This window comes from Gobio gobio, assembly GCF_949357685.1.
Source record: "Gobio gobio genome assembly, chromosome: 25".
Taxonomy (NCBI): Eukaryota; Metazoa; Chordata; class Actinopteri; order Cypriniformes; family Gobionidae; genus Gobio; species Gobio gobio.
The window spans coordinates 17762839-17907017 of record NC_137121.1 but is presented as its reverse complement, the minus strand read 5'-3'; the positions used below and the strand labels follow the sequence as shown (position 1 = coordinate 17907017).

General features: G+C 38.4%; 8 protein-coding genes across 11 annotated transcripts in view; 4 read left to right on the top strand and 4 right to left on the bottom strand.

Moving 5' to 3' along the window:
- Positions 1–2134, top strand: part of fbxl9 (F-box and leucine rich repeat protein) — a 9212-nt gene extending 7078 nt beyond the window's left edge. For both annotated transcript variants that reach the window (XM_079809138.1, XM_079809137.1), the window contains exons 7-8: positions 1380–1597; positions 1674–2134. In XM_079809138.1, the coding sequence (XP_079665264.1) occupies positions 1380–1597; positions 1674–1842 (387 nt within the window). In that variant the 3' untranslated portion in view covers positions 1843–2134. The remainder of the gene's footprint in view (positions 1–1379; positions 1598–1673) is intronic.
- A 4616-nt stretch (positions 2135–6750) lies between these two features.
- On the bottom strand, positions 6751–29883 carry elmo3 (engulfment and cell motility 3). 2 transcript variants are annotated; one of them, XM_079810104.1, is made up of 21 exons: positions 29676–29883; positions 23759–23852; positions 21753–21793; positions 21590–21662; positions 19703–19753; positions 19354–19523; positions 19150–19249; positions 18800–18951; positions 17854–17932; positions 17250–17300; positions 16268–16390; positions 16060–16182; positions 15865–15969; positions 15643–15751; positions 14629–14765; positions 11665–11828; positions 9710–9822; positions 9506–9610; positions 9325–9404; positions 8507–8587; positions 6751–8362 (listed from the first exon to the last, which is right to left on the bottom strand). In XM_079810104.1, the coding sequence occupies exons 2-21, from the start codon at positions 23834–23836 to the stop codon at positions 8150–8152; spliced, it is 2148 nt and encodes a 715-aa protein (XP_079666230.1). In that variant the 5' UTR covers positions 23837–23852; positions 29676–29883; the 3' UTR covers positions 6751–8149. The 2 variants fall into 2 exon arrangements, with proteins under 2 accessions (XP_079666230.1, XP_079666229.1); XM_079810103.1 differs by having other exon boundaries at positions 23759–23860; positions 29676–29881.
- A 1304-nt stretch (positions 29884–31187) lies between these two features.
- On the bottom strand, positions 31188–39666 carry e2f4 (E2F transcription factor 4). The gene is made up of 10 exons (XM_079809406.1): positions 39197–39666; positions 38058–38167; positions 36944–37105; positions 36242–36285; positions 36037–36101; positions 35489–35789; positions 33598–33747; positions 33345–33389; positions 33161–33205; positions 31188–32894 (listed from the first exon to the last, which is right to left on the bottom strand). Exons 1-10 carry the CDS (start codon positions 39350–39352, stop codon positions 32779–32781), a joined length of 1194 nt encoding a protein of 397 aa, XP_079665532.1. The 5' UTR covers positions 39353–39666; the 3' UTR covers positions 31188–32778.
- A 1158-nt stretch (positions 39667–40824) lies between these two features.
- On the top strand, positions 40825–50290 carry cyp2x9 (cytochrome P450, family 2, subfamily X, polypeptide 9). The gene is made up of 9 exons (XM_079809404.1): positions 40825–41491; positions 41630–41792; positions 41961–42113; positions 42225–42385; positions 42590–42763; positions 48011–48149; positions 48515–48702; positions 48774–48915; positions 49003–50290. The coding sequence occupies exons 1-9, from the start codon at positions 41330–41332 to the stop codon at positions 49194–49196; spliced, it is 1476 nt and encodes a 491-aa protein (XP_079665530.1). The 5' UTR covers positions 40825–41329; the 3' UTR covers positions 49197–50290.
- A 2965-nt stretch (positions 50291–53255) lies between these two features.
- Positions 53256–58801, top strand: LOC307121700 (cytochrome P450 2F2-like). The gene is made up of 9 exons (XM_079809405.1): positions 53256–53500; positions 53586–53748; positions 54288–54440; positions 54560–54720; positions 55138–55311; positions 55560–55698; positions 57448–57635; positions 57721–57862; positions 57934–58801. The coding sequence occupies exons 1-9, from the start codon at positions 53339–53341 to the stop codon at positions 58125–58127; spliced, it is 1476 nt and encodes a 491-aa protein (XP_079665531.1). The 5' UTR covers positions 53256–53338; the 3' UTR covers positions 58128–58801.
- Positions 58802–59665: 864 nt separating this feature from the next.
- setd6 (SET domain containing 6, protein lysine methyltransferase) lies at positions 59666–67561 on the top strand. The gene is made up of 9 exons (XM_079809342.1): positions 59666–59809; positions 59963–60049; positions 61390–61534; positions 61633–61774; positions 61856–62050; positions 62821–62947; positions 63034–63214; positions 63305–63447; positions 66274–67561. The coding sequence occupies exons 1-9, from the start codon at positions 59783–59785 to the stop codon at positions 66598–66600; spliced, it is 1374 nt and encodes a 457-aa protein (XP_079665468.1). The 5' UTR covers positions 59666–59782; the 3' UTR covers positions 66601–67561.
- cnot1 (CCR4-NOT transcription complex, subunit 1) lies at positions 67558–97832 on the bottom strand. Of its 2 annotated transcripts, none has more exons than XM_079809334.1 (49): positions 97712–97832; positions 91983–92284; positions 90915–91022; positions 90706–90804; positions 90528–90596; positions 90391–90445; positions 90078–90281; positions 89783–89951; positions 89432–89558; positions 89206–89319; positions 87375–87545; positions 87135–87262; positions 86795–87035; positions 86587–86706; positions 86341–86463; positions 85685–85836; positions 85442–85592; positions 85153–85354; positions 84912–85034; positions 84397–84521; positions 84027–84313; positions 83835–83913; positions 83473–83703; positions 83243–83383; positions 82968–83147; positions 82751–82867; positions 81639–81749; positions 81455–81532; positions 81191–81368; positions 80963–81111; positions 80560–80856; positions 80329–80469; positions 78796–78900; positions 78586–78705; positions 78307–78501; positions 77884–78026; positions 77688–77796; positions 76774–76943; positions 76451–76682; positions 76106–76351; positions 75850–76013; positions 75394–75511; positions 75010–75111; positions 74748–74921; positions 74463–74657; positions 74137–74317; positions 73925–74057; positions 71029–71163; positions 67558–70932 (listed from the first exon to the last, which is right to left on the bottom strand). In XM_079809334.1, the coding sequence occupies exons 2-49, from the start codon at positions 92082–92084 to the stop codon at positions 70854–70856; spliced, it is 7173 nt and encodes a 2390-aa protein (XP_079665460.1). In that variant the 5' UTR covers positions 92085–92284; positions 97712–97832; the 3' UTR covers positions 67558–70853. The 2 variants fall into 2 exon arrangements, with proteins under 2 accessions (XP_079665460.1, XP_079665461.1); XM_079809335.1 differs by having other exon boundaries at positions 74508–74657.
- Positions 97833–99298: 1466 nt separating this feature from the next.
- Positions 99299–133162, bottom strand: kdm7ab (lysine (K)-specific demethylase 7Ab). Its single transcript, XM_079809403.1, has 20 exons — positions 133029–133162; positions 118185–118270; positions 117800–117917; positions 116951–117111; positions 113874–114015; positions 113573–113759; positions 113067–113229; positions 110461–110548; positions 109444–109550; positions 109239–109330; positions 108771–108857; positions 107489–107752; positions 107280–107404; positions 106837–107021; positions 106108–106196; positions 105858–106027; positions 105600–105748; positions 105440–105498; positions 104201–104468; positions 99299–101947 (listed from the first exon to the last, which is right to left on the bottom strand). Exons 1-20 carry the CDS (start codon positions 133124–133126, stop codon positions 101859–101861), a joined length of 2727 nt encoding a protein of 908 aa, XP_079665529.1. The 5' UTR covers positions 133127–133162; the 3' UTR covers positions 99299–101858.
- Between the last annotated feature and the right edge of the window lie 11017 nt (positions 133163–144179).

Here is a 144179-nt window from a genome sequence, read left to right as displayed (position 1 = left end):
AATGTTTTAAATATAAGTTTTTGAATTTAGAAATAGACTATGTACAAGTTAAACTTAAACTTAGTTAAAATATTTATATTTTAAATAAATAGTCCATGCAAAGTATAAATATGAAAATAAAACAGCCAGTAGGTGGCGTCAAGTCTATGTGGGAGTCATTGATTCAGTCGTTCAAACGCAGATTCATTCGATCGAATCGCTTGAAGATTCACGAAATAAACAGTATTGTGGGAAAAACGTTGTTACTTAATATCAACTTGTCTATTGGACTTTTGTACAAGATCAGTATCACATTTGCAATCATGCCAATACTCGGAGCAATAGCAGTCCGTGACTTTAGGCGCTGAAGGCGTCTCGCGGAAGAACATTGCCGCCGGAGCTACTTCTCTCTGTTTATGTCTATGGCGAGTCACACAGGGACTGTGCTCCTCCGCAGCGCTGCGACCCAAACTGGAATTGAATAGTCAGAATAATAACACTTATTATATGTGTACCGTACCGTAGTGATTCAGGGTAAGATAAAAAGACGGTTTGGAAAATGGATTCATGATGTACTCTCATATATACATCTAGTAATTTTTAAACACAATAAATGTTATGGACTGCAGCTGATAAAGATTAAATCAAGAACTCATACAGGAGCGTTTTTAAATAATTTTTTATTAATTCATTTTTGGTGGCATTTTTGCCCCAAGCCCCTGTTAATTTTCGACCTTGTTTATGATAATCCAAATGTGGTATTTCTAGTTAAGTTTGGCTGCAAAGAAACATCAGCGCGAGGCGTCTGGTAAGTGCATGGCCGCGTCACACCCGTTTCACCCATAGACCGTGGTTTCAATCTGTGAAGTGTAGTCCGTCGCACACGTTTTTTGCACATGCTCTGCTGACAGAAGGCATGAAAAGCAGTTGATTGCAGCACGAAACGTAACAGTTGCTCAGTCAGTCAGTTTTTGTAGTTTTTATTCCGATTGTATTATACATCTATTCATGAGAAGCGATCGGGTCACTCGCACCGGTGCAGTCGCACGCAGTAATTTTCAGGCGCAAATGCGCCCAAAATGGTCGCTATGTAGAGCCCTGTTAAGACTTTCTGAACATTTAGAAGCAATAGGCCTTTTTAGAATAAGATAAAAATTATGAATTAGGGAGAATGATGAATGCTGACTAATTCACTGTCATTTTATGAATATAAAGCAATTGTGTGATTAATTAAAAAGTAACTGTAGTGTTATTGTAAGCATTTTAAAATGTTAAATAATCTAATCACAACTATTGATTTTTTTGTAAAATGATTACGTAATCCAGATTACATATAATCAGTTTGCCAGCACTGGTCAATCAGTGCTAAATAATAACCAAAATGTTCCTGGCCACCTCAGGTACTCCGTTTCCCAGACCTGCAGCGTCTCTCGCTTTCTATGCTGCCTGAGATCAGCGACGACAGCTTGGTGTCCGTAGCCCTTCACTGCCGCAACCTCACGAGCCTGGCACTCAACTTCTGTCCTCAGATCAGTGACCAAGGCATGGCGCGGGCCCTTCCGCTCCTCCACAGACTGCAGCATCTGTTCCTGGCCTGCTGCGACGCAGTTACTAACGAGTGAGTGACATCATGCAGTGCTGTTTTCATACTAAACAATTGAGCTCTGCTTAACACGGTCACTGTGTTCCTGCAGAACTCTTTCCATAATCGCACTGCACTGTGACAGACTCAGGACCCTCGATGTGTCCATGTGCAAGGACATAACTGTGCACCAGGTGGACCTCCTCCAGTCCCGGCTGCCCTTCCTTGAGAAAGTCCAGTGTCGCTTTGCCAATAGCACCGATTTCACTTTGGTAATATGAATCTGTAATACAGTGAAAGTGAATCATATGAAAATACTGTATATTTAAAGCACTTTTAACTCAGGTTCAAAAGAGTAATCAATTCCTAAATGCTTTATTTTTTTGCATAGGACTATACTTGTGTTATTAAAGTGGTGAATCACTGCTTTGAATGTAAAAGTTTCAGCTCTTGTGTTCACACATTTCAAATTATTCCAGTGTAAACATGATCTGCTATTGATTAGTAGATATAAAACGATACTTTCTAGGCTATATTCCAGACAGTATGTCAATAAATTATTATAAGAATTACATTTTGTTTTGTCTTTCTCATAATTTTTTCTGCCCCACTGTGATTTATGCTGTTTATACGGTGCATCCGGAAAGTATTCACAGCGCTTCACTTTTTCCACATTTCGTTATTCCAAAATGGATTAAATTCATTATTTTTCCTCAAAATTCTACAAACAATACCCCATAATTACAACATGAAAGAAGTTTGTTTGAAATCTTTTCACATATATATATTAAAAAAAATTTAAATTCACATGTACAAAAGTATTCACAGCCTTTGCCATGACACTGTCCTGTTTCCACTGATCACCCTTGAGATGTTTCTACATTCTTGATTGGAGTCCACTTGTGGTAAATTCAGTTGATTGGACATGATTTGGAACGGCACACACCTGTCTATATAAGGTCCCACAGTTAACAGTGGATGTCAGAGCACAAACCAAGCCATGAAGTCCAAGGAATTGTCTGAAGATCTCCGAGACAGGATTGTATCGGGGCACAGATCTGGGGAATGGTACAGAAAAATGTCTGTAGCATTGAAGGTCCCAATGAGCTAAGTGGCCTCCATCATCTGTAAATGGAAGAAGTTTGGAACCACCAGGACTCTTCCTAGAGAAAGGCCTTAGTCTGGGAGATGACCAAGAACCCAATGGTCACTCTGACAGAGCTTCAGCGTTTCTCTGTGGAGAGAGGACAACCTTCCACAAGAACAACCATCTCTGCAGCACTCCACCAATCAAGCCTGTATAGTGTGTGGCCAGACGGAAGCCACTCCTAAGTAAAAGTCACATGATGACAGCCTGCCTGGAGTTTGCCAAAAGGCACCTGAAGGTCTCTCAGACCATGAGAAACAAAATTCTCTGGTCTGATGAAACAAAGATTGAACTCTTTGGCCTGAATGGCAAGCGTCATGTCTGGAGAAAACCAGGCACCGCTCATCACCTGGCCAACACCATCCCTACAGTGAAGTATGGTGGTGGCAGCATCATGCTGTGGGGGGATGTTTTTCAGCGGCAGGAACTGGAAGACTAGTCAGGATTGAGTGAAAGATGAATGCAGCAATGTACAGAGACATCCTTGATGAAAACCTGCTCCAGAGCGCTCTGGACCTCAGACCGGGGGGAAGGTTCATCTTCTAATAGGACAACGACCCTAAGCACACAGCCAAGATAACAAAGGAGTGGCTACGGGACAACAGTCAGCGCCCAGACTTGAACCCGATTGAACATCTCTGGAGAGATCTGAAAATGGCTGTGGGCCAGCGCTCCCCATCCAACCTGATGGAGCTTGAGAGGTTCTGCAAAGAAGACTGGGAGAAACTGCCCAAAAATATGTGTGCCAAGCTTGTAGCATCATACTCAAAAAGACTTGAGGCTGTAATTGATGCCAACGGTATCGAGCAAAGGCTGTGAAAACTTGCATGTGATAATTTTTTTTTTTTCAACATTTCAAACAAACTTCTTTCACGTTGTCATTATGGAGTTATTGTTTGTCGAATTTTGAGGAAAATAATTAATTGAATCCATTTCGGAATAAAGCTGTAACATAACAAAATGTGGAAAAAGTGAAGCGCTGTGAATACTTTCCGGATGCTCCGTTTACACTTTACAACTTCTGTATTTTGTGAGCACTAGATAAGGGTGAACTCTATGACAGTAATAAGCTCAAAGGTCATTAGTTTTATAATATAGTTTGTTGCTATGTAACCTAAAAACGTTCTAAACTTGGATTATATATATCAGTTACCCAGAATAAATAATAACCAAAATGTTCTTGGCCGCCAGGATAGACAAACTATATATATTCCAGCTGACTTCTGACCCCCCCCCCCCCCCATATAAAGGAAACCAACCATTCAATTTTCTAATGGTTTTGTGTGTGAAATTTATCGGAAACATCTTCAAAAGGGAGATCCGACCCAGCCAAGAAATAGGAAGGACATTCCACCTTTCTAAATCCATCCGAATACATTCAAAAAGTGGAAGAAAGTTTGCCTTGTACATTTTTTCAAAGGAGGGGGTAACGTTAATGCCCAAATATATCAAACCCAATCTAAATTGAAAGGAGGGTATGGGGTATTTGTTTTAAGCCACCTATAGGCATTGCCACTGACATATAATAATTAATTCTATATCCTGAAAAGGTAACAAATTTGTTAATTGTATCTGTAAGAGCAGGGGTAGAGGTATTCACCATAAAAACCAAAATATCGTCAGCATACAGAGCAATCTTATGTTGGTTATTTGCTACCATTAACCCACAAATATGAATATTTGTTCTTATAGCTTCGGCCAACGGTTCAATCAACAAGGCAAATAAAAGAGGTGAAAGGGGGCATCCTTGCCTCGTCCCTCTCCCAACTCTGAATGTAGAGGAGCGACAACCATTGGTGAGCACGGCAGAAAGAGGTTCATTATACAATAGCTTGGCCCACTTAATAAATTGTTCACCAAGACTGAATTTATGTATGAAATAAGTAGGGCCATTCAATGCGATCAAATGCCTTCTCTGCATCTAAAGATATCACGAGACCATCTATTGACTGTTGTTTAGAAAACCGTATCACATTCAACAAGCGGCATATGAATATGAAAGATATGAAAGATGCAATACTACTCTATAGGTAACGTTACTCAAGATTGACATGAGATTGGATCACTGGACACTACCGTTTAACTACACACAACCGCCCTTCAAGCCGCCATCTTGAAAACCCCCTTGTACCCAATTTTACTCAAAAACATACTGTGTATGCTGTCAATGCTACTGACCTCCCAAAATAAGACTTAAGTATGCAAAACATTAACGTTGCTGTCAAATTATTATTTAAAAATTATTTAAGAGTGGGACAAGCAGGATAACATTTCAGAAAATAAAAACAAGGTAAGAGTGAGAGTCGAAGCGTACTTCAGTTTGTACAATTGAATTCCAGCGGGAAAAATAAATTTTGTAATTTCCTGAAAAAGATTGTAGTCTTTTTTGGAAGTGGAGCTAGTGCATACTAACAGGGTGGAAGATGACTTAAGGGACACGGTAATTTAAGAAAATTGTATAAAAAAATATATATATATTTATATATATAGTTTCACACGATTTATATGATTAGAGGCAGTTTAGCCTATTCTATAACATAATTAAAAAATATTTGGCGGTTTTTACCATTTTATGGCTTATAGTTCTTGTGGAAGTTGATTACTTTGCACTGAGGACATGATAAAATTGAATGCATATACAAAGATGTGTAAAATACAAAATAGTATTTTTAATGTCTATTAGCTATATCTGTTTAAAGGGTTAGTTCAGCCAAAAATGAAAATTCTGTCATTAATTACTTACCCTCATGTCGTTCGACACCCGTAAGACCTCCGTTCATCTTCGTTCATCTTTGAAGATATTTTAGTTGAAATCTGATGGCTCTGAAAGGCCTCCATTGGCACAATGCACGGTACACTCTCAAGACCCTTAAAAGGTACTTAAGACGTCGTTACAAAGTCCATCTCACTACAGTGGTTCTACAATAACTTTATGAATCGGCGAGAATAGTTTTTGTGCGCAAAAAAACCCTAAATAACGACTTATATAGTGATGACGATTTCAAAACACGGCCTCATGAAGCTTCGAAGCGTTATGAATCAGTGAGTCGATTCAGCAGTTTGGATCGCCAAATTTCAGCAGTTTGGCGGTTTGACACGCTATCCGAATCATGATTCGACTCACTGATTCATAACGCTTCGAAGCTTCATGATGCCGTGTTTTGAAATCGTCATCACTATATAAGTTGTTATTTAGGGTTTTTTTGCGCACAAAAACTATTCTCGCCGATTCATAAAGTTATTTTAGAACCACTGTAGTGAGATGAACTTTGTAACGACGTCTTTAGTACCTTTTAAGGGTCTTGAGAGTGAACCGTGCATTGTGCCAATGGAGGCCTTTCAGAGCCATCAGATTTCAACTAAAATATCTTCATTTGTGTTCTGAAGATGAACGGAGGTCTTACGGGTGTCGAACGACATGAGGGTAAGTAATTAATGACAGAATTTTCATTTTTGGGTGGACTAACCCTTTAAGTGATAAAGACCTAAATATATAATTTATAGAAAATATAAATAAATCAGAGACAGAAAAGTCACTTATGTGTTAAATTAAGTGTTACATATCCAGATATTTCAATATATAAAACAAATTACTCATGTTAAATTATTCACTGAATATGCTATTGTTATTTAATTAAGAGTTAATCAAGTGTAAGAAATTACGTTCAATTGCACTGTAACGCGTTTTCGTACGTATTATAGTAAGCTATGCGTATTTTAAATGAACATTATTCGTATGGCTACTTAGAATAATCATTAACCGACAGTTTGGGGAGACCCGATTTCGAGGGAGGGCCCGATTTGTCATGACACCGGCATTTACGAACAAACGCTGATTCTTCTTGTGAATCAAAAAAATGAGCGACTCTTGTTGAGACGTTTCTTTTAATGAATTGTTCAAAACGACGAGTTACAGGTTTAAATGACCATAGCGAATTCATCATCACTACTGAAAGACTGTCCATATATCGCTAAAAATACACATTTGCAACAGATTTCTAATAAGCAATGAAAACACACAATAAAAGACATTAAGGCTATTATGATAATATATATTCTTTTATTCCATACAAAGAATAAACAAATCTTGAATTAATACGGCCACATCATTGATCAAGATGTTACACAACACCCGAAGTTGAAGCTATATACAACACAGCAAATACAGTACATGGATTGTTTTTTTTTTTGCTAGATCAATGACATTAGATTTGTGACTACCACAAAAGAACACAAAATCAGTGGATTACACAAGTGTTGTTTTTCCACACATTAAAGTTGTCAGCTCCATTAATGCATTATACAAAGGGACCACAGAATGTTTGAATTATATATTTTTGATCTTGAAACGTATGTAATTTAAATCAACATACGATGAAGTGCTTGTTATGTAAGGAAAAACTACATTTAGATCTTTAGCCAAAACAGTCGTGGATTAAATGGAAATATGATTACCTCCCACACGAGCTACTGATGCAAAATCCTACAGGGATAACTGTATTTTGAACTGATGGGGAAAAGGGCTATATCAAAACGAAGTAGTTAAACCAAAAATACAATGCGAGGTTACGTACCTCAAGTGTAAGTTGAAAACATGATTATGTGACAAGGCTGAAAGTATCAAATCACGGCAATATACTCGTGCTGTGTTTTCAAACCATGCTTGGTCAAACTACTCCTCTAACACACAAACCAGCTTAATCCCACTTCAGTACCAAATCCTGTCACCGATTGAATCCAGCACACTGACCTTATATGTGCACCTAATAATGCAGCCTGTATGAAAACATAAATATACAGCGCATTGCAATAATGCCGATCATGCATCAGTATAAGTGAGTTGCACATTGTGCGTATCTGCATATGTACCTACATATTACGCCGTTCAATCTACAAAGGAACATAAACAGAAAATGTTCCAGGTACATCAATGATGAACTCCTAATCGGCGATTGTTTTAAAAGTTAAGCTCTATAATATCGTACCAGCTGAGTACCATTTCGAATATCAAGGCCATTGTGAAGGGAATCAATGAGGACGTCAACAGTATTATTAAAGCACATATCTTTATAGCATACATATTTTAATCTTTTTTCCCTCTCTAATAAGCTGCTCGATGTCATTTAATGCCTTTTAGTATAATTTTGGTAGAAGCTAAACATGTAAAAGGAAAAAAGGAGACAAAAAGTGTGCGTTAAGAATTTCGAACCGGTACGAGTTGACAAAAAAAAAAGGCACGTTAGATACATCATATTCATCGCAGGCACTTCTATTATAGCCTCAATATGATTGTTCAAAGTGCTCTTTCATATCAAGCCCTGAAATTTTAATCTGAGAACCTGCATTTCTGCTGCCACCGTGTGGCCATATTCAGCCTCAAGTTGTTTCCCGTTTTTGGCAGTGCAGTAACCGCTGTTGACCACACGCTTATGGGTCTCGTGTTATTGTTCAGCTTGGCTGAAGTCGTAGCAGAAGTTGAAGTTGCTGGGCGGTTTGGGGATTGGCGGGGCCGTGTCTGGGATCGGGACATTTTCCAGGTCCAGGAGGCGGAGCTTGATTTCCATAGAGAGGAGAATCTCTAGTTCACTGCGCATACTCTCGCTGCTCATCTCTTTCCCCAGAAGCACGTTAAGCCCGTCCGTCCACAGACAGAACTGTAAGACAAAAAAACAGGACATATAATACTCGAATTTACCCCCAACTGAAGTCTATTCAACTAATACCAGTAGAAGTGATTTAATATTACAATAACGGAAAGCTTTAAGCAGTTCAGTAGTGGAAAAACGAATTAAACTCACATCTGTTCTGGAAGAGGCGATGAAATTCAAGCTATACTCCTCAACGTCATACGTGATGCTGAAAGCCAAGTCCAACACCTCCTGCGAAACCAACCACAACCCAGGACTTACAGTAAAGTTTTGTTATCTATGGAAGCTGGTTTCCGCCACAAAATAAAACATTTTAAAAGATAAAAGGTATAGGATAAGATCAATAAAGATATAAACTCGCAATTCTGAAGAATTGTGAGATATAAACTATTTTTCTTGTAATTGCGAGTATATATCACGCAATTCTGACTTCTTTTCTCTGAATTGTGAGATATAAACTCGCAATTGTGAGTTATGAAGTCAGAATATCAAGATATAAACTCGCAATTTTGAGAAAAAAAAGCCAGACTCGCAAGTGCGACTTTATGTCACGCAATTCTGACTACATAATTCACAATTCTGACTATACAACTCACAATTGCAAGTTTACATCTTACAATTCTGAGAAAAAAGTTGTAAGATGTTAACTCGCATTTGCAAGAAAAAAAGTCAATTGTGAGATAAAATGTCACAATTACCTTTTTTTTTTTTAAATTCTGTGACGGAAACAAGCTTCCATTTTTATCTAATTTTTAGATTTTTATCAGTCGATATAAGACATTTCATTTTTAAATTGACATGATCTTTGCGTCTCACTTAAAACAAATCTCTAATTTAATAGAACTGTTAATGTAATCTTTAGCAAACTTCAAAGTGAATATCCATTTTTGTATAAATGTTGTGATGCCTGAATTCATATTTATTTGATTATTGACTTTCAGAATGAATACAAACTATTAGCATCGAACCTTGGTTTGTTTTCCCTTGTTCTCCTTCATATGAGGACAGTCTTTGCCAGTCACCACACTTTTGATATCTGCAACAGGAACTGAGGGGATATTCAAATGAAACAAATTTTTATTGACAAAGAGGTCAGAGGTCATTTACTCAAAAAGAGTCTTGTGCTCATTCTAGAGGAAGTGCACTTACTCTTTTCCTGAAGAGCCTCGATGGAGGGCATTTCCGCCTCCTCGTCCACATCTCCATAGTGCAGGACTTTGTGATTAGGAGAGAGCCGACAATACCACAGCTTGTCTGAAAGAAAGAAAAAAAACAACAACACTTACTCCAGACAGAAGGACGGTCCTAATAATAATTTTCTGGTGTCTTCCTCAGAGGGTCTTGGAGTCTCACCTTGCCTCCGTCGGCTGCTGATCTTCCGGAAGAGCGTTCCGTGACACAGACGGTTTAGTCTCTGCTGTCTGATGAGCTCCAGAAGCTCTGGCTTCAAACGTTCCTTCAGCTCACTGGATGCAAAGACAGCGAGAAAACACAAGTGATGTAGCGATATCGGAGCGATTGTGCAATCACGTTGATGACTTACAGCTAGTGATGCCCACGCTAGTGAAGCTTCATGAATCATTTTGTGAATCATTTGTTTTGAACCAGTTGTTCAGAGAGCGAATCTATGGAAGCTTGATTCCACCACAGAATAACACAATTAAATTAAATAAAAAGTTAAAGGATTAGTTCACTTCTAAATGAAAATTTCCTGATATTTTACTCACCACCATCTCATCCAAGATGTTCACGTCTTTCTTCAGTCGAAAAGAAATTACGTTTTTTGAGGAAAACATTCCAGGATTTTCCCTCCACATCGTAGACTTCCATGTCAACCAAAATGTTGAAGGTCATTTGAAGGTCAAATGATGGTTGCTCATCTTGCGCTTCTCTGCGACGTGCCAAGGACTGCGTAATCCCGTCGGAAGGGTCAAGCTAGACGTAGGCGGAAGTACCGCCCCAAGCGAACATGCGAGGACTAATACAAACGCCCTTTACCAAAAAACACTCCATCTTCAACTTCAAAATCGTCCGACATCGTTGTTTTACCTTTTTTTTTTTTGCTAAAGGACGTTTGTATTAGTCTTCGCATGTGCACTTTGGCGGTACTTCCTCCTACGTCTAGCGTGACCTTTCCGACGTGATTACGCAATCCTTGGCACGTCACAGAGCAGCGCAAGATGAGCAATTTAGGTTAAAAAGAATATACATTTTAAAATGACCGATCATTTCTCTAGATAAGACCCTATTCCTCATCTGGGATCGTGCAGAGCCTCTGAAGCCCTTCGAAGCTGCATTGATTTGGACCTTCAACATTTTGGTTGCCATGGAAGTCTATGATGTGGAGAAAAACTGGAATGTTTTCCTCAAAAAATGTAATTTCTTTTCAACTAAAGAAAGAAAGACATGAACATCTTGGATGAGATGGGCGGTGAGTAAATTATCAGGAAATTTTCATTTTGAAGTGAACTAATCGTTTAATTGTAAATCTTTGTCTCACAATTCTGCCTTTTTCCCCTCACAATTGTGTTTATACTCATAATTCAGACTTCTTTCCTCACAATTGCATGGTATAAACACGTAATTGTGAGTTTTCATCTTACAATCCTGAATTTTTTCCTCAGAATTGCGAACTGCAATTGTGAATTTACCTCAATCTCGCAATTCTGCTTTTTTGCTACGGAACACAAAATAAAAAAAGGTTATTGCTACCTTTTATCTCACAATTCTCACTCGGAATGTAAAGTTTCTCCCGCAATTCTGAAGAAAAACATTCTGAATTTTGATAACTGAGAAAAAGGGTCTAACTTTTTTTTGTTCACTTCGTGGTGGAAACAAGCTTCCATACGTATCAAACTGTCAAAGTTTCAGCAAAAGAGGCTTTGTGGTGTTTTAACTGTTTTGAAACAGTTGAACCAGTGTCTATATGGCTTTTACCTGATCTTGGATCAGTAAACATTTTGAAGTGACACATTTTTGTATAATGAAAAGCAAGTTAATAGTAGTCTCTTATTGGATGCTCTTCATTAAACAAACAAAACAAGCCCTACAAATTAATGGGATAACAAATATTATACAAACACTTTATATTTAAATGGTGTTTGAGCTTTTAAATTGTTTTGTTGAAAGTGCAATCTGTTCATTTCATTCTCAATTGGTTTGTAAAGGGTGTTTTTGTGTGTGTTTGGGCTGAATTTGCACTGTTTCGACCAGCAGGCGTCACCAGATGTCACTTCAAAGCAGTGAATCATTTTGCGACGCAATTGGCTCTTTTGAATCAAAGCTTCGTTTCTCCCATTTCTACTTACAGCACAGGTGGAGCGAGTGTCTCCTCCTGGTGGAGTCTCTCTGTCTGTCGGAGTTTGAGAATCTCACTGTAGTTCAATACGTTCACCTTATTCTTGAAGAGCTCCAGAGACGTGGGTTTACTGGACAGAGTCCTGGTGATCTGCTCCCGGACAACCTGCATCACCTTTAGAGAAAAAAAATCTGATATTATATTTTGCAATGTGTGTGATTGTCTGAAAAAGTCCCACAGTGTGTCCCATCTCCTCCAGTAAACCTTGATGACTCCTCACACACCGGACGCTTGACCTCACTCACCCCCGCCCCGCACAACACTTCTCTGGGGTTCAGGTCAAGAGAAATGAAGGGGAACGGAAAAGGGGAGATGGGGGAAACTCAAATAAAACAGCAGGGGAGGAGAAAAGAACAATGAAAATATGGGTCTCTCTTGAAGCGAGCGTCCAGCTGTGACAGACAGAACTGCAATGACACGCTCGGTCAACCGAAGAGAGGGAACGTTAGCCGACAACAACACTGCTCACTTTAGACTTTGAGGTAAATGTTCATATCTTTTACATGTTATGGTTCTGAGAGATACAAAACAATATGATATATATTTTTTAATGTTTAAAAGATTCAAGTATTGATGTTTTGGAAAAATGCAGTAACATACAAATACTTAAAATGTATTTATTGCCAGTCTAATTCTGCAGAATTTGGTCAAATATGTGTGCAGAAAATGTAAAAAATAAGATCATTAAAGAAAAGAAACTGATCATCTCTGGTCCTGCAAATGACTGAATTTAAAATATCAGATTGTGGGATTTTCTGCCCCCATCTGGTAAAAACAAATGTATCAAATGTTCTCAATTTTGAACAGTGGTGTATGTGATATATATTGAGTAATCATATCATTTTCAGATTAGTGACTCGCCAAATAACACTGTCCACCTGGTTAAATAACATGATTAATTGATTGTTTTTGGTTGGTTATAAGTAATATTGTATAATGTGTGTTTATTTCATTTCAGCAATTTTGTGCATGTGTTAAATTTGTGTGAAAAAGGGTTTTAAATACTTTTAAATTTAAAGTTATCCCTTCACTATTAACCATTTAATTTCCATCTAATATGCATAATATGTTTACAATGTAAAGAATAATGGATTGTCATCAACAATGCAATAGAAAGTTCAATATTATAAACGACATTACAACTTGTACATATATGCACAAGATACTGATAGCACCTCGCATCATTTACGTCTTTCTCAATATCTTGGTTACTGAAATAAAAGAAGAACATTTTTATTCTGTAACTAGTCCTACAACACAGAGACAAAACACCCATCCTACCTCAGCCTTAGTGAAAGCAGCAGCTGTGGTCCCTTCACAACCACAGCGACACTGTGTGTATGTATTAGTGTTTGGGTGTGTGTATGTGTTAGAGAGAGTGTGTATGGTCCCTCCCTCTAGATGCCCCCCAATAAACTCTCACATCCCTCTAAAACACCATCGAAAACACACACTTCACATCACACAGGCCTCAGCCAACAAGTTCATAGCACTATGCCAGCAACAATTAACTGTTGTTAAAGAGAAACAGCACAGTCAGGGTGTGTAGAGAAGGAAAAAAAGCAGTGAAGTGAGTAAGTTATATGAGAAAACACACACAAAATAAGAGCTCAACTTTGGCTACTTTTCTCATGTTTGACACCAAGAAAACAGTTGAATTGTTAAATAAGAGCCACTTGTTTCTAACATTAATTTAAAAAAAAAAAAACTACTTACAGGACAAAGACAAAAGTGGCAGGTTATGCACTAAAAATGCAATTTAGACATTAAAACACTAAGCTATTTTTGGGATGTGGTTTACTGTTGATCTGTATTTCTGCTAGGGAGCGGGATTCCTTTTGTTCTTCTAATACCCCTTTATAAAGTGTGCCCATGAGGTCGGTGTGGCGGGGGGCGACGGTCAGTGAAAACAAAAAGACAGGCCGGTCAGCTGGACACTCTCTCTATCCCAAAGGTCATGAGGGTCACAAGGTTTACGGCCTGAAAGCGTTTATTAAATGGAGGTCTGTTTTGCTGCACCGCTGAATAGTTTGGGCTGGAAGGAAGGACACTTTCTTTACCATCAGAAAAGGAGACGTAACAATTTAGGGAATGTTGATATACACAAAGGCACTTAAAGAAGGAGTCTGTCTCTTCGGTTTAAGAGCAGCATGCTTGTCATTCCAACAGCTTGACGTTTCTCAGACCATCCACATGAACTGATCAATATCCATTTGTTCAATAAACTATAAATCACTGCTGCAGCTGGTCACTTCTCAGATAGGTCTATTGTGACTCTTAGAAAGCTTTCAAGAATACATTTGGATCTTAAAATGATATGGCAATAATACCTTAAAAATGCACTAGTTTTCTCACAACTTGTTTGGATCTTTAAAGGTCACATGAAATAGTGTTCACAGACCATTTTACTTATAAAAAATATATAATATTTTTAAAAAACAATAATAAAATGCAGGTATTAAGTAATAAATTTGGTCCAATTAAATTTTATGTTGACTTTAATATATCACAGACAGCAGAATCTTTTTTGCTATTTTGAAATATTTTCTGGAAAATACAGGTTATTAAAAGGTTATTCAGATTTAACACAATCCCCACGTTTGCATATCTACACATATTCAGTTTTTTTAAAAACTTGACCCATCATGATAAATGACTGTAAGCTACAGTATTACATGAATCATAAAAGAGGCTATTTACATATCAAATTCAGCAAAAAAAAGCCAGTTTGGTGAGAAGGTGGAAAATGTTCCTATAAAACAAATGTGCAACATTTTCGTGCATCCTTTTTTCTCTCTCTCTCTCAAAATACACTAGTTTCAGTAACTGCAGACCAACACTTTTACACTTTGAAACGAAAGAGGATGTGGAAAAAGTCCTTATAAGCACAGAGATGGTAAATGTGATGATCTACCTTGTCAAAGTCCTCCTGCGTGGCTCTCATCTCCTTCCACGTCTTGTTGAGGAGCTGAATGCAAATGCAGAAAAGCTCCTCCAGCAGTCGGTCCTGAGCGAAGAAGACGGGGTGATAGTCTGAGCCGGTCTCAGAGGCTGCGAAAGAGACATGAGAAAGAGTATATGACAACTTATGACAACAAGTCATATTAAACACATATATACACACATACACACAGAGTTATTGACATCCCTGGTAAATATGATCAAAGATGGCTGTAAAAATAAATCTGCATCGTTTATCTTTTATTAAAAAAATTCACAAAAATTGAACTTTCATTGTTGTAAAAGAATTGAAAGTGGGGGGGTAAATCACATTATGAAATGCTTTTCTCCAAAACACATTGGCCATAATTATTGGCACCCTTTTATTAAATACTTTTTGCAATCTCCTTTTTCTCTCTTTTTTATTTTTTACTGTAATAATATTTCATCAAATAAATGCAGCCTTGGTGAGTATAAGTCTATAATATTTAATTTAAATACAAACACTTTTGTTATATAAAAATTATAGATATTAAAATAGGTCTTCTATTATTTTTATATTTTAAATATAATATATTTATATATAAACATTAAGTGAGATGAGTATGAGAACATAAGAGAAAATAAGAGTTAAAAATAGAAATAAAATATATATATATACACAAAATATAGATTAATTTATTATTTATATTTTATATATAAATATAAATGATGATAAAAAATACAAATAAAAAAAACACATCTGAAAATACCCTCTCGGAACAAGCCTATGTAGACATTTTTAAATTGAGGCAAATAAAATGGCTGTAAGAGATACAGTCTGCAAATGTTGGTTGGAAAATATGCCTTACAATAAATTTCCAGTATACGAGTGTTCCAGTGGCTCTCAAAACCATTTTTTTTTTCTATCAGGACATAGCCTGAGCTATAAAATCCTCATCTGATCATTGCCACCGAGATATCTCCAGTGTTGTGTCAGTTCACTCACGGGGTTCTCCGATGCGCAAGATCTCACACAAGATGAGCGTGAGCTGGATGCTGCTGCGGGCAAATGGACACTCGTGTTTGTCCTCTCTGCTGCTGTTCTCCAGCACAAACTGAGACAGTGAGACAGAGACTTATGGGTCAATGCATACTGATATAGTGATGTATACTGTCCCCAAAAAGTGTCTGCATTATATAACAAAAATATCCATATGTGCTCACTCACCCTGCTGTAAGCGTCAGGGTAACGGGAGGCAAAATACGCCATGGTGTCCAACGCCAGGAGACCCGGAGGACACCGGCTCAAGTCCTGACCAGGATTACTGTTATTCTGACACACAAAAAACATACAAAAAATGTGCCCTCGAGTTTTGTTGTTGTGCGGTATTGACACTTCACAATTCGTTTTTTTGACACTCACAGAGAAGCCGAGTTTCTTAAACTCTTTAGCGCAGAGCGAACGTCTACGTTCATTACTCAGACCGCTCTCGCTTTCTGTCTCAAACGCAGCCTGCCGTAGCCCGTGGAGCATGTCCCTCTGATCCTGAAGGATATGGGAGAAATTTGCGTGTGAGAAAAGTGCACAGAGTGACTCAGAAAACAAATGAAGATGCAGAATAAAAGTAAACCTGGCTGTAGGAGTCCAGAGGCGTCCTCATTCGGGGCTCCAGGTGGTTTAGACGGACCGTCTGCAGCACATAGAGGTAGTGGGCCATCTCATCTCCTACTAAAGTAGAGCTGTGGATGATGTTCTGCAAACAGCAACAGTTGTTACATCGTATTTGCTATTATACTTTTTCAGATGTTACCTTTCATGTAGTGTGTAATATAGCTGTTTGAGAACGTAAAAGGTCTGCAAAGTTTCAAAGATCAAAGTGCCATAGAGTAATTGTAATCCTTGAAATTGTCTCTTAAAAGAAAGAACCGATTCTGAACTGCTTGAAAAGAGTCATCAGTAATTCCAGTCTTACTTTCTGCAAGGACCTACATAGGTTTGTAACAAATTTGCATAATGCATGCCTATGATTTCCATTGGCTGTCAGCGAACAAAGAGTTTAGTTTGTGAAGTTGACATGTCGAGAAGATGCTACTTTATGTGCTGCACTTTGCATGCACTCCCAAAGGATAAGGACACAAGCTTGAATTGATGCAGTAAAACCAACGGCATCATTACTGTTTGTATCACTGAGTATCAAGTGCTGAGCTGAAATTCAGATATGGTAATGGACGTTTAGTTTCTGACTAAACGTAGACCATTCAAAACAGACTGGGCCATCTGACCAATCAGAGGAAAGTAGGTTCTCAGAAAGGAGGGGTTTAGAAAGACCGAATCTTTTATTGAACCGTTTCAGACACTGAGAAAAAAATTTGATGCTGCAATGCATATTATGAGGAAATGTAAGTGTTTTTGACCTTGGGTACATGTAAAAAATATTGTAAGGAGCAAAATTAGGAACCTTTAAAATAGCATAACAGAGGCATTTAACAGTTATATGTTTTTTTTTTTTAAAAGTCATGTACAGATTGTGATGCAATGGAAAATGTTTGTGACAGGACTTTTCAAAATAGTAAGTATCCTATAAACGGACGAGAGCTTCAAAACTTTCTCACCTTGTGAATATACTGTCGTAGGTTCCTCTTCTCAAGAAATTCAAAGAGCTCCTGAAATCATTTAAAATTTAAAATCAGAAACACTTTTTTAGAGTGCAATAGCCATTTTGAACAAGTACTATATCAGGTTTATTACAAAAATCAGTTCCAGTTTTTGCATTTTCTGAATCTAAAAATCTAAGTCCAAAAATCAACCGCCTGCCCATGAAGAGCGAATTGAGAAAATGTTCCAGCTATAAATGTTTTATCATCAGCCACTACTATATACACTACTCTTCAATTTACCCTAGATTCTCTAAAACAAGTCTCTCATGCTCACCAAGGCTGATTTATTTATTCAAATATAGAGTAAAAAACAATAGAATTGTGAAATATTACCATTTCAAATAGTAAAAAATAGCAAATAATTTATTCCTGTGATTCCAAAGTTGAATCAGACCTTCTTATAATAGAGCTTCCGCTAGCAAAATAGTTCTCAGACACCAACAATCCGCCTTTAACTACAACAAGGCTGTAATTTTGCTTACACTATTATAATCCCAAAAGACACTGACAGAAAAACCAAGATATCAGAGACACAGAACACAACCGGTCAACCTCTCACCTGTCTGTCTGACTCTCTACCAGCCTGTAACATTGCCATCAGCAGAGCCATGGCTTTAGTCTGCAGCTGCTGGTTTGTTCTACAGTACATTTGGACATAAGAAAAAAGGAGGGAAAATTAGAATCATTCATGTAAGAATGCTGATTTAAAAGGTACACCATGTTACTTTTTGTTCAAAATAGGCTTGCTGCGGTAGTTGGTGTTACTGGTGTTAATGTTTAAAAAAAATAAATAACACCACTACAGGGACAAAAGTTACATGGTGCATCTTTAAATATCCAACACATGTTAATATTGAACACGATGAACTACACCAAAATATATTTTCTGAATGAGGAAGAAACATTCACTTGCATGACAAAGGAAGTAACAGATTTATTATTATTAATAAAAAGAAATAAAAAACCTGTTTATTTTTCTATTTTAAAAAATTACAAAGAAATAAACAATACAAAATAATAATGTTATTGTTATTAATAAAGTTTGGTATTAATGAACAATATAATACAAAACTTTTGTGAAATTCATAACTATACAAAAGCTATTATTATTATTCCTAATTTTGTTTTTGTCATAATTATTATTCAATTTACTGTTAATATAATTGCAATAATCGGTTATCGAAAGCATTGAGAAGTTATTAAACATCTATTGAAATCTTGTTAACTAAAAAAAGTAATATTGTTGTTGTTGTTATTATTATTAAAGTTGAATCTGTTACTGAAAGCACTGAGAAGAATTGTTAAACATTTACTAATTGAAACTGTTAGTCACTGTTTTCAGGTTTAATTTAAATGTACCTCAATATAGAATCATCGTTGTCATCTACTTTCATTTATGTGGTGCATTTCAGTCTTCAGTCTTCACAGTCACACCCATAAAGTAAACTTTGCAATAATGCAAAAAGTTAAAACAGCCAAATAATACAGCACCCTTCTGTACTTACACCTGGAGATGTGAGAGGAGTCTCTCGAGGGTGACTACTAGTTTGACCTCATTGAACAGACTACTGCTGCTGAGCACCATGCTCTCCAGGATAGCCAGTGACACCTGCTGGATAGACGTGTCCATCGCCTTTGCATTCACAAAACTGGCGATCTGAAAAACAAACATGACTGAATAGGCAACAACAGAGAAGGTAACCAATTAAGACAAAAATGAACAGCAACACAACATCAGAAAAGTAACTATGGGAGCCGAAAAACACTTAATCCAATCAGAATCCAACATTTAGAAAGCTGTGTAATAACAGTGTCCATACTGCATTATGGATGTGAAGGGTGTATTGCTTAGTACCTTTTTGATAAAGACACTGGACAGATTCTCCCAGGACACAATGCCATGATCCATGAGCTCCATGAAGGCAGTGAGAGTGTGTGTAATTATCAGATTGTCCCTGGAGAAAGAAAAATCACACTTTCACCTGTTTGATATTTCTATTGGGCAGCGATAAAACACTCAAAGTTGGAGAAATGGGGCAAAGACAGGCAGGAAACTGACTCATGAGCGTCCTCCACTATCTTGACGAGCAGGGAGTGTCCATCACGACTGATAAACTCTTGGGCAAACGTGATGTCGGTGGAGACGGTGGCCAGCTGCTTCAGAGAGTCACAGAGCACGCCCGAGTCTGAACTTTGAATGCCTTTATACAGATCTTCAGCGCAACGGCCCTGACAAACACAGTGTTATAAATCCTTGAGCAAGCAAACATGGCTATTACATGGCACTGTGGCTGTGTACATTTTGATTATATCAAAAACTGTATCAAAATTGCGTGAACAGATGTGTTTTAGATACACTAAGATTAAGTTAAATACTGTCGCTGTCAAAATCTCACAAACACACTCACTGGTGCTTTGGTTAAACGCAGGATGCTGCCATTTTTGATGTCCAGGCGGTTCTAGAACAAAAGTCATAAAGCAGCCAACAGTCAGTGTACAGGAAGTGATATTATTAGACTTCATATATAGTATGTGTGTAGTAGAGAGACAAATGAAAAAGACAGCAAGAAACTAAAAAAACAATGATGATAGAAAGAGATAGAGAGGAAGATAGATGATAGAAAGACAGACAGAAAGGAAAGAAAGGAAAGAAAGAAAGAAAGAAAGAAAGAAAGAAAGAAAGAAAGAAAGAAAGAAAGAAAGAAAGAAAGAAAGAAAGAAAGAAAGAAAGAAAGAAAGAAAGAAAGAAAGAAAGAAAGAAAGAAAGAAAGAAAGAAAGAAAGAAAGAAAGAAAGAAAGAAAGAAAGAGAGAGAGAAAGAGAGAGAGAGAGAAAGACAGAGACAGAAAGAGAAAGAAAAAAAAGAAATTGATGATGAAAAGATTGATAAATAGCAAGAAACTAAAAAAAACAATGACCATAGAAAGAGATACAGATGGAGATAGATGATAGAAAGATAGACAGAAAGAGAAAGAAAGAAAGAACGAGAGAGAGAGAAAGAAAGAGAAAGAAAGAAAGAAAGAACGAGAGAGAGAGAAAGAAAGAACGAGAGAGAGAGAAAGAGAGAAAAAAAAAGAAAGAAATAACGAAAGAAAGAAAGAACGAGAGCGAGAGAGAGAGAGAGAGAGAGAGAGAGAGAGAGAGAGAAAGAAAGAACGAGAGAGAGAAAGAGAGAGAGAAAAAAAGAAAGAACGAAAGAAAGAACGAGAGAGAGAAAGAAAGAAAGAACGAGAAAAAGAAAGAAAGAACGAGAGAGAGAGAGAGAGAGAGAGAGAGAGAGAGAGAGAGAGAGAGAGAGAGAGAGAGAGAGAGAAAGAAAGAATGAGAGAGAGAAAGAAAGAAAGAATGAGAGAGAAAGAAAGAAGGAAAGAACGAGAGAGAGAAAGAGAGAGAAAGAAGGAAAGAACGAGAGAGAGAAAGAAAGAAAAAGACAGAGAGAGAGAGAGAAAGAAAGAAAGAAAAAGACAGACAGACAGACCGAAAGAAAGAAAGAGAAAAAGAAAGAGAAGAAAGAATGAATGAAAAAAAGAAAGAGAAAAAGAAAAAGAACTAGAAAGAAAGAAAGAAAGAATGAGAGAGAAAGAAAGAAGGAAAGAACGAGAGAGAGAAAGAGAGAGAAAGAAGGAAAGAACGAGAGAGAGAAAGAAAGAAAGACAGAGAGAGAGAGAGAGAGAGAAAGAAAGAAAAAGACAGACAGACCGAAAGAAAGAAAGAGAAAAAGAAAGAGAAGAAAGAATGAATGAAAAAAAGAAAGAGAAAAAGAACGAGAAAGAAAGAAAGAAAGAGAAAAAGAAAGAAAGAAAGAAAGAAATAAAGAAAGAAAGAAGAAAGAGTGTTTGAATATGCCAGGAGAAACGTCATGTTGTGTTTTGCTTATAGTATTGTATCATTAGTCCAGTATTCTCTGCAGCACAACACAACACAAGGCTTGCTGGTTTATGTGCACAACTGTAATTCAAGCCTTTGCCTCAACTTGTCTGGGAATTCAGTCTCCACACTCTCACTTTACACACACACACACACACACACACACACACACACACACACACACACACACGATGACACAAATGAATCACAGAATATTAAAACCCACCATCATCAGCTCTAGAGTCACATCCATACAGACAGACAGAAACAGAAACAGAGCAAACACAACATGAAGTGCATCTGACCACACCCAAGATCAACAACAAATACAGATAAGAGAATCACACCAGAACAACTGACATTATCGGATTCAAGTCCACACACACACACAGATGTAGTTATACACTGGAGATGATGGAAATGACCTACAGATTCAGTGATGTATGTCTGGATCCCATCTGCATACTGGAGAGCATAGTTGTCCGGACCCGGAAGATTCCACCTTCAAAAATAATAGGACACCCTTTACAAAAACAGCTATTTTCCATCATGGACATTTCAGCTATGGAAAAACACACACTAAATGACTTACTTGTCGCAAACCTCTTTTATGACGGCAATGAGGGGCTTTTTCTGAAACGAGATTGAAAAATATGATGTTTATTTACTGTACACTACATAGCAAGACAAAATGCGGGCAAGGGTCAATTAGGTGATGCTCTTTTTGTCTGGATCTAAAACACTGCCTTGACTGAAATAAAAGTACTAAAACAACATCAAAGATTCTCCAAAGTCAACAACTGCAACATCTCATCATATGTGGCAGCTCCTGTGGCTCACCGATTAGAAATTTCGGTGTTGGTGGTAGACCAATCGGTGGCCTGTAATTTGTGGTGAGCGGGCTGGCAGCGAGTGGAAGTGCTGGGAATGGCGAGGAAGAGCAGAAGGGAAGGTCATTGGGGGTTTGAGGCTCTTTCTAATCCTTAAGTACCCATCAGAGTCACACAACGGTTCATTCATATTTCAACCTAGTTATTTAGAAAACCCAAACGGAGAGAGCTTCTCTGACAATGGCTGGACTCTCAAGACAATAACACATTCTGTTAGGACGTCCCAAACAATGGGATCAAAGCCTCTGAAGATACTATGCGCAGCATTTGTCCACCCAATGTTTTGACCGGGTAGGCGGCAATAATAGCTGATTCAAAACAATTGAGGATGAACTAATTGGTTATGATTTGTAAGAAACAGGAAGCCCTTGATCATAAAGACCAAATCAATTCCAGTTACAAATGCGTTGCTAATTGAGTTTTTGCTTCACTTACAAATGTCAAATACAAATTATCCAGAGCGGACTCTGATATTGCCTATATACACACACACACACACAATTAAATCATTTATAAAATATAGTTTATAGGCTATATATAGGCTTCCATGCTCTTTTCAAGGGGACCTATTATGCAAAATTTGAACATAAATGTGACCCTGGACCACAAAACTAGTCATAAGGGTTCATTTTTTTTAATTGAGATTTATACATCATCTGAAAGCTGAATAAATAAGTTGTTAGGATAGGACAATATTTGGCCGAGATGCAACTATTTGAAAATCTGGAATCTGAGTGTGCAAAAAAAATCGAAATGAAGTCCTTAGCAATGCATATTACTAATAATAACAACACATTTTTGATATATTTACAGTAGGAAATATACAAAATATCTTGATGGTACATTATCTTTACTAAAGATTCTAATGATTTTTGGCATAAAAGGAAAATCTATAATTTTGACCCATATAATGTATTATTGGCTATTACCACAAATATACCAAATATATGCGACTTATGACTGGTTTTGTGGTCCAGGGTCACAAATGTGTGCCAACAGTGTGTGTACCCAACCACACTATAATGATAAAAATCCCCCCGCTCCTTTTTAAATCCCCATAAATCATAAGCAGTGTCTCAGAAAGAATACGCCGTTTGCAGTTTCTATGCAATGTGACATCACACTGCACAGGCCCTGCCCATGACTCCTGACGGACTCTGCCTTATTAGCATAGACCCCGCCCTGAGTGAGCTGTCCACCATGTTTATCTCCTCGCCAGAGCATTTAACAGCAACATTCAAGTAAGAAATGTGCCTATTCATTACCACCCCCAATGTCATACCAAATTTAGCATTTTAAATCAACAGTAAATTTTTTGCTAACTTTTTACCACGTCTTTGAGTATCGCAATAATATCGTATCGTGATATGTATCGAATCGTGACATGAGGGTATTTTTACACCCCTGCAATCTAGTGACCATCTCTGCATTCAAATTCCAGAAAGTTGCCATTACAAAACTTACAAAACAAAACTTCCACATGTAAGCACAAAATCAGTTTCTCAAAATCGAAACATACAGTGCTTATACATATAACTTCCTCATTTGCATAAAACCCTTGGTCTTTTTGTAATTTATCTGTGAACTTTAAAATGACACTGAATGAACAGTGCTGTTATTCCTCAAATGCTGACTAGCGACGAGTTTCAGACTTTTGCATGCACATGGGTCAATATCCCTTTTGTGACGGGAAGTGCGGGACACTCACCTGGTCTAGCTGAATGAGCTGCGGGTATGCACCCGGCATCTGAATGGCAATCTTTACTATATCCTTTTGCTGCGGCATTTTGAGAGATGAGCGTCTACAACCCTGAAAAAGAGATACAGGAGAAAAATACAGGAAATAACCACTAAAAACATTTCAAACGCATTCTGTGCAGTGCTGGGTGGTTTAATCGTACAATATCATTCGTTTCAAAGTCTGTAAAACTTGAAATTGTACCAACCTAACACAAGTATACTGACACATTTCAAAACATACCAAAATGCCACTGAGGTGAACAGACAGGCACTATTGGACGCTAAATGTGTCATCGATTCTATTTTCAGGTTGACTGGGTGTTCTGTGTTCTTCCTCTTTGAAAGGAGAACTTGTGTGTCTCTCACTTTGTGCTTTATGTTGCTTTAACTCAGCATACTGGGATTAATGGTGTACTACGTGCTCTCGTTTTTCAGTCAGTCCTATATCAGCAGACTATAAGACTATAGCCCGGTTTCACAGACAGGGCTTAGATTAAGCCAGGTTTAGTTAAATTAGCGCATTTAAATAGCTTTTATAAACGTACCTCAGAAAACAAACATTACTGGTGTGTAATGGCACTGACATATTTTAAGATATAAGTTGCTTTCAGTTAAAACAGCTCTAACATGCATTTTAGTCTGGGACTAGGCTTAAGCCTTTTCTGTGAAACCGGGGATATAAATCTAGTCCACTTTGCAGATAATCCTGGTCCAGAACGGTCCAAGAGTCATCTTAGATTTTGTGATCAGAATTTCTGTCTATCCTAGGGATGCGCGGTATACCGGTACTGGGAAAATACCGGTATATATTTTCTTTCAAACGGTACAATATCATGATTTTGCTCATTTCGGTATATGCTGCTGAAGTTACGCTACCCAAACTGACGTGAAACCGCCAAATGTGGCAACATAGAACAAAATGAATACAGCAGTTGAATCTCACTCAACACGCCCAAAACAATTTAATAAAGAAAGGAGTAGAAGTGAAATTTGGAATTACTTTGCTAATAAAACTGCTGAAGAACCATCAAACCTTGCCAAGCATCGGTCACTTGCTCAGTCTTGTACAAGACATTAAGAGATCGACAGGTGAGTGCATAATTCAAACGATCTCATTTAGACATTTATTTTCTTTTAACACTGATCAACGCACATACATAAGATCGTATCGTTTAAATATAATGAAATCTCCAACGTTCGATTTCATAATATTTGCACGCATACTATTGCACTATTTATTTTCGCGAAAGACATAAATGCAGTTGGTTATGTGACTACTCACTAAAGATGGACATTTTTGACATACTTTTGTGTGTATTTGACTAAGGAAAAACAACTTAATTTGGAATGCGCGAGCTCTTTAGGCTTGTGTGTTTGTTGTTGGTATGAGCACAAAGAAAACTCTCTCTTAAAGAGCTCCCATATCATGTATTACAAAATGCTATAAAATCGCTTGCATGTTCAAATTGGCAAGGTTTAAAAAGACGTGGGTAAGTGATTTCCGTCAGCGAAAGTGTTGAATCGGAGCACGCAGATTGCTTTTATAGTGCAGATGCAATCTTTTGAAGCCAGAAACAATTTGCAAATTTTGAGAGCTAGAGAAGGGAGACGCGCACTCGCGCAGTATTGCTAAAAATACTTCTCACAAGAAAGTTTCCAAATGCCTGATTTGATGTGATAAACTTTGTTGATTAATTTAATAATAAACATTTGGGGTAATTTCCCAGTTCATAAACCCCAAACTTGCGAGAGTGAATAAAATGATGTGGCAAAATTCAGACCCTGTATAGTTTCGATTTAAAGGGATAGTTCACCCAAAAATGAAAATCAGCCCATGATTTACTCGCCCTCAAGTCATCCGAGGTGTATAAGACAGTTATATTAAAAATGTTCTGGCTAATCCAAGCATTATAATAGCAGTAATAGTTGCCCTGTTTTTGAAGTCCATAAAAAATGCATCTGTCCGTCAAATAACATGCTCCACGCGGCTCCGGGGTGTTAATAAAGGCCTTCTGAAGCGAATCGATGCGTTTGTGTGAGAAAAATATCCATATTTAAAAATGCATTTCATTTTTTTCTATGGCTCTGCATCAGCCATCCCCGCGCCATCACTTCCGGCGAATAAGGTCAAAATACATGCAAAATACCGGCGCGATCATAGATATATACATAGATTCCTCATTAGTGCCTGCGCGGATCGGTCGAATGAGGCATCGACGTATATACAGTGAGGAAAATAAGTATTTGAACACCATGCTATTTTACAAGTTCTCCCACTTAGAAATCATGGAGGGGTCTGAAATTGTCATCGTAGGTGCATGTCCACTGTGAGAGACATAATCTAAAAAAAAAAATCCAGAAATCACAATGTATGATTTTTTTAACTATTTATTTGTATGACACATCTGCAAATAAGTATTTGAACCCCTGTCTGTCAGCTAGAATTCTGACCCTCAAAGACCTGTTAGTCTGCCTTTAAAATGTCGACCTCCACTCCATTTATTATCCTAAATTAGATGCACCTGTTTGAGGTCGTTAGCTGCATAAAGACACCTGTCCACCCCATACAATCAGTAAGAATCCAACTACTAACATGGCCAAGACCAAAGAGCTGTCCAAAGACACTAGAGACAAAATTGTACACCTCCACAAGGCTGGAAAGGGCTACGGGGAAATTGCCAAGCAGCTTGGTGAAAAAACGTCCACTGTTGGAGCAATCATTAGAAAATGGAAGAAGCTAAACATGACTGTCAATCTCCCTCGGACTGGGGCTCCATGCAAGACCTCACCTCGTGGGGTCTCAATGATCCTAAGAAAGGTGAGAAATCAGCCCAGAACTACACGGGAGGAGCTGTTCAATGACCTGAAAAGAGCTGGGACCACCGTTTCCAAGGTTACTGTTGGTAATACACTAAGACGTCATGGTTTGAAATCATGCATGGCACGGAAGGTTCCCCTGCTTAAACCAGCACATGTCCAGGCCCGTCTTAAGTTTGCCAATGACCATTTGGATGATCCAGAGGAGTCATGGGAGAAAGTCATGTGGTCAGATGAGACCAAAATAGAACTTTTTGGTCATAATTCCACTAAACGTGTTTGGAGGAAGAAGAATGATGAGTACCATCCCAAGAACACCATCCCTACTGTGAAGCATGGGGGTAGTAGCATCATGCTTTGGGGGTGTTTTTCTGCATATGGGACAGGGCGACTGCACTGTTTTAAGGAGAGGATGACCGGGGCCATGTATTGCAAGATTTTAGGGAACAACCTCCTTCCCTCAGTTAGAGCATTGAAGATGGGTCGAGGCTGGGTCTTCCAACATGACAATGACCCGAAGCACACAGGCAGGATAACCAAGGAGTGGCTCTGTAAGAAGCATATCGAGGTTCTGGCGTGGCCTAGCCAGTCTCCAGATCTAAACCCAATAGAGAATCTTTGGAGGGAGCTCAAACTCTGTTTCTCAGTGACAGGCCAGAAACCTGACTGATCTAGAGAAGATCTGTGTAGAGGAGTGGGCCAAAATCCCTCCTGCAGTGTGTGCAAACCTGGTGAAAAACTACAGGAAACGTTTGACCTCTGTAATTGCAAACAAAGGCTACTGTACCAAATATTAACATTGATTTTCTCAGGTGTTCAAATACTTATTTGCAGCTGTATCATACAACTAAATAGTTAAAAAATCATACATTGTGATTTCTGGATTTTTTTTTTAGATTATGTCTCTCACAGTGGACATGCACCTACGATGACAATTTCAGACCCCTCCATGATTTCTAAGTGGGAGAACTTGCAAAATAGCAGGATGTTCAAATACTTATTTTAAGTATTTGAAACTTAATACTAAAATACTGTAAAACTGTGATAACATTCTGTTTATTAATTGTAAGTCTGCCACTTTAAATACTCAAGCTCTTTAAAGCAGAATGGCATCTCATTGCATCATCTGGAAAAAAAATATTCTGTGTTGTTGTCCTTATTCTAATTCAATGAGAATAGTGAAGTCCACAACAATGAGTATTACATTTTTATTGTCATAGCTTTAGTTCTTGGTGTGAACGGCCCTATTCAAGATCTCTCTCTGAATCTCTCTCAAGGATTTGATGTCAATTATAACCTTGCAAATTCTGCTTCCTCAAAGGTTTATAGTAGCAGCCCAGTGCAACAAAACAGTTGATGGGCTCCATTGACTTCCATAGTATGGTCAATGGGGCAACTGTTTGGCTACCCTTATTCTTCAAAATACCTTATTTTGTGTTCAGCAGAAGAAAGAAACTCATACAGGTTTGGAACAACTTGAGGGTGAGTAAATGTTTTCATTTTTGGGTGAACTATCCCTTTAAGACAAAAAAATGAAAATGTTGTGATCATTTACACACCCTCATGTCATTCCAAACATATACGACTTTCTTCTTAGAACACAAAAGCATATTTTCAAGAATGTTTACTGTTACTACTGTCCATATAATGAAAGGCAATGGGGTCCAAAACAATGATTTTCATTGTTCAACACCAAGATATTTTTCTAAATAACTTGTTTTTTCAAAGAAAAAAGAAAGCCACAAGGTTTGGTACAACATGGTAAATGATCACAACATTTTCATTTTGTGGTATAAGTATTCATATCCTTTAGGTTTGACTGACGAATACCATCGGGTCGAAACGTAAATTTTACTAAATCGATTTTTGGGAGCAGCAGTGTTCAGATGCTCGCTTGTTTCTAGTGAGCTATCCCTTTAAAGCCAGCCAATCAGTATGAAGCTTGTGATTTCAGCCAGCTCTTGCTATTTTTTGCATATAACATTCATCAGATAGTCAGCGAACAGAGGGTGGGCGGCTGGTGAAAGCGACATCTGAGGCTGAGATGTACATGGCTGCTTTATTAAGGAGCCTCTGCCGAATTGTAAAACAGAATCAAGTACTTCCATATGTGTCCTCAGAAGTCTTCCCACTGGAAGCCAGGTTGAGTGAAAGACACTAAAACAGACCCAAAACAACATAACCGCTGTAACCTTCTTCGCTGTAACATATCTCCAGGAATTGAAAGACCACTTGTTAAATCAGTTTGATACTAATCTAAACCACATGGTCGAGAACCTCCACACATTAATGAGCTCTTTCAAGTGGATTAAACTACTTTTAAGACAAGGCCTTCCGTCTAGGCTTTGGATAAGAACTGCTGAGTCGGAGTTAGTGTTTCCCAGACTCCATTCCCAGCATGCCTCAGCACGCTCAGAGAGAAGTTGTGACAGCACAGCCCTCCCGACAGTATTTTTTGGGGTTGAGAAACGGCTGCAACACGAAAGAAATTATCAAAATGGGCTACTTTAGGATCTGCTGACAGCATTCCCAACTGATCTTTGCCCTGTGAACCATGTGCATGTCTGATACAGTCTGATCTCCAGTGGGAGTGTATGGAAGAAAAAAATCAGGCTGCCTGGAATTTCATCCGTGCCACCCTCTGACAGACCACCAACCTCCGAATCAAACATCACACACTTTTTCTGCCAGGTTTTATTCCGTTTTCTCAATCACACCCTCCTTCATTAAATCCAAAAGTTCTAGAAAGATTATTAGTCGCATGTTTGAAGATTTTGTGCGCGTGGCTGTGCATATTATCCAGTAATAACTGACGTCTGGAATAAAAGATGTAACGTTATAGGGAGATATTTACATGCAATTCAAACTTCTTTGCATATAAACCAGTTGTATATTACGCTGTTTTACAGTCTTGAAGTATCTCTGAAGCGTCGTTGTTCTATTCAGAACAATAATTCTGGTTTTAATACAAAACGAACGTGTGGAATGTAAACATTTACACTTTTAAATCTGTTCTGGCTTGTTTAACGTTAGAGAGAAGTAACAAAAGTTATTTTGTTTCGTCTTACCTGTTGGAAGCGGGAGAAGACAAAAAAATTCACACTCTGCGAGGTCGCGGAGTAGCGAAGCGGATACACATTTGCGCTTTGTTCGCGCGAAACACAGCGATAATGCTTTGGTTCTTTTCGATAGCTTGAGTGAGTGTTACATTTCGCTGAAAGTTTTCGGAGAGTTCTAATTGATCACATACACAGTTCCGGGTTGAATGGTGTCCCTCCCGCCCCCTGGAGGAGGGAGCGGAGACTCGGCGCTCCAAAAACTTTATGGGATTTTCTTTGAGGGACTGGGAGAGGAGACCAGAAACTTTACAGTCTCTCCAGCTATAATTAACCAGTTGCATTACTAAGTCATTGATAACTGTGATTTACTAAAAAAGTAAAGTAATTTTCTGTATTTTAATAACAGTTTCTGATGTAATTTCAAAAAAGACTAAAGAACTATTTATATGAAACAATAGTGGATTTAACATCAAAACATGACATCTACTGTTCAAATGTATATTTTAATGCTACCTTCTCAATTTGGTCAGTTCAAGAATAATTTATGGAATTTTATATTATTTATTTGAAAGAATTAAAAGAGCAGTTTCATGTAGGCTAATTCATTTATTTTTAGAGTAACTTAACCAACACTGTTTAACACAGCCGTTTGTCTGAATCTGCAATTTTACATATTGTATTATTATTATTATTCATTAACAAAACAGCATAGGTATGCAGAATTCAATGTTAGTTGCAAGTTTTCCCTGTGCCATAATTACAACTTAATATATGCTTTTTCTGTTTATTTCTATTTATGTATTTTAATTTTTGTTTGTTTTTCTTGTTTATATTGCATGCAACATTTTTTTTGCATTAGTGTAATTTATTGGTTTAATATATATCCTACATATTGAACAACAACATAAGTTAAATGGTTTGTTAAAAACAATTTTAAAAAAAAATTTTATTACTAAAATTATAAGACAGTTGATTGCTCTTCTGGGTCTTTTTAACAATTGCAGTTTTTTCCTATTTAACACAACTAAAACAGACAATACAAAGTAAAATATAAGTATTTTAAATACATTTTAAACAAAACGCTGACATTTTGTGATATGATGTAAACCTAACGAAGTAATAATAATAGTAGTAATGTTTTGTATATTGCTTTATCTTTTGTGCTAAACTGAAAACCCTTTTCTCCCTCAACTTTTTGTTTTAGACTTCCTTATAAAATAGCTAAACAATTTCAAGATTTCACGTATTAATTTTAGCAACTAAAAACCTACGGTTGGTGCCTTTATCAAAGCAGAATGGTAAAACCATTGGATCAGTCCTTGAGGGATTCAAGCATTCAAACTGTTGCCAACCCAAGTTTTTAACCACTACACTACAATAGGCCTATTCAAGTGAAACTTGAACAGAAATGCCTGGATCTGCAGGATATGACTCAATCACCTAGAAGCAGTATGACTGACTCCTAAGGAATTAAGTGAAGAAAAAAGGGGGAAGCAAATACCTTAAAATCATAGACAAATTCATCACAAATACAAAAACATCTTTTATTTCATGGGGAGGACGATTCCAGTAAAGAACCACGATTCTGGTATTTTGCATGACACAGTGACGACTTGAAAACTGCTCAAATTCCCTGTATATTGTAAAACTGAACCGACCAACCCATTCAATGCATAGGGCTGGAAGTTACCGGTGTGAAAAAACTGCTTTAAAGTGCAATGTGGAAATCGTTTCCTCTGTCGAGCCTTGCACACTATTTATCTACAGAAAAACAGATCAGTTGGAAATCTATCCAGTACAAAAATAAATGGTAAATGCTTACTGTGTACAAGCATAAAAATATTATTTAGCAGGTAGGAACAATAAGAAAACAATGTTTTTTTTGTGGGGCAAACCATTGGTACCAACAGTCAGGACTCAGGAGCCCACATAATGACATTCTTTTGCTCATTACACAGCATGTCGATACCCTTATTTGTTATATTGTGACTTTCTCTTTACTTCCCCAATAAACCCACATCCTTCTTTAGACAGTTTTTCTCATATACAGACATCACTTGCTTTCAAAAGTATCTATACATGTATATAAACGGATTACGGACAAATGTACTGTATGGACTGAAAACACAGGGAGGGACTGTTTTAAAATACAAAAATAGCAATTGGCATCTAATTTAACATTTGTATAGGGCTTTATGCGTGACTTTTCCACAGCAGTTATTTCATTAAATATTTCAAAAGGTTAAATTCATATTGTGAGTCAGACACAAACGTATTAACAATACACAACTGAAACAGACAAAGTAGGAATGGTTCATCCAACACTTTAAGTACGTTCCTTCACTTTTTCTGAGGATATACGCTATGATAAATATATTTTGCTTTGTTAGCACCAAACTGTAAAGATCCCACACAATATAGGCCTCCCCACTACGATCGCTGCCTCTTTTTATTAGTGTAACTTAATTACTTTCGCATTGTGTTTTCCGAGAGCTGGCATTAGCGGTAGAGATGAGAACAAACGTGCTTGTTTCTTATTGGCTGAATCACTTTATGCATTCTTCAAAAGCATAATTACGGAAGGCAAGCAATACACTTTTTCCATGAATAATCTGTATACTAGTTGCGTCCAGTAAATGCGCGGTGATAAAAACGAGAGGGAGAAAACGTGCTACTTAAGAACAGGAAGACCATTTAAAACGACCCATCCAGCTGGTATTTTCATTGAACCATTAACCATTGCTGGTGAATTTAGTCTATTTTGTGATGAACATGAATTTCCCCTTGTATCTATACAAAAGTAGTATAAAAACAATGGCCTTAAAAGGAGTTTGGGACTAATTGATTAACAAAAATGGTTTGCATGGACGTCCGATATCTTCATCCGATCGGAGCAGTTGAATTTAGCAGGGAAAGTTCATTTTCAGTCAGCCATTTTGGAGTTGGAGTAAATATACACATATAAAAAAAGCTTTATATACACACACAGAATCAGCTTATCATACATGTGGATCTGACACAGAGCCACGCTTTCTTTTCTCTCCTTTGAAAAAGGCAAAAAAAAAGAAAGTTCTTTAAGTACACTACTCTTGTTGTACGGTGTGTTTGGAGGTCAAAGGTTGGCAATGGGGACATCAAAAAGGTCACAAAGGCCCTCCGTTTCATCCAGGTTATAGATGTAGTCATGGTCACCCGGAGGAGGGGATAGACGAAGGAGCGGAGAGAAAACTATGAAAGAGAAAGAGAGAAGAGTGATACCGTGGCCATTTTTGTGTAACCATTTGAAACCGTGTCTAACAGTTGCTCATTTTATTTTTCATCACACCCATCGTGATATTCAATTGATGGTCAAATTTAAATTAGCTTTATTGATTACATAAACATGATATAATACATAGTTCATGTGACATTGGATTTTTTATCTACACAAACATCCACATTTCATGTTTAGTAATAGACTATGTGCAGGCGGGCTGACTCATGATCGGCTTTACCTTCTGATGACATCAGCTCCTCAAGCAAATCTGTACTCATAATTTCTGTAAGGAGGAAATATGACAAATATGAATAACCTTCTTCCTTGTGTTACTTCACTGGTTCAGTCAAGCACATTAGCAGTAGACTGTGATAAAATCAACAATGAGCAGCAAAGCTCAAGCATGTTAAACAGGTCCTCACCTTTAGGATCAAACATTTCTGAAAGTTCTTTGGGGAAGTCCAGTACTGAGAAAAAGAGAGGGACAACTGAGTCACAATTGTTTAAAGCAGCCAGATTCAATCTCACATCTCCCAAACAAGCACCAGTGTCAGCGGAAAATGCACTGCCAAATTTCATCTAGTTTACTTTTTATCATATAAATTAACACACTCTATATTATGACAACTGGTAAAAGAAGAAAATTATCTAATTTTCAAACGCATGGGCACTTACGATCTGACGGGTCTGTTTTGATTGGCTCAAAAACTGTTGATGAATCAGGAAGTGAAGAGCTGTCCAATGAAGCAGATGATTGCAGCTGCTGGGTGGCCGCTGAAGATGCCGGATTGGCTGTTGTATCAGAGGTGGATGTGGTTGAAATATCTACAAACCCAGAGGGGAAACAAGATATTATATTTAATGATGAATAACAAAAATCAGCATCTGCTGATACATGTTCATTTTTAATTTTAATGTTATCAACCCGATAAGTAAATTGACTAGCAAGCACAATCAATTTTGCTTTTGTGCAATAGTAAGTTGTAATATTATTATGATGTTTATTTTGTGTATATACATCCGATTTATCGTACAGGAAGCATTGGTTAAGTTAATAAAACGCGGTAGTAAAGCAATAAACCATCTTTAACATCAGTGCTCAAAGCTCAAACATGGCCACTTTGTATCCTTAAAAGTTTGTGTTGAATCAAAATATTTCCTTCTAAAGCTACTTTTTGTAATGAGTATTTAATGATTTTCTCATCTAACACAATAATGACAAAATTATCTTTTGAGGGGTAATTTCTCAGCCACTATATTGCCAATAGTTGAGATGCCTGCATGAACTACATGGACTTTAATGACATCCCATTCTTAATCCGTAGGGTTTAATATGGAGTTGGCCCACCCTTTACAGCTATAACAGCTTCAACTCTTCTGGGAAGGCTTTCCGCAAGGCTTAGAAGTGTGTTTATGGGAATTTGACCATTATTCTAGAAGCACGTTGTGAGGTCAGGCACTGATGTTGGACAAGAAGGCCTGACTCGCAGTCTCTGCTCTAATTCATCCCAAAGGTGTTCTATCGGGTTGAGCTCAGGACTCTGTGCAGTCCAGTCAAGTTCCTCCACACCAAACTCGATCATCCATGTCTTTATGGACCTTTCTTTGTGCACTGGTGCGCAGTCATGTTGGAACAGGAAGAGGCCATCCCCAGACTTGTTCCCACAAATTTAGGAGCATGAAATTGTCCAAAATGTCTTGGTATGCTGAAGCATTAAGTGTTCCTTTCACTGGAATTAAGGGGCAAAACCCAACACCTGAAAAATAAACCCACACCATAATCCCGTCTCCACCTAACTTTACACTAAGCACAATGCAGTCGGTCAAGTACCGTTCGCCTGGCAACCGCCAAACCCAGACTCGTCCATTTGATTGCCAGACAAACTGTGATTTGTTACTCAAGATAACATCTCCTCTGCTATAGAGTCCAGTGGCGGCGTGCTTTACACCCCTGCATCTGACGCTTTGCATTGCACTTGGTGATGTAAGGCTTGGCTGCAGCTGCTCGGCCATGGAAATCCATTCCATGAAGCTCTCTACACACTGTTCTTGAGGTGATCTGAAGGCCACACGAAGTTTGGAGGTCTGTAGCTATTGACTCTGCAGAAAGTTGGCGACTTTTTTACCACTTTGTGGCCGAGTTGCTGTTGTTCCCAATTGCTTCCACTTTGTTATAAACCCACTAACAGTTGACCATGGAATATTTAGCAGTGAGGAAATGTCATTAATGGACTTATTCTACAGGTGGCAACCTATTACGGTACCACGCTTGAATTCACTGAGCTCCTGAGAGAGACCCATTCTTTCACAAATGTTTGTAGAAGCGTCTGCATGCCTGGGTGCTTGATTTTATACATCTACGGCCATGGAAGTGATTGGAACATCTGAATTCAATGATTTGGAGGGGTGTCCCGATACTTCTAGCAATATAGTGTATATTAATATTATATACAAGCCTTCACTACCAACTGAGTAAAGATGAAAATCATAGTACATTATAATAAAGGAAAAAACAAGCGTTTTCAGACATTTCATTCATGACAAATTTTCATTAATTTCACCGAACCTGAGGCTGCTCTAGCAGCAGAGACAGTGGTTGTGTTGGGCGGGACGGTGGTGGAAGAGGTGGTAGGACTCTGGCAGGTGGAGGCGGGCGATGGCGTACTGTTGGCTGCTGGTTTGGTGGGTGCAACAGCAGCAGAGGTAGTTGAAGCAGGGGTGGACAGGCTCTGAAGCATGTCATCTGGCGGGGGTACGGGCAGCACCACAGGAGAAGAACTAGAGGGGTCCTTATTCACCAGGAGGACCTCGATGGGACCTGCAGAGCTCTTCAGGTGAATCTGGTACTTCTTTTGTCCATTGACATGCTGCAAAAAAAAAAGTGTATTTAGCTTCTGGATTGTGTTGGTGTTTTTCTAAAGGAGCATAAATTATATGAAAGAGACATAACACTAATAAAATGTATTTTTAGCTGCTTTATGTAGATTTGTGGGTACCATGGTGACGTGTGTGTGTGTGTGTGTGTGTGTGTGTGTATATATATATATATATAATTAACAAAATCAATCACTCAATCAGATAGTGGTTTTTAAGGGAAATGCAAGCAGCACTTACAGATTCAGGCACAGGGACCTCCAGCTGTGTTCCTGAGGGAGCTCTGATTGCTAAAAGAGTGTCACCTAGAGGCAGAGAAACATATAGAGTTAACCTTCATTAAGAAAACATAAATATGGGTAAACAGCTGCAGCTTTATGACTGGTAATATTTGTTGTTGCAGTGACACTGCTGCTTTGTTAGGTGTCTGATGGGAAAAACCAACCTTTGAAGCAATTGCAGAGGTCTTGATGCGTTACATATGCCAGAGTGTGTCAAGTTAAGGACAAAACGGCAAACAAAGGCTGAATTCGGAACTGCATACTACTTCCTAGCTTACAACTTCTGCCATAGAAAGATATGGTAAAAGTAGTATACTAGTATGTGGTTCTCAGCGTCAGACGTCACGCCCGCGGATCGTTGGCTCTACATCTGATGCATATAGCACACAAAATTCTGTTTAAAAAGTTGCCATCTGACTGATTTCTACAGGATTTCCAGATGCGCATTGCGTTTTTTAATGGTCCACCTGGAAACAAACCCGCCGTGACACCAAACCCCCCCATTAAAAAGAAAGTCACCATGTTTACAACTGTGACGATGCAAGCTTATCAGGATCAACTAAACACTGAATTTTCAAAAGTATTTGAAGTTTGCGACATATACTCTTTAAAACACGTCCTAAGAGTTTTACATTCCAGTCTGGTCTATTGTAGAGACATGGACATTACATTTTCACACCCCTAAACATGACGCTGAACAAAACGAACCAAGATTGGTTGCTTTACATGTCAATCAGAGAGCCTCTAGGCTGTGCTAGTCCAATGAAAGTTGCCATGGAGCCCAGAGTCCATATAAAAACTCAATTTAAATAATGTAAGAGCATGTAGAGTGAAAACAGTGGACTTAAGTGTAGTTAGAAGGATATGGGCTGTTTAGTGAGTCGTCTGTCACGTTCTTGATGCTCTGCTGAACCCAAACTCTCTGCTGGTCCAGTTCATGTTCCCTCCTGTCAAGATCTTCCAATTCCAACTTGAGATCTATCAGCTTGTCTGCAATTTCACGCGTGTTGCAACCAGGACCAACACCCCTACAAATGAACGAAAATAGAAACAGACATTTAGATCAAGTGAATTCGATGACATTTGAACAGACAGCTCTCGAAAACATAAATAGCCACAGCTTAATCATTTAAACAGTTGTCTCGGAAGAGCAATTAGCTGCATTAGGTCGGGTTACTTATTAAAACAAACCTTTTATAATTTGCTCAGAGGCACTTACTATGAATTGTTTCAAATTCATAGTATATCGTTTAAAGTTTGGGGTTGGTAAGACTTTTTAAATGTTTTTGAAAGAAGTCACCATGACTGCATTTATTTGAAAAAGAATGCAGTAATATTGTGAAATATTATTAACTTTTTATTAATTATAATTAATTTAATTCATTTCTTTGTTGGCAAAGCTAAATTTTCAGCATCAGTACTCCAGTCTTGTGTCACATGATCCTTCAAAAATCATTCTATTATGATGATTTGCTGCTCAAGAAACATTTATCATCATCAATGTTGAAAACAGTGGGGCTGCTTAATATTTGTGTACTTTTATAATACTTGAACACAAAGTTTAACAGAATTGATTTGTATATTATATAGAATATACTATGTAATACATATTTTATTTATTTAGTAACAATGTCTTTACTGTCGTTTTGATCAATTTAATACATCCTTGTTGAATAAAACTATTTTAAAAACTCTTACTGACCCCAGACTTTTGCATGATAGCATATATACAATAATATACGTATCATTTTAATTAAAAAAAAGCTGCTGTACCTATGCAATATCAAAAAAGAAATGTACTTATATACAAGTACATGCCTTATATTCTTATATGAACTAACAAGGAAAAGATGCCTGACGTTCTAAAATATTTAATGTGATGATGCAAAACAATTATAATGCAGTGACCATCAAAATAGGAATAAGAAGTATATCTTTACATTAAAAAGACACCAGAAAGCATCCGCATAATTGCCTTACTTCCACTGGATGCTGTTTTTGGATTTCTTTTCAATGAGTCCAATGCCTTCCAAAACATTGGTGATGTCGTAGATGCGCCGTTTCTGCCTAACAGCCAAAGTATCTGCAGCCTAAAATCACATTCACACAAAGCAAACCAGATTATGGATTCTTCTCATTACTCAAAACAAGTGTTTTGCACATTGCAAATGTTTCGCATACGAAGCCTTTAAGAACAGTGCACTGAAAAATAAACTCATTTACTCAGTTGTGACTATTTCTTCTGTGGGAAATGTATTAAGTAGAATGGGAGAGACTGACAGCATTGGTCACCGTTCTCTTGCATCGCATCTTTACTCCATGCAATGAAAGTGAATGGTGACTGAGGATGTCATGCAGCCTACCATCTCCTTTAGTGTTCCCACTTAAGAAAGGCTCGTCATTATGGGTTTGGAACAAAAATGAGGGTGAGTAAATGTTCATGTTTCTTTGAACTGTCCCTTTAAGACGTATTGACTAACAAAACAGCCCAGAAAAGTTGACAACTTGATGCACTCAAGTTCCATTAGGTCCTGCTCATTTTTAAACGACTTCAATACTTTGAATACACAACCCAACGTCATTCAAATAACCAAATTAGTATTTTAATACGTTTTAGACCCGTAATATCGTGTTTAAACCCCAATAGATGCAAAGAAACGCAACCCCCGGTCGCACAGGCCTAAACTATCCCAAACTCGAGAGCACGTGCTTGTTTTGAAGGCTTTTGTTTCAGTTTTCAGTCCGGATGGGATCCGCTTATTAATCGCAAGAAACCTCCGGGATACAATAAAAAACACCACAGGAGCGGCAGTGGTGACATTACATTTGCAACCTGTTAGCGGGCTCGCCTGGTTTAGTGGAGGAACTACTTTATTTAAGCCGAGCTGTCGGGTAGTTGAGAGAGGGGTTGTCCATGCACGCGACCCCCTCCTCCCTTACCAAAGAAACTTTATCAACTTTTCTGTGCTGTTATACGACCTGGAGAGCATCTGTTTGCATGCGAACATTAAAAACGATGCATTTGCAGCAGGCGCTGTCCGTCTTGGGCATCGCGCGTGCGATACTGAAAACATATCGCTCGTGACGGTGATGGTGGTAGTGATGATGATGGTGCTTACAGCTTTCAAATCCAGCACTCCGTCCTTCGCTTCCTGCAGCAGAGTCACAAATTTAGTGGTGAGCAGCCCGAGACTTTTCTCGTGGCGACTGGGGGTCTGCGGCTGCAGCGATTCTCCCATCGCCCCCAGTTCGTTTCTTCCGGTCTCTAAATCCATCAAGTGGCTTTTAAAGTATTGATAAATCCCCACAGGTCGGTTTGTGTTTGTATATTGATCGCTTTCTCCTGTTATATCGGTGACAGCACCGCTTCTGCCGCCCAAACGCTCGCTTCCCGTCAACGACCGGTGATTCCTAGAGCATGGACGGGGAAGTTCACCTCGAAATGAGAGAGTTAAGCCCCCGTTCAGGGTCTGGTCCGGTTCAGGACACAGGTTACCCGAACCCAGATGGCCTAACAAGAACAGGCGCTCTCACAAGCACCGGAGCTGAGCTGCTTGAATGACTGAAGCCGTTGATGGCGCGGTGCATCATGGGATGACCTGATAAAAAATGGAAGGCTCTGTCGAAAGGCCTGTAGGGGGCGATAAGAACAGCACATTGATCTGAAGCGGCCATGTGGGGGCCACAGATACCGGGGTTTGTCTTTGTCATGTGCTGAACTGAAAAATGCTCGTTTTTATGTGACTGAATTAATAACAATTTTAAAGCTGTAAATCATCAGTGCTTGCTTTATTTTCACTTGTTGCATCATAAGTTGAATAGTTTTAACATTAGGTGTTGGCTAACTTTTTAAGGCTTTCTGACTTACAACAGACGATAGATAGATAGATAGATAGATAGATAGATAGATAGATAGATAGATAGATAGATAGATAGATAGATAGATAGATAGATAGATAGATAGATTGTGTTCATGATGACTATATCATGGACAGTAGAATTTTCCTTTTTATTTAAGAGGTTATTCAGATTTAACACAATGCTGCATATCTACACCTATTCAGTTTTAAAGGGGTGGGGGGTCTAATGCTATTTCATGCATTCTGACTTATTTACACTGTTAAAGAGTTCGATTCTCATGTTAAACATGGCCAATGTTTTTTTTTTCTTCTTTTTTAAAATTTGTTGGACGTATGAGTATTTCTGTGCCAAATACACTCCTTCAGGATTCAAACAAGTTTCGGAACGTCGTTTTGCGAGTATGGCCCTGTATGACGTCATAAAGGGCAGAATTCCTTGTATGGGCACTTCTCCCGGATGAGTGCCTGCACATCAACCAGAGCAAGAGCACGGCCATCAACTAGCTTTGCCCAGGTTACATAAGCCGTTGGCAGCGCTGTCATTTTGTTTTTAGACCACGAAATCAATAATGTCCCTAAAGAAGTGTGTTTCTTGTTTTGAGGGAAAAATAACCATGTTCAGCTTCCCAAATAACCCCGTGTTAAGGAAACTGTGGATGCAGTTTGTCTTTCCGGAGCAGCAGCAAGTGTGAGTGAAACTGCATCAAATGCCTGTGTTTTGTTGGCAATATGGTAAGTGCATATAATGTACACAACACAAACGTATAGTGAATCGAAAGTTATCCAGGGATATGCCATTATGTATTGCGTGTGTGTGTGTGCTCATGAATCTTTAGCTCCGCCCACTGCACACCTCCACAAGTTTGGCTGTTTTCGGAAAGAATTGGTATAGTCAGTGTATTTGTCTTTTATAAATATGATAAAACAAAATACTCTTCAGAGATATGAAGGATGCAATACTACTCAATAGGTACTCAAGATTAACATTAGATTGGCTGAAGCTGTGTGTTTTATGTACCCTTTTTAAAGACTCATCATGATAAATGACAGTGTTAGCTACAATATTAAATTAGTCATAAAAGAGGCTATTTACATATCAAAGTCTTAAAGGTACAGTAGCAAAAAAAAAAAAAAGCCAGTTTAGCGAGAAGGTGGAAAATGCTCCTATAAAACAAATGCGCAACATTTTTTGGTGCAAACCGCCTGGAACATTAACTCTTTCATTGTTATATTGTGCTGGAAATGAATCAATCTGTCTTGGATTGGTTATTATAAGTATATTAATTGTGAGCCTACAGACAACGTTCAGTATTTGAAGTGGGAGGGGTTGGTGCGTAGTATCTTGAGTTTAAAAGTGAAACGTGAGCAGTTCACAGCTGGACATCAGTCAGCATGCTGGGCTTTCTGATACTGGTGTGGATATGCCTCTTCCTCGTGTTCCTCTTCATCCAGATCCCGAGGCCAAAGAACTTTCCTCCAGGACCTCGTCCTCTGCCATTATTTGGGAATTTGCTAGAGCTGAACATCAATAATCCTTTGAAAGATTTCGAGAGGGTACAGTACTACATTATTTGAACACTTCCTTAGTTTTAAATATAAAGAAAGAAATTAACAATAACCATACCACTTTGAAGAGTTATCTGTTAAAAAATTTGGTAATGTGTTGCTGTGTGATGTCTAAAAACCTTTTAGCTGGCAGATCGCTATGGAAAAGTTTACAGTCTGTACCTTGGAGCAAAACCTTGGGTGGTTCTTAATGGTTTTGAGGTGTTGAAGGAAGCTCTTGTTACTAAGGCTGTGGATTTTGCAGGACGCCCCCAGGACCTCATGGTCAACCGTATTACAAAAGGAAGCGGTAAATATACTTGCAAATCAACCTTCACTCTCATACCTATGTACAGACTATGGTTAATCAATGTTTTTGAGGTTGTTCACTTTGAGTCCAAAGAGCCATTTTCAGCCTTATCTGATATTACACGTGGTATCATTGAGGCCCGTAAATAATATTTACATATTATCGCAGGTGTAATTTTGTCTGACTATGGCCCCAGTTGGAAAGAACACAGACGCTTCGCTTTGATGACCCTGAGAAACTTTGGCCTGGGGAAGCAGTCAATGGAGGAGAGAATTCTGGGGGAGGTTTCCCATGTTATTGCCAAATTGGAAAAAATTGTTGGTAATAATTAAGTGCTTATTTTTGTTATCTTATTTTCAGTATCTCAAAGCAAACTCACACAAGAAGTTGACTTGACGTTCAGTGTGATGTGTTTTTTTTTGGTCTTTGCAGGGAACTCCTTTGACCCTCAGACTATGTTCCACAATGCTGCATCAAATATAATTTGCATTGTTCTGTTTGGATCCCGTTATGATTATGAAGATCAATTCCTCAAACTTTTCGTTCACCTTTATACGGAGAATGCAAAGATTGCCAATGGACCGTGGGCCATGGTGAGGCGTTCTATCACTTCATATATTCACACTGCAGCTAATAAAATACACATATGCTAAGCTGTATTGTTATTATTTATTTTTTTATTGTTTAAGTAAAAGTTTCAGGTTTATCAAATGAACAAAAAAGAAATTTAAAATTAAAAATTTTTCTGTAATTGTCCTTTGGACTTTTTATGAAAAATGTTGTCTATTTTATTGCAGATATACGATACATTTCCTATGGTGAGATTCCTGCCCCTGCCATTCAAGAAGGCCTTCAAAAATGCCAGCAAGGCCAGAGAATTGTCTGCAAAACTGGTCAATGAGCACAAAAATACAAGAGTCCCAGGAGAGCCAAGAGACTTCATTGACTGCTATCTGGATGAGCTTGATAAGGTGCGTGTGCATCTGTGATGGTTTTTTTTTAGGAATGAGCAATATATCGGTACTATATCGGTCTAGTATCAACTAGTATCAAGATGCATGTTGACTAAATTCAAGCATTAAAGAGAAAACAGTGTCTTTACTTTTATCTTTTTACACATTCATTTCCCACATATAAGTTAATGAGGAAAGGAAAAATAAAAGAAAACAGCAACAACAGACTAGCATGTTGACTACTTGAACATACATTTTGCTCTCCTTTCTTTCTGGCCAACAAATTTCTCAATGACTCTCTGATTAAAGTCAGTCATCTCAGTAGTGTCATGACGTTTGCATTGTTCAGTTAGATATTTGAGGTCTCTTACCCCCGTTGTTGTCCACAAAACTTCAGTACCGACACTTAGAAATAAAAGACAGGGAAAGCAATAAAGGGCATTGCTAACAACACATCCAGCCAGCCACCTACGTTTCTCATAACAAGCCTGTGAAGCTCAGAGTGCCGCTTCATCCTCTGTCACTGGCCTGCTGCTGGATTTGTAAATCGCGTTGGTCCGGTTCTGGATCCTTTATCCGTTTATTTCTTCCAGCGAACGCCTTGTGAAAGAATTAACTGCTGCCATCTCTACGAAAGTGATCATCCTAACAAGGTTTTGGCGGAGTCGGAGTGACGATGTCGCCCGCTCATTTCCCTTTAGTGGCCAAGAGCGGAAAGTTGAATGACAGGTGACAAGAACCAATCAGATTGGATAAAATAACACGCATCCAATTCTGATTCGCCAGGGACGCAGCGACCTGCGTCCGGAGGAGGATCTTTAAGAAACCAATTAGAGACCAGCTTCAGGTCACATGCTGCCCATAGATTTTTGGACTCAGATAGACATCAATTTGTCCGGCGTCCCTCGCCCATGAAACCGCATGAAACATATTGAAGAACATATAAAATAGTCAACCGGTCAAAGGCAGTTTTTATTAAATGCTGAGGCTCTTACTAACAGCCAGCACGTCGTATGAGTAAACTATTTCATTTTTATTTCACTTTATATAATTTTTGTATACATGTATATTTCTGGAAATTTAATGGGAGCGGCGCCCCAGCGCCCCCTATTGACCAGCCGCCACTGCTTAGACTACACTAATCCGGATACGGGACGAGGCCGGTGGCGTGAGTGACAATGAGCGCCAGCTGCGTGCCGCACCGGTCTTGTGTCTCACGGAGGAGCTCGGAAGCATAAAAGGAGGAGCGGCGACAGAGAAGGACGAGAGAGAACCAGGCCTGGATTTTACGTTGTGTTTTGTTTATGTTTTATTATGTGTGTGCGGCAGCTTTCCATGAGCACTTTCAGTTTGTGTTTATTTTTGATTAAAGTTGGTTGAGCGTTCGCCGGTTCCCGCCTCCTTCTTCCCGGGTTTCGGCACCAATGTAGTACAATATGATGCTATGGGAAGAAGGAGGCGGGAACCGGGGAACGTTAAAAATACTTTAATAAACAAATAAACAAACTGAAAGTAAAAACGGCAGCCTCCTCACGGAAGACTGCCGCACACACATAATAAAACGGGTAGACTCTCTGTGTTGATTCTGTTGCTGTGTCCGAAATCGCTCACTTGTTAACTGACTCTCTAATCCCTATATAGTTCATGGCAGTTGAGTGCACTAATCGGACACTGACGTAATACACAGCATCAGAGAGCTGTCGCAGAAACTTTGTCACACATATTTATCCTACATGTACTGTAGCTTACTATAGAAATAGATAACAGTAATAGTGACTTTAGTTTGTAATTATACATAGGCTTCCTTCATGCTAGCTTTAGTTTAATTGATGGTATATTAATGCAATAAATAGGTAGCCTATAGATTTGGTTTTCCATGGTTAACCTTGTGTTCATAATCATTAAAAGAACCATAAATCATAAGAAACTCACAACAAGAATAAACACATCAATAAGTGTAGATTATTGTATGTATTTTAGTATTTAGTATCTTTAACTCACCTTTTAAGACCATGATCATGTGCATTTAGTGCTAACACTCGTGAACAGCTGTTCCTCTGTAAAATTAGGTATCGGCAACATCTAGGTAGCAACGTTGGTAGCCACTCATCAAGTCATCTCTAAATTGGACTAATTGGACTAAAAGTGTGATGTTTTAATAAGGGGATTTTAAGGCTTCGTGTCGGGGGAAAATTAATTAAGTGTGTAAACTGCAATTTTGTCTTATTTCTTGATGTAAAGTAAATGGAGTCGAGGAGTCGATTCCATAGACTCCTACAATGGGAGTCGGGAATCATCCAAAAAACCTGGAATCGAACACCCCCACACGGGATGTCGGCGTCAATGGTGGGTGTGTCTGAAGCTTTGTGCTGACGCGACTGTCATAGTGACAACCGCCAATCATAGTACTTTTACGGTGTTGCATGAACGCAGTTGGCTAGCATCTGCACTAAGGTATTTGCATAGGCGATCTGATTGGCTAACGCCTGCGTTGGCGCTTGAAAAGTTGAAAACTTTTCCATTTCTGCCACGAGCAATGCCAGTGACGCAACGGAACCCACAATCCAGTTCGGCTTGCATGACGTCACCCATTCAAAGTAATTGAGAAGCGTTGACACCCCATGTGAATGCAGCGTTAGATTATTTAAGTGTTTCAGTGTGGATGAGAAACTTTTGAAAATAATTTTCGTGAACGTTTTGAAACAAAATCGCAGTTTTCAAATGTATCTGGATCAATGTAGACTTCGGCTGCATCCGAAATCGCATACTCTGTTGAGTAGGTACTTATTTTGAATAAGTAATTACTTCACAGCCCCTATAAAAGTATGTTCTATATAGTATGAGTATGTGTAGCATGAATGTACGGACTACATTCGCCATGTTGTCATTATCATGTGACCTGGCTACCAGTGCCAGTTGCGTCGCTTTGCTGCCATTCACAAATCCTGTCCCGTGGCCTCATGGGATAGAAAGGCCCTGTCCCAAATGGCACACTTCATGTGCACTTTCGGTCTCGTGGACTTACAATGGCCGCTGCGTGCACGTGTCCGTTAAGTCCACGTGACCGCAGGGTGTCCCATTTGTCATTTTAGGTCTCAGAAGGGTGCTCGCGAGCGCCCCCTTTGAGGTCGATATGCGCCCTTGATGCGCACTTCAGCCGAGCCCATACTGGCGCGAGCTACGCAACGGACTTCTTCCCGACAGTCAAAGCGGCATTACGTCGTGAAAGTGCGGACTCAGAGGAAGACCGTGAGGGTTTAGAGTACCATTTGGGACAGGGCCCAAAGTGTATGCACACTTCAGGATCTCATCGGAAGTAGTAGGTCATCGGGAAACTTTTTGCCTACTCTTTTACGAGTACTGTGAATTCGGACATCCTTTTTTCACAGACTGATTTTTGCCTACTATACAGGTGCTGGTCATATAATTAGAATATCATCAAAAAGTTTATCTATTTCACTAACTCCATTCAAAAAGTGAAACTTGTATATTATATTAATTAATTACACAGAGACATATATATTTCAAATGTTTATTTATTTAAATTTTGATGATTATAACTAACAACTAAGGAAAATCCCAAATTCAGTATCTCAGAAAATTAGAATATTACTTAAGACCAATACAAAGAAAGGATTTTTAGAAATCTTGGTCGACTGAAAAGTATGAACATGAAAAGTATGAGCATGTACAGCACTCAATACTTAGTTGGGGCTCCTTTTGCCTGAATTACTGCAGCAATGCGGCGTGGCATGGAGTCGATCAGTCTGTGGCACTGCTCAGGTGTTATGAGAGCCCAGGTTGCTCTGATAGTGGCCTTCAGCTCTTCTGCATTTTTGGGTCTGGCATATCGCATCTTCCTCTTCACAATACCCCATAGATTTTCTATGGGGTTAAGGTCAGGCGAGTTTGCTGGCCAATTAAGAACAGGGATACCATGGTCCTTAAACCAGGTACTGGTTGCTTTGGCACTGTGTGCAGGTGCCAAGTCCTGTTGGAAAATGAAATCTGCATCTCCATAAAGTTGGTCAGCAGCAGGAAGCATGAAGTGCTCTAAAACATCCTGGTATACGGCTGTGTTGACCTTGGACCTCAGAAAACACAGTGGACCAACACCAGCAGATGACATGGCACCCCAAACCATCACTGACTGTGAAAACTTTACACTGGACCTCAAGCAACGTGGATTGTGTGCCTCTCCTCTCTTCCTCCAGACTCTGGGACCCTGATTTCCAAAAGAAATGCAAAATTTACTTAAATCAGAGAACATAGCTTTGGACCACTCAGCAGCAGTCCAGTCCTTTTTGTCTTTAGCCCAGGCGAGACGGTTCTGACGCTGTCTGTTGTACAAGAGTGGCTTAACACAAAGAATGTGACAGCTGAAACCCATGTCTTGCATACGTCTGTGCGTAGTGGTTCTTGAAGCACTGTCAGTTGTCAGTTATAGTGAAATAAATCAACTTTTTGATGATATTCTAATTATATGACCAGCACCTGTATAGTAGGGAAACATGCCACCACCACCCCATCTCCTTACACCTGCCTGGTTACTAGCCTAACCAAAGATACGGGGGAAGTACTCTGGGTTCGGGCCAAAATTCCCAGCTTGGAGCCCTCCCCTCAGACAGCACGCCAAATACACATACATTTGATTCTATCTGAATATTTGTAACAGTAAACTTGGGAAATGACAACTGCGTTTTGGGGGCCTTAAAATGTTTCAAAGTGCAAGTTGTAAACTACAAAATGTGAATTTGTGAAAACGGTGACATCATGCACATGCGTCTATAGGCACGTAGTGTTTCTGTACAATGTGACATCGCCAACTACTTGCTTAGCAGCAGAATAAAACGTCGTTAGCCATTTTCGCAGATCCGTGTAAACGGGGATTGTTTTGACAACGTTTTCGTCTGTACATGAACGACGCAAAGAAAAATGAATGTTTTTAGTACATTGTTGTCATGTAAATGTACCCAATGTCTTCAAAAACTCTAATAATTGAGTTACACTTTTAAATGTGGAAAACTGTTAAAAAAAAGTTTATGGATTTTTCATACTGTACATTATAATTTTGGGATGCGTAAATTCACTTGTAGCAGTACATAGAATTTTAATTTCCATCATTCATTGGTTATAGTCCATAATATGAAAATTATCAGTTTGTCAGCATCGGTCAGAATTTTTATGTAAGTGCATGTCTATTTTACCTGAATGAGAAAGTTGTCCTTATTAATCTCTAATCAGTGGTTATTTTAATTTTACCAGAGAGGAAATGATGGTTCCTCGTTCACTGAAGCTCAACTTATCCTGTACATTCTGGATTTGCACTTTGCAGGGACTGATACCACGTCAAACACCCTCCTCACTGGATTTCTCTACCTCATGACCCACCCAGAGGTTCAAGGTTTGTGTTTTGATTTATTAATGCATTTGAATTCATTTGATTAATGCTTTAGCTTAAACGTTAACACTTTATTTTAGGGTTCAGTTCTCGCTATTAACTAGTTGCTTATTAGCATGCATATTACAAGGATATTGGCTGCTTATTAGTACTTATAAAGCACATGTTAATGCGTTATTCTGCATGACCTTATTCTACATCCCTTAATCCTACCCAATACCTAAACTTAAACGCTACAAAAACTACCTTACTAACTATTAATAAGCAGTAAATTAGGGGTTTATTGAGGCAAAAGTCATAGTTAATAGTGAATATGTGTTGCCCATACTAAAGTGATACCACTTAAACATAACTTTTTATTTCACCAGCAAAATGTCAGCAAGAGATTGATGATGTTCTGGAGGATAAAGATCACGCATCGTATGAAGACAGACATGATATGCCGTACACACAGGCTATGATTCATGAAGTCCAACGTGTCGCTAACACTGTACCGCTAAGTGTGTTTCACTGCACCACCAAAGACACTGAGCTGATGGGCTACAACATCCCAAAGGTGAGGAAACTTCTATATAAAGGGAGTTTTAACCCTGTAAAATCATGACTTTGTTTCTTTTTCTTCTCTAGGGAACTTTTGTTATTCCTAACCTCACTTCTGTGCTAAAAGAAGAAGGCCAGTGGAAGTTTCCTCATGAATTCAACCCAGACAACTTCCTGAACGAGCAGGGCCAGTTTGAGAAGCCTGAGGCCTTTATGCCTTTTTCTGCAGGTAACGGATTCAGTATCAGATGCAGGTATAGTTTTGAGTTGTTTGAGTGCATTTTGTAAATCGTAAATGCACATATATGGTGTACAGGTCCCCGCGTGTGTCTCGGTGAGGGTCTTGCACGTATGGAGCTCTTCCTGGTCATGGTCACTCTGTTGCGCCGTTTCCAGTTTGTGTGGCCCGATGATGCCGGGGAACCAGATTACACCCCGGTGTATGGAGTCACACTCACCCCCAAACCCTACAGAATGCACATCAAATGCAGGCAGACAGTCAAATTATGATGATCGTGTCAGATTTGCAAAAAATGATCAGATGTTATTATTATTTTAATAACAGTATGTATTAAGACTGGTCACATATATTATAAAAAGGTCATAAAAAGAATCGTATTGCATCATGAAGACAGTCCTTAAATAAAAAGCTTTCGTCATATTGTAACTGCAATGTATGTCAGTGTGGTTTCATTGTGTTCACTTGTAGAGTTATCATTATTGATTCAGTGTCACATGATACTTCAGAAACCATTCTAATATGTACATTTCTTATTATAATCAATGTTGAAAACAGATTTGTGGCATCACATTTTTTGATAAATTTGTTCAGGATTCTTTGATTAATATAAGGGTCAAAAGAACAGCATTTATTTAAAATAGAAATATTTTGTACCCATAGTTTCACAAACAAGGCTTAAAGGGATAGTTCACCCAAAAATGAAAATTCTGTCATCATTTACTCACCCTCACGTTGTTCCAAACCTGGAGTTTCTTTGTTCTGCTGAACACAAAAGAAGATATTTTGAAGAATGTTTGTAACCAAGCAGATAGAGCAACCATTGACTACCATAGTAGGGGGAAAAATACCATGGTAGTCAATGGTTGCTCTATCTGCTTTGTTACAAACATTCTTCAAAATATCTTATTTTGTGTTCAGCAGAACAAAGAAACTCATACAGGTTTGGAACAACTTGAGGGTGAGTAAATGATGACAGAATTTTCATTTTTGGGTGAACTATCCCTTTAAGCTAGTCTCAGACTGAAATGGATGTTTGAACTGGCATATCTTAAAATATGTCAATGCCATTGTTTTGTCTCAAAACATTACACACCAGTAATGTTTTTTTTCTAAGGCACATTTATAAATCTATTTAAATGTCCTAATTGAACTAAAGCCTTAATCTTAAGCCCTGTTTCTGAAACCAGGCCGTAAAATAAATGTGACCCTGGACCACAAAACCACTCATAAAGGTATTTTTTTTTAAATTGAGATTTATACATTATCTAAAAGCTGAATAAATAAGCTTTCCATTGATGTATGGTTTGTTAGAACAATATTTGGCCAAGATACAACTATTTGAACATTTGGAATCTGAGGGTGCAAAAAAAAAAAAAAATTGAGAAAATCCTTTTCCAAATGAAGTCCTTAGCTAGCCTGGGAAAACCCAGACAACTTCCGGCAAATTTAGATTTGCTCTGCAAGTAGTCTGGCAAAGAGTCCATTCAAACCAAGCCTGTAGTGCTCCAGTCAGAAATTGAAGCTTTCGCGCCTCGATCGCCCCCCTGTGGCCGGTCCCAGTACAGCTCCTAAACCCCGCCTCTCCATGTATTTCAATGGGCGCGAGACACACTAAACTATTTAATTACACTTCAAATAATTGTTTCCTAAAGATGGTTTCTGTCATTTTAGGCAGTTTTTATTACAATAATTTCATTTCAAGTGTTCGTTTTTTAAATAAGTTTAGTTTTAGTGAGTTATTTGATGCTATAAAAACGGGGGTGTGACGTCATGATTGACAGCTGAGATTGACGGCTTCTCTGAGTGAAGTTGTCACTGAGGCACTAACGGACTTTTTTCTGGATTTTTGTGAGGAGATTGGAGCTTTAGCTTTCATTTCTACGCTTCCATAACTGTTTATTTCACACCAACATAATTAATTATTCTGCATCTGTGAGAGTGTGGGCGGGCTTTTGATAATCGCGCCTCTACTTCCTGCTCTCTACTGCGCAACTCCGGTCCCGAGATCGCTACTGCGCAGACTCGGTCCCAAGATGTCAGCGCCGTGAGCGGGCCTATGAAAGCTTCAACTTTGGTCAGCGGAAGTCAATGGAGTCGCGTCGTCCATATTTTTTTACAGTCTATGATTCAAACCCATTTCTAAACCCTAGAAATCGCGGCACCAATTAGAAACGTTGGGGCGGGCTTTACACGATGACGACAGCGCAGCGACGTTGAAGCAGATTTGCCGCTGCTGTGGAGCATCACTCGTTCGAATCAGCTATCGCGTCTGTTTTAAGCGATTTAAACTTCTCCTTTTCGTTAAAACCCGAGCAAAGAACAACACTCGAAGCCTTTATATCTAAAAAAGATGTTATCGCTGTCTTACCGACTGGATTCGGCAAAAGTCTGATACCAGCTTGACCCTTTGGTGGCTAAACGAATGGGTCTTAGCGAGAGTCCTCTGGTAGTGTTAATGTTTTACAAAATATAGTTTTAAGTCCTTTTCAGGAGTTAATGAAGTTGTTTAAAGCTCAAATCTGTGGTTTATTTATAAAGAGAGCGCCTTTTTAAAAAATTTTATCTGCCGTTTTCGGAGTTGTGAGTTCCAGTGGTTCAGCGGCGCTCAATCGATCATTGAGCCCGCCGAGAGGTCTGCCGCTGGCTCTGATGTCTCTGTAGTGGTTAAACCGTCTCGTCTTGTGTAGATCTAACGGCTGATCTTTGCTCTCATTAATCTATAATTTGTTCCTAGACAGATCGTTTTGTCTGAGGGCAAAGTGAAGTTTCATAACTTAATATTTTTAAGATATTAAACTTTACCGTTGTAGTCTCCTAGCGCTGACTTTGACTGAATTGCTGTATTTATTGTATAGCTTCTTATACCTTTTACTTATACTTTTATAATTGCTATTGATGATCACACATAAACTGACATTTAACAAAAAGAGACTGGGTTATGTTTTGTGTCATATTTAATTTATTACAGTGATAATCATAGCCTATATTATGTGTGTGTGTTTCTTTAAATGTAAACGAAAAGAGGCTGGGGTTTTTTATATTTCGTTTTGTTATAAACATGCATTGAAGATAATATGCATTGCCTGCTCTACATATACAAATACTGAGTGATACTGTCAGCATAGTAGGCGGACTAGTGTCCTCCCGGAGTCAAACTTGGTAAGTCACGGACGCAAGTCAGAAGTTCGCGTACGAAATATGTCATAAAACACCACTGCCTCATTTCATAAAAAAATAAAAATTAAACATAATAATAATAATAACCATACGAATGTGGTTCAGGCAACGAGCTAGGCCTACATTGATTATCTTATATATTTATAATAAAACGAAGTATAAAACACCCTGCCTCTTTTCGTTTACATTTTAAAAATAATATATTAAACATTAATATGTGGTTTAGGTAAGGTGACCAGATTTCTGAAATGGAAACCGGGGACATTTCCTATTTGAGAACACAAGTACAGACAAGAACACATATTGAGAAACGGCCAGAGTCTCAGATGTTTCTCCGTCGCTCTGCATACGTCATCTCCCTCATCGCTCTGATTGGTTTTAGGTCTATCCAATTGCGCCGAGAGGCATTTGAGCGACGCCCGTTTGTGACGCCCCTTTGGAAATGATTTGTCTATGAAGCTTTGCCAGACCATAACTCACTTACTACTGAGAATGGTCTGGTTTTAACCAGGCTAGTCCTTAGCAATATTACTAGTAATAATATATTTTTTATATATTTACGGTAGGAAATATACAAAATATCTTCATGGAACATGATCTTTACTTAATATCAATGATTTTTGGCATAAAAGAAAAATCAATAATTTTGAACCAAACAATGTATTGTTGGCTATTGACACAAATATACATATACATACCCATGCGACTTATGACTGGTTTTGTGATCCAGTGTTATTTTTGATCAATTTAATGTATCCTTCCTTTCTGAATAAAAAACTTTCAAAGGCTCCAAACTTTTGTTGTTCACTTTAAACATGAACTTACAACTAGATAACGACAAGACTTGACAACTATAAAACACTTTAAAAAAGTATAAACTGATAAAGTAAATCAATCAAAACGACATAAGCTTGTTTACCCTGTAGCTATAAAATTGATTTGGCTTTGTAATTGGTCTTTTGACTCATACACCTGATAAACTGCAAATGGAACTGGCTCCAGTCTCCTCTACTGTGAAGAAATGCTTATATAATTATAGAGTTCACGTTGGTTCGAGGTGAATACAGAAATGCAGAATGCTGAGTCGTGTTTGTTTGCCTGGGCCCATTTTATCTTTCTGGAACACGGCCAAATTATCTGTTCAGATAGGCGGCGATGTCCCAAGAGACTGAGTGGTTTGAGTTCACAACCTTCAGTGAAACTGCAGCGAGACAACAGCTGGACATCAGTCAGCATGCTGGGCTCTTTGGTTCTCGTGTGGATATGCATCTTCTTCGTCTTCCTCCTAGTCCGGATCCAGAGGCCGAAGAATTTTCCTCCAGGACCTCGTCCTCTGCCAATATTTGGGAATCTGCTTCATATGAACATGACCAATCCTTTGAAGGACTTTGAAAGAGTATGTCTTTTTTTCTTTCTTTTTTTTGTCATCTTAAGTAAAAACATTTTTCTTGTTTGTAAAATAATTTTCCATTTGTTTAAAGTTTGCAGAACGATATGGGAACATTTTCAGTCTGTATACTGGATCAAGACCAATGGTTTTTCTGAATAGTTTTGAGGTTATTAAGGAAGCTCTAGTTACGAAGGCTCAAGACTTCTCAGGACGGCCTCAAGACATAATGGTCAGTCATCTCTCGGAAAATAAAGGTAACTCCCACTACACGCTGTATATATCAACTAAGTAGTCACAATCTAGTCGGCCTAAGTATACAACAGTTCAATAGAGTTATAAATTAGACCTCTTTTGCTCCGCCACCGAAAATAGTTCCAAACTAAGTTGTCGTTCCTGAATTTTTAACAAATTGGTCGCGTGCATGACTCATGGCAGTAAGTTGTCGCCACCTACTGGTGTAAAGCCGAAAGTATACTTCCCTTGTCCACCTTCCGCTCAGGTCTCTTTCCAACTTGTCTTGTGCACCATGAGCAATGAGCATACAACATACACAAGTGATTTGAACAGTTGGTCGAGGTCTCTGCGGAACAAAAGTGTGCGTTTCTACATTTGTGGGTGTTTTCAAACTGATGGGTGTTTATAAACCATGCAATGAAAATGACTTAATGACTGGGACTAATTTAACCCTAGTCTGTGAAAGCGGGTATTGTGTTATGCTGGTAAATATAATCTTTTGGAATATGTTAAGTACGAGAAACCCTACAACTTAACTAAAATCATAATTTTACTAAAGGTGTCATATTGGCTGACTATGGCTCCCGTTGGAAGGATCATCGACGCTTTGCTTTGATGACCTTGAGGAATTTTGGCCTGGGGAAGCAGTCCATGGAGGAGAGAATTCTGGGAGAGATTTCACATATTGTTGCTTATTTCGACAAAAACGCTGGTATTTGATTTTTTTTTTTTTTTACTTTTGATTGATCGACAAGATGGAGACAATGTGTTTTTTATGCCTCGGCTGACAAGGAAAATGTCAATCTTTTTAATTGATTTACATTTGTACAGGAGGAACTGTGAATCCTCAGACTATGTTCCACAATGCTGCGTCAAATATTATCGGCTTGGTTCTGTTCGGATCCCGTTTTGATTACAACAATGAATTCCTAAAGAGCTACGTCCAGCTCATTACAGAGATTTCAAAGATCCTCAATGGACCATGGAACATGGTGAGATTTCAGATCAAAACACCAGTGAAATTGCTTGAAAGTTGCCATTTTCTCTATTTAGTTTATTTTTGTAATAGCCAATGATTAAACTATGTTACATGCTACTAATCAGAGGAAGGAGGTACAGTAGGCTGTTAAGGGGAGGGACATTCTGATTCTAGAGAGCATCTGATTGGACAAAAATCTGTGTAGTCCAGGATGAGTCATGGATATATAATTTGTGTTTTTCTATTAAATATAAACCTGTATAACTGCAAAAAGATATTTTTGTCAACATTTAGAGGTTTTCTGTTACCTTTTTTAATTAAATAATATTTATACTATTTTGATTTCCCTGAATGTGATTGACATTCAAATTTGATAAATAGCTTGCATTTTAGAGTAATTGTAATAAGATTGTATGTTCTTTCTTAACAGATATATGACACACTTCCTTTACTGAGAATCTTGTTCTTGCCTTTTATAAAAGCCTTTGATAACACGAAGAAGATAAAAGATATAAATATAAGGCTGATCGCTGAACACAAGAGCACAAGGGTCCCAGGAGAGCCGAGGGATTTCATCGACTGCTATCTGGATGAGCTTGATAAGGTGGGAGTCTCTGATATACATTAACTTCCTAGTCCAAACTTCTGAGACCAAAATTAGGTTATTAATCTAATCTAATTTAAATCTAGGAATATTTTCTCACAAATTATGCTGATAATAAAAACTGTACTCATTTAAAAATAAAAGCGTTTGGTTTGCACTGGTGGTCTTAGGCTTTTGGTCCCCACGTTATTCTTGAACAAATGCACCACAGTTTGAGACTCAAATGAATGACATCTTATGCTCCCCAGAGAAAAAATGATGGTTCCACCTTTTCTGAAGAGCAGCTCATCATGTACATTCTGGATTTGCACTTTGCAGGGACTGATACCACTTCCAACACCCTCCTCACCGCTTTTCTCTACCTCATGACCCACCCAGAGGTTCAAGGTGTTTAAAAAAAACCACACACACATCGTTTTTTTCTTCTTCTTATTTTAACCCTCTGGTGCTCTTCGGTCATTTCTGACCGAAAATGTTTCTGTTTTGAAATGTTACAAATCACTGCTTCATCGGAATGATATGAAACTTGGTGACTTTTCTTGCATTAGGTATGTAAACACACAAAAAAATTGGGGTCATGATTCAAGCATGCTAATTGGTCGTAAAAAAAAAAAAGTAGCATTCATTGTCTTCGGTCATAAATGACCGACCATAGGAAATGAATGGGAAATCGGCAAAAACACAAAAATTCACTGAATATTTGTGTTTACATTCTACAAATCAGCAACAATGCTGAAAAAAGTACACAGCAGTGAAGGGGTGACACTCTAAAACAAGGGTCTCCATACTCGGTCCTAGAGGGCCACTGTCCTGCAGAGTTTAGCTCCAACCCCAATTAAACACACCTGAACCAGCTAATCAGTGTTTAACTAGGGCCTTGTAAGACACTTATTAGCTGGTTCAGGTGTGTTTATTTGGGTTGGAGCTAAACTCTGCAGGACAGTGGCCCTCTAGGACCGAGTTTGGAGACCCCTGCTCTAAAACATCAAGAGTGTGATATTGACACATCCACTCACGCACACACGTACACTTATACACACACACACCTATGAAAAACTGAGCCTATGAACCACATTTAGAATTTTTAAAAATCACAGCTTCATTGGAAACATATGGAACTTGGTGACTTTTCTAGCATTAGGTATGTAAACACATCAAAAAATTGAGAGCATGATTCGAGCATGCTAAGTGGTCATAAAAAAATACTCCCACTTGTGCTCTTCGGTCAAAAATGACCCCCATAGGAAATGAATGGGAAATCTGCAAAAACACAAATTCACAGAAAAAAAACTATATTTCTAACAAACAAACAAAAAAATCTAAAATGTTATAATAAATAGTCTTTGAGATTTTTTAAATATATATTCAAATCCATCAAAAAAATCATTAAATGTATTCAAAAGAGAACAAGGGAATTCTCAAGCCTCTCCATAGAGACCTCGAGTGATTACACCCATGGTTGCATGGTTTCTTAAATAATTCCAAAAGAGGGCGCTAATCTGCCTTCAAAAAAAAATATTTTGAAGACCTAGTCTCTATTTTAACCTGAAATACTGCAATAATTAAAAACATTTTTTTAAATTACAAAAACAAATTGTTATATAATTTTCAATGGCAAAAATAGACCATAATTACTGCATAAATATTAAACAAATACCATCAAATCATCTCAAAATACAAAATTAAAAAGAAAAAATATTATTGAAGACAAATAAATTGCATTGGTTTTACCGGGGTGGAGGAAGTTAAATTTGTAGGTGTCCGGTCACTTATGACCGGGAAGACAACCAATGCAACCCCTAAACGAAGAGCACCAGAGGGTTAAAAAAGGTTTAGGTTAAACCAGAGACCGTAGTGTAGAGCAGGAGGAGATGGACTACTAATAGAAAAACAAGTGGAAGAAATCGTAATGCTCCATATGGCAGCTGAATAATGGAAGGCTAATCACTTTTTTGACTCGTGATGCTAGAACAGGCATTACAGTTTTGAAGTGTGAATTGAACTAAAGAAGCTAAATATGTGATATTGTTGTGAATTTTATTGCTAATTTGACTATTAACTGGATATTGCAAACATTCAGGTGTATGTTAGCATAGCTAGCAAAGCTAACTCCTTTCAGCCTTGTTTTCTCACCAGCAAAATGTCAGCAAGAGATTGATGATGTTCTGGAGGGTAAAGATCACGCATCGTATGAAGACAGACATGATATGCCGTACACACAGGCTGTGATTCATGAAGTCCAGCGTGTCGCTAACACTGTACCGCTAAGTGTGTTTCACTGCACCACCAAAGACACTGAGCTGATGGGCTACAACATCCCAAAGGTGAGGAAACTTGCCTAGGAAGTTTAAAGTATGAAAAAAGTGTTTCATACTTCAAAACAAATTTAAGCGGTTTCTCCTTTGTCAGGGAACAGTAATCATTCCCAACCTCACTTCTGTACTAAAAGAAGAAGGCCAGTGGAAGTTTCCTCATGAATTCAACCCAGACAACTTCCTGAATGAGCAGGGCCAGTTTGAGAAGCCTGAGGCTTTTATACCCTTCTCTACAGGTAACCATTCACAAATGTATGTATGTTTTATCTTGTCTTGTTCAGTGATCATCATCGTATGTGTTTTACAGGTCCCCGCGTGTGTCTCGGTGAGGGTCTTGCACGTATGGAGCTCTTCCTGGTCATGGTCACTCTGTTGCGCCGTTTCCAGTTTGTGTGGCCCGATGATGCCGGGGAACCAGATTACACCCCGGTGTATGGAATCACCATGATGCCCAAACCCTACAGAATGCACATCAAATGCAGACAGACAGTCAAACAGTAAATCACAATGCCAGATATATTCCCACCCTGAGGGTATAATTTGATATACAAATTATCTTTAAATGTCTAATATTAATTGTAGCATTATCTACAGAAACTTTGGGATACTGCATATAAAGTTGCAGGTAATCGAGCGCAACAGTCACATTCTGGAAATAAAAATTCTATTCATTTTCTCCATACTGATGTTTAACAATAATGTATTAATCTTTTCAAAATGGACACACAATGAGCTTCAAGGTTGTTGAAGTTATGATATATTATGCCTGTATTTAATAGCTGAATTCCTGTTTATCTACACTACATCCCAAAGTGGAATGGAAACTTTTTAAACGCAATAAAAAGCTCAACAGTGACTGCCCCACTGCAAATGATGTTATCAAGTCAGATTAAGCTACTAAATATAGTACTATATATATATATTTTTTTAGAGTACATTTATAATTAAAGTCACAAGTCAATAGTTTATTTGTTTTCATGCATTTTGTGTCAAATGTAAATTTGTAATGTTGTGATTTAAATCCCTATGGAGAAAATGCTGTGCCCCCTACCCTGGGGTGGACTGGCGAAATCCATCCATCCATCCATTCATCCTTTCTCCAAACCACTTATTCTCTGTAAATCACTATCCTCATTTACACAATAAACTACCAGTCAAGAGTCATCAAAACTATGATATGACAGAATCAGTGAAGTGTTTATGCAATGCTTGTGAAATCCTAATTGAATACTATGGCAGATTATAGGTAACTCATCATTCCCAACTTCAACCAAGAAAAAAATATGTTCTGCTAACGTTCTCATTAAGTTATAAAAAGATGTTTGATAAGTTTCAGAATGATCAGGGAACATTCAGAAATAACAAGTATTATATAAAAAAAAAACATTAGATGTCCAACGAAAATATTACAGAAAGAACGTTCCGGGAAAAATGTATAAATAATGTTTTTGTGCTAATGTTTTGAGAGCATTATTAAATACCAGATACGAATGTTTTGTTAATGTTACTGGAAGAAAATTTGTTCATATTATGAGAGAACCTTGCCAGAACAATAGTTCTGAGAATGTTCCCTGTTAGCTGAGAATGTGCTGTTTGAGAAGGACAAGTGGACGTTTCCTCATGACTTCAATGAATGAGCAGAGCCGACCCGAGAAACCTGAGGCCTTTATGCCAGATAAAGATAACATTGTCTCTGTTTATTTGCTTCATTTTACTGTCATAGTAAATTTATGTCTGTTTGCTTAGTGAATTGTTTTAAGACACATGAATATGGCATGATAAATGTATTTCCATTTCCTCACACTTGTCTCAGTGAGGATCTAGCTTTAATGTTTATCTGGCCTGAGGATGCATGAGAACCAGACTTCAACCCTGTGTTTGGACTGACTATGCAAAACATATTTGTACGTATAAATATGTTTTATTTATATGCATATCATAAGATAACTTTGTATTTATATGTATAAGATAACATATATTCTTTATTCTGTCATTCACTCGACAATATCGTAGGTGGCGACATTGTACATGATTGTGTTACTTTCTGCAGACGAACTGGAAGAAGAAGAAGTGACCGAAGTTCCTCACATGGATGGTAGTCACCATAAAACAATATATATTTTAATATCTCACCGACGAGCTTGCATTTTAACGAAATGGCGACAGACACAAAAAGACCAAAGGTAAAAACAACGTTTCGTCATGTTATTAGTGACAGTTCGCAGGTTAATTCATAATTTAGATTCAAATATTGCCTTTAGCTTGAAACGCAGATGTTTTACAGTTATTGTGCTTATCATGATTATCCTTCAGCATATCATCATGTGTGGTTTCAGATAGATGATGAGGAGAACTGTGTGCTGGACCCCCTGAAAAACTTCTTGCTGTGGTGTGATAGTGTGAAGCTGACGCTCAGCGATAAGGTAACTTGTTCATTTGATGTGTTATATTATCATATGTAATACATAGTTAATGCAATATAAATGTAATATATCTAATTTTAATATATGTATAGTAATAATAAGTGTGTAGGCCTATGTGTGTTTATATACTAATAATCAGGGTTATATTATTGTTCATACACTAATTTTCTACACAATATTTTTAATTAGGTTTTATACTTATATTTCAGTTTTAATTTTAGCTTAAGTGTTAATATTTGCGCTGTGCATTTGTCATGTTTTTAGTTTTTGTTGTTGTAATTTTAGTACTTCAACATATCTTCAGTTTAGTTGTCAACATTTTTTAAAAATTTTTTGACTTAAGTTTTTTCATCTCCATCTAATATTTTTTTTAAATTTCAGTGAGCTCTGTGACATTTTTAAGTACAAATACATGATTATAGAAATTGTTTTCATGATGATAAAACCCTTGGAGATATTTACCAATGTCTTTAGATATACAAAGACTGTGCACTCAGTACAAACGGGAGGAAGTTCAACACACAATATGGTGGAATAAGTCCCGCCTTTTTAATTTAAGAGCCAATCGCCTTTAGAATCTCTGTTTGCTATAGAAACAATCAGTGTTCTCAGATGATGCATCTCATAGCCTTAAAATGCAGCTTTTTTTGTCATGATTTGAGCATTTAGAAACAAAATTCATGAAATATGAAATTTAATCGTAAGCTTGGTGATCAGCTTTGGAGAATTTCCCCATTAAAAGAGATTGGAGCTGTACTTATAGGCTATGACTGAAATAGCTGCCCGAAAGGCGTTTCAAAGATGGCCGCCAAGTGGCCTGAGACTTGCCTTAAAGGCACACTATGTAAGATTTTTGAATTAAAATATCCAAAAACCACTAGAACAGTGTTATAAATTTTGTTGACTTATGTACTTACATGATCCCAAATGTTTCCAAGAACATTTAAATCCAGAAAAATAAGCTATTGTAACCAGGAAATGGACTGTGTCCGTGCGTCGCCTATCAATGACACCATACCCGCGTTACCCTCGATTTCCAGTTTTATTTTGTAGAAACCATGGAACAAGTGTCTTATAGTAGCCGCCAAACAAACGCACAGAGCAGCATTAAAACATAACTTTCAACACACTCAAATAATGTATCTAATATGATAAAATAGCGCTGCGTTACCCCTCATACGCATGAGTGGTCGTCTGTGGCATAATAAAAGCTCTTCAAAATCAATGCGTCATCAAGCTACGCCTTTGTTTTGAATAAGCGACCTCTAGCAGCGAAAATTTACATATTGTGGCTTTAAAGGGACTTTGATACCCATCACATTTGATATTCATTTCTTTAGGTGTACTTAAGTAAAAAGGGTACAGTAGCCGAATATGGCATGCTTGCCAAAGAGGACATTGAAGAGGGGCACATCTTGTTCTCCATTCCCAGAGAGACACTCCTGCATCACGGCACCACTAAAGTCAAAAAAGTGCTTGAAGAAGGTATGAGAACGTTCAGGTTTACTGCAATTCCACCTTTTGTTACCATTCCACCAGCTGGCTTGTAATCACCATATCTTGAATTTATGGTCGTTGTTTAGGGAAGAAAACTTTGGAGAGCGCATCCGGCTGGGTTCCTCTTCTTCTGGGTCTTCTAAATGAGTACACATGTTCACAATCCCATTGGAAACCATATTTGTCTCTCTGGCCAGACTTTCGGACACTGGATCAGCCCATGTTCTGGTAAGTTTTGCTGTTCATTTTTGTAAGATATCCTTCAAGGATCCTTCAGTTCTTCATGGTCAGGATGTCTCTGTTTTGAAGGTCCGAGAAGGAGCGTGATAAACTCCTGAAAGGCACAGGAATTCCCGAGGCTGTCAACACTGATCTGAAAAAACTCCAGGATGAGTACAATGACATAGTCCTTCCTTTCATGAAGTCCCATCCTGACCTGTGGGATCCTGAGAAGCACAACCTGGAGCTCTACAAGAGCCTGGTAGCATTTGTAATGGCCTATAGGTGAGATATCTATGAACTATTAGATTTAATTTAATTACATTTGGAATAATATTAGGATTCTATTTAGTGATGCACAATAAATACCAAAATGGTTGTTGGCAATATTTAAATGTATCGGTATAGATCAAATTGGATATTTAATTGTGCATGCTTTGCCATTATCTAATGCTCACTAAAAAGTGACTAATAAATAACACTCTTAAATGTAATCTTTAGCAAATATCAACTTTTTTTTAAATACTGTACATATGCTGTGATGCCTAAAATAACTTTTTTTATTTTAGTTTGAATTATTTAGGCAATATAGTAGAATTTTAATATAGGCCATTAATCGGTTATTGGTCATAACATGAAAATATCTGCTTAGAATATCGGCCAGAATGTTAATAATGGATGAATAATCCATCCCTAATTTTATTTTCATTTCTATGGAAGCACGTTTCCACCACATAAGAAAATAAATCATGTTTTTGTAAATTATGATATAAAAAGCTGAAATTGACAAAAAGTCATAATTGCGACAGAAAGTATTCATTTTTACTTTTTCTCTACTTTATAATAGTGATTTAATCGCATAATGATGACTGTCATAATTATGTATGCCATAATTTTGACTGTTTTATATTTCATGTCACATTTAAATCATAATGATGATTTAGTATGTCATAATTATGACTTGGTATGTCATAATAATGACTTTTTATGTCGTTATAATTTACCAAAGCATGATTTTTTCCCCTATGTATTTTCTCAATATTTCCTTTTGTCAGTTTTCAAGAGCCTGTAGAGGATGAGGATGAAGAAGAAGAAAAACAGCCTAACCCTCCAATGATGGTGCCCATGGCTGACATGCTGAATCACGTTTCCAAGCACAATGCCAATCTGGAATATACACCAGTATGTGCTGCAGATGCATTGACTTTTTTTTTATTGTTTATGCTGGATGCTTTTAGATCTCAAAGCTCACTTGTTCCCACACACAGGAGTGCCTGAAGATGGTGTCCGTACGGCACATTGAAAAGGGCGAGGAGGTCTTTAACACCTACGGCCAGATGGCAAACTGGCAGCTCCTCCACATGTACGGCTTTGCAGAGCCGTTTCCTACGAATAGCAATGACACCGTAGATATACAGATGTCCAGTGTGTACAAAGCAGCAGTGCAAGGTGGGGCTTTATAGATGTTTATAAATAGAGGAACTTATTTAACTTCTAGAAATACAGTTCTATTTCTAATACACTTTATTGCATTTACAGTGACACAAAGTGAAGCAGATAAACGGCTCTTAGTGGACAAATGGAACATGTTGTGCGAGATGGAGATTGTGGGGGAGAAAGGAGTCTTTATCTTCGGAGAATTAGGCTCTCTCACTTACAATGAGCTCTACACTACTCTGAAGGTAACCATTTGATCCACATGACAAAAAGTCAACAGTATATTTTTAAAGAAATTAATGCTTTTATTAAGCAAGGACACAGGATTAAAGGTGCGGGTTTCTGGGGGTCTTAAAAAGTCTTAATACCCCCTTACAAAAATGAAGACCTACCGTAAATGTTGCATGCATGGCAAACAATTAATATCTTCCTCATTATCTTTGCCCTGTTACCAATATAAATATCTAAACATCTTTAAATCAAGATACATTTACTTGAGATACAAATGCAAAATGAAGTCTTGAAAAATTGAACAGAATTAAGTGTTTATGCTTAAAACAAGAACAAATATCTGTCAATGAATTTTGAAAACTTCCCTTTGAATTCGATAAGAAGAAGAAGTGACCGAATATTTGGCACACAGATAGAGGATAGTCCCAACTGTCACTATAGCAAATTTTGAGTCTCTCTCAATCCCTCTAGTGCCAAAAAACCAGAACCTGTCCAAAGTTGCACTCATGTTTATGCTAATAACTTTTGAACCATTAGGGCTAGAAACAAAATTTTGCACTATATGACGTCATTTTCCGTCATGAAAATTTTCCCACCATTTTGAATTTTCCGATAAACCTACTTTTGCAAACTCGTCCTAGACGGTTCGTCCAATTTGCACGGACATTTAACCAGATCATCTTCAGGCAGTGGCGACAAAAAGTTATGGAATTTAAGTTGATTCGTCAAATCGTTTTGGATAAACGCGCAAACACATTATACGTAGCCGTTACAAAAATACACATAAGGCTATATCTCCGCAACGTTTTATCGTATTCAAACCAAACTTGGTAAATGTCATCCCAATCATGATCTGAGGCAAAATGCAGTGTTTCGGCGTAGCGCCACCTACTGGTCCGGAGATACAAAAAATAGCTATTTTTGCTTATAACTTCTGAACTGTTTGTCCAAAAATCATAAAAGTGATCATTCGGAATGTCATGCCGAGTCGACTGATATCCAATTTTACCATATCGGCTGGCATTTTGGTTGTCGGCCATTTTGAATTAAGTGCTAAAATGCTGTATTTTATGAACACATGAACTGATTGTTACGGAACTCGGTATGGGTCATCAGAACAATGCCCTGAAGGAGCCCCAGAAGTTTAAAAATAATTTATTTTTCAAATGCTTATAACTTTGGGTGTGATTGACTTATTTTCATGGGAGTAACTTTTTTTGTCTCCTGAATCCTTGCCGAGTCCAACGATACCAGACTTGCCAGGTTTCGGCATATGGTTTGTGCAGGGATGTAATTTAGCGCTTTAAAAACATTAGCTGATATCTTCGAAAACTGCTCGTCCGATCGAAACGAAACCAGCGCCAGAAGTTCAGAAACATAGGTCAATAGCTTTATACTAATGCCCAAATGTCAAAATATTGATAGAAAGGGGTAGTAAAATCCAATCAAAGCCAGGTGTCAGTCTTTTTTTTTTTTTTTCGTGTGTTTTCATATAAATGTCTATAACTCCAAAACAAAATTAGATATTTTCACCAAAATTGATACACACATGTATGGGCTCACTCCGAGGACACATACATTTTTTTTTTAGGATTGTGCCTCTTGATGGTGCTATAATTAAACAAAATATGACATTGGCTCTACACAACTCATTGTTTTAATGTGACGTTTTAACATTTTTGCTTAAAATTGTCTTCAAATGTCTTCACTCATTTTTTTCAGTTGGTCTGCTGCTAGCTTCCTTGTTTGCTTCTGTTGCGCTTGGCCCCGGTATTGCTTGCAGCTATATTTGTTCTTGTTTTGATCATAAACTCACATAATTTTTTGTGGAGCTGAAGTAGATTATATATAATTTATGTTTTTCAAATTTAGACATATGCTATATACAAGAATTAATAGATTTAAGAATCTTTAGACATTTGCACTGGAAAACAGCTTAAAAATACTAAGGAAAGAACATCACTTTTTGCTGACAAACTCATTGTGTTGCTACTTTGACATTAACATTAAGAGAACATATTGACGTATTGTTTTCCCTTCGGTTTTTTCTTTAATTGGTCTTAATAAGGTCTTTAGAAATTCTCACATGTATCTTCATAAAACCTGCAGAAACCCTGAAAGACATAATGTTGCAAAAGATTTCTATCAAATGCTGTTCTTTTGAACTTTGCATTCATCAAAGATTCCTGAAAAACAAATGGTTTCCATGAAAATATTAAAGGGGCTATATGCGTTTTTCAGAAATTTGAACTCGCGAAAAAACAGAACTGCTCTTATTTTCTGCTCGCTCTCGCAGCGGTGGTGACGTCACATCCACAGACAGCGCGGGAAAAAACGACCCGCCAGAAAATAGGAAAAATAGGATACAGGCTTATAGGTGCACCCACTGTGAGCGGACAAGGTGTCAGTATGCTCATCAGGAGATGTTTGAGTCATAAATGGTCAAATAAAAAGGCTATTGTTACGTTTATTTTGGGGGGAAAGTTGCATATAGCCCCTTTAAGTTATATAATAAATTGTTCATATATTTGATCAATGATGAAAACACAAGAAATGTTTGAGCAGCAAATTTAGCATATTAGAATGATTTCTGAAGGATCATGTGACACTGAAAACTGGAGTAATGATGCTGACAATTCAGCTTTACCAACATAGGAATAAATTACATTTGAAAAGATGATAAATGGTAATAATATTTCACAATATTATTATATTTTTTTTACTGTATTTTTGATTAAATAATTGCAGCCTCTGTGAGCATAATAGACTAATTTTAAAACCCCAAAAATCTCAATGATTTCAGATTTTTACATTTAAAACAATTATTTTTTCTCGAGTAGGTCCTTTGCATGACGGTGCAAGATTTCGAGGAGTTCTGTGAAAACGAAGGCTGGGAGGAAGACGAAGAGGATGATGATGGAATGGAGCGGGCTCTGAGTTTCAGTGTCCTGACAGGGTTGTCAGCGGAGTGGAAGTGTCTCCTGCACACAGCAGCTGCTTTGACGCTGGACTCTTATTCTGAGGATGTAGAGACGGACAGGAGGCGTCTGGAGGATCAGGGAGCTCTGGCTGAACTCGGCAGCAGAGAGAAGCGAGCTCTGCATGTGCGTTACGGTCAGAAGAGCATCCTACAGCGCTTGCAACAACTCACCAAACCTACGGCTTAATGCGCGGATTTCACATTCTTAAATCTCTTATTCAGTGATGACACTGCATTCTGGGAAACACTCTAGTTGTCAAAACAAGAAAAGTCCTCAGGCGATATGGTGTAACTGAATTTGCACTCTGTATAGTTTGTAGGTTATTGGTTTTGTGTGCTGTACTTTTCCCCTTTCAGAAAAAGAATGTGGAATCTTACGTTTCCGATTGTGTTTTGATTCTGAGCTATAAAGATGGCTTATTTAGTGTGACTTTTGGTGAGTTTTACATTTGTGTTTTTTTTTTTTTATCAGCTCATGTATTCCCTGGGAATTGAACCTATAACCTTGGTATGGCTAGTGCCATGCTCTACTGTTTGAGCGCAGTCACATCAGAAATTGTACATTTAGAAGAACATTGAACATGAACGATGTTAGCTATGTTTCCATTAGAGCCTGACTGATTTATCGACCGATTTGCCGCAGATATGAACACGCACCCAAGTGTCTCACAGCGCACGAATATTCACACAAAATGATGTCAAAATACCTGTCTTGTCGAGTATCATCGTAAACATAGTCGGTTATGTTTGAGTTTTTGGTCATTTTCACAAGTTTCATGGCCCACACAATATCTTATATGAATATCTGAACATGCAATATTTCAAAAGAAAAAACAGACACTCATTTTTTTTTCATCAACACTTGGTTCATTCTTCAATTGGGGTGGCAAATGAGAGGCAGAAATTGTAAAAATGCTTGTTTGTTTTCTTTTAATAAAATGTATTGCTGTGCATTTAAAATTAGTTTAATAAGCTATATCCATTAAAATGGAAGCTTAATAACATTTAGATTTTTAAATAATTTTAATCGAACACTGGTGAAACAATCACTTATGTCTATGGTGTTACCAATATTTGAAGTAAAATTTTGGTTTGTTCTAAAATGAGCAGGGATATGCAACCAGGTAATAATAAATAAATAGCTTTAAGGACTCTGTTTCATTGATTATTTAAATGTCTTTTTTAAAGAAATGTTTAATTGTTCATCTTGGCCCCTTGAGATCTTTTTTTTGTTAATTGGATATACATAAAAAAGGCAGGAAATGTGCTACCTTTATAGTCTTTATTCTGAAAGAGTAAATCCACGTTACAGTCTAAAACATCAAATTATAAGATTAAATGGCTCTGAAGGAAAGAATTTTCAGATAGGCCTACATTTTGAAATAACACAACAGACGTAATATTGCATAAAAGGTTTGTGGAGTTACTATAGAGTCTGTGGTGTTAGCAGGAAAAACAGTAACACCACAGACAAATTAGTCTAAATCCAGACTTTTCTAAAATGGAGGCTGCCATCATGATTTCAAGGTCAGGGGACTTTTTGGAAATATAAGTATGTATTTATCCAAATTTTGATTTAAATATTTAAAATCTGCAAGTTATCAACATAACACCACAGACACATTACAGACACAATAAAGTGCGACACATGAAATCGTCAAAAACGTAGCCAACTTTAAGAAAATGAATAAGAAAGAATGTCCTCACCATGCACCCCTCAGATCAACCAGAACCTGCAATGACCTTTACACACAGAAAGTAGTCCAAATAGATTTCCCCCTTTTCTTTAAGGGGCGACATCCATTGTTGTAACACCACTGACATGAATTTGGGGGACACTACTTTTTTCTTAGATATTACAAAATATGTATTTTTTTAAAACAATTTAATAATATTGTACATGTTAAATTAAATATTCACAATATAACCACTTTACTCTGAGGTAAGGCAAGGACATGCATATTTGTTACAAATGCAATCTCTCAAACTCAATTAAATATGTATTTTAAAACAAAAACGTATCTATTAATAGTGCACAAATTGTGTTTATCCTACAGAATACAATTGGTATTTAAAGTTTATTTCAACTGTTGTAAAGTAGAGGGACACCACTTGCCACCACAAATAAAAAATGACCCACTTGTATGTGGGTAAGTTTAATTAAAAAAAGCAACATTTTGAGGAAACCGTGTTTTTGACGATGAGTAGTACACATGTCCTTCTACATCCCCCAAAGCTTCACAGTCCTAGGGTCGACATTTCATTCAGTAACAAACTTTTGACTGGTACTGTACTATAATATACGCAAAGAATATCGGGCAATATATCGATATCTGACTTCTTTTTTTTCTTACTCCCTAATGTCGGTCGGGCTCCATCCAAATTTGCGAATTTAACTTGTGCGCTAAATTGTAATATCGCATAAAACATTCGTGAATAAAGCAGCGTTTCCACTTCCTGGCAAATTCCCGCAAAACATGGTGGGGTGGGGGAGGGTAGTTTTTGTTATTGTAAATAAGAAATGTACTCCTGGAAAACATATTTATTCAAGGTATTTGATTTAATAAAAATGTAATGGACAAAAAAAAAAAAAAAAAAAGATCAGCCACACATTTGTGACCCTGGTCCGTATAACCAGTCATAAGTCGCACGGGTGTGTATGTGTGTCAATAGCCAATAATGCATTGTATGGGTCAAAAATTATAGATTTTTCTTTTATGCCAAAAATCATTAGGATATTAAGTAAAGATGTTACTTGTGTTTCCATGAAGATACTTTGTAAATTGCCTACCGTAAATATACAAAAAAGTTATTATTAGTAATATGCGTTGCTAAAAACATCATTTGGACAACTTTAAAGGCGATTTTCTCAATATTTAGATTTTTTTGCACCCTCAGATTCCAGATTTTCAAATAGCCAAATATTGTCTTAACAAACCATACATCAATGGAAAGCTTACAAATGAAGTATAGATCTCAATTTTAAAAAAATGTACCCTTATGTGGTCCAGGGTCACAATTGAGCGCACAAGTTTTTTTAAATGTGCATTTTGAAAATGTATGCACATCTTGGCATTTCCATCTAGTGTTTTTTTTATGGTATATCCCAAAATGTGCATAAAAACAGGTGGATGGAATCAAAGCTACTGTAACATCCTTCCAGCGAGGATTTGAAGCCTGACTTTCAGGCGTGTCAATGGAAAATTAGCATTTTTCCATTAGAATTTCATCAGGTTTGTCAAGATAATTCTAAATTCAATCAATCTCCAATTGACCATCAATTTATACACCCATTTTCAAACTTTCGTTTTCACTAACCGCTTAAATGGCCTTCCATTTGTCAGTACATGAAAAACAACAAATAAATGTTGCCCATCGAAATTCAGTTACTCAAGCCAAAATCACTTGTATGCACATCCTAAATATAATAACTTCCCAAAAGGACTTGAATGCAGTTTACTTGGACTTAAATCTATTTACAGCAAAATAAAATGCATTAAATTCCAAACAACAGATGAAATTTATAATTAACTCAGATTAAAGTCACTTGAACGATAGAAGAACAGAAATCAAAAGTATTTAACCATATGACAACTTCAACAAAACATTTCAACCAAAAACAAATGCAAGCAAATGTGCAGTTCAAGTGTTTAATGCAGTAACTACAGAATGCATACATACAGGAAATAAGTAGCGGAACTAAAGGCAACTACAAAGTACTACAAAATACAACACGCGGACCAATACATTTACAAAACATTCGAAATCCTTACAAAATGAGCTGTATTGGTCCTTTTTTGTTCTGCAAGTTGAATCTTTGTACAAATTCCGAAGATCCAATTTACCAACAAATTTCTGAATATTTCCACAATTGTACAAGTGCCAGGGAGAACCTCCAACCCAAGATTTGTTTCCTCACAGGTGCAAAACTAGTGACCCCCCTCCCCCTGCAGTCCAGGACATCTGTCCGATCAGCTCACCACACCGATAGCTCTCCCATTAAAAACCAAACCAAAAAAAAAAAAAAAAAAAAAAAAGAAACGAAACAAGACAGCTTCCTTAGCCACTACCAAGCTTCCAAACAAAAGTCAATCCGTCTTGAAGGCAAAAAAATAATTTATGGAGAGTTTGGGGGAGCCAAACAGCAAAGGAGTGAAATGTGCTCAAGCGTGTGCCTCACCTTTGACAAAGAAATACTCAAAATCTGCTCTTAAATGTCCCTTTTTAATATTTACATTGAACATTTTAAATTGTTGAGGGAGAAAAAAAAAAGAACCAAATGAGAAACTCCTCAGGTCAGATGCCGCCCGGTGGAAGGAGAGCGGTAGTCCAGTGCCGGCTGTGTGTCGATCAGATGTGCAGGGTGTTGGTGGGGCAAATGAAGGGTTGGGGAGAGGGAGAGCTCTTTCTCTCTCTGGGCACAGGAGCAGTTCCTGCAGCCTAACTGGCACCTGTTCCCTCCATCACCTGCTGGGCCTGCTTCTGCCCCATGCAGCACTGAGCCACCGACTGGAACAACCTGCAGAGACAGAGAGAGAAAACATTGCAGATCTTCTGTTGCAAAAAAATAAAAAATAAACAGAAAGATGGGATTGTCTCTTGTTGACCAGCTTACTTCTCAATCTCTGGGGCGCAGTGCACGAAATCATGGCTCCAGAACTTAAAGGCAGGGTTCTTGATCAGCTCTATGAAGGTGATGAGGAGACCCCATGGGTGCGGCCTGTTCACAATCAGCCTCTCCAGCAGGACCCTGCACGACAATCACTTCAGTTAACTTCATTTATTATTATATATCTTTTCATTTATTAGAATTCTTGCTAACACTTTACGCAAAGTGTCAACATTTACTAATACATTATTAAGATCAGTTGTATCTCAACATGTAATGAACTAAACTGACATGACAACTGCATTTTATTTTATAATGTTCTTTGAGGTCCACTTATGTTATCAAGATTTTAACAAAACCAAAAACACATCCTTATCTAGACGTAATAAGCTGTTTTCGATCCTGTTTTTGACCCTCTCTTTTCTTTTGATGGCTTGGAAGTAGTCCTGGGTGGTATGACCAAAAATATATATCACGGTATTTTTCTAAATTATATCGTTTTCACAGTATTTTTTCCCCCTATGCATGACCGGGTGTTAATCACATTTTCTACTGATTGAGAGAGGAAATACTGCAGTAGATTGACTAGAATGCCCTGTTTTACTGTCATGACGAGTGAATATTGTTGAAAAATTCCACACTAGAGTTAATACAGGTTTGCAAAGCCCCACAAAATGATGCTATGGAGAGACAACCAATAAAACACAGACCTGCAACACTCATTACACATTAATATTAAAATAGGACCACAGAGAGAGAAAAAAACAGTTGAGGGCACTGTAAGCCTTTAAAAGAAATCTTATCTTGTTATAAAAATCCTATATAGCAACAAACTGCCAAAACGAGGGAGAAACACGGATATTTGCAATACATTTAAGAGCACTCTCTAAACAAATAACACATCAGTTTAACGCAGAAAGAATAAAGCAGTTACTTTTTTGCCCATTCTTCTTTGAATTGTCAGCATACACGCTTCGGGTTCACGTTTAGAGCACTATAGTATATGAAATATGTCCATAAAAAACTTAAACGCGCTCGCTCGCTTTTCAACGTCCCCGCCATTACCCGTGTGGAACGATTTTGAAAATTTCCAATGTTGAAAAATCCTGTTACATATTTTAAACATTTGCCAACAATGTGAAACATTTATGCGTATTACATATGCTTTATAAGTCTTGATTGTAGGCCTGTCGCGATTAGTCGATATAATCGGCTGCGTCGACGCTGTTAATTATTCGACGTCAATATTTTTAGTCGACTGGGCAAGTTTGGTACGATAGGAAATTGAATTAGGAGTACCAGTACTTTAAAAATGACAGCACTCTAATAAGAGCAGTATTTCTTAATTTGCATCGATGTGTGACAGCAGGAGTGAGGATGTGTGTGAGCTCTGCTTCCACTCAAATATATACGTGCAGCTCAGGAAAAAACAAAAACAAATGTGCGGTGCGGCCGGGACGTGCTCGGGCTGCCGGACTCTGACCTGAAGCGCACGGAGCAGCGGCGCGCACACGCCTTTCACTCGGACAGATCCCGATGCCAGTTTAGCGGATTATTGGGTTTGAATGGTAAAAAATCGTCAAAAATGCACGTCCTGGCGAGTATTCAGGTAAACGCAGTTGGATAGGTCTTTAGTGAACGTATACAGAGTTGAATGAGAAATCGGGTGTTCCAATGAATTTGGTCCGTGCAGCTCTTAAAGGGCCGGCCCTAATATTCTGCGTGAAGCAGGGCAGGAACCTGGCGGCCAAGTGAGTTTAGGGTTTTTTAACCCTAAAACAAATGATAAAACAATGAATAGTAAATTCTGTTTTTTTTTTGCCATGGTATCGATTCAGTATCGGTATTGAGGTATTTTAGTCTGGTATCGTATCGAAGTCATCATTTTGGTATCGTGAAAACACTATTCTATATAAAAAGTATTTGCTGATATTCTCTTTTATTGTCATGTTGGTTTACAAATTTGTACCTTTTTACATTTTTACTCTTTTAGTTTTACATTTTGTCAAGGGCTTGTTTACATTTATACACTACTGAAGGCCAACGTTGCAAGTTAAATTAAATGTTTTTAAGTAAAATTGTTGAAAATTATTGCAATAAATGAATCGATAGATTAATCGATATAAAAATAGTCATTAGTGGCAGCCCTACTTGATTGTGGCAAATAAAGTGTAGCATTGTGTTTTAAATAAAACAAAACGTGTGGTAATGTCTTACTGATGTCAAAACCAAAGAGGTCTCTCCCTAAAGCTTTTATTCAGGATTACAGGGAATGGCTTCGATCAAAACAATAAAATGCAGCGTTCTCTCTTCTGCATCCGATAATCAAACGCATTTATCTCATAAATGCTGAAGCAAAGGAAAGAACTGCTATTCAGTTTGACAGCAACACTAGTGATTATAAATACTCACTACATATCAAACAATTTGTATTTGTTTAAAAACAAATAGTAAAATTATGCAAGCGAACGAATGAACAATGTCTTACTGACCAAATCTGACTGGAATGCAAAGACTGTTTTTCCATAACTTGGCACTTCAAAACATCTTGTAATCCTCAGAGGCATCTCTATCGTTTTGTTGCTGGAGTATTCCTGTGTTTGAGTCTGTCTCATATTTACTACAACATGACATGCGCGAATCCGTGGCTGGGGCTAAAGAGACAATGGTGTGGAAGTAGGCGTTGATTTTCTTCTGTGGGGGCAGTGTTGTCACACTAAGCTTTGGATTCAATAAAAGCTGTTTTGGACTAACAAGGAAGTTTAGTTCTGAAACGTTCAGGATATTTTTATAGTATAATGACCTCTTATACGTCAAATTTCAAAGAAATTTTGATTTCTCAATTCATGACCTTTTTTAATGAGTTTAAACCGTAATCATTTGTCAAAAAATAATGACATACCTGGTGATCTGCTCTTGAATGGCTTCAGCGTTGGCCTCGGCAAACAGATACAGCATGGTACAGCTAAAGTAGTGTGTGTGGCTGTTTGGATAACGTAGCTGATTGGCTATCGCATTCAGGAACAGATAGCGGCCTGGGAGGAGGAAAATAAGTCAATTTAAACTAAAACTAGAGAGAGGGGAGATTTTTAGTGAGATTTTTTTGCATCTCACCTTCAGTGTCTAGATCGACTGCGAGGTTCTGGAAGATGTCCATGTGTGCTGAGTGCGTGATGGTGCTCATGGAGGGAGTGCTGCCCTTGTTGTGGATGTGGGCAATGGCCTGGGTTCCAACGTACAGCACAAGAGCGTTGATCAGCTGGATGTTGTAGCGATTTCCAGGCTCGTTGGACACCTAAAATTGAAGGTTGATGAGTCAAGTTTGTGTTTAGACTCAAGAAAATAATTGAATTAGCCTCTTTGGACAGTTTTTATGAGAACTAATGAGAACTAATGTCTTACTGTCAAGAGCCAAATAATGCCACAAAAGATTAACTTACGGGTCTGTTGTGAACGGTTTTGTGATTCAGAGTGGCACCGTCTACCTGCAGGTTGCTGCGCAGCTCAGAGAGGAAGGTGACAGGAGAGCGGGTCTTGAGGTAGGAGTCAAGATCCTTCTTAAACTGGGATGGCATCACACCGGTGAAGTTGGTGAGGATGCGAGGAGCAATATTGATTTCACTCAACATATCCACCTGTTGGACACACACCGATCATTATACACACCACAATACTAAACCAAAAAGCATCACATATGATGTCAAATGTTGTGTGCAACTCTCTACCTTCAGATTAGGTGTGAAGGGGTCTGGAAGCCTCATGTTGCGGGGGAAGGCACTCAGGATCAGGTTCCTCAGCTGGATGCAGTTGGGCGGGATGACATCGCAAAAGCCATAATGGTAGTCGCACAGGAATTCCGGGAAGTCATGGAGCAGGACAAGCAGCACACGAAGTGTTCCCTTGGAGAATAGAGAGAAAAACGACGCAAGGTCACAAACTGACCTAGTGATCCACCAGACGGACTTTGAGGCAAGACTGTGTTAATACCTTGTAGAGAATTTGCATAGGTTTGTTGAGTTCAACATTCCTTAGGAAGGGTGCAAGATACTTGAACAAGTCTATCAGCAGCTGGGCATACATTGGCCAACCCTGCACGAGAGGAAAGAGACGTTTAATGCAAAGGAGGTAGTCAGCGATTGACTGGGCATGAATATGGGATGTGGAGCACCATCAGGAGCCCAATCCAGTTCCTGAAAGGCCACTCTTCTGCAAAGTTCAGCTCCAACAATTGCCTTGAAGTTTGGAGGAATCCTGAAGCCCATGATTAGCCGTTTCAGGTGTTTAATTATAGTCTGAGAAACTTTGCAGGAAAGTGGTCCTCTTGGAGCAGGATTGAACACTCCTGACATACATCATACAGCAGATACAGACCTTTTGTTGTGGTGTGTGCGCAAGCATCCTGGCAATGAAAATGCGGTGAGAGATGAGCTCCAGCCAAGCATACACAAAGCCAGGTGCTTTAGTCGGCCTCAGGATGTGGAAGGTGTTGCTGAAAGAGACAATGTCCTTTAATACTCAAAGACTGATCAAAACAGTAAAAGTGAGGTCAGCAAAACCTCTCAAAAAAGGTCATTATCTATTGTCAACAGTGTAGAGACGTATGAAGACGAGCTCACACAGAAGTCACTTTCAAAGCAAGCATGTTGGTAAATGCGACAAATCCATGTTACTAACATACCGTTGCCAAATTTGCGTGGGAAAAAGCTTTCACCTACATGAAATTCCCAACTACATGGATTCCTTTTGAAATGACTGGATTTTGCCCATGATCATTGGCCGAACGATGATAAATCTGACCAGATCTTAAGTCTAAAGCCGTGTGCTTACCAGAAGGCAGTGAGGGTCTGGAAGTTGATGGTCTCCAGCACATGCTCTGGTGCATTAAGCTCCAGCAGGAGCATTATGAAGATTCGGTGGTATGGAAGTTGCTGGAACTCCGTCTGCCTCACATCATGATCCTGGATCAACACACCCACCACAATGCCCAGAACCTGCACCATGACAAGAAATGCAACATTAAATCAAGATCTCCAAAAAAACAAGTCAACATTGAGCCACATCAAACCGCTGTAAGCATTCCAACCTTGTTGAGCAGGTTGATTTTGGTGACTGTGTTGGTGGCCTCTCCAGAGTGTTTGACCAGAAGGGCGATAAGCCGAACAAAAGCATCCAGGTTATGGTAGCACTTGGCCCTGATGATGGCAGGGCTGGTGGTCGGGTGCTGCTGTTCGGCTTGAGCGCGGTAACTGATCTCCACGCACATCTCTGTGCAAAGCCGGAAGAAGCGAGTGATGAGGTCGTCTGTCTTCAGGATGCCCTGCTGGTGCATCTGAGAAAGAACAATGCAGGTGTGAATGAAGCCAATTCTAGTCTTGAGAAACCACTCTTGGGACTTTTGTATTTTGAGTGCTCTTTAAACCTGACTAACCTGTCCAACAAATGCAGAGAAGGCCTTAGTGCTGTCTCTTCCTGCAGCTGCTGAGTGGTACAGGTTGACCCATTCTCTCAGCAGGTACTCTGCCTTCTCTCGAAGACCTGGTGGGTCGTCATACTCAGAGGCTTGAGAAATCCCAGAGTGCATCATAAAGTTCGGCCCACCATGGTGACGATCGATCATGGCCTCATAGTTGGAGCGGACAACATCCATCAGCTGGGGCAAACTAGTGGTTACACAGAAGTTGTTCAGGTTACTTAAACGTTCAGAAACTAAATGAACATTCAGTTCAACCAGTAGCATATGCGGTATCTTACCCTTCAGGAGCGTTGGCTCTGGAGTGGGCACTGGTCCTCATCAGCGTCTCGATGGTGTGGAAGAGATCTGCTTCTGTGATGTGGCTCACGCTGCGTTCGTCAACTAGCAGTAGCTTCACTAGCTGCATGGCGAACGCCACGGCCATGTAGTTCAGCCCGTTCTCCATGGACTGAAAACACAGAAGAGTAAGAAAATCTGTTTTAGTGAATTATTCATTCCAGTGTGTGCTTTGCTTTAAAACACAAGCTCTGTTGTATTCTGCGATTGTTTCTGAAGAGCGCAATTATGGTGTCAGACAATAAGCGCCTGAGAGTCTGTTATATTGATGCAGAAAGAACAAACCGTGTATGTGCGCACCCTAGATCACTGATCGCACGCTGCATTCATGTACAGACACACAGCAAGGATAATGTTTGATTTGTCATGTGTACAGTGTTGAGATTAGTAATCGTAGGTTTATGCAGTCAAAGCAGTTGATTTAGGAGTTTGGCGTCTCCGTGTGGTCTTGTTCGGTATCACAGCTCGACTCTAGCTGTTGTTACTCTGTACACATACTATACAATGCATTCTGTAACTTTTTTTCTGTACATTTTAGGTGTATACATTTATTTTAGAATAGAATTATACAGACTCCTTATATACAATTACTTTGTGTCCTTTTGGATTCTCCAATGATCCTTGAAGCTTGCAGAAAATACAGTTCTGATTGTTTACTTTGCTGGATATAGCAAATGACAAAATTAATGCGTTTAATGAGATAAATAGCATATGATTAATTTTACGATAAGTGTGCGATTAATCACGCTTAATCACACAACAGGAGTGTGATTAATCACGATTAAAAATGAATCGATTGACAGCCCTAGCTCATTTACATCGGTTTACTTTGATGTCCTAGAGACACCATCCTCACCTGAGCCAGGTGCAAGTCGTACTGCTGCATGTTGACCAGGTGGTTTCTGATGAGGAGCTCTACGGCCTCAACGTTGTACTTGTATTCATCTCTGCACTCAATCAGGCATCTGCCGGGGGCATAGAAGAAAAGGTCAGGACCTTTGAGAGCCATCTATGCCTGAGACAAACAAGTTTGTCACAATTGTAGTACTGACCTGGTGATTTGTTTGTTGCACCACTGTGGGCCGTAGGCACGACCGTCCTGTAGGGCTTTCAGCACCAGCAGGTGGCACTCCCTGTAGCTTAGCAACAGATCGGGATCAGCACCACTGGTGGCATCCAGCAGACCCTCCACAGCCTGAGAGAGCAAGCGAGCAAAAGAGATTATTAGATAGATTTAAGCGGAGACCATATATCAGGGGTGTCCAATCCTGCTCCCAGAGGGCCAATATTCATGCAGAGTTTATCTCCAACACATTAGCCTGGAAGTTTCTGGTGATCCTGACGACCTTTCAGACATTTCAGGTGTTTAATTAGGACTAGAGCTAAACTCTGCAGAACAGTGGCCCTCCAGGAGCATTGGACATAACTGCTGTATACGGTTGTTCTACAAGTTTCCCCCTCAGAGTTTATCTAACCTTTTGCAAAAGGGCCAGGGCAGCAATGCCATCACGGGAGTTCCTAGCCATGACAACTGCCTCCAGGAGGCTGCGTATGGCCTGGGTCTGTGGGTTCATGGCCAGTGCAGGTGGAATAGCATGGAGGTGCTGCTCCAGGTCTGAAATGCACTTATCGTAGATGTGAGCTACATCATCAGTGGGCCATGCCTGTTGCTGTAATGCAGAAGAACCACCTGTGAGTTACTTTCTCAATGTGACAACCAAACAAAATCTCTTCAAGAATGACATGGGCTGTACCTTCATTGGTTGGGCAAGGAAACCAGTGGGCTGAGACAGGTCATTACTGGGTAGGAATCCAGGAACATTTCGGGCGAACTCCTCATAAACAGCCAGCTGTTTAGGATCTACTCCACCAACCTGGAGAAAGAGGAGCAACACAGAATTTAACACTGTCAGAACAAGTATATCACCTCAATGACCTTTGAGAAGCTTGTGAAGAGCTCTCACCTTCAGTCTGATCTGCTCTGGCATGCGCTCAGCCTGATAGGTGAGTACCATGGGGTCACAGTAACGGCGGCCTTCTTGGCGAGCGTGCTTCCTCAGCTCAAATTCCTGCAAGATGAATAAATCAGATTGAACAGTCCTTCCAGAAAAATGCGGCTTTTTTTTGTGATTGTTGCGGGCAAAAATCCTTGATTATGCGGCACGTTTTCTTAAAAAATGCGATGAAAAATGCGGGATATTTATGCAATTTTATGCGATAAAATTGCGGGAACTTGCAAAAACTGCGGTTTGATGAGAAAGAGAAAAAAAGCACTACATCACAGAAAGTGCTGGAATATTTAAGTTCTCATCTTGTTTTATTGAAGACCTTAATAATGGCTCAAATTTACAAAACATTTAGTCAATCAAGTTCTGTAGCTTTACAAAAGGAATATGCTACAACTTCTGAAAAAATTAATAAATAACTTCCTGTTTTACAGATGTCGCTATACAAAACAGACATTTGAGTGCTTCCAATGCACAAAGTGCAATCTCTTAAAGGGTTAGTTCACCTAAAAATGAAAATTCTGTCATTAATGACTTCCCTTTATGTTGTTGGACACAAATTAAGATATTTTAGTTGAATTCCGATGGCTCAGAAAGGCCTCCATTGGCACAATGTACACTCTCAAGACCCATAAAAGGTAGCCTACTAAAGACGTCGTTACAAAGTCCATCTCATTACAGTGGTTCTACAATAACTTTATGAAGCGACGATAATAGTTATTGTGTGCAAAAAAAACTAAATAACGACTTATATAGTGATGACTGATTTCAAAACACAGCATCATGATGCTATGAATCATCGAGTCGATTCATGATTCGGATCGCGTGTCAAACTGCTGAAATACGTGACTTTGGCGATCCAACCCTCTGAATCGACTCATTGATTCATAACGCTTCAAACCGCTGAATCAACTCATTGATTCATAACGCTTCAAACCGCTGAATCGACTCATTGATTCATAACGCTTCAAATCTGTGTTTTGAAATCAGTCAGCACACAGGGAAACTGCTTTGCTCTTTTGCTGTTATTTTTGTTGGCCAATGGGAGTTTGTGCTTCATCATGGTTTCACCGGTATCTATGGTTTCTCCACGGGGTTTGAAGCTTTTCGATGACGTTCGCGTCGGGTAATCACGTCACTTCAAAACGTTCCCATGGCAATAGGCGGAAATGGCGGCTCTTGTGTGAAGTAAACGAACATTTTTCAACTTTCTGCTAATATATATGACTTTTTTGCAACGAAAATGCGGGGATTATGAAATCATGATAGCCCCGCATATTTTGCACGCGGAAATAGGCAATTTATGCGGCGAAAGTGCGGCGTATTTGAAAAAATGCGGCCCCCGCATGAATATGCGGACTTTGGCTGATTATGCGTTAAATCACGCGATCGCATAATCGCGTTTTTCTGGAGGGACTGATTGAACAGATTACACTAGACGTGACAAGTGCTCGACTGGTGTAACATTTAGGACCATGTGCAGGGACTTACAGTTGCCAGTCTCTTGTCCATCTCAGGTCCAGCTTTCTCCACTGCTGTCTTTTGAATAAAGCAACACGCAAGCTCACAGTTGTCCTGTGCGATGCGAGCAGCTGCCTCTTCCATCATCTCTCTCTGCTGGGGTGTGGGAGCCTGAAATGCATGTTCATCCAGTCAAAATTCTTAAAGTGACTAGGAAGGGTGTCAATTTTGAACGAGAGAACAAACAAAATTATTCCCTACCCTAAGAGCTGCTGCAAAGCTGTTCTTCAGGTTGGTGGCGATGCTCATGAGCAGCGGCTCTCTGCAGGTGATCATGGCCATGCCAGCGGTCAGGTTGCGCATCATGTGGTGAGCAGCCACGCGCATGTGAGACTCCTCTGAGTCTAGCGCAAAGTCCTTCCGGACTATCTGCTCGCAGGTGGTCATGGCGATCTTGATTGATCTGTCCACCACTGGGTGCACAAGCTCCTGTACGGCACGCTCAATTGCTGGTCTCACACACTGCTTCAGCTGAGGGTGGGCCTGCAGCAATGGGATCTATAAAAAAAAACAGTGAAGAAGAAAAAAGTAGTGTACAATTTATAAGTCTTCAAAAATAAAGTTGAATTGAAATTAAACTGGCTTGATATAGTGTGAGACTAACGTTAACATTGATGTTGATGTGTGGAGCAAGGCCAGCCAGGGCATACACATTGATGTCATGGTAGCTGAACTGTGGCGTGGGTGGCCCTGTGGCCGTACAGGCTGTGGTGGTGGCCGGAGTCGAGGGAGCAGCTGTAAATGAAACTGAGTCTACTGATGGTTAAACAGGAAATCAAAAAAAATATATAAAAAGTATGCAACTTACAATGTGCCTGTTTTAGTGTTATACCTGTAGTAACTATAGGCAGCAACTCTTCAGGAGGCTTTGTCTCTTTCTTTGGTGCAGAGAGCTGCTCCTCCAAGTTCTTCAGCTTCTCTTTGTCTCTCAGCAGGTTTCCTGGCTTCAGATCACTGATGTCCAGAGACAGATTCTTGCAGAGCACCTCGATCTCAAACTTGAGGTTAAGCTGTAACAAAAGAAGTGTGGGACTGAGTGAAAACTACACTAGACACTCATGTAGCATAATTTAAGCGTCAATGAGAAGTGACTGACCTTTAAGTCATGTTCTTGGTGGAGCTCAGCCAGTACATTCATGATGCCCATGGTCCAAGGGTTCTGCGGTCGGAAGATCTACAAAACACCAATTGTTAAGAGGTTATGTCCAGGTATTTGCAAAACTGGCCCACTCAATACCCGACAGCAAGATAAAAGAGAGGAGAGAAAATTGCATAATTACCACACTCCGCAAACTTGATTCCAAGACTTTGGCCACAAAGGGGACAACGTACAGTAACTCCTGCTGACCTTTCACATAAGCCTCCAGCAAGAGAGACTTCAGCTCCAGATCCTACAGAAGAGAGCAAAGCAATGCGGTCACACTGCAGGTATAAAAACAAAGGGTGCTCCGATTGATCGGCCGATAATAGCTTTGTCTAGTTTAATCGGTGGTCTCCAAAAAGGCTGATCAGATGACAACTCGGACAACAATTTTTCTATGCACAGCTAAAAATGCTTGACTACATTAACCAGTCTGGCAGTTCTCCCAGGTATCTGAAAAGGACAATACATTTGCAACATCTTTAAGGAGAGAGAAAATATTGCAACGACCCTACAGTAATGACAGCAAGAAACTAGGACCGTGCAATTTAAGTTTTCATTTCCTTCACAGCGGTTTCGTTCCTCCCTAAAAGCCCAAACTCAATGTCTGCGAATCAGCTAGATCAGTGATTGTCGTAAAATACAGTCTACTGTTGCTAAACTGCAGGACGTGCTCGATAATAAAAAGTGTTATAAAAACTGCATTAAGCCGCGAAAGTGATACTGTTCCCCAAGCGGCTTTCTATGTGCGTGGGCTCCAAGACGGAGAAGAAAACTCAAAAACACCAAAGTGAACTTTGAGCATGCCTAAATGGTCAAATACACACAGAAATATGTAAAAATGCCCAGCCCTGCGAGTATTTGCTTAAACACTCTCAGTGACTTATGTCTTAAGTAACAAACAGTTGAGAAATAAGTTGCATGTGTATCAGTATATTGGATCCTTGCATTCGTTCTTAGTGACAGCAGCCTAATATTCCTGCTGTCATCCATTTCATTAATATGAATCGAGAGTTGTCAATTCGTGATCCTCTCATCTCTTAACTTTGTTTATACTTAAAATACATTGTCGTTAAGAATTAAGTATTATCGGTATCTCTGATCATAATCGGCCAATATTGCTCGGTCGGCAATCTGTAAATCGGCCCCAAGAATCCTGATCAGAGCACCCTTAATAAAAACAAATTGGATTTGTTTTTTAAAACATCTATAAATGTTTCAAGAACAGGGGATTGACAAAAATGAACTCACTGTGTACAGGATAGGTTTGTTTTTAGCTAGGGTGATCATTCCAAGCCAGTGACCCAAATTCTTCAGCAGGGATCGATCTGAGAAGTTAGCAGCTGCCTTATCAGAGGTAAGAAGGACCTGACAAACAAAAAGGGACAACATGAAGTCATCATAACATAGCTATACCTCAGGTTTTATGTCAAACTTAATATTATGTTATATTTCAAAAAAGTGTTACCTTGATGTTTCTGTAAGTCTCATTGAGAACCATCTTAACAAACTCTGGGTTTTTCAGTGTGTCCAGGAAATTAGAATACAGGCTGTGGAAGTTGGGCTCAATGCTGACACGCTTCATGACCAGGTACTGAGAGACCCAGGGCATGAATTCTTCTTTCACAGTCTCTTTCAGCTCTTCCACCTTCAAACAAACAGCAAGAGATGGTTCCGGGGTTAAAAGCACAAACGTCTGGTAAAAAATGTCATGCCAATTATATAAATTGTAAAAACAAACACCTTTTGGGTCATGTTTGATTGGGACAAGTTGTTGAAGATGAACGCAATCTTCTCCTGAACGTTCTCTGGGGGCTCAACGATCCTTTCAGTTTGGTCCGTGGCCACCAACAAGGTGTCAATGTTTGTGGTGTTGATTGATGGCTGTGGAAGAAATGAAAACATCAAATAACAGTTCTGTATATGCAAAACATTCGGATGACATTTACGGAACAGTGACTACGTTCACTTACTGGCACGTCCTTCTTCGGTCCAACAGCTGTAGGTCTCGTGATGGTGGTGGTTTTGGCAGCAGTGGTGGTCGTGGTGGCTGTGGTCACTAGGGTGATGGCTTGGCCAGGTTGGGGGGCTTTAGGGGTCTGAGACTGAGCTTGAGCCTGGGCTAAAGCCAGGCTGCCTGGGGTGGTAATGGAGCCTTGCATCTTCACAGGAGGGTCTCTGGACTGCTGGCCATACTCTATATACTACACACAGAAAATTGACAACACACAACAGAGGACTTGTTTAGTTGGAAATTTAACCGTCTAGTGCAGAGTGAGAAATTATGGGAAGATGCTGTGGGCATATACCAAAATAAAATTAAAAACTAGGTTACCTCTTGTAAATGGTGTGGGAACTGCAGGAAATGGGCTATTGATGCCAAGTGCTGACAGTACTGGGGATAGTCCTTCAATCTGAGGAAGAGAGTGGCTCAGATTTAAAACAAATGCACAACTCAATATATCAAGATACGTTCCAAGCAAGATCTTTATTGTATGATGGCTGGGAAACAAACTAGTGGCAGTACCTATTTTTAAATCTATCTAGTGCAGCGATCCCAAAGTAATACATCTTTGATCCGAAAGGTTTGCGCAAGGCTTCCAGGACGTATCGTAAGGCCAAGCCCAGTGCCATGTACGTGACCAGGCCCTTCTCAATGATTCCCCCGAAGAGGCATGCGGTGATATGCAGCTCTTTGTCTGGATACTGAGGGAAGAATCGGTACTCCTCAAACAGATTCCTCAGCATGCAGTTAAAAACTTCCCGTTCCCGCTTGATGTTGGAGTCCTTAAATCTCTGCAGCATTTCCAGCACCTAGGTTGAAAGAATAACTATGAATGTGAAAGCTGAACCTGGGAAATTAGAGTCGAGTAGTCAGTTCCTTTTGCTAATCTCACCTCATCCACAGACATTGTGGGGTGTGGCGGATGGTTGTAGATGCGTTGGAAATAGCTGTTTGCCTCATCGTCAATCTCCTTGCTAAAGTGCTGGTTTGCCTCGGGCCACACCTGAGAAAGGTCAGCTACAACATAGAAAACCCTGTTACAACACTTTATGCATTTAAAAACAACTTAAATTTGTACAAAGATTGACCAAAGCGCAAATTCAGAAAAAACAAACAAAACAGAAATTCCTGGCAAACAGCTTGTTTTCCTTCATAGGTCTAATGGAAGAAAACTGATTATATTTTCACACGGATCCAAACTAGTTGCCAAGAACATCTTGCAGTAATGTGGACTGACCTGTATTTCCTCTTAGATTATAATGATACTTTTTTTGGCCCAGAGACACTTTGAAATGCATGTCAAAAAGGACTTTTGTGAGAAACTGAGGGCCAGTTTTGAGAGGAAATACAGCTTGAGGCGCCTGGCACTCTCTCAGCCACACCACCACTTACAGGCCTTCATCTTACTCTGCTGAAATGTGGGCGGGTTAAGCCCTGGTGTGCTCATCTTCCTGGTGCCAAAGGGGTCGCTGCTGACAGCGGGCATGCCCAAACCTGAGCCGATCCCAGTCAAGCTTGTGCTCAAAGGACCTTGAGAAGTTCAAGAAATGTTGAAATTCAAATGAATTTGTAATTGAAAATAAACCATGTTAAACAGTCGTTAAGCTTCAATAAGTTCTGGACCAGAGTGTACAAATTCACATGGTACCTTGGAGCTGCGAAGAAAGGGGGTTGATCCCTGGGAAAGCGGTGCTGGGGTTTGGGTTTGGTAGGTTTGAGAAGGCTTTGGCTGGGGACTGGGGGTTACTAAAGGCAGAGCCCTGCAGGCTGGGGAATCCTTGCATGCTCGGGGTATGAGAGGTGGACGAGACACCTAGACTCAAAGAGCCCATTGCAGAGAGCGGGTCCATCTGGAATACAACAGAACAGATTTGAGTATAACACAATAAAAATTACACTTATAGTCATCTTCGATCAGGTAGGAAGGTTGCAGTTACTTGAACAGGTGAGATAGCATCTAAGCTGCTGGTGCTGGGAGCTCGTCCCTTTGGCAGGACTCCTGGTGGTGGCTGCCGGGCCTTGTTCATCACATTGCTACAGTTGGCCACCATGGTCAAGATTGTCTCTGATAGCTCTTGGGACACATTCCTGCTCAAAGAAGGCAAAAAAAACAAGTGTTTAACTGCAACCCAAGCATTTTCTTGACATACTTAGAGACATTTGCAAGGCTTCATACGCACCCAGCACAAGACTGCAGACATGCAAGCATTGTAGCCAGTGTTTCAGGAGGAAGTTGAGCACTCTTCGGTTGGTCTTTCTCTGGGGCCAAACCACCCATGATAGAGGGACATCGTCTCTTCAGGAACGTGACGCACGCCTGGATGAACGGTTCCTGATGGAAGACAGAACACATACGTTTTTCATGTACATTTGCTTAGAATTCAAATACACTGCCATTTTTGGGGTCTGTAAGATTTTTAGTTTTTGGAAAGAAATATTTTTTTTCAGTAAGGATATATTAAATTTATTAAAAGTGATAGTAAAAGGCATTTATAAATGTTACAACAGATTTTATTACAAAATTTCTATTATAAATACTAAGCAGCATGACTCTTTTCAACATTGAAAACCAAACCAGAACACCAAACCAGCATATCAGACCGTGTGACACTAAAGACAGGAGTAAAGGCTGCTGAAAATGTAGCTTTGCTATTTTAATATTTTAAAATGTAATTTATTCCTTGTGATGGCAAAGTTATTTTAAACTGCAAAAACTCAATTACTGCTTTCAACGAATTTATCAAAGAAATGCAGCCATGGTGAGCATAATTTCGCTTTTTTATTCTTACCGACCCCAAACTTTTGAACAGTAGTGTAAATATGAACGCTCACATACCCCGTGCTCTCGTATTTTGTCAGTGAGCCATTTGTCAAGTTTGAGGTATTCACGGCGAGAGGCAAGTGCAGCAAGGTCAATAACAAAGGCAAATGGAGTACCATTCAGCAGCATCGATAGAGACTGCAATGGACAGAATTTAAAAACATGTTTCAGAACCAGTTTTGCAGAAGAACTGTTTCTCAGTTCCCAAACCTATTATCTTGTACTCATGACAGAAGGTGCAGGAGCTGAGGAGATTGGTACCTTCAAGTCCTGAGCCACATCCAGGATGCGAGATAGCTTGGCCTGGTCGTATTGCTCTCCTCTCATGTACCACTCGGCCATAGAGTGCATGATCAACTGGCGGATGGAGGGGGACTGGCCCTGGAATCATAACACAGGCACATATTAGTACGCAGTGACACCATAAAGAAATTTTGTACCTCTTCAAACAGATGTCAAATCCACCCACCTGTCCATGCCAGGCGTAGTGCAAAATGATGGCGGAGTTGGGGTGGTTGCCCAGGAAGATGGGCATGAGAGTGGAGATGAGCTCATGACGCAGGGTGTGCCAGGAGGTGCTGATCTGCAGCAGCGCCAGCACCAGCATGTCCGGGCAGTGCTTGATGGGGAAGCTGAAGAGCTGCTTCACCTGTTCATAATGCCCAACTTCAGAGAGGCGCAAGAGGCTCTCCACTAGGTCCAAGCTCTTCCTGTTAACAAAAGTGAAAGGAGAAGACATTAAACATACAAATACAACAAACAGTCACTTTTTGGAAAGACTAGATTGTCTTAAATGGCTGAGCACTAACCATGTGGCTATTTCTCTGTTGTCATCCTCAGGTGGGGCCTTCAGGATGTCAATGGCAACCGTATGACAGGGGTAGTCAGCGAAACAGAACACTTCAGGACTCATCAGGGAGTGCTGAATGAACGATAACTGGAGAACAGAACAGCAGGGACTCAATATGCCATTTCATTTCCTATGCAAAGTTCTGGACGAGTAATTTAATGATTGATTTGGCGACAATTGCTAATAAACCATTTTTTACCTGTCCTTCTGCATGCTTCCATGGTCTGTAGATGAGATCCACTGGGAACACCTCCATTCCCAGACCCCTTTGGACCCCATAGACCACTATCTGAAGGCCCTTACTGTCCCGGATCAGAAAGCCTGGGTGATCGAGCTCATAGGTCACCTCTTTAAAATTCAGATTGGGGTTCTGAGGAAAACAAGCAGAGTCAAATACAGGAAAAAATATGGGACAATTTAGCTGCCAGCCAAATAACTGACATTTGACCTGGTAAAGCATTTAAAATTAGAGATGCATAATTAAAATAAAATCAAAATCATAATATGGCTTAGGGTGAATATCCAATTGCAAAGACTAATATTTACTATATACACTCACCTAAAGGATTATTAGGAACACCATACTAATACTGTGTTTGACCCCCTTTCGCCTTCAGAACTGCCTTAATTCTACGTGGCATTGATTCAACAAGGTGCTGAAAGCATTCTTTAGAAATGTTGGCCCATATTGATAGGATAGCATCTTGCAGTTGATGGAGATTTGTGGGATGCACATCCAGGGCATGAAGCTCCCGTTCCACCACATCCCAAAGATGCTCTATTGGGTTGAGATCTGGTAACTGTGGGGACCATTTTAGTACAGTGAACTCATGTCATGTTCAAGAAACCAATTTGAAATGATTCGAGCTGTGTGACATGGTGCATTATCCTGCTGGAAGTAGCCATCAGAGGATGGGTACATGGTGGTCATAAAGGGATGGACATGGTCAGAAACAATGCTCAGGTAGGCCGGGGCATTTAAACGATGCCCAATTGGCACTAAGGGGCCTAAAGTGTGCCAAGAAAACATCCCCCACACCATTACATCACCACCACCAGCCTGCACAGTGGTAACAAGGTATGATGGATCCATGTTCTCATTCTGTTTACGCCAAATTCTGACTCTACCATCTGAATGTCTCAACAGAAATCGAGACTCATCAGACCAGGCAACATTTTTCCAGTCTTCAACTGTCCAATTTTGGTGAGCTCTTGCAAATTGTAGCCTCTTTTTCCTATTTGTAGTGTAGATGAGTGGTACCCGGTGGGGTCTTCTGCTGTTGTAGCCCATCCGCCTCAAGGTTGTGCGTATTGTGGCTTCACGAATGCTTTGCTGCATACCTCGGTTGTAACGAGTAGTTATTTCAGTCAAAGTTGCTCTTCTATCAGCTTGAATCAGTCGGCCCATTCTCCTCTGACCTCTAGCATCAACAAGGCATTTTCGCCCACAGGACTGCCGCATACTGGATGTTTTTCCCTTTTCACACCATTCTTTGTAAACCCTAGAAATGGTTGTGTGTGAAAATCCCAGTAACTGAGCAGATTGTGAAATACTCAGACCGGCCCGTCTGGCACCAACAACCAGGCCACGCTCAAAATTGCTTAAATCACCTTTTTTTTCCAATTCTGACATTCAGTTTGGAGTTCAGGAGATTGTCTTGACCAGGACCACACCCCTAAATGCACTGAACCAACTGCCATTGATTAGATAATTGCATTATGAGAAATAGAGCAGGTGTTCCTAATAATCCTTTAGGTGAGTGTATATTGCATATGCACTCTGCTCTGATTTTTGTCGCTTATAACATGCATTTGGGAACTCGACATGTACCAAACATCTTGCCAAAGCGCTTATAAACTGGTATTAAGTGGTTTTCTACCAACATATCCATTTTTGCCAAATAATGTTGCCCGACAAACAAGCACAGCAAAAGTTTAGCTTTTTTTTAAGTGCAACATTTTAACTTGCAATTCTCACAATATTTTCCCCCCAAACTGTGCAGTCCCACCTAATATAATGAGAATCTTACCACTTCTTTGACCACATCAATCAGAACTTCAACATTCCAGGTGTGAGCCTGAGAGCCATCACTCTTGTCCTTCCCATCACTCCAGATCCCTCCGCCCACTGGATTGGAAATGGACTACAAATAGAGAAACCAGTTACTCAAACCTGCTCACACTCCTTTGTTTAATCTAGCTTTGTTACAATAGAATTCCAGCAGCAGCTAAAACAGGCCCAGACAGGGAACGTACCTGTAGGCCAATGCCGTCGGACAGCCCGGAGTGAGTGCGGGCCATCATGCCCAGCACTCTGGCCACCTGACTGGCTGTGACCTCTCGCACCCCATACTGCAGGATTATGTTCCTGCACTCTTCAAGACTGGGGAAACATCAATCAATCAATACATGGGATCCCTTTAAACATCAATAGCACATTTTTGGTGTTTTTCCAAGAGACAAAAACTTTATACCAAGTACACAAAACCTTTTTCTATACATTAACCATATTCTTGGCAATAGTGCATGCCAAAATTCTTTGGAATAACATGAGGGTGTGCGAATTACATTTTAGGTGTTTTTTTTCTCTATTTAAATGGTTAATACCTTGCACAAAAGCCATAGCCAACTTCTTGCATGAAGTCAGCAAGGGAACTCTCCATCATGGTCTTGTTTAAATCTCCAGAGTCTGGCAGGATCCTGTCCATGAGAATGTCCCGTTTGTCAGGGTACAGCAGTGGTGCGAGCACCACAGGACAGCGCTCCTGCGGGAAATCTGGGACACAAACAAAAACATAGGACTAAATGACTCTGGCGCACAGCATGAGAACCGATTCCAATCTGGAGAACCAGCCAAATATAACATGCAAGAAGCGATCTTCTAGTAGATTTTTCCACCAACCTCTGCACAGTGTTTTGAGGAACGCGTCAATCTGCTCTTGCCCGACTCCGCTCGTGCCCTTCTGACCGAACAGAAGATGGGAGAGGAGCAGATGCAGAACCTCTATGGCAATGTCCTGGAAGCCACCTTCCTGATTCCCTCCGAGGTCCGCGTCCACGTACGAGCGGAGAAGGTCAGGGAGCTTCTGCTTCACAAATTGAGCAGCTGTGAAAGAAAGCAACCAGGGTTTGTTGCGCCGAAAAAGTTAGCAAAGCATCCAATGCCGCAGAAGTGAAACTGAAACACAAAAATAACTCAGGAAGTTAACACTTACCAAACCCTCGAAGGTCTGCGCTGCTGGAGTTCAGCAGAGCAAGGCCAAAAATCACCTGGTGAAAGCGATAGATTTAGTCCTTGCATTCATTTGACGAAAACTACTATTTTTGACTATTGTGAAATACATTGGCCTACCTCTTGAACCTTGCTAAGCTTGAGAACTTTACTCAGCTGAGTAAATAAATGAGGTGAGGGTTTCAAACTCTACAAAGAAGCAGACATACAACCGATGAACTGAATGTATTCTAAAACAACCACTTAATCACTTGGCATTGAATATAAAAGGTTACATTTGAAAGGCAGATGAACAAACCTTTTGATAGTGCAGGGGATTGTCAATGGCGTAGCAAAGCGTTGAAATAAAATTTGGTTTCGTAATAAGAGACACACACTCCTGGATCAGAAACTGTGTCTGAAGCAAATAAGAGATGTGAAATAACACGTTAAACAAATACTGAAACTAATATGCTTTTATTTTTGATAAACTGTCTCCACTTTCAAAACAGAAGCTACATATATTACCTGGTGGAAATCTTTGCCACTGCTTTTACCATCGCCACTGAAATCCACATGGGAAAAGAGACAGCGAAATAAATGCCGGTCTGCCTCAGGGCCGTGACGATTCACAATCTGAGAAAAAGCGACGCATCAAATTGTCAGTACCTTTAGTTCGCTGATGGAACTAACAATGTTCACTTTATGTTCCAGGTTAAAAAACTGCCATGTTCAGACTGCCAGCAAAAATACATTTTAGGGCTGTAAAATCAATTAAATCGCATCTAACATAAAAGTCTGTTTACATAATGTGTGTGTGTATACATAGGCTATTACAAATCTGTATATACACACACACACACACACACACACACACACACACATTTATATGCATGTGTATTATGCATATATACACAGACGCACAGGAATATACATTTAAATTTGTAACTTTGTTAAATTAGTACATTTTACACATTCACACATTATGTAAACAAACACTTGCTAGATGCGATTAAATCACAATTAACCGATTTTACAGCCCTAATCCAAATGGGTTTTTTAAAGTCTGGACAGCAAATAAAAACCCCACATGAAGTCAGATTTTCAAATATGATTCAAACCAACATATCGAGGTGGTTTGAAATAGGATTCCAATCAGATTTTTATAGATGCGTCTCAGTCTGGATGCTCAAATGGGACTTCTAACGTGACACACAACGATAAAATCAAAACTGGTGATGGAAATGCTGGTATTCAAATGGTATGTCCAAAGATTTCGTCATTTCTCTGTGCGACGGAGGAGTTCTGCACCTCAACTCGACAGGGTGCTTATTTGGGGAGCAAGATGATGCACTTCCATTTTTCCTGAACCGTTTTGAAAGCCTCGTCTCATACGTGGGTATGCCTACGTATTTACCAAAGCAACCCATGCAGATAGGTTGGGTAAGTCTGGACACACAAATCTCATTTGATCACTTGCAATTAATAATGTGGACGGTCTGCCTGAAAAGATCTGATTTGAGAAAAAAATCCAATTTGCCTGCAGTCTGAACATAGCCTAAGTGTATTTAGGACATCAACCACTAATGCACTCACATGTTGTATTTCCTGCTGGCTGGCTCTGTAGTTTTTCTTAGTTAAATTGTCCACCAGGTAGCTGATTTGAGACAAAGCCAGCGAGAGCGAGTCAAGATTCATTGCTGGTTGGGGCGGAAGCAGGCGGCCGAGCCCGGCGCAAAATCACCATTATTCCCCTTTAGTCACTTCAGTGATAGGTTACTTCTGTCGGTCCCCCCCCCCCCAAAAGGTGTGAAAAGTGTCTGGTGTCCAACAAGCAGAGTGTCTGGGTGGATGCTGATTCCAAGTAAAGTCCTTCAGTGCAGTTCTTAGTGTAACATCTGGACAAAATGATAAATAAAAAGCAATTAGAATGGACAAATTAAAATAAGAGCACAGTAGATATTCAGTTGCTGCATAAAACATTCAACAATATTTCCAGAACACGTTAAAGGCACAGTTCACCCAAAAACAAATGGTCATTTACTCGTTTCAAACCTGTATGACCTTCCTTTTATATAACGCAAAAGATGACAATGAGAAATGCGTTGTTTGTGGTCCATATAACATTCATCTAAATAAATTATTTTGGGACATGACTTATAACTTGTGCTACACATACAATGCATTACACTAGGTCTGCAACTAACGATTATTTTGATAATCGATTAGTTGGTTGATTATTTTTCCGCTTTATCGATAAATCGGATAAAAGCCCAATTTTTTTTTTGACAAAACACTATTCCACAAAACACTATTCCACAAAACACTATTCCACATCCTGTAATAAAACCATGGTTAATTGTCATAAGGGTATATTTGTGCTATACATTGTGTGCAAAAAAGTTACTAAGCAAAAGGACAGTTTTAATACCTACATTAAAAAAAGAAAACAATGCCGATGTTACCAGATAAGAGGAACGTTCTGCAGGAACACACATTCGCTATAGACAAAGTAACCTGTTACTGTAATTTGTTTATCCTGTAAATAAGCTATAAGAAACGTCTTACTACTTACTACAGATACTACCATCATAAAATACTTGAATTACATGTTGACTTTAAACCTAAATTTAGCGTCCATCTGCAGATATTTCAGCTACATCAATGTTTTTGCACTGAATATTAATTGTCACCCCCTCGACTGCGTTCTGTATGTTTGACGCGCATGCACACACTGTGCCAACGCTCGTTCAGTGACTGAGGACGCGGCTTCATGCAAAATTTAAATACTCACGTGAATTAGTAACATTTACAGATATAACCTGTAAAATGAACGTTTTGCACCGAGGACGCACACACATCTGTCAAAGCGAATGACAGGGTATGTTAAATGCTAATGCATTAGCTTGAAGCTTAAAATAAAGAATTCTCATGTTTTGGGCAGCCTGGATCATGTACCTTTCCCGCGTTTGGTGGAAGTTTTCCATGCACAGAGGGCAGACCCGACTAATTGGTAACGAGAATCAATGCCGATGATTTTCATTATCAATTATTATCGATTAGCTGTTGCAGCCCTACATTACACAGTCTAATGCAGCGGTCGGCAACCTTAAGGCATGGGTAGGGATAACTACAATAGGCAACCGAACGGTTTGTCAGATCTGCGTGCTAGCACAGGAGTAAAATATCACTTTAATTGTATTAATGGCACCTAACTTAAGAAAACAGGCTGTGACACTATGAGGGTTGATTAGCTAAAAATGTACATACTAGGGATGGAACGATTCAGTTGGAGCCAGCTGAAAATCGATACAAACGTGTGACGATTGAAGTCGGTTGAGATGTTAAACGAATCGCGATACACGTTTTAAACAGCAGGTGAAACCATATACTGTGACCTCGCTTTGCAGGCACGATAGCAACGAGCAAGTTGTAGCTAGTGTTACGGACTGTGCATGCACACTGGCGCGAAGAAGAGCGAACTCAGTGAATGTTTTCAGCTCATTCATATGGAAGTTAAGCGCGAGCGCACCTGTGACAAGCACGTAGTTTACATTGACTCATTCAAATCGGAGGTATGGCTGCATTTTCACTTTCCGAAAACTAATAATCACCACAGTGAGAGGCTCCAGTCACCTCTGTCTGCATGTAAAAAGATAATAGGCCAAACCACACTGACCAGCGGATTTGCAGCCCCACTCACGGAGTCAAGGGCGATTGCCACAGAGATCACAAGGAGTGTTTTTCACAGCGAAAGATACAAGGCTCTGGATTCCAGGTTCTTCCTCATCAAGAAAAAGACCAGCGCGAGGATGTATTCCACCGACTGAAGGAGAAATCTTTACCATCTCTCTCTAAATGTGTACAGGGATTTCCCCCCCCCGATAATTTGTTGATTATAGCATTTTTATCTAAATGGGTTCTGTTTTTCTAACTCTTGCAAGTGTAATGATACAAATTCTGATTAAAATCTTGCCTCTATAACAATGTGAATCCCATCACTGTTGTACTTAAATTTCTGCTATTCCTCAGTGCAGGACGAGGGTGAAGAAGGAAAACACCATTGGAAGATCTCCTTGAAGGGACTTTGAGGAATTTTAATCGAGTTATTTGACATAAAATATATATTTAAATTTACAAAGAAATATGCAGAAATTTGCCTGAGAAATAAAAGGACACATATTTTATAATTTGTCTTAAATCTCATTTTGTTATAAAAAAATTGAGAGAAAATCGTATCGTGAAATTAGTATCATGAATCAGTTGAGTGAACCGTTACATACCTAGTACATCCATATGCAAGTTTGAGGGCTTTTATTTAAATTAAATATATACACCTCTTTCAGCTTTTTGCAGTTTTATCTACTGATACATGATACAGGTCTTAACACCCAATTAGCTTGGAGAGCGCGGTGAGTGCTTTGATTGATGTTGGCAAGCGTGCCATAGGTTGTCGACCCCTGGTCTAATGTATTAGTCTTATAAGATTATTTTATCACCCGACATCAGTCTGATTGCCCCTATATAAGGAAAGCTTGCACAGTCGACTGCATGAAGTGTCCCACATTTCCCCCAGGTAAATTAAGGGTGCTTTCACATTGGCAGTTTAGTTCAAAACGGGGCAGTTTGCAATGAAACATTTCTAGTGTGAAAACGGTCATGCAAACCCGGGAGCGCACAGGGGTAGCGAAGCCTAGACTAGCTGAAAGAGGTTATCTGAGTTTGGTTGCACTCTATGAAGCGATTCACGTGAATGTGAAAGCAACATGGACTCGGGCGTGCACTTGTTCAGGAAAAGTAACCTGTGCATGCCGTTTAACTGATGACAATGTTTTTTATTTCAATAAAACGCATGTAAGGGATGATATTGTTGATGATTAAACCCAAGTGTTGTTTACTCTGCATCGCATAATAGCAACAAATTAATAAAAAACAATATATTGACCGTGTTTTGTTTTCTATCATGCGGCATGCACGTTTGATATTGCGGAAAGTGGATGCAAATGCACCAATGGTCCGATAGAATAGAGTTGAGTGAAGTTTGAACACTATTAACACCACAAAATGAACAAAATGGTAGTGGTGTAACGATAAGCTCATGTCACGATTCGATATATATCATGCACTCACGATACAATGATTTTACGATACACTAAGACATATGGTAAAAGGTTAACAAAAAATTTTTTCTGTTGATTAAAATGCTAAATTTGGTATTACATTGGGGGTGGAAATGAATATTCTTGGACTTGGTGCTGGTAACCCAATGCACATGACAATGGTGACACCAGAATATAAAAATATTCATGATTCTGAGGCTGAAAATACTGAATTATGCTTGCGCGCTATCACTGACAAGATATTTAAAATAATGTAGGACACTATTCTACTGGTAACATAAGATATTTGGCATCAGGACCCACAAATATTCCCCCATTGCAATATTATACATTAAACTACTATATAATGTTGAATATGTATATTGAAGTACTGGCACTAAAACTCTGTAAACCATCACGTAGTAATTTTCCTTTTAAATGAACTATTCACAATACATATTGCCACAATACATGATACATACGGTTTCATTTTTGTTTTGCAATATATAGTGTGACACGATATATTGATACACCACTAACAAAATGGTATAGAATAGTGCATAAGGATACAAATTAGGATGCAGGTTTGGAAAGCCATAAGGGTGGGCAAATAAAAAAATTGTTTTTGGGTGAACTGTCCCTTTAAAAACTTAAATCATTAAAACCTTACAATGTACCAGTAAATTGAACCATTTGAAATAAAAATACAAAAGGCTTCAGAACTCCAGTTACACATTTTCTGTCACTTTCTGTTATATTTTTAACGCGCTTAGAGGAACTGAACGGTGCAGCTGCAAAACCGGAAGTCTCTCACAGGCCTTGACTAAAGTTGAAGGGTCGCACAAAACAGAGTAAATAAACCTTTAGTACGTTCGGTTCCTGATACATTAAAGCTGCCAAGAGATTGCAGGCACATTTATGATAAAATAGATGTATGAAGTGTGACGTTTTGAAACCTTAAACAAGCAAAACTTATTTCCACAACATAAAGCCGTGTTTTCTAAACTCATTTAACTGCTGAAGGACTTTTCTTGAAAGTTTGAGTGTAAACAAAATACAATAGAAATAACAAATTTAGGGCAGTTAAGCAACAATAAATTATAATTTCAGTTTCAAACACTAGACATGTGAAACAACACAGATGACTACTGAAAACGTTAAATAATTTGAATAGAAATTAACCTGCCTTACAAATAAGTAACTTGTGTTGTTTTCACGAAACAGCTCCTAACAACAATTCGACATCAAACGATCAAACACTCCCAGCCTGGCTGTGGAAAACACCGTTAGCATTACTAGTGCTAACTCGTCTTTAATCTAAGTTGCTTCTTTATTAATATCTACATAACTTTGACACGAAACGCCTCTTCTTGTAGAGTTATCACCTACTCAACTAAATTATCACGAAATGAACACCCGATAGCTTTTTAACGACCAGTTCTGTCAGATTCAACAGCAGTCATGCTAATCCAGAGCTGGCTAGCAGCTAAGCTAACAGCCTAAACCTCATTGTTTCGAACGGTGACGAGCACTAGCCTGTTCCCAACATGCTCGTCGAGGTCTACACTTAGCTGACAGGACCAGTCTGCTTGTTTGTTTTGGGCATTAAATGTTAGACATGTACAACAGACAAGAGTTAAATACTGGCAAACACTTCCATAGCATACAGTTCTAGCATCAATATTGCTCAAATCTGGCAACCAAACATCTTACTTTTGGATAAAGGCGTATTAAATGCACTGATAGTTGAGTAAAAACAATTTAGTATACATGTAAGATAATGTGAATCAGTGCAAGTGAACATAAGCAGTCACGCATGGTTTGCATACGGCTACACTGCTGTCGCCAGGGCCTCACTCAACACATTTATATGGTTGGAGAAACCGAGCAAGGCAACAAACTCGCTGTCTAAATCACTCCAGTGACCATGTAGCTACAGCGCTCACCACAAGAGCCTTAACGTTACTTATATTTATGCTTTCAAAAATCCATACAAATCATCGCATCCACCGAACTACCACAGACCGTTAACTGTGATCGTACCAGTACGCGCAGAGTCGTTTGGGATTTTAAGACTTTTTTGCCGTTAAAACCAACAAGGTAAGCTACACGCTAAGTAACGAGCTAACGTTAAATTAGCCGAGCAGAAAACATATAAGCAATTAATATCTTCAGCTATTTGTAAGATTTTGGCAAAAACCCCAACACGGTGAGAGGACGTGTTACCTCGATCCTGGAAAAATTACGAGCGGATGATCATTTTCGTCGTATTTCTTCGTTCTGATCTTGACTGATAAAAGGTCGCTTTCTCCCTCGGTTCGATTTGGATTTTTCAAAATAAAATGGCGACTGTCACGGCACGCGCGCGCACCTAGTGCGGTGCTTATTGAGCTCGCGCACGACGCACGAGCTCGAGACTACGCAACATATTAAATGACGCGCACTGACACTCTCTCTCCCCCCCCATGCGCACAAATGGTGCAAAGTGATAGAGGCTTCGCGCAGATGCAAACACACACCTGTTGCTGTGTGAATGGATTGCCAATTACGAATAGATTGGATCTCTGCTGGGTTTTTTGCAAGAATGTAATTTCATTTTTTTTTCTAAATAAGAATGTTTTATCTTTGAAAACATCCGTTTATGATTGTTGTAAAAACGTAAAAACTTAAAACAATAATGTGAACCATTACAGTGAATACAATGTTTCAACAAAGTTAATAAATTGTGAAGTAATTCTGTGATTTTCAGTCGTGTGTAAGTAAAATAACGTTTGTAGTTAAAGAAATGCTTTCTAGTTATGCTCAGCTGTAAAATATCTTATAATTTTATATTTATTTTATTACACAAATACATACACATATATGCACACACACACACACACATACATACACCGATCAGGCATAACATTATGACAGGTGAAGTGAATGAACCGGCGACAGGGTCATGGGCGGCTGGCTCTCCCACAAAGTAAAAACGGTTCAGGGATGGTTTGAGGAGCACAACAAAGAGTTTGAGGTGTTGACTTGGCCTCCAAATCCCCCAGATCTCAATCCAATCGAGCATCTGTGGGATGTGCTTAACAAACACGTCCGATCCATGGAGGCCCCACCTCGCAACTTAAAGGATTTAAAGGATCTGCTGCTAACATCTTGGTGCCAGATACCACAGCACACCTTCGGTGGTCTAGTGGAGTCCATGCCTCGATGGTTATAATGTCTATACACTGATCAGGCATAACATTATGACGTAATATCGTGTTGGGTCCCGCTTTGCTGGCAAAACAGATCGGACCTAAATTGTGATGGCTAGACACCTGGGTCAGAGCATCTCCAAAACTGCAGCTCTCGTTCCCGTTCTGCAGTGGTCAGTATCTATCAAAAGTGGTCCAAGGAAGGAACATCGGCGTACTGGTGACAGGGTCATGGGCGGCCAAAGCTCATTGATGCACGTGGGGAGCGAAGGCTGGCCCGTGTGGTTCGATCAAACAGGCGAGCTACTGTAGCTCAAATTGCTCAAGAAGTTAATGCTGGTTCTGATAGAAAGGTGTCAGAATACTTGTTGCGTATGGGGCTGCATAGCCGCAGACCAGTCCGGGTGCCCATATGCACACTGTATACACATATATGTAAATATAAATGTAGTAAAATACAAAAAAAAATATTATAAAAGAAAACCTTTACAGTTCTAATCAGTTCTCATGGTGTATTTTAAGGGTCCAAATAATGCAATCAATATTGCTTTTTGGATAATATCATGCAGTTGGTTAGCAATGAGCTTGAAACAATGTTAACAAAACACCCAGAAACGCAATATTCACTCGTAAAACTTTTTAATATGTACAGGCCACATTGTACAACTGAAAATCCCAATTTCAAGCTGTGGATAACAGTGTCACAAAATATTGAACAAAATTATACAACCATATAAAAACTTTCAAACAGTTGAATGCATTGAAAATCAGAAGGGACACACCATAAACAAACAAGTAATTGATTGCAAGACCAGAAAAATGGAAAACAACGAGAATGCCAAATAAATACTGTACAAGTACTGCATGGTACAAACCCTGCCTGCAGGCCAGCAATGTTTTGGACTATTATTCAGCACATTTAGATAGTCATTGTGATTAAGAAAACAGTAATAATAATTAAAAAAAACTCAAACAGTGTAGTGTAACATAGCTAATGCAGGACATGGTTAGTGCAGTGCGGCATTTTTTGATAGACACAGAAGCTCCTCCGATCGCCCAAACGACAAAACGGTTCTGACTGCAGTACGTGTGCACTTCGGCCAAAATCCTGGTCAGACAAATAGCACCATAACAAACTAGGATCTTACCAAGGGGAAAAACAGCAGGTGCTACATTAATGGCATTGTGGTTTTATCTTCGAAACGGATCAAAACACAATGCTTGAGTGTCAAAGTCCACAATAAACCATCATAAAAACCTTTCAAGATGACATACAGTAGCAATACTGTGCTGGTTGTAATCACCGGTTCAATTCGATCCACCTTTGGGTTGACTGAAGCCCTTAGAATAATTAGTATCAAAGCTGTTCGTCGGAAAAACAGTCCATGTGTGAGCCCTGAGCTGCTGTACATGTACCTCAGCAAGTCAATGAAATCCATCAAAGTTCCTGGAAGCTTATGGAATGTGCGTTATTGCCTGAAGAGCTTTGAAGTTGCTGTAAATGTTTTAAACAAAACGGGAATACAAAAGAATGAGATTTTCTTTCATGGGGATACTTGTTCGAGAAATGTTCATATAAGATTATAGATAAAACAGCTCTTCTTGCTGTCGGGTCACCACAATTGAAAGCAAGACCTGACTTTTATAATTTCATTATTTGGCATTCATCAAAGGGAATCCAAAACCTTGAGCGTGAACAATTACCTGAGGTCTTTCACACAAAACCAGAGTAAACTACCTCGAAAAATCACAAACATATCTTACAAAACGCCATTTTTCGATACACGTTGTTGGTACAATTTCCAAAAATTCTCTCTGTTAAGACTTATTTTACAAAAATAAATACTCTTTTCGTTTCTTTGTAAAAAGACGTGTAGCCAAATGCATTTCAACGTAAAAAAGGTAAACATTCTCCCACCACGCTCCATGGCCATCTTAAACGTCTCGTTTTCTCACTATACACAGCACCAGTTCAAACAGTGTTTCAATGCTTTAGAAATCGATGAGGCAGCTGAACTTTATACTTATGGAAACGACGACACATGTTTGAAACCAGATCTTTAGAATAACAGTTAAAACCAGCCAAATGACAGGAGGTGACATTACTGGCTCAGTGCGGATTCAAAATTTTTTTTTTCTCTCTTTCAAACATCGTGACTTTAAGGTAAGGGGACTACATTGGGCAGGTTTTTGGATTAAATATTGGCTTCTTATTACACAACACATTTTGTTCTTACCCACAATGCAATACAAATACAGATGAAATTGTGAAAAATGGCTGAGCCGGTGCACAAATGTTTGTACGGCCACAAATATCTAAACATGTTTCAAAACAGATGCATATTAAGACCCTAAAGAACAGCAAACCTCCCTAAATGCTCAATGATATAAATTGTTCTTTCATCAGTAATAAATACGTCATTTAATAACAGTATAGAAAAAAAAAAAAAAAAAAATCAAGCACCAACATATAAAAAAAGGAATAAATTAAGGGAAAATGTGTTGTCACAGACCATTTGAATGATACCTTCAAACATCTTTTAAAAGTCAGTCTCTGGATGCCCACTAGGTGGCAGCACGGGGTCAAATATAGCTAAAATAGCCCACTCTACTTAGCTTGCAATATAAAATATGCCAATATGAATACAAAATACATTTTTTCCTTTCATTTCACTTAAAATGGGAACATTTTGATTGACAGGTAGTTCAAGTGGTCAGCCTTGGTGAATTTTGAGGCAGTAATGCAAATTTTCTTCACTGGAGTAATCGGCTAGGAAAAGTAGGTTGCAATCACAAAATGAGAAAACAAAAAAAGTCAAGCACCTTTACGAAATCAGTTAATCACTCATTTCCCTCCTTGTTTCACACGTACATCAATGAAGTGATGCGTTTTTAGCTGTGGGAAGCAGCTAGTCTTTTGCTTTCAACCTGATCCAATTTTTAAGCCTTAAAAAGCAATGTTTTCAGTCTTATTTCCTTTCAGTCACCTTGATCCTTTGGATGCATATTAGCAAAACTAGGAAACCATGTTGGGCGAAGCGCTTTTTCAGATCATTCCGAATCTTCGAGTTGATTGGTAGCCCAATAAAATGCTTATGACCAAATGTGTTGACCCAAACACACTTTATACCCTGTCACCTTTACCATGCACACACAGCCTCCCAAATTTGCCATCACTGCTACTACACAAAGAATGGTTTGTGTCTGCTCAATTTGAGAATCTTGCCCAGTCGCTGCTTAGCTGTAGCCATGCCTTTCTTAGGACGTTTACCTACAAGAAAGAGAAAGACATTTTATTTTTATCTTATTTTATAATTTAACAACACATATACACATATATATATACATATATATATATATAAAAAATTAACAAAAACCCAAATAAAATTACATAAAAAATATAAAAAACAAATAAATAAACAAAAAACTAAATTATAAATACAACAAAAGCAAATAAAAAATAAATAAATTGATATAAAATAGATGCATAACTAACATAAACAGATAGATAACTAACTTAACTAAATAAATACAATCGATGTTACAATAAAAAAAAAAAAGTCCTGACTCTTCCAAGCTTTATAATGGCAGTGAATGGCTGTTTCTGTTTTGAAGTCCATAAAAGTGCCAAACACAGCTCTGGATCTTTATCTGGTTAATAAAGTCCTTCTGAAGGGAAGCGATGTATTTGTGTAAGGAAAATATCCATACTTAAAACTTTACAAACGATAATCTCTAACTTCCGCTAATTGTCGTACGCGCGTTCACGAGAGACTGCCATTCCAGCGTATGGCGTAGGATGCTCCGGTGAGAATATGCTAGTTCTTGTGAGCACCAAGTTTTATTTTGCTCTATCCTCTGTGCTTCCGCATTTGTCACTGGAACTTACGCTACACCTCCATCCTACGTCATACACTGGAACGCCAGTCTCTCGTGAACGTGCATATGACAGTTAGCGGAAGTTAGAGATTATAGTTTGTAAAGTTTTAAATATGGATATTTTTCTTACACAAAGCTTCACTTCAGAAGGCCTTTATTAACCCCCCCGGAGCCGTGTGAAGCACTTTTATGACGGATGGATGCACTTTTATGGACTTCAAAACAGAAACAGCCATTCCCTGCCATAGACCCTTTTCACATTTCCGGGTTTCTCAGAGCAGAAGTTGTCATAGTTGGGTTAAATATTATAGCTGTGAATGAGAGAATACATTAAATATTTTTTTTGTGTGCCCATTTGCTCACATAGCAAAAGAAAAATGCCACAGTAGTGAACTTTCAAAAAGAGGGAAAAAATGGAGTGAGATTGATAACGGCAGTGAAAAGAGAGAAATAGGTTATTTTTTACCATCACTCCCATAGACGCTATTACTAAACACCCTCACAGCAGCGCTAACCTTTTTATTGTAATTTGATGCAAAAGTAATAAAATACAAAGTATTAGTGTTATAAACTTACATATATTTTTTAAAAATGAAAATACAAAAAACGTTGCAGGATTTATTGATAACCGTTAAAACGTGTCATCACAGTCTGTGAAAAGGGTCTATTATAAAGCTTGGAAGAGCCAGGACATTTTTTAATATAACTCAGATTGTGTTCGTCTGAAAGAAGAATGTCATCATATACACCTAGGATGGCTTGAGGGTGAGTAAATCAGGGGCTAATTTTCATTTTTGGGTGAACTTTCCCTTTAAAATGGCAGTAGTGGCTCTTGACCGTAACATTTTGTAAGCTTTATATTGTAATAGCTGAACACACGCAGAACACTTTTGGCAGATGTTGCGTTATTCAGCCTGAGGGTGGCGCTCTAATGTTGATCGACGGGCTTTAAATACACACGGCACACGCATAGAACGCTATCTTAGAGTTGACTTAATGTATTATTTACCAAATGTTGTTTTAAAATATTACAAGTTGTGAAGGAATTCCAGTGAAAAAAATTATGTCATGTCTATTCTTAAACATAAAACAAACACAACAGAACCATATAAAGGCTATTCACGAGCACGTTTAAACTAAAGGATTTATACTTTCACCAATTTGATACGCTACTCCACATAGGAAGAGAAGCTAACTAGTTACTGACCTGATGGAGACTAAAATACATATAGCTGAAGCAGATTGATACGACTTGGTCTGGAGCGAGGTGAAAAGCGGGGCAGGGTGAAATTTTATTTAAAGCACGCAGCAGTTCCGTTTTTCACCACAGATTTATATTGAAAAATGATGGGGCGCTGTAGAGCTGTGGAGGGCACAGGCACCCGCTGCCCCATTATACATGCCTGACAAAAGCCATGTGTTACATTTTAATATGCTCACTTTATAACTTGAAATCCCAAAAATATTTGTTGCAGAATTCTGAACATATTTACAATTTATGTAGAGGTCTATGTTTTGGATGAATAATTTGGTGGGGCACTGTCGCCGAACCTGCCCTTACAGACGAGCCGCGGCTGCTTAATGGTGAAATGTGCGTCTTTTGTGTTAAAATGTTTAATGTGCAGAGAAAATGGTATTGGCGTACCTTTGGTGGCCTGATTGCTGATTGGTGGGGGATTTGAGGCAGGCCTCTTGGACGGGTGCAGGGGTGGTGACAGGGATGTCTCACAGTATTGGTAGCCCAATGTAGGACTTTCCCCATGAGCTGGGGAGTGTGTGTGACTGCTCCACGCCTCACTGCTGCTGTTGCTGCCACTGCCCTGGCTGTCCATGAAGTTCTTGTGTTCCTGGATCCTATGCTTGAGTGTGGTGTGACATCCTCCTTCTGAATGCTCACGCTCCCGAAAGCCCTCCTGAAGGATGGGGAAATAAAGAAAAAAAAGATTGAAATGGTGGCCCTCTATTTTGAATACAGGCATAAATTTGTATTAAAGTAAATTTGTATTAATTTCACTCATAGGGATGAATAAAGTCTGTGTTAAAGTGGTATAAGCCATCAAGAAAATCAAGCTGTTTTTTAAAGCAAAAAAGTTTTTGGGAAAAAAAAAAGGTACAAGACGGTGTAACTAACAGCTTTAGTGAAGGAAAGCAATACAATCCCATGAAGCCCTGCAAATGACCCTCAAAATAAAACTATGGTCAAATATAGAAATATCCATTTAACGGTGCAGTGTGTGAATTTTAGCGGCACCTAGCGGCGAGGTTGTGAATTGCATCACTCAACGCTCACCCCTCCCTTTCGGAGCACATAGAGAAGCTATGTCGACAAAGATGCCGTCGTCTGAGACAGCAGAGAGTGACTAGCGCTCTGTAGATCAGTTTGTCCGTTTAGGGCTACTGTAGAAACATGACGGCGCAAAATGGCAATTTCACTGTAAGGGGACTGTGTATGTAGATAAGAATGGCTCATTCTAAGATAATAAAAAAAATGTCAGTTCATTATGTAAGGTCTTTATACTCCACTGAAAACATAGTTATGTATATTATATTGCATTTCTGTCAATAGATCCACATAAATACTACACACTGCACCTTTAAATGTTGGATTATACCTATAGAAACACCATTTTAAGTTTACTGAAAATGATTTGAAATGATGTAAACAGATGGCTTCAACAAAGCATACACCATTGATTAACAACCCTAGCTCACAATAGGTCTGTCTTTAAAAGTTTGTAAATTATAACTAAAAATCTATTTCCCTATGGAGAAAATGAACGTGTTTACTTCCGGAACCTGACTGATGAACTCTACATCTGTGAACCAAATCTTAATCTGGCATACTGTATATTCAAATGCATGATAAAACTCATTGAGCGGTTACCTGTGAAGAATTGCTGTCTGAATCCTGGTTCTCCTCTCCTGATGCAATCTCCTTTTTACCTGAGAATTGAAAAATAACACATGCAATATTCATCAAAATAATGTTATATGAAAGAAAAAAAAAAGCTTTTAAGCGCTAAAAATCTGTCATGAACTCTTACTGTAGTCAGGGGAGGGATGGTTGGTTCGGGACCACCAGGATTCCTGTGAACTGCTGGGATCTTCTGACTGGTGAGAATACAACAGCCCTGCCATAGACAGCATTCCCTGGATAGCATCCTCTTCTGTGCTTGGCGAGGCAGCAGACTCACTGCAAATGTGATTTAAGATCTAGTTAACACACACATCACTTAAATCTTCCCCAGCATTTTGTTGTCATGTGGCAATGTCAGGCATCTAAAATCCCTATCAGCTCTCACCTTTTAAGACATTTTTCAAAACGGTCAAGTCTTTGCCTGGACTCATGTATATTCGTCATGTAGCCGGAGCAACTTTTGGCCTCATTTTGGTCGTCTCCACTCGTCCTAATCTTTTCTTCATCCTCTTCCTCTGATGAGCTTTCAGATTCGTCCTCAGAGCAGTTCTTTTTCTGCAAGGATAAGAAGAGCAGATTAAACTTAAACTAGGACTCTATGCTCTTCCTGTGCATGAAGGGAAATGGCAACATACCCTTGAAGTGAACTCCGCTTCTGATTCGGAGTCTGATGAGATGTCTGAAAGTACAGATTCTCTGCTCCTGAGATCTGAACTCTCTTGTTCTGTGGAAGAAATAGTTCCTTATTACTGGCAGGGACACAATTTTCAATGAGATTTAATGCACTAGCTGAAAGATAATAAAATAAAAAAATAAAAAATAAAAATAAAAATTAATAAATAAAATAAAATAAAATAAAATAAAATAAAATAAAATAAAATAAAATAAAATAAAATAAAATAAAATAAAATAAAATAAAATAAATAAAATAAAATAAAATAAAATAAAATAAAATAAAATAAAATAAAATAAAATAAAATAAAATAAAATAAAATAAAATAAAATAAATAAAATAAAATAAAATAAAATAAAAATCCAGAAATGTTGCCTTGGCAATAAACTGAAGTAACAGTTGAAGCACTAAAATTATTATCTGGAAAAAATAAAAAATAAAACTGAAAAAAATAATAAATTTAACCTTAATTGAAAAAAATAAAGTTAAACTAAAATTAACATAAACTAAAAATAAATATTAATAGAACACAGATCAGAACACACAAAATTGCTTACATTTAAAGAAAAAGAAAAAAAACACTGCACACAATAAACATTAAAAAAAATCAAAAAGTTCAAATACTTTTGAGTAATTTTTTTTAAGAATTGTGTATCATCCATAAATAAAATTGTGAGACTTTTGAGGGTACCTGTAAAGGAATTCCCTTGTCTGGCTTCATGATGATGTTTGTCCACCGCTTTCATTTGAATATCCACTTCCTGTTCCTCCTCTTTAGGTACTAGTTTAATCTTGAGAGAATCCCTCTTCACATCTCTGAAGCCCTCCTCTTCCTTTATCCTTGATCTTTTTTCACCAACATGCTGCCTGTCATCTCTGTGTGGACAATTGGAGGCGGAAAAAGGACTTGAATGTGTTCCCAATATTTTATGGCCAAAAAAAGCCAGAATAGGACAAGCAAAAACATTGCAACTGCAAGCAGAGTGCTAAAATGACGAATACCTTACATAATCCTTCTAAATTGAACACTATCATGAAGGCCAGTATGAGTCATTTGTATGTGGTAATGTGGTGACTTATGTGCTATAATTATTGTAGTTACTGACTAATGTGTGATAATCGTCATAGGTTTACCTGACTATACGTCCATTGCACAGGACCAGACGCAGATTAGTGTCCAAACTCCGCTCTGCCATTGCAGCTGAGGCCGTGGAGACCTTGTTAAACTTGCCATTGACCTTCAGGTTAAAGGAGGCATCCTGAAAGACAATTGGTCAGGAAAATGATTCCCTATAGATATATTAGCTTGAATGGTGTTTATGGTATTCGTAAATCCCAATTACCTCCTCATAAGGACCCATCTCAAGTCTTCTTAAGACTTCTTGTGTGTGCTGTTCGAAGATGTCAAGGTTGGAAGGAACTTTAGGGCTGTGAGAATGATTATGATGATGGTGATGATGATGATGATGGTGGTGGTGGTGCTCACGAAGACGTCTGGCTTTCCTGCGCGCGTGAGACCCTCTCTCGTGTGCCGACCTCGTTGAAGGACACGCAGAACTTCCTTGAAATTTCATTGGCTTGCTTCCACAATTCCCATTCTGATACTCCTTGGGTGATCAAAACAGCATTGTGAGATTAAATGCAATAATATTTTTAATTTAGTCAATTATTTTCATGTAAGAGAGGCTAACTTATAAATTGGTGACATTACAGTTGTATGTTTTTTTTCTAAATAAATTATAAAACACTAAACTAAATTTTAAATAATTTTAAATACTACAGGTGAATTTAGGCATGAAAGTGGATAGGAAATATTGATTCATATAATTTGTTTGTGTTTTTAAATATTAAGTAAGTGAATGTTAGTTGATGGCAAAAATAATCAAATCATACAAATATGGGAAAATAGCATAAACAATAATACTAATTATTATTAATTATTATTATTATTATTATTAATATATACAAATAGCAACAAGAGCTAAAATAAAACAAAGTAATAATTATGAATAATAATAATAATAATAATAATAATAAACTGATTTCTTATTCCTTTTTCTATTTGTTGCTCTTATTGCATTTTTAATCAGTTTTATTTATTTAAATTATTTTATTTTATTTTTCTGGTGTTGTTTTTTAATGCCCTTGCTTTCTGACCTTTATGACGTTCCGTAGAACTTTTTTTTTATTTTTTAAAGTGAGCAACCTAGAACATTAAACCTGTAAATGTATTATTTTAGATATGACTGTTGTCCAAGTTCCAGTATGTTTCAAGCATGGCCTCTGCATTTTAAACAAAGATACTGCGATATTGATCAGCGTTCTAACAGCGGCCAATCAAATCAAACAAGCTGTGCTTTACCGTTACTTTATTAAAAAAGCAGAGTGGCCAGAAAGTGTTTAACTGTGTTACGATAGAAATGTTAAACAGGAATGTAAACAACTCAACCATGAATAAATTTCCACTGCCGTTTAGCCTGAATTTTGCCCTCTAGACATCTTAAAATGCACATATGTAGATCAGGAGAATAAAAAAAACCCAACCCCCACAAGCAAGCTCATTTTTCAGACCTCTGTATTTCTGAAACCCTGGGTATGGCCATTGTTACAAGCAGTCTGGCTTACCTCAAGGTACTGGATTTCCTTGGTGAGCATTTTAATGAGATGGTTGGGTCTGATATGGTCAGGGACCTCACTGGCTGGCTCTGTGACCTGGGCAAATGGGCACACATGGTAGACAATAAGGGCTTTATGTCACAGAACAAACCTCAGGTTCCTACCCAGTAGCACTGACACCAGATATCGACCCATTTGGGATACCCCTTGCCCTTATTATTTCCATCAGGGATTACAATGTACAATGAGATGACTGCAGGTGGTTTTAGAGTTAAGTTGTTTTAAGGGTGCTTTCACACTAGCACTTTTGGTGCACACCCGGGTTTGATTGACGTCAAGGGTTCATTTCGTTTATATGTGAACATTGTTTTGCGAACATCAGATGCGCACCAGCGAACCGCACCCCGAGTCCGCATAAAAAGGGTGGTCTGGGGTACGCTTCGCTGCTTATATCACAGAAGACTCCATTTCTTTCACCTCTCTTTTCAGCCAGTTCCTCAGTGCAGTTATCAAAGCTTTCACTCCCTTGATCAGGTATTCTGGAGGCAGGCAGTTATCTTCTCGTGATTCTGACGACAGACAATGAGCAGCCGATTAGGAGGGACACCAGGGAACGGAGTGGCAGCACGCCAGTGATTTAAGTGCCCTGTATTGACATGCTGAGTGATTTAAGATGACGTACCTTTGAGAGTCTCCAGCAGATTCTTTGCTACATACCAGCAAATGGCCTCAAAATAAGGAAACTTAAAGAGGTCTGGAGTCTTCAGACGCCGCTCCATCTCATAGCACCTAATGTGAGGACATAAATGGTTCCACTTGAGTCACAAGACACACACAGCTCAGATGCCAATATGCTGATATGAAAAACAAAAACATTACACAGCAAAAGTGATTTTTGAGGAATATTTGGTTGGCTATACTTGGATGAGTAGAATGTGTAGTAGTAGTAGTAGTAGTAGTAGCAGTAGCAGTAATAATATTTTTTTTTGTTTTACTTTTATTTAAGCTTGTGTTGCTGTTTTTTTTTAAATCATTTTCATTATTAGTTATAATACAAGTTATTATTTTTGCTGTTTATTTAATTTAGTAATAACTAATAAATGGCTAGCTTGTATAATTAAATAATGTTTATAATTGTTATTTTTTTATTCCTTTGATGCAACATAAATTATGAACGCAACATAAATTATTATTACAAGAGCAATAAATAAATAAAGGAATAAATAATTTTAATAATAAACCATTATTATTATTACTACTACTACTACTACTACTACTACTATTATACTATTAGGGACATTTTCATTCTAGACAGATTTTTTTTTGGAGAAAATGCCCTGAATATTTGGCAAATGTGTCTGGAAGAGGAAAGAAAATGTACATCTACAAAATGTAATGGCCAACTTTAAAGGGTTAGTTCACCCAAAAATGAAAATAATGTAATTTATTATTCACCCTAATGCCGTTCCACACCCGAAAAACACTGCTTCATGAAGATTCGAACCATCAGATTTCAACTAAAATATCTTAATTTGTGTTCCGAAGACGAACAGAGGTCTTACGGGTGTGGAACGGCATGAGGGTGAGTAATAAATTACATTTTCATTTTTGGGTGAACTAACCCTTTAAGACACATCAAGGCTTACAGAAGCCACAGCATTCCGATTCTGATTTCTGAAGAGTCAAAGCACTCGCTCACCTGAGCTGCATGCCTATGTTGAGGTTGTGGAGGAAGTTCCCACCGAAAGCCATGCAATCCTGAGAGGTGAGAACCGCATGGATCCATCCTGCAAGAGAGGTCAAGAGTGTGTCAACAGCTGACCGACAGATGCAGACACATTCAGACATCTGGTCTGAACTGCAGCTGTCCCCTTCTAGCCAACAGTGAGCCATTCATATCCGGTGTGCGGCAAAGCTGGACCAAGAGACCAATTTCACAAAATCCACTGAAAGTTTTTAGACAATTCCGATCTTGAGTTCATAGAAATGTCACTCCAACACCTTCAAACTTTACAAACATGCTCCTACAACAAACTGGGTAAATGCGGTAAATGCACAGGACTTCAAATGGCAAGCAAAAGTTCACATACGTTTGCTGGGTGGGCCATGATTATACGGCTAACTGAGATCTGCTGAGGGGAATCAAACCCCCAGAGTGTTTCAAAACCACTGCAGACTGCAGAGCCCACCAAACAACCAGTCTGTCATCTACATCCACGACTTCCTGTCTACGCTTCAACATATAGGCCACATGCGAAGTGTGGGAAAGCATAAATATACATCAGATTCAGAGGCAGAGCCCCGACAATGAGCAACTTTCATATTTGAAGCTTTTGAAGGACTTTTGAAGTCGGTCTCGCAGCAGGAGGATGTGAAGGTTTGAAACCAGTCTGCTAGTGCCATCAACACAGCTGGGAACCAGATTCACTTAAGACCACGTATCCCGAACTACTCATTTTGAGTGTGAGGTTTCATAAAATGTTCAGATTTATGACACCACCCATATATACCCTATTATATGACTTAATATATAATATGAAGTCATGATGACAATACACTCTGGATGTTTGTATCATAACTCAAAAAAGGCTTAGGAGCTTCACTAATGAACAATATACTGGATGCTTTCTGGGTGGTAAGATTGTCTGCTCATTCCAGCTACGTCTGAACCTGAAACGAAAAACACAAATCAGCCCTGGCCTTCCTGTGGAACCACCATTAAAAGACAGCTGCTCCACAGTAAGTACAATACCAGTTCCTCTACGGTTCCTCTTGCTCCAACATCGTGTGTCCGTATAAACCCTCAGACAAACATAACATTTTTCTCCTTCAATGTGAAGGGTATAGTTTTTGTACCAACAGAAAGTAAAATAATTTGAGGACAGGCGACACAGCCACTGAGGACACAGTGAATGAATTTAATTTATAAAGGAAATGTGCTGAAGAAATTAGGTAGGTCTTACATGTCTGTGCAAATCATTTAACGCCAGACCGCTTCGCCAACGAGGGCCAGTTCAATGCTGGATTTGCACAAAACTTGATTCTGAAAGAATGGAGCACAACCAAATGTTTCCAACTATTTGTAAATCGTGAGAAATTGCCATTTTAACCAAGGAACCGGGACGTGTGAGGGAGTCGTCTTTCGATTGCGTCATATCTGCGTTACCCTCGATTTCCGGTTTTATTTTGCAGAAACACTTTACTCTGTATGCAACATATGTCATAACAGCCGCCGAGCGAACGCACAGAGTGAAGTCATATTTTCAACACATGAAAGATGTATCTAATATGATAAACAGAGCTGCGTTACCTCATACTCATGACCGGAAAAGCGGAAGTAGCGCCAGTGACTGTGTCATAATAAAAGTCCTGCTGCTCGCAAGGTGTGTGTTGCCTTCATCTTATTAACAATCGATCCAGCGGCCTTGCTCAGCTCCACAACACTCGTTCCTGCTCTGCTTCATTCTACAGTAACGTTAATAAAATCGCATGATTCTTTTCCACCGGCTGTGAGGTGAAGACCACCACATGTCCCAAGATTCTGCATTCAAACGTGGCATCATCAAACTCTAGCGGACGGAAAAGTTACATAGTGCACCTTTAACTAACCATTCACAAACATTGTAACTTCTTCCTGAGTCTCTCCATCTGTGTCCGACTCTGGTTCGAACATATAAGGCTGAACACCACTACTGACAATTTCAGTTGCATGAGATTCTCCAGTTTTGTTGTTGCAGAGTATCCAAAGCAGGAGCTCTTAAGGCTCCGCCCTCTTCTGGAAAGGGGACCGGGAGCAGCAGCTCATTTGCATTTAAAAAGGTACACACGAAAACAGTGTGTTTTTGCGCACGTCCAAATAGGGGCAAATTGGACAAACTATAATAAATGATCGGTGGGGTATTTTGAGTTGGAACTTCACAGACACATTCTGGGGACACCAGAGACTTATATCACACATCTTGTAAAAGGGGCATAATAGGTCCCCTTTAAAGTACCTTAGGATGACCTAATTATAATAAATAAATGAAAAAATATACACCTCAAAGTTACTATTATTTTGGAACCTCACTAAAAAAAAAAAAAAAGCCATTTTATATTATAATAATGCTATTTTCATTTATGTCAGAAGCATCATTATAAAATAATAATATTTTATTTTATTTGAATAGCATCATAATAAAAAGAAAATACAATGAAATGAATGAAATGAAAATAGAATAGAAATGAAAATATTAAATGAAATGTAATAAATAAAATAAAATAAAATACACTGATGTGGCCAAAAAGAAAAAAAATAATGCTAACCTGTTGGAATCAGAAGTGTTGTTCCCTGCCGCACGACACACTTGTAGCACTTGTCCACTTTCTCCCCAAAGAACACTTCGCTCTGGTTCGGGGACGAGCTCCACTCCTCATATAGTGCAAGATTGGCCGGGGTTGGCTTTATCAAGTAAAAAATCTTCTCCCCCTACAGGTGAGGCAATTTAGTCAGTGATTATCCCTCATTTTAGATTAACTTTTCTTTTTCCCCCCACCCTGTATCTATCAAAAACTGTATAAAAACAAACAAAAAACAACTGTTTTCTATTTGAATGGTTTAATTAGCAATTACATGCAATTAATTCCCATGATGGCAAAGCTGAATTTTCAGCATCATTACTCCAGTCTTCAGAGTCACGGGATCCTTCAGAAATCATTCTAATATGCTGATTTACTTCTCGAGAAACATTTATTTTAGTGGAAACCGTGATACATTTTTTCAGGAATCTCTAATGAATAGAAAGATCAAAAGGTTTGTGATACGAACTTACCCACAGGACGTGGTACCACACAGATGTGCCTCCAAAATCAATATGGAAGTCGGTATAGCTGTCCTTCACACCCATTAAACAGTACTTCTGCACAAATGGCTTGGGAAAGTAAGAGTCATCAGGCCAGTAGTTCTCCACCCAAGACATCTTCTGAGCGATATCAGGGACCACCACCAGCTCTGACATCCTGAGCACAAGACATTAAGTTGTCATCAAAGTGACATTTTCTCAGCACGCAAACAAGGCATCTTCATGTTCAATGTCAGCAATTGCAAATTCGCCGCTTTCAAACGATACTCACTTGGTGTCTGAAAACTCCAGACTGATGACGTTCAGGACTTTCGGCCGCTGAGGACTGTAGTAATACTTCACAAACGTTCTCAGTTTAATCTTGCTGTCTGCTTGCCTGGCCACGTCGATGACATCAATCACTTTGTCACCTCCTATAAGCAAAGGGAGCAAGTTGAGTGATGTGCATGTGTGGGCATCAAAGAAACAGAATACCAAAATATCATTACCCAAACAAACTTAACAGGGATAAAGTGCAAAAATCAACATCATTAAATGGCCATAAAGTATATTTTAAATGAAAGAAAGATTGCACATCATGTCAAATGCCCAGACTCTTGGCACTAAAACGTTTCCCTTTGTCCTCAAATAAGGCCATCTCTCTATTGAAGTTACATTGAAAGATCTGCTTCACTTGAGGTTTCTTAACAAGAAATCAGCTGATGTTTATAACTGTGAGAGAGACAACTGGCAGGCAGAACATCAAACCCCATCAGAAAGCGGCTGGGAAAAACCTCAAACACGGAGCAGGACAGCTGGTGCTTGTGTACACAAACAGCACCCTAGTGTACCTAGCCAGAAAGAGACTCATCCCACAAAGAAGACCATAAAGAGATCCTTTACTGCTGTTCTGGGATCATGACTTGCAACCCTGCCAATAAAAATGTCTATTAGATCCTTTATGGATCCGAATCCACAATGGTGTTATAACAACAACAACAACATCAACAAATACGGGTTCGATTAAAAAGATTCCAGGCACTCCAAACTCTAAGACTACAATATGTGTTTACATATGCATAAATAAAAGTATTTATGCCATTAATTTCTCCTTTTGTCCAGTAACAACAAACGTTTTTAGTGTTTTAAATGTAATTTATGATCTCAAAAGCATGTTCCCAAAGCAATGTGGGACAAAAGCAGCTTTCACAAAAGAAGTGCAGTGCGGTTTGTCGTTATAAGCAAATGGCAATGTGGAAAAACCCACAATGTTCGATTTTGCTGGCTGGCTGGGGAGCCATGCAGGCAAGCTGCCCACTAAAGTAACTGAATTAGCTGGGCAGCTATCCTGCAGTTAGCAGACAGAAGTGCATTAAACACAAAAGCTAGAGCTTTTAGTGCGTGCCCCAGACGTAACGTCACTGCAGTGAACTTCAACATTCATCAAGCAATTCAACTTGTATATGTACATTTTTGACTGGCATATAGTCAGTCTACAGATATAAATTCAAAGTAGCACACGTCACAAATGTAATGTTTTTAGCTTTTTTTCTACGAATGCTGAAAAGCATCTCTCTTGCAAAATGAGCAGAAAACCACGGGAAGTGTTCTTTGTGAGTTTTGAAGGGCTGAAATCAGAGTAAAACGGTGAAAATAGCACTTAATCTGGTGACCTGTGTTATTTTGTGCACCCAATATGGATAAGCTACAACGGCTGCGCCCAAATGCTTAAGCTGCTGACTTGTTGCCTCGCAGCCTTATCAGGCAATTCACAGGCAGCGTTTGCGCATGAAGGTACCTCACAAAACATATTTTTCAGACAGGCATTGTATTGGTTTAACTCTCTACAATAGAATAGAGCGAGCTTTGGTGACAACTAAGTGAATATTTAATTACTATAATAGTAATTTCTCGCTAAGAAATAATATCAAAAGTCAAAAACGTACATTTACACACAAACTGACCACTAACCGTAACTTTCAGACACCAATTTTATTTTTTTAGCTCAATGGTCAGACAGGATTGTGGGATATCATAGATAGCAAAGGATACATCTATGCTGCTTTCAAATAAAAACAGCAAGTGAAGCTAGCATTGGATTTGGACGTGCCTTGATGCCTTCCTACCTTAGAATGCATACTTCGAAGGCAGCATTTTTCAGCTTTTGGATACAGCCAACAAGTCAGCAGTGCTGACGCACTTCACGGTGGCCAAAAATAATGCTAGCGTAGCAAAATGTCAAATTTGTCCAGCTAGTAGCCGAATAACTTTGGGTTATATCACATGAGTGTACAGCACCCCAAACAACATAAAAAGTAAACCTGTCTTAATTTAATTTCCAAAATAGAACGTCAACTTTGGTTTTTGTTTCTGCAAAAAAAATTGTGCATAAGCCAGCCGTTTAGAAATCAGCTTGAAATAATGCTATGGGAAGTCGCACCTATTGACGGTCGCTGCTAAAAAGTCACACATATCTCTTTGCTTAGAAAAAGTCAAAGAGCTCATCAAATAAACGAGCATCTCTGATATTTCACACAAATTCCCTATCATGCATCTCAACAGCTCCTTTTGCCAGCAAATCAACATGTTGTTGCAGACACAGGAGCCAAAATGTCAACAAATAGCATTTTGCACTAACCTTAGCAATGTGCTAATGTGTTTGCAGAGGAAATACCTAGAAGTTTGGACCACATACACAATACAAATCATATTCTTCAGTGTGAACTGGAAGTAAATGAGGCTAGCATCTGAAAATCAGTGGGAAAAAACACTTAGCAGGTTGCTTACTTAAAGAGCTAAATACATTAGCGGTGCCCCAACAGGAGTCACGCAGACACCAGAAAAGTGTGGTAATAGCAAATCTTTTGTCACCTCACTGTAAGTGCAATATAATCACACTTTCATTCCCAGTGGGTCACAGGCCCCCCTCCAGGATCCAAATGGAGCAGCTGATCACTGTGTGCTCATATGTTAATAAACACAAATGTGAGAGGTAGAGGAGTGAGCTGTAACCTAAACTTTGTGGACAAAGCTGAGTGGGGAAGATACAGCGGCTGTGTAATTGGAAACTATAAGGACCAGACTCTCAATGAGATGAGGCGTGCTAGGCTGGTGTAAGGTACACCACTTATCTACACTCTTATTTCATTATGGGTTAATTAATGTTTGCTAAAAGGTTAGACCCATTTGACTCACCTAAGATTAACATCTGATCTCTGCAGTGGGTGGACTGTAATGCAACTCCATTACATGAAGACAACTCTTAATGGAATTAATATTTAAACCCATGAAGCGCTGCTGCTCAATGGCTATAATGTGGAGCACAATGTGAAGAGGATGATAGTAACTCATCCCACTCTCTCTCCTTACCGACGTAGCGTTCTACATCCTTGACGGAGAAATCCGGCGGAGGTAATCGGAGACCAAGCCCTTCCATTTTGGGTACAGCGATGGGATACCGGAAGGCATGTCTCTCCAGATACCTCTGGGTGACCTGACCGCCCTGCATTTGCTGCAAGATCTCATCTCCACTGGAGAATAAAAAACACAGGATATTTACTGATTAGAAAGCAGGTCTGAGTAACAAAGTGTGAACTATTTAGGCAAAAAATGTAAACGATTTGTTATTTAAAAAAAGTATAAGAGAAGTATAAATGTCCAATGCATGAATAAAAAGATTTGGTCAACATAAAAAGGTCTGAAAAAAGCACAACTGTTTATTTTTATTTTTACATTGATAATAATAACAAATGTTTTTTTGAGCAGCAAATCAGCATATTAAAATGATTTCTAAAGGATTGTGACACTGAAAACTGAGTTAATGCTAAAAAATTCAGCTTTGCCATGACAGCAATAAATTACATTTTACTAATTACAAAATATATTAAAATAGAAATGATACATTTTAATAATATTTCACAATATTACCTTTTTTTACTGTATTCTTGATCAAATAAATGCAGCCATGATGAGCATAAGATACTTTTGAACAGTAGTATATACAGTAGTAGTAGTTTTTTTCGGGGGTACTATTCCTTTAGCTGAAGTGCTTGTACTGTAATCTACAATCAAAGTTTTCAGGCCACTGCCACAATGACCAGTGGTTTTCAGAGAATAGCATTAGCTGTGCCCATGTAAATCGTGTGGCATTATGGGCGGCACCAAGCGCTGCTGTGCTTTGTCGTGACGGTGTTGGTTTCCCACAATTGGCACACCTACCTAGGGAAGGTCCTGGCCTGCAGCTCCCGCACAAACACAGAGGTGCCAGCCTGCACTGGCTTACTGCCGTCATCAGGCTCAGTGTAGTCATGTCTGTGCCAGTTGCTTCGCTTCTTCACTGTAAAATCAGGCAGAGAGAATTCAATACATCTGGTCTCTGAACAATATCTATTACTATACTACCACAATGCCGTAACATCTGTTGTGCACCACTGCTTGTTGATCACAGTGGTTCAGCTGTCCAGACGCACAGCATCCTAACCAGCTCCTGTCTCATCAGATAATTAGGTTGGTAACATATAAGGAAAAATCTGAGGAGCTTCATTTAAATGTACTGGTAAGTGTGACCCGATAGGGCCTAACAGTCAAAAAAGAGGATACATACTCAAAGAGGGTCCGTGGTGGATGTCACAGTTGGGACAGTGGTAAACGTCAATGTCCACAGCATGGTGCTCTTCTACCTCAACACAGCTGCAAGACAACAAACGTAAACAAATTAATTCTGTGAAAGCTCAAAATAGTTTTCTGGGGATACTGTATGTGCAAGGACTAATGAATCCTTGATGGAAGTTAGGCTAAAGTCAATATGCAACCACAGTCCTCCAAACAGATACTTCCAGCCATGCAAATGCAAGAAAACAATGGTATCTTACATTACTATTCTAAAGTTTGGAGTCAGAAAGATATTTAGTTTTTTAGTCTCTATATAGGCTGTATTTATTTGAACCAAAATATAGGGGGGGAAAAATAGCAAAAATAAACTTCAAATAACTGTTTTCTATTTGAATTAGGGTTGCAAAGTGGCTGAAAATGTCCAGAAAAGTTTCAGAAGTTTCCAAAAATTCTTGGAAACTTTGCAACCCTAATTAATATACATTTCATTTGCAACCCTAATCACTATATATTTTAAAATGTAATTTATTCCTGTGATGCAAAGCTGAATTTTCAGTCTTCAGTGTCACAAGATCCTTCAGAAATTATTCTAATATGCTGATTTGCTGCTCAAGAAACATTTCTTATGATTATTGTTGAAAACAGATGAAGACATGTAGCACGCTATCATATCTAGCTAATTAAAAAAAGCTGTTCTTACCTAATAGCGCTAAGGCAGAAAGCCATTTTTATTTTATTTTTTTAGCATATTAGCGCATTTTCATTATTTCTATTCACGCACTGATTACCCAGTGGAATTACTTTGAGGAAGGAGGACAGGATCTTGTACGGCACTCTTGCTATACAACAATATGCAAACTGGCTCACACCTGCAGAAGGAGCTTATTAAAACATTTCCCCACATCTGAAGTGTTCAGTAGCTTTGCCAACAAGCGTCTTATCGCTCAAGGCCTCTTTGCCCTACTTCTTAATTTTTCCACTTCCAGCCACACCTTCCAATTAGCTTAAAGGCATGTTGATTCACAGGAAGTCATATGACAAGCTAGCTCCTGGCATTGTGTGGAGATTCATTAGCCAGACAGGTAATGAGGCCTTGCACACTTCTCTGGCTCAGGTTTTGCTCGATGTTGCCAAAGAAAGCAATTTCGCTAACTCCTTGGTTTGAGTGTTACATTACCCAGAGTGAAGTGCTCCAAACAATGAGGGCTTCATGTGGAGAACGCTTGACTAGCTGGAAGTAGCCTGAAGTAGTCTGACACTGCAATATAACAAATGATATGCATGGGGTGCACCACGGCTTTTCAAAAAAACCTCGATTAGCAACCTCAATGAATCCCAAAGATTCAACAGATTCTGCATTGACCGAAGAGTAACTCCAGACTGGGTCATCTACGGTCGATTATGTTTAACCCCAGACAGGCCCGGCTAAACCAGAGCTCCAGATGTGAGGTTACATTTGGTTGTGCTCCAGGGCACGAGACATGAGGTAAACGGGGGAGGGGAGCGTGTTTATTTTGGAAACCAGTGTGGGAAACAGTGGCATTTGAGTGGCAATGGTGGTGTCTACATCAAAACATTGAAATTAGCCTTCCTACTGGGAAAATTTGGGTTTTATTATTTTCTTTTATACATTATTAACAACGTTAGCTGCCAGACAAAACAAAGTTACGGTCCTGTTGAAACATGACATGTTTTCAGCGCTTTTTGGGTTTTTACATTTTTTCCAAATGGTTTATGCATAATTTAATGTGGTGAAGAAACTTGGGTCAGCTGATTGTTGTTCAGGAAAGTCGTTTGTGAAATACTCTACTCTTCTAGCGAAATATGATTTTTGGCTTTGTGGTTATTGTATCCTTGTTCATTATTTTAGGGACTGTAAGCAAATATGCAGCGTTTAAGGGAAATGTGCCACTTTAGCGCTGTTTGGATTTATTCTAATGATTGTGTTTGATTTATAAATATGTTTATTAAGCCTTCCAAAATAATCTTGCAGCATTTATTGTGTTATTTAAAGGGCACGATAGTAATGCACCTATAGGCGGGTGTACAACGCATGTATACTCTTCTTATTACACACAGGGATGCGCAGCAGCACACAAACATTTTTAAATATTACAAATAAAAGGATTCCTCTTTGGAGAAGCGTTCAGTCTTTTCACTCGCAAATTCATGGTGCAAGCACACGTTTCCGTTGTTAAACTAGTAAAAGTGGATTCACACACGTCCTGAGCGCACCTGCGCCATCGATCGTTAAAATAGGGCCCTTAGTCACCCGCATTTCGTTTCGAACCTTATTTTTTCTGTGGAATAGGAAAGGAAACATTTTGAAGAATGTTTACACTGCACAAAAAGCTATCAAATCCCATTTGCACATCTGGATAATATTGTCACGTTTGATTGCATGCACGTACCAATAGCAATTGGATTAACTGAACGGGATGCTCACCAGCTTGGTTTGGAATGGCATGACGGGGACTAAACCCTTTCAATTATCCCCCCAAAAAAACCTAGTCAACAAATTTTATAAAATTGAAATGAGGGACCAATTGGAAGCAAGTGCACCACGTCAACATCCACATACGTTTTTTTCCCCTCAAAGGAGCCAGAACAATCTGTGCTAGCTGCTACATGCCGGCCAAGAACTTTCCCTCTCTCCATTTCCTTCAGACTCTCACTTGTGATAGTGAAGAGACAACCAAAAAGGACATGCAGGAAGTGACTCATGGAGATCATTACATCACACCGCCTCAGTTCTTGACCTACTGTTGGACGACACACCAGCTCTCTCCTCAAATCTGAGAGAACGGTTAAATCCTACTCTATCTGAATAATCTGTGGTGAAGAACACAGTGTCACTAAAAACAGATTTGACTCAGGAGTTTTTGAGCCACAATAACAGATGATAAAACATTCCTCTGTTGCCAAGCAAGATGGGTGAAAAGAACAGCACTGGTGGGAGAAAGAAAAAAAAAGACAGCTTGAGTTCTGAATCTGAATGAGTTCAGGCCACAAGAGAGCTTACATCACGAGAGACTGGTGGGTTGCTAGCGTAACAAGAAGATTCAGGCAGAAAGAGAGCATGATGCAACTGGAAAAGAAAATATGAAGTGCAATATTATTGGATAGTTTCTGCTATGGAGAGTTAAATTATGAAATAAGGGTGATGAAATAATCGAGTGTTGCTATCAAGTACTCACATAAAATATATTTGTACATGTCTTGATGTTTTTATTAATCCTTGTTGTTTATTTATTATATAAATATATCTGAATCAACATATGTATAAATAGTAACACTTTACAACACGGTTCAAATTTGTTACTATTAATTGTTGCATTAGGTATCAAGAACGAAAAATTTATTAGTTTCATGGCATTTATTAATCTAGCTTACCATTCATTTTTACCTCAAAAGGGGAAAAAAATGGAACATGAATTTACAATGAACAATTGTAATTTATAACTAAAATAAAATAAAATATATTTTTTCTAAATTGCACTTACCCACATAGAACCTAATTTGAAAGGGGACCAGCAGAACAAGCTCAAAAAATAACTCAAAAGACAAGACAAATGGCTAAAAAAGGCTAAATTTACCCAATATTTATGTGCGAATTGTACTATTTACATACCAAATCAGTCAAATACGAGGTCTTAGAAGGCCGCTTGCTATGAAGCGAATAAGTTTTTCCTTTCCTTTAATTCTGGTTTGGAAATATCTGAGAGTTAGAGTTCACTATTAGAGTTTCGCTGTTAACGCAGATGAGCAAGCCAACAACCATATAACATTGTCACAAACAAATTCCACAGAACCTCATGAGACTTGCTAAACCATGCACTTTTTGTCCTCCAGTGGGTGGTTTAGTGTGAAATATAATAATAATAGCATTAAAGTATGAGAAATGCAGTAACAGACTTGTTTGTTCCAGTGATATTTTATTCATTTAAATCTTACCATGCCATTGCATTCTCATTGCCTAAGCTTACACTGTTGCACTGGTATTGCATGTTGTTTTTTTTTGGGGGGGGGGGCCTCAAGGGAAACAGAATGTCATTGCATCGGTCCAAATCTTTTGTCTAAATGGGACGCATGTCACAACAAAAACAACAGTAATATTGAGATAATGTACTCTAGAAAGATGGCCATACTGGATGATCCTTTGCCTAAAAGCGTATTGACTTGAGAAATAACAACACAAACAAGACTCTGGGCTCCATTCCACTAGTATCATAAATCTGGGTTGTCCGTGTCTGGAAGGAAGAGCCTTTAAGCCCTAAAAAGATGTTGGGATTTGGCCTCAAAAGACATGAGAGCACATTGAACGGCTTTATCAAGACTGTGAAGGGTGAGAACCTCTTCCATGGTTGAAGAACAGCCGTTCCTCCCGGAGCGCTTATGACCTGCCATTTAGCCTGAATGGAGATAGTCATTACTCAGCGGAAATGTAGGCTCGATCAGGAGATGGAACAAGTCTAGGCAAACAATAAGAGGATGTGGCCATTTTTCTCAACTGCACGCTTTTGGAGAAGTGCCCAAGGGCCCCCAATGAGAAGGCAATACATTTCTGATGGCTCCTGAGATAATGGGTGAGGGCTGGTTTCGCGTGGCTTTTCAGGTCTAATGTAGGTCCTAGCAAGGGTTTTAGTTGAAGAATGTTGGAAGATACTTGAAGGCTCCTTTGAAGGAGCCATCATAAGTGCATAAACCCAACACAACCAATGAGATCTCCTGAAGGCTTAACCAATCGTTCACCTAGACTGCAAGCAGATGAAAAGAGTCTCCATGGTGATGGCAAGTTCACAGGCAGAATTCACAGTATGTAAGCCATAGATCCCATTATGCTCTCAGAATCCCACTTTGTACTATGGTTTGAGCCTGAGGCCTCCTTGCTGACTAAAGCATGCATGGAAATGTGGAGAATTTCAAGTAACATTTCTATTTAGTCCATCACAACTGTTGGATAAGCACTTGATATGCGCTACTAAGGAATTAGGGATGGGAATCAAAAGGATTAACTATTCAGAATTATCCAATTTTACACTTAAAGCTTCTTAAAGGGATAGTCAACACAAAAAATAAATATTGGTGTCATCATTTACTTGCATGTTGTTCCAAACCTGTATGACTTTCTCTCTTCTGTATATCTTCTTTTTTTGTTGCACAGGTTTGGAAAGACTTGAGGGCAAGTAAATGAAGACAGAATTTTCATTTTGTGTGAACCATCCCTTTAAATGATTCTATTACTGATGGTGCTAATAATTTTCAGAAGAGATACATTTTTGAAAAAAAAGTCCAATTTAAATGAATCTAGTCATTTCGCTGTGTCATCCATAACCATTGCTGATTTCCTTTAATCTGTGAATCACAAATACTATTTATAGCATAATATCTGAAATTTTTCTATACAATATAACTTCAATTTTGGTCTTTTCGTCACCAAAGCTATCATAAAGGAATGATCAAATTGACAAAATGTAGGCAATTATTTTAATAAAGGTTGTACACTGTGCATCATCAATATCAACATGACTAAGAGGTCACTTCCAAGCGAAGTAGCTTTTTATTATTAAATTCAGCGAGTTAGCATGTTCAAAGTTTAACAAACTTGAACACGATGCCAAATCTATATGGGAAAATGTTTCGGCTCATACGAAATTACAGATCGTACAGATTCTTATTGAGATGACTGCATTTCGTCTGCAGAATTTTGCCATATAAATGGTAAATGCGACTGCATAAGTTTCCATTGTAGCACACAAGTCTTATGGACTGCTTTTTGAGCTTGATAACCCCTGGTCACCATTCACTAGCCGCATTTCCACCGCAGGAACTAGGGACTTTGGGGTGTGCAGGGACCAGGGTCTAAATCAGGGGTGGGGAACGTTGATCCACTCTCTTGCAGAGTTTAGCTCCAACCCTAATCAAACACACCTGAAGCGGTCTTCAGGAGTACTAAAGTTACAGGCAGGTGAGTGTTTTTTGGCCCTCCAGGATCAACATTCCCCACCCCTGGTCTAAATGAAGTTCCGGGTAAAAAAAGCCCCCCTCAGAAAGCTCGTGAGGCAGTACTTCTTCAAAGTTCAGGAACTTTTGGGAGTGGGACTAGGGCGCTGAACATGCTGATTGGTTGACTCCATGCAGCCAAAAGTTTTCACATTCATTACTCAGGTAGAAGTATAGATAATAGGGTTTAAAAAGACTTTTGTAAAAGTTGAAGTATCAACGCAAGCTTTTTACTCAAGTAAAAGTACTGGTTTCAAAGTATAAAAATAAAAGTAATGTAAGGAAAAAAATGCCATTGAGGACAAAAGCTTAGGCCGTGCCACAGGGGCCTACAGTGCACTACCCCACCACCTCAAAAAAAAAATTTTTTCTAAAGGCCATAATGACTATAATGTTATAAAATTTGGGATGCACTAGGCTACCTGTTTCAGCCGCATACATGCCCATGGAAAATGAACGCATTTTAGTACAATGCAAATACATTAAAGAACCATATGTGTGTACTACTACTGAGCACTACGTGATTTGTGCCATGTGCAGGTGCGATGGATCGCGTACAAACCAATAGGGTGTCGGAATGGTATATGTTTATACTTCTCATCCAACCACAATCAAGTTCACTATATCCAGATGGCGCGATTTATCTGGATAGGTTTTTTTGTTTGTTTTTTGAACGATGACAAGCCGAAATTAAATGGGTACGCCGATGGGCCGGCGACGAGGTTCAGGCTTTATTAAAGGGATAGTTCACCCAAAAATTAAAATTGTGTCATTTACTCACCCTCAAGATGTTCCAAACCTGTATGAGTTTCTTTGTTCTGCTGAACAGAAAAGAAGATATTTAGAAGAATGTTTGTAACCAAGCAGATAGAGCAACCATTGACTACCATAGTAGGGGGAAAAAATACTATGGTAGTCAATGGTTGCTCGCTCTGCTTTTACATTCTACTAAATATCTTCTTTTGTGTTCAGCAGAACAAAAACTCATACAGGTTTGGAACAACTTGAGGGTGAGTAAATGATGACACAATTTTCATTTTTGGGTGAACTATCCCTTTAAGCTTATATACGGAGCACGAAAATCTAGCAGGAACTGGAAAGTCGACAGCAGTCCTACTTCACCAGACTAATTTGCCTAATCTTCACGGTACTTTAGATGGCTATGGAAAGGCAGACGGCAACAGGTCTGGGGGGGGGAAAGTTCAGGGGACAAATTGTGCTGAGTAATTTTGGTGGAAGCATGAACACTCTGCTAAACATCTCCTTGTGTGTTCCACGGAAGAAACAAAAGGTCATACAAGTTTGGAATGAAATGGGCCTGGGTAAACAAGACACAATTAGCTCATTCACTTGAGTAATTTATAGGGTCCCTAATAAATTAGTGTAGGGTTTCCGAGTTGGGTGCTAAAGCAGAACCTGACAATGAACTCCCTCATCCATCAGTCCCAAGCTTGAGTTACTCGTCATTTAGCAGACACTTTTCATCCTGTGCGACCTACAACACTCTAATTGCAAAGACTCCCTGGAATAAACTAAGGGTTAAGTGCTTTGCCTCAGGGCATAATGATAGAACAGTAAGATAAAGTGGCCGAGCAGGATTGTGAGGTGAACCTATACCCTTTGTGTTAGCAAAGCGGATCTTCATTGCAAAGAACACCGTTTTGATGTGTGGCTGCACTTATTTGCTAAATTAAGCCAGGCTGAGGGAAGTCGGGGAGGAAACTGAGAGCAAAAAAAACCCTCAGCCAAACAGACAGTGAAGCAGCAGGAAACAAAACATAAAATGAGGGCAATGGAAGATAAACTAAAGCCTTCCCCTCTCCTACTTTATGTCTCTTTGTGAAGAAACCGACTGTCTCGACACAGGCGAGCCCCTGAGAGTAATGAGCACAGGAAACTGCATTTAGCATAGGAAACTTGGCTTTACTGCTTCAAACCCACAAGCTGGGCCAAGACCATCACCCCAACAAGAGCAGGGGACTTCCTCCAGACGCAACTGTGCTGCAAACTCTCACCTTTGTTTGGAGATCAAAACACAAACAAGACTGTAACTGCCATTAAAAATAGCATAGAGCCTTACAGTTTAAACTAGAGATCCACTACCATTCAGAAGTTCAGTACATTTTTCTTTAAGAAATTAATACTTTTATTCCGCAAGGACACATTCAATTGATCAAAAGTGACAGTAAAGACATTTATAATGTTACTAAAGACTTCTATTTCAAATAAATGCTGCTCTGTTGAACTTTCTATTCAAAGAATTTTGAAGAAATAAATAAATTGTATCATGGTTTCCTCAAATATATTAAGCAGCACAACTGTTTTCAACATTGATAATAATAGGAAATGTTTCTTGAGCAGCAAATCAGCATATTAGATTGATTTCTGAAAGATCATGTGACTGATGCTGAAAATTCAGCTTTCCCATCACAAGAATAAATTACTTAATAAAATATATTAAAATACATTGTAATAATTTTCACAATATAACAGTTTTTAGGGTATTTCTGATCAAATAAATGCAGGTGAGACTTCTTTCAAAAACATTTTTACAAATCTTAAAATCGACCACAAACTTTTGAACGGTACTATATATATATATATATATATATATATATATACACTCACCTAAAGGATTATTAGGAACACCTGTTCAATTTCTCATTAATGCAATTATCTAATCAACCAATCACATGGCAGTTGCTTCAATGCATTTAGGGGTGTGGTCCTGGTCAAGACAATCTCCTGAACTCCAAACTGAATGTCAGAATGGGAAAGAAATGTGATTTAAGCAGTTTTGAGCGTGACATGGTTGTTGGTGCCAGACGGGCCGGTCTGAGTATTTCACAATCTGCTCAGTTACTGGGATTTTCACACACAACCATTTCTAGGGTTAACAAAGAATGGTGTGAAAAGGGAAAAACATCCAGTATGCGGCAGTCCTGTGTGCGAAAATGCCTTGTTGATGCTAGAGGTCAGAGGAGAATGGGCCGACTGATTCAATCTGATAGAAGAGCAACTTTGACTGAAATAACCACTCGTTACAACTGAGGTATGCAGCAAAGCATTCGTGAAGCCACAACATGCACAACCTTGAGGCGGATGGGCTACAACAGCAGAAGACCCCACCGGGTACCACTCATCTACACTACAAAGAGGAAAAAGAGGCTACAATTTGCACAAGCTCACCAAAATTGGACAGTTGAAGACTGGAAAAATGTTGCCTGGTCTGATGAGTCTCGATTTCTGTTGAGACATTCAGATGGTAGAGTCAGAATTTGGCGTAAACAGAATGAGAACATGGATCCATCATGCCTTGTTACCACTGTGCAGGCTGGTGGTGGTGGTGTAATGGTGTGGGGGATGTTTTCTTGGCACACTTTAGGCCCCTTAGTGCCAATTGCGCATCGTTTAAATGCCACGGCCTACCTGAGCATTGTTTCTGACCATGTCCATCCCTTTATGACCACCATGTACCCATCCTCTGATGGCTACTTCCAGCAGGATAATGCACCATGTCACAAAGCTCAAATCATTTCAAATTGGTTTCTTGAACATGACAATGAGTTCACTGTACTAAAATGGCCCCCACAGTCACCAGATCTCAACCCAATAGAGCATCTTTGGGATGTGGTGGAACGGGAGCTTTGTGCCCTGGATGTGCATCCCACAAATCTCCATCAACTGCAAGATGCTATCTCAATATGGGCCAACATTTCTAAGAATACTTTCAGCACCTTGTTGAATCAATGCCACGTAGAATTAAGGCAGTTCTGAAGGCGAAAGGGGGTCAAACACAGAATTAGTATGGTGTTCCTAATAATCCTTTACGTGAGTGTATATTTTATATTTATGAATTATTTGCAAGTGTCAGATTTACTGTTGTTTTCGATTTGTCACAATGATTACTAATCAATTCACTACAACAATAAAACAATATAGTACATTTTGAATCAATGATGTCACAAAACAAATGAGTGTCTTGCGACATTCAAGAGAGTCTAGTATTCTGTGACGAGTGAAACCAAACCTGTGGTTTGAGGCGACATTCCCACAGCTCAAACTACTTTCCCTTTTCAAAGCATTAAAATACTATAACAGCCCTTATTAGCTATGGCAAATGTGACAGATGACCAGTGAGATCATCCGGTCTATTCATAAAGTGGATAATGGTCATGAAATCAATAGACCTCCATCATAACCAGTCTGTGAAAAATCCATCTGACAAACGGCTCAAATAATATTGTTAACTGAAGACCATGGAAAACCAATATCGAATTTAGAAGCATGCATTTATATTCATGCAAGACATTTTATAACTTAGTAACTGCATACTAATCATTTTCTTTATTTTATTTTATCCTAATTGATATTCGAGTGAAGCAGCACAAGATCATCTTGTCATCATTAAGAATCCCTAATGTCCCATACAAAAACGGGTGACTTTTCGACCGGGCCAATCCAACTAAAAACCTAGGCTGACAAGACAGAAGTCATCTATCTCTCCTCAGTGTTTTCCACCTCAGAGGGACGTTGATGAATGGGGCTTTGAACTTGCCTCTGGGCAGTGAGGCCTCCTCCATCAATCTTTTCCCTCCTACAAACACACAAGCACACCCACGCCCGTGCATCAAGCATGCAAATACAGATTATTCAAAAGACAGAGACGCACTGAATCACAGACCTCAGAACTGGTTTAGGAGGATTTGTTTAGGATAAACTAACCATTTATACAAGTCATTAGGTAACATTCCAAGGTCACTGTAAATCTGTAACATCCAAGGAAACTGTACATCTGGGCATCTTGTCACTATCAGGCATGAATATAAGGAGTTTCGTAATTCTCAGAGGCAATCGCCCCCAGCAGCTCCTGTCTCCCAAACCAGGCTGTGCATGGAGCCAGATAACAGCCAGGCCCGGGTGACCGGCTAGACAGCTTAATCCCATTGGTGGCAGGCAGCAGTGACACACGGAACCTTTTGAGTAACTGAACAAAACACATCAACCACGCATCCCACAAATATGATTATCCCGCGTTATCAACAGTGCCAGTGGGCGCCACAATGTTGTAATGCAAAGATACAGAAGCCCCTTGGCAAAATTAAACATCTCATGCAATTTAAACACACAGGCCTAATAATGCAAATATGCTTGAAAACCATGGTAAATATTTATATTCTATAATAAGGGTGGAAAATTTTGGTTGTGACCGGTTTATGCTAGGCCTTTAAAACGACGGTAGTTAGAGAGATACCAGACCTGCATTCAGTCACACATGAAATACAACATATACCATATATTATGAAAGAAATTAAGCCTTTTTTTATTTAAATATATTTTATTTTATTATGCAATTTATCCCCGTGATTGCAAAGCTTAATTTTCAGCATCATTTTAGTGTCACATGATCCTTCAGAAGTCATTCTAATACACTGATTCGGTATTCATTTATTATTATTGGTGCTGATTTATAACATTTCATAGTGTAATCAATGTTGAAAATAGATTTAGCTGTTTAATATTTGGCCAGAAAACAACACTTTTTTTCAAATTCAGAAAGTACAAAAGAACAGTATTTTTGTAACATTATAAATGCCTTTACTAATACTTTATCAATTTAATACCTCTTCCTTTTCTTTTTAATCTTACCCAAAACTAGGGCTGCGCAATATATCGAAATTATCGAAATATCGCAAATGTACATATCGCAATATCGCAAGGGTATGCAATATCTGAATGATTTTAATATGCTACTTCAACATTGTGAAAAGTGTACGTGTAGGTTGATGCATATAGCAGAGAATACACTGGGCACACGACTGTTACTTATGTGACTTGCTTGACGTTAAAATGAGTTATTACATGCAATAACTAGCAAAAAACAACTCCTTGCAGTCTCGCTCCGTCTGCTGTCTGACACACACACCGAAACGTGCGCACAAGCCGCTTTTTTCGTGTCTTGTTACACACTTGGATTGTCAAATACACACACAGTTATGTCAAAATGGCTGTCTTGATGAGTATTCAGGTAAACCAATCGGTTATGCTTTAAGTGAAAGATATCAGTTGGGGAAAGAAATAGATTTTACACACTTAAAGCAATATCGTATCGCATATCGAATATCGCATTATTTAACAAGGATATCGCACATCGCATTTTTCTTCAATATCACACAGCCCTACCCAAAACTTTTAATGGAAGTGTTTTCCACAAAAATATTATGCAGTAAAAACGGTTTTGTTTTTTGAGCACCAAATCAGCATATTACAGTTTATCTCAGTCGCTTTGGTACATTTCTCAGATCAGAATTGAAATTCTCAAAACTACCTGTTCAACTCTCACATCATTGTGTCACTTGTGCACATCAAAAAAGCAGTTTCTCATTTCTTTGAACAAGTGGCAAATGCTTGTGTACATCCATGCAAATGATTATGTACAATTTTCTGCTGTTTCCTATATTATCAGTTGCTTACGTCATGTTGATCAAAATGTATTATATTGGGTCTCTGTTGAATAGTCTCACCCCCCAAAACATTTAGGCATTAGTTCATAGCATAAGTCTTTTCATGCAAAATGGTTGAACAAGTTGTCATATGTCAAGCATATTTCTATACATTTCCATTAGACGTTCATATTTCTACTTTTGTTTTTCAGTTTTTTTTTCCTTTGTGCTATGCAGTGCTGTCTTTTTCTCTCTGTACCGCAATGACATGGTCTGTCAACAAATTACAGTACAAACAGTAAAAGCGTAAATGTGAATCTTGTCCAGTCTCTTACAATCAAACTCACACATACACTAAGGTGTAACCAACAATTTACAATAATTGTCATCAAAACTTTAGCCATAGTTTACATCAGAACATCCGTCCAGAGTACAGTTATATTGACAATATGACTAAGCAATTTGACTGTCTTATCCGTACACAATGACACAAGGACTTGTCATTCTGATGGCACTGACATGTTCATTGACACAGATATTTACTTTTGAGAGATGAACTAAGGATTTTGAGCAAGAGACTGGTTTTTGCAGGTAATCCATGGTGTTTTGCTATTTGTACGAATTGTTTTGAGAAATGCACTTACTGTTTTGCAAATGTCGAGGATGATTCGAGAAATGTACCAAAGCGACTGAGAAAAACTGTAAAATGATTTCTGAAGGATAATGTGAAACTGAAGACTTGAGTAATGATGCTGAAATAACACATGAATGTATCACAAATATATTAAAATAGAAAACATTTCTTTTAAATTGTAATAATACTTCACAATATTAGTGTTTTTGTTGTATTTTGAATACAACCTTGGTGAGAGACTTTCAAAAAGTCAAACTTTTGACCAGTAGATTAATGTGTAAAGGTTTACAGGTAAACTAAAAACAAATGTGCCAGCCAGCTGTATCACACTTATAAACAAGCAGCACGGCGTTCTTGCATGCCTTCCGGCATTTTTCAATCCTGAGCATTTCACACAGCTTCAGCTCCACCGTGTACACGCCAAACAGTACCTGCCCCTTTAAGAGGCGGAACCACATGCCCATATTTGTAAAACTGGGGGATTTAAATACCCGACCCCTGCTGTCAATCAAAAAGACCAAACAATCACAGAAACCTTTAGGGGCTGCGCTCTTTTACAAACGTGTCTTTCCCTTTTACAATTAGTACTGCCATTAAACCTAACAAACCCCGAAATTAGAAGCTACTTTCCAAGCAATCTGTACTGCACATTTAAGTCACTTAACGAGAGAAATAGGCAAAAGTCTGATATCGTAAACTCAACCACACGTCTTTGTTTAGTTACCCCCCCCCCCATTCCCCGTGTAACTTTTCATCGAAACCCCCCACGTTTCTTCACGCTTCACAGACTGACTGCTGCAGAAAACCCAACAAAGAAATAACCTGGATATAAAACACATTTAATTTACGAGCTAAGAGCAATCAAAGTCTCAATATAGGCTGCATAACAAAATAAAAAAACCGAGTCGTCACAAATATCCAGATGTTGTTCGGCCAATATTATGGTGAAAGTGCAATTTTTGTTCAAACAATCCAAAACTCTTAAACTGCTTGTTTTATTTTCTGTTAACAACTATGTAATAACTACCAAGTACTGTTTTTAATAATTTTAACCATAAACTAAATTCATGAAAACAGCATGCACGAGTTCACTCGAGAGCAAGTTTCAGCACCACATCGATCATGCTTTAGCTCAAATCCATAGCAATTCGTTTTCTTTTTCATTATAAGGGCTATGCTATTTTACGACTTTGTTTTCTCTCATTTCATATTACATTGTAATAGTTTGCTTTTTGGCATGTACAGCACCCAACTACAGTTAAATGTACAATATTAATAAACCTTCACTTGACGTCTGACAATCTCACGCGCACTTCAACATCCATGTCAATGCTGACATTTATTTAAATCCTATATAATGTGACACAAAACTGCATAAGCGGTTCATGTCAGCTGATGCTCTGAAATCCTAGCCACAAAGCTACTGAGAAAACCCTACGTGAACCCATTTTCGCTGCTCTGATCGCTGGATTTTTGAGAAGCCATGGAAAAACAGCCACATTTTACTGCAAAACAACAACGAAGCTAGGGAAGAATTAACAGACGCGCAACACGAGTGTTTATGTTAGGAAAATGGCAAAGGGTGCGATTAACGCCTGGAAATATTGACAAAGCAGCGCGTGAAATCGTCTCAGTGCGAGCGAGCGAGCTCAACGCACGGCTTACTGACATCCGAAGTGCCATAGGATTTTATACGCGGGTGTTTTTGTTGCCTTTCCGACACAACATATGACGAAGAAACGGTTACATTTCTTACCTGCCGTGAAACCAGTCCTTACAAATATCGCATTCTATCATAAACCGGCTCACATCGTACGGCTGCCGGCAGACGCAATACAGCTGGGCCGTCGCCATCTTCGGACTGTCCCCAAACAACGCAGCCAAGCTGGAATCGGGTTGGGCGGAGATTCCTTCTAATTATGCGGAAACAACACAGAGAGGAACGCGAGAGGAGGGGCGCCGCGCGCATGCCGTGACGTCATGCATCAACACACTGAGCGCGAGGCACGCCAAGTCACTTCATCATTACGTAATACGATAATTGGGTGATAATAAAAAGCATTGTGTTGTAATTAGAAATTATGGATTTGATTTCAATACCCCTGTGTATATAGTTATTCATCCTTGTTATGTTGTTGCTTATTTTATATATATTCTTTGTGTTATTTATTACTATTTGTATTTTATTATTTGTTTTCACTGATTTTCTTGCTGTTATTATTGCTGTTATTTTGTACTTATTGTTGTTACTGAATGAATAAAGCTTTTTAAAAAAGCAGGCTTTATTGCTTTATTGCAAACTTTATTGTATCAAAATATAAATGAAGTAGGCTATAGATTCAGGCTACTTTCTGTGATTCACAACCAGAGACCCTCTTGCATCTTTTTTGGCATTGTGATCATAAAGAAAAATTGTTTCAAGAAGACTTTGAGCTTTATTTCAAGGATGTTTTTTTTTTTTTTTTTTTTTTTTTTGAGAAACAATATAAACATTTTCTTTCCAACTTTAATATTTTATCCATAAATGTAAAACTATGAAAGTTTTTTCCCCCCATTTTCTCACTTTCAAAAATATGTTAAGATCTATTTTAAATCCTTAACCTCCTGTTACAAAAAGGCTATACTAAAACTTTGAATATATGCTCACTTTTTGGTCTTTTTGTATAATCTTTACTTAATATTATTATTTTATGTCTTGTTATGTATTGTTATGTTTATTTGATCTGTTTAATCAATATCTCCTCATTCCTCAAAAGGCAAACAAGTTATGAATCCAAGATTTAATTTTATTTTTGAGTCCAAGATTTTAAAGTCCATTTAGCCAAAACCAATAGTGGTTATTTTTGTTTATATATAAACTATAGTTTAACGTGTAATCATATTTTACTGTCATTAGATTACAGCCTACTAAGCCAGGATTCCTTTTAACATATGAAATATGAACGTAAATTTGAAATCTTACTTTGAGTACATCGGATTACTATTTTAAACATGCAAACATATTTCATATTTATCTATCATGCGAATTAGGAAGATTATAATAAGATAACATAAGATAAGATAACATATTTAGAGAGAAGGCTAAAATATTTCTGCAAAATTTAACTCATATGCTTTAATTGCCACCGTGCATGATGGGAAGCAGATAAACAAACAAATACAAATTGTAAACATGACAAATGAATAAAGATGGTGAATACAAAAGCAATTATCTTGAATAAGAAAACAGCAAATAGTGGTAATATGTTTAGACTTGGCTCAGTGTATAAATGAAACAATCATATGGTTTATTTGGTAAAACTCACATTAAAAAAAAAAAAAAGCAGTGAAGCAATTTTGTTTTTTGTTTTTTTTTGTTTTAAATATTATTTTTATTTAGAAAACTTGTAGGCTTGTATAGTCATTTTGTTTTCATGTGACTTTTAAAAAAGTAACATATTTTGACCTTTTTGAAAAGGCACATTTTGTTAATATGTTTTATATAACATTTTGTTACTCTTTATATTCATGAATCACGTAAAAAATATTTAAATATTTTTTTTGATGAAAATGCACATTTTGCACAAGGTGATTTGTAAATCAAAGTCAGTGTGACATAATCAATATTTTGATTGTGATAATAAAATAAAATATAATTGAGATATTTTTATGATTAATGTAGTTAATATAATTATATGTATATTTTTTAATAGTTTTAAAAGTTGTTCAAAACTGGAAAAAAGGTTGGGAAAAATCATTTTTGATGTTGTGAATCTTTTAAAGGTTTTAAAAAATATATTTCAGTACTTATTATGTTATGGGCACACTACACACTTGTCATTAAATTAAGCAATAAAAGATATATACATTTTAGTAAATATTATGAACATTTTGCAAAAATGTATGATACCAACATGATTGTAAAAGATCAAAGAACTTTGCGCATGTATTTAAAAATAAAAAGTAACATATTTTAACACCTTTTTAGGCACATTTTGTTAATATCACTATGTTTTATTACATTTTGTTACTCTTTATATTCATGAATCATGTAAAAAAAAAAAAAAAAAGTTTAAAAGGAAGTTTAAAAAAGTGCCCAGGTCACATTTTAGGACCACTGCTATTTTTGGTTATTGTTAATTTATTTTTTATGACAACTATGCTCGCCCATTTTAAAGAATAATTTAAATGTGCATAAATAAAAAGCACGTACAACAAATGTTAAATAAATATTTTACAATTTAAATAAAATATAATTATTGTATTATTTATTTTAGTTTGATTATATTAGCCTATGCTAATATTATGGGGGTGCCCACTGGTCATAAACATGTCACTATGCAAAAAAGAAGGCGGAAAAAAAGGATGGTGAATCTGCCCGTTTGCTAGTCCTAAAACTTCTAGTAGATTGACAATGGCACCACCTTGTGCTAAATATGATAATTACAGTAGAGGTAAAAGCGCAACTCTCTAACTAAATACCCGTATACACACTGCAAGCGACGCGACAACACTGAACGGTTCCATTATAATTAACGAGTCTGCGACGCGGTGAAATGAGGAGGCGTTGATTACACGTTTGTCGCGTCGCGTCAGATGGGATTTAAGCTTCGGGGCGTCGCCTTGGGTCGACCCGGACCAATCGGGATTCCGCTCAATACTTTGTAAACAACACAGTTGCACGCTGTATGAAAACTTTACTACGAGAGGATGTCTCGTGCCGAAGACTGCCAGAAAAATCACTTCATTCGGTAAGGGGCATCTTTCAAATTCCTACAGGTTGTGTGAGGTGAAATGTTGTTCACGTCGATAATACGAGCACTTTTCTCATCTCTGAATCTCTGAAAGAACGAGCGCAACTAAAGATGTTGGCAGACATCCGGGACGTTTGTCGGTGTAAAATAGTGAACGCTGGTGTATTTCTTTGGCAAAATCTGTTTGTTGTGACAAGACGAGTAGCTTTGTGGGGAACTAAAGGAATTTTCTTGCTAGGTGGTCATTTTCTTTTCGCGTTTCTTTTGTAAAAGAATGAAGCGTAATGAGATCCTTATCGTAAGTGATAAACTCTTGCGCAATTGAGCCCTGGGGAGCATCGGTGGGCGGCTTACTTTTACTGTTTTTTAATACCGTGGAGTTCAGGGGTCAATATGTTTTGTCCACACTTTCATGACTCTTATAGGTGTATGCATTGCAAACGTTGAGAGAGGATGGCTCAAAAAAAGTGAAAGATATTCTCAGTTTTATGTATATGGACGCTTATTGTAATTTTGTATATGGGTGGGTGACGTGACGCTTGTTTTGTACGGAAGTCCCTCAAAATGCGTCAAAATGCAATTCATACAAGAATGTTTTGAATACATTTTTTTTATTAACACGTCTTAATGTGTGAATTAAAAGTCAATTTAAATGTTTTTTTTTTTTTAAAAAACGTGTGACGTCAAATATGTCTAGGTGGTGAAACTGTCCACAGATGGTAAACAAAAGAGCAGATTCTTAAAATGATTAAGTCCTCTATTAAAAAGTAAGCAGTGGAGCAATTTTGTTTTAAATATTTATTTTTGGAAAACTTGTAAATTCAAGTCAGTGTGGCATAACCAATATGTAAAACCCAATTTGGTTGTCATGTGACTTTAAAAAAAATATAGCACATACTAACCTTTTTTATGAAAATGCAGATTTTGTTAATATCAAGTTATTTTATTACATGAATTCATTATTTAAAAAAAATTAAGCAATTTTGTTTATCTCGAAAACTTTAAATCAATTTAAAATCAGTGTGGCATGATCGATATAGAAGAACCAACTTTTTTGTCATGATAATAAAATAAAAAATAATTTAGATATTTTTATGAAAATGCACATTTTGCTAAGGTCAATATATTTTGTTACATTACTTTTTATATTAATTATTCATTTTATTCATTATTCAGTTGTTTAACTTTAAAAAAAAACTTTTCTTTTTTGGACAGTGATTGAAGTTGTTTACATCTATTAAAGGGTTAAAAAATATTTCAGTACTTTTTATGGTATGGGCACACTACACACTTATTATTACATTAAGCCATTATTAAAAATATATACATTTTAAGTAAATATTATGAATTTTTCAAAAATGTATGATACCAACATGGGAACAAAATATCAAAGAACTTTGCAATTTATTTTAAAATAAATAAAAAACAAACAAACAAACACACATTTCGATAATCCTTTGACCCATATATGTGACTTTTTGTATGGGACCCAGGAGTGAATACCTTGGCTATAATTTAAAATCCATGAAAAAAAAAAAAAAACTGATCGAACCTAAGTGATCAAATCTAGAGTTTGGTGTAATGTTCAGCCTCAGTGAGTCATTGCTGTCTTTCTAATAACACAATGGATGTTTCAGGTGCACCATTAGTTTTCAAAATCCTTATTGCTGGAAGGTATATGGCGTTCAATTACACAATGTTTTTACAATGTTTTTGTTTACTGTTAGTGATGTATGCAGGGCTTCCTTTGAGAAATCTGCCCAGCAGATGCTTTTCAGAATGCAAAACCTTAAAAACAAAACAGAAAATGCCTCAGCAGTTTCAGTTTTTGGGTAACTGCAGAAGGCGAGGGGCAGGGCAAGGCGAGGCAGGTGCTTGTTTAAGACATTGAACATGAACACAGGATGTGGGTACAGCCTTCATTTCAGAGGCTCGGCGCTGCACGCGCAGCGCTCATCCAGAGACCTCTCTCCTGAGGAAGAGGAGGAGGGGGAGGATGGGTGCGGAGGATTGGCACTTCCTGCCGGGGGGGCTCGTTCGGGAACGCAGTGTCTTCTCTGACTCCTGAGACAGAGGCACTCAGATCTGTGTCATTCAGAGAGCAGGTTGAACATTCAGTGGTCCTCACATTGTATCCCAGCTGAGTATTTGTCAGGACAACGGATTGATTGATTTATTGAGAAATTGCGAAGGATTATCAAGATATGCAAGGTTTCCATCAAGAGTGTTAAAGCACCCTTTAAAATCAAAATGGCAGATCTCTCCGCATGGCCGTTATGGTTGATTTATCTCCTACGCATTCTGTCACCTGCTGTGGTTTTAAAGAGACTTTGCTTCTGAGAAATGACAGTGTTGACTTTCTTTTACTTTGAATTGCAAGATCAGTGTTTCAGTTTGGAATAATGAAGAATGACTGAATATGGCCACACTTTAGTTTAGGTTACAATTCTCACTATTAACTATCCATTAACTACAACTTTTGCCTCAAACTCCTCATTACTGCTTATAAATAGTTAGTAAGGTAGTTGTTAAGTTAAGTATTGGGTAGGATTAAGGGATCTATCCACACACACACACACACACACACACACACACACACACACACACACACACATATATATATATAATATAAATAAATAAGAACAACAATTATTGTAAAAATAAAATGTATAAAAATGTATTTTTAAATTAAAGGGTTAGTTCACCCAAAAATGAAAATTCTGTCATTAATTACTTACCCTCATGTCGTTCGACACCCGTAAGACCTCCGTTCATCTTCGGAACAGAAATGAAGATATTTTAGTTGAAATCTGATGGCTCAGAAAGGCCTCCATTGGCACAATGCACGGTTCACTCTCAAGACCCTTAAAAGGTACTAAAGACGTCGTTACAAAGTCCATCTCACTACAGTGGTTCTACAATAACTTTATGAATCGGCGATAATAGTTTTTGTGCGCAAAAAAAACCCTAAATAACGACTTGCATAGTGATGACGATTTCAAAACAAGGCATCATGAAGCTTCGAAGCGTTATGAATCAGCGAGCCGAATCATGATTCGGATCGCGTGTCAAACCGCCAAACTGCTGAAATTTGGCAATTCAAACTGCTGAATCGACTCGCTGATTCATAACGCTTCGAAGCTTCATGATGCCTTGTTTTGAAATCGTCATCACTATGCAAGTCGTTATTTAGGGTTTTTTTTGCGCACAAAAACTATTATCGCCGATTCATAAAATTATTTTAGAACCACTGTAGTGAGATGGACTCTATAACGACATCTTTAGTACCTTTTAAGGGTCTTGAGAGTGAACCGTGCCATTGTGCCAATGGAGGCCTTTCAGAGCCATCAGATTTCAACTAAAATATCTTCATTTCTGTTCCGAAGATAAACGGAGGTCTTACGGGTGTCGAACGACATGAGGGTAAGTAATTAATGACAGAATTTTCATTTTTGGGTGAACTAACCCTTTAAATTTATTTTAGTTTTTTAAAATGTACAGTGTGTATATATACACCAATCAGACATAACAATATGACCACCATCCTAAAATTGTGTTGGTCCCCCTTTTGCTGCCAAAACAGCCCTGACCCGTCGAGGCATGGGCTCCACTAGACCCCTGAAGGTGTGCTGTGGTATCAGGCACCAAGATGATAGCAGCAGATCCTTTAAGTCCTGTAAGTTGTGAGGTGAGACCTCCATGGATCGGACTTGTTTGTTCAGCACATCCCACAGATGCTCGATTGGATTGAGATCTGGGGGATTTTTGGAGGCCAAGTCAACACCTCAAACTCGTTGTTGTGCTCCTCAAACCATCCCTGAACCATTTTTGCTTTGTGGCAGTGCGCATTAGGCCACAGCCACCAGGGAATACCGTTTCAATGAAAGGGTATACATGGTCTGCAACAATGCTTAGGTAGGTGGTACGTGTCAAAGTAACATCCACATGGATGGCGGGACCCAGGGTTTCCCAGCAGAACATTGCCCAAAGCATCACACTGCCTCTGCCGGCAGTTTTGGAGATGCTCTGACCCAGTCATCTAGCCATCACAATTTGGCCCTTGTCAAACTCGCTCAAATCCTTATGCTTGCCCATTTTTCCTGCTTCTAACACATCTACTTTAAGGACAAAATGTTCACTTGCTGCCTAATATGTCCCACCCACTAACAGGTGCCGTGATGAAGAGATAATCAGTGTTATTCACTTCACCTGTCAGTGGTCATAATGTTATGCGTGTATATATATATATATATATAAATATGGACAATATCCCATCATGTCACTGTGATTTCACACACACAAAAATCATTACAAGTGTTGAGCCACCAACAGAGCATGTGAATTCATTGTGGTAGTGAAAATTGTCGCTCAACGTGTGCATCCTTACACTCACACCGTGCGTTTCTTTGTTTTGTTTGTTGTGCTTCTGAAGCGGAAATGACGGTAGTTGTCTTCTGAGCAGCTGTTTGTGGGTACTGATAGCATGACAGTGAAAGGCTCATCTGGGTCGACTCAACGTCATGGCTTCCTGGCATCTATGCTAATGGAAACAAAGAAATATTAAAGCGGAATTATCACTGTTGCTATTGTGATTGTTACTGTTGTTGTTACACAATTACTATTGTTGGCTTCTGTTTAAGTGAAAATAAATATTATGTAACTCAAGCCAATTCAATTAGACTTTTATAGAGCTTTTCACAAAAATAAAGCAGTTTACAAACAATATCAAGTTAAGATGGTTAGATAATGAACCATGAGGTGAATCATATTATTAGTAAGAAAAATGTTAGTAATTTCCTTTGGGAAGTGGCTTAGCAATAAAAGCTCTGACTAATGTATGAGTTATTCATTATGGTAAACGGTTTGCATTTTAAACAGGAAGAGCATCGCTCTAATTGTACATGGGAATTTTTGACCTTTTGTAAAGTCCCTCAAACTGGTCTGACTCAACACTCTCTGAGTTTATGCTGTAAAAAATACTGAACATTATGAAATGATGTTTACCTAGCACAACAGAGGGTTAAATCTCAACAAAGAACGTGACAGCTGAACTTAACACAAAGGAATAAAGATGATGCATTTCTTTGAAAATGCTGCCATCTAGTGGATGGAAGATTAAGGTCAGAGACAGTTTGGGAAGACATTTTCTGTTTATATATATTGAACATAAAAAAGCCTTTTTGTACATCCCACATTGGGTCATACTTTGCTTCTAAACATGTAATGTGGCTTGAGTACTTTCTGGAACAAGTCATGCTCAATTGTCTTTTTCTTAATGTATTTTCGTTCTATTATTTTTCTTATTGTTTTAATTAGACCTATTGTTATCAGTGTTAAAATGTAATATTATGTATATTGTTTATATTATTTATATGTATAATTTAATATGTATATTAATGTTGATATTATTTAAGCATGTAATGTATATGAATAATATAAATAATGTTGCCTATACATCAACAGTATTATTTTAGTATTGTCTTTATTTTACTTATTAATATTTACTTTTATTTTCAGTTTTCGTTTTCATTTTAGTTTAAGTGTTTGTCATTTGTGTTCGTTTACTGCCGTTCAAAAGTTTTTGATCGATACAATTTTTTTATGTTTTTAGAAGAAGTCTATTATGCTCACCATGGCTGCATTTATTTGATTAAAAAAAAGAAATATTGTGAAATATTATTAAAATGTATAATAATAGTTTTCTATTTGATTATATTTCAAAATGTCATTTATTCCTGTGATACAAAGATGAATTTTCAGCATTCCTACTAATATTAATATTTAATTAAATTATCGATAACAACACTATAAATCAATAAGTCTATTTTAAAATCATATATATACAGCTCTGGAAAAAATGAAGAGACCACTTAACATGAGAAATCAATATATATATTAGCTTTATTTTTATTTAATTTTTTGGTTTAGTAATATTTCTCGATTTCCTACTAATATTAATATTTCATTAAATTACAACACTAAATCAATACATCTTTTTTAAATCATAGATTTTATTCTTATGTATTATTTTATTTTTATGTTTATTTTCGTTGCAACAATGACAATACTATTTTAAATCTGGTTTGAAATATGAGCATAGTAAAAAAAATGTAAGGTTTATTTTTATTTATGTTTTGATTTAGTAATTTTTAGTAAGTCAACTTTAAAGTATTTATTTCAGTTAGTTGTCAGGGCAACATTTCTCTATCTCCTACCTACTAATATTAATGTTTAATTAAATTATAGGTAACATCACTTTAAATCAATTGGCTTTTTTTAAAATGATATATTTTATTCTCATGAATATTTTACTTCTATGTTTATTGTCCTTACAAAAATGACAGCCATATTTTAAATCTGTGTTGAAATATGAGAATAATAACTTGAATAGCCTACTACTTGTGTTCCAGTAGGTGGCAGCAAACACCTACTTAACTGATGGTTAATGCTTCTCAAAGAGGGATTTTCCCTAATATTGTGAACTTTAGTACTTGATATCCTCTGCTTCCTTTGGCAGAATGTATGAGGCACTGTCATATTCACCGCTTGTGGATTCTAGCTTTTTATATGCCACGTTAACACGAAGCAGCCAGGATATTACCTACTGAGCAACCGGAGCCGCTTGTGGTCCACGACTGAAAAATAATGAATAAAGAGTAATTATTGACACACAGGATCCAAAGTTCATCGACATACTGTACGCACGCACATTGGGAAAGACCTAGCGTGGCTCAACGTTTGAAATGAGACCCTGGCGTCTCGCACGCTAAATTTTGGGCCTGTGGGACTGATGGGGTATGGGATTAAATTCCCGCCAAATGTACTGCAGTCACGGATCCAAAAAAAAAAATGGTGATTTCAAAATGTAAAAAAGCATGTAAAAATATATTGCACGAAATAAAACATAAATAATAATATTTATTATTATTATTATAAGTGTGCATAAAAAAATTAAAAGTGCATAAAAAACAAGTATGACATTTAAAAATATTGCACAAAACTTAAAAAATATGTTTTCCTTGGTTTTATTTTATGCTCTCATACATTTTTTGCTCATATTTTATTATTTTTTATGCTTGTGCTATTTTTCTCTTCGCTCTTCTTTCCAAGTTCTGAGCTTGTTTTTCCAAATCTTGCAGTTCGAGTTTCATGTAAATTAGGGCAGGCTTAAACGTCACCATTGGTCCACTAGGTCTAGATTGACAGCTCCTCCTTCAGCCAATCAATCGAAGAGGGGAGTTGACGTCACTCCAATGTGACTATAAATGTAATAAAACCAAGGTAAACATAATTTTTAAGTATACATAACATAAGTTTAAGTTTTGTGCAGTATCATTTTTAATGTTTAAAATTGATTCATGCTCATTTAAAAAAAAAAAAAAAGCGTAATTTTTTGATTCACGCTTATAATAATAATATTTGCATCATTTTTTTACTAGGGCTGTCGCATTTAATGCGTGAATTAGATGAATTGGTTACAGTAAAAAATAACTGTAAAAATTACCGCACTTGCCCCGCCCCAGACCTACTTAGGTAATCTTACATTTTATACAGTTTGATGAAGAATATAATGCAGGGCAACAACTCACTGTTTGATGAATCCTATAGAATGCCGTTAGAATGTCCATAAAATTCAAGATATGAGGCAAAAATGCCCCTGTTTGAGTTTTAGTCTCAGGGCGTTTGTACACTGGACACGTTTGTTGTGGTCCGCGTCAAAGCGCGACTGTTCCCGCCGGTACTACGTGCAAATACACTTGCAGGCTCACTCGCTCGTATCCGAGGTAAATCATCAAAACTGTCATCCCTTAGACCCTTACATGTGTTTTATTGAACTAAATACATCGTCATCTGATAAAACGCATGCGTAGGTTACTTTTCTTGCGCACCCGAGTCCGTGTGGTTTTCACATTCACGTGAATCACGGCACAGTTCGATCGCAAGTTGCGCAACCGAACTCAGACCACCTCCTTCAGGCAGTCTCAAATTCGGTACCCCTGAGCTCAGCTCACTCGGGTCCGCATGAGTCATGACAGCTTTCACATTACCAATGTTTCATGTGAACTCGTGCCCCGTTTCGAACTAAACTGCCAGTGTGAAAACAGTGATCCGTGACATTTGGCGGGAATTTAATCCTGTACTACCTGACGCAGCTGAGAGTGCTAGATGCATGT

Excerpts from the sequence above, each read along its gene's own strand:
- elmo3 (XM_079810104.1), bottom strand. The coding sequence starts at position 23,836 with ATGCCGCAGCAAAAGGATATAGTAAAGATTGCCATTCAGATGCCGGGT. Across the intron at positions 17,933-18,799 it reads CTCCTCTCACATCTCCAGGT|AACAAACCAGCAGCTGCAGA; the intron begins GTAAGTACAGAA and ends AATGTACTGTAG. Across the intron at positions 9,611-9,709 it reads CAGCAGCCGACGGAGGCAAG|ACAAGCTGTGGTATTGTCGG; the intron begins GTGAGACTCCAA and ends TCTTTCTTTCAG.
- e2f4 (XM_079809406.1), bottom strand. The coding sequence starts at position 39,352 with ATGGATTTAGAGACCGGAAGAAACGAACTGGGGGCGATGGGAGAATCG. Across the intron at positions 36,286-36,943 it reads GACGACTCACTAAACAGCCC|TCTGGCATATGTAACGCATC; the intron begins ATATCCTTCTAA and ends AACTTGACACAC. Across the intron at positions 33,390-33,597 it reads CAAAACAGACCCGTCAGATC|TACTGGACTTCCCCAAAGAA; the intron begins GTAAGTGCCCAT and ends TCTTTTTCTCAG.
- cyp2x9 (XM_079809404.1), top strand. The coding sequence starts at position 41,330 with ATGCTGGGCTTTCTGATACTGGTGTGGATATGCCTCTTCCTCGTGTTC. Across the intron at positions 41,492-41,629 it reads CTTTGAAAGATTTCGAGAGG|CTGGCAGATCGCTATGGAAA; the intron begins GTACAGTACTAC and ends AAAACCTTTTAG. Across the intron at positions 48,916-49,002 it reads CTTTATGCCTTTTTCTGCAG|GTCCCCGCGTGTGTCTCGGT; the intron begins GTAACGGATTCA and ends TATGGTGTACAG.
- LOC307121700 (XM_079809405.1), top strand. The coding sequence starts at position 53,339 with ATGCTGGGCTCTTTGGTTCTCGTGTGGATATGCATCTTCTTCGTCTTC. Across the intron at positions 53,501-53,585 it reads CTTTGAAGGACTTTGAAAGA|TTTGCAGAACGATATGGGAA; the intron begins GTATGTCTTTTT and ends ATTTGTTTAAAG. Across the intron at positions 57,863-57,933 it reads TTTTATACCCTTCTCTACAG|GTCCCCGCGTGTGTCTCGGT; the intron begins GTAACCATTCAC and ends TGTGTTTTACAG.
- setd6 (XM_079809342.1), top strand. The coding sequence starts at position 59,783 with ATGGCGACAGACACAAAAAGACCAAAG. Across the intron at positions 62,948-63,033 it reads CCAATCTGGAATATACACCA|GAGTGCCTGAAGATGGTGTC; the intron begins GTATGTGCTGCA and ends TCCCACACACAG. Across the intron at positions 63,215-63,304 it reads GTACAAAGCAGCAGTGCAAG|TGACACAAAGTGAAGCAGAT; the intron begins GTGGGGCTTTAT and ends TTGCATTTACAG.
- cnot1 (XM_079809334.1), bottom strand. The coding sequence starts at position 92,084 with ATGAATCTTGACTCGCTCTCGCTGGCTTTGTCTCAAATCAGCTACCTG. Across the intron at positions 87,546-89,205 it reads TTGATGTGGTCAAAGAAGTG|AACCCCAATCTGAATTTTAA; the intron begins GTAAGATTCTCA and ends TGTTTTCCTCAG. Across the intron at positions 76,014-76,105 it reads AAATCAACCTGCTCAACAAG|GTTCTGGGCATTGTGGTGGG; the intron begins GTTGGAATGCTT and ends GTCATGGTGCAG.
- kdm7ab (XM_079809403.1), bottom strand. The coding sequence starts at position 133,126 with ATGGCGACGGCCCAGCTGTATTGCGTCTGCCGGCAGCCGTACGATGTG. Across the intron at positions 107,405-107,488 it reads AGATGGGTCCTTATGAGGAG|GATGCCTCCTTTAACCTGAA; the intron begins GTAATTGGGATT and ends ATTGTCTTTCAG. Across the intron at positions 101,948-104,200 it reads CAGCAATCAGGCCACCAAAG|GTAAACGTCCTAAGAAAGGC; the intron begins GTACGCCAATAC and ends TCTTTCTTGTAG.